Source organism: Ranitomeya imitator, chromosome 5 (genome assembly GCF_032444005.1).
Source record: "Ranitomeya imitator isolate aRanImi1 chromosome 5, aRanImi1.pri, whole genome shotgun sequence".
NCBI lineage: Eukaryota > Metazoa > Chordata > Amphibia > Anura > Dendrobatidae > Ranitomeya > Ranitomeya imitator.
In genome coordinates, this window is record NC_091286.1 from 23,297,758 (window position 1) to 23,441,936 (window position 144,179).

Genomic DNA, 144,179 nt, shown 5'->3' on the forward strand with positions numbered 1-144,179 from the left:
TCTCTGTGAGAAAGCTAAATCCCAGTGGGCTAAAGGATCAGGTCCCTTCGAGTAGTTTAATACCAGACTTAGTGGACAAAAAGACCACATCCTTCTGCCCACTTAAGATTTAGCTTGCTTTATATAAGAAATTCTTGTGGGCAACGCAGTCCAACAGTGATTCACCAATCTGAAGTACTCTAATGACTCCACCGGTTCACTGTCGGACTTCCGCACTGTAGTGCCGCCGTGTCACGCAGGGGGCAGTCCGGCAATCCAACCTACTACAGTGGTTCCGCCAATCAGGAAGAGCTGAGGCGAAGCGCAAGAATTAGCACATCTAATAGATGCTCCATTTCTCGTGCGGCTGAGGACTAGTCTTATTAGTGTGGGAAGGGGCCAATATCCGTAGACCTTCCCAGCTTTTTAATATCAGCCCTTAGCTGCCTGTTTTACCTTAGCTGGTTATTAAAAATGGAGGGGACCCCAATTAATTTGGGGGGGGGGGGAGTCCAGCCATTTTTTAATAACCATCAAAGAAAAAGCAGACAGCTGTTGACTAATTAATAGGCTGAAAAGGTTCATGTTTATTGGGCCCTTCCCAGCATAATGAGACCAGCTCACAGCCAACAGGAGCCAATGTGGTCTTTAACTTTCGTGCTGTAAAATGGGGGTAGTAAGGGGTAAAGCTGAAAAAGGGAACAAAATGGGGGTAAGCAGGACACTAGCCCTGAAAACAAATGTGGGTAGCGGGATCACTTAAAATATCAGAGAATAAAAAAATTATAATAATCTAGAAAAGAGGCGTAGGGCCAAATGTAGGAGGTGTAGTAGGTGGATGAGCTTGAGGCAGACGTGGCGATGAAGGTGGACGAGGCAGGGGATGAGGTATCCAACAGTTTTTGTGAGGGTTTTTTTTATTACTTTTTTTTTTTAGGGACAGCGCTTAAAAGAACATAGTATAAAATAAAGAAGAACAATGATACAGTAGTCGGATGTCCAAGTGGAGGAGGAGGTGGTGTAGATGGACCAGCAGTAGGTGGACACAGCGGTGTAGGTGGAAGAGGCAGGGCAGATGGTATTTTTGTGGATTTTTTTCTCTTCCTTTTTGGTGAGGCCCCAAAATAAAACGTATAGCAAATAGAATAATACAATGTCTGGGTGCAGATGGTACATTTGCCTGGTCAGCCAAAGGTCCAGACAAGTCCTGTGGGCTCCACTCCTGGTTTATTTTAATGAATGCGAGAGTGCCCACGTTGGCTTTGGACAGGTGGATGCGCCTATGTGCGATTACATCCCCTGCTGTGATAAACACACGTTCCGACATTACACTTGCCACGGGGCATGTCAATACTTCCAAGTCAAAAAGTACAAGCCTAGGTCATGTGTCCAGTTTGGAAACCAAAAAGTTACATGGGCAGACCCATCACTTAATACATGCAGACGTGTGGACAGACACGTACTCTTCCACCATGTTGTTATAATGCTGACACCTGGTTGTATGGACCGTATCGGATGGTGGTGTTGGATGTTGTGGCGTGCTGAATTTTTTTTCACATTTCAGCCACCTTAACCCTCCCTTCCGAGGTGGTGCCCCAGCTACGTTGGCGACGTCCTCCTCCTCTGCCTTGTGTTTCTTCTGTCAGGTGGGAACGCCGTCAGTAGTGCCTCTACCAGCGTGTGCTTGTATTCACACATATGAGGGAAGTAATGACGGTACTTTGCCTTTGCAGCAGGGTGGCCATCAGTAGTCAGTAGGGGTACGATCTGGGCAACTCTGCGGTCGTTGCGCAGGCACATTTGTGTCAGGCTGCCCAGAGGCAAAGACAAGCTGTCCTCTGTGGGAGGTGTATGGTCTGTGTCCTATATCCTCCCTGCTATGCTCCAGTGATGCCCATCAGCTTTGAGGGCCACCCTGGTGTGTTCATGGTGAAGTGTTGTTCCGCAGAGCGACTCGCCCGTGCGTGCTGCTGCAGCTGAATCTCCAGTATTGCTTGCAGCCTCTACAGCGTATTCAACTTTTGAGTTCCACCTGGTTGATACATCGCATATGAGGCGGAAGTGACGCTGCACAGCAGACAGGCGAGCAGCTGCAGGGTGCGAACGCCGTAAGCGTGCACAGACGACCTACAATTTCTGCAGCAGCTCTCACATATGGGTAATTTTTAAGAAAGATTTGCACCTCTAAATTTAACACGTGCCAGGCAAGGGTTGTGCGCCAAACCAGCTAGGCCTAGAGCTGCTACCAGATTTCGCCCGTTATCGCACACCACCAGGCCGAGATTTAGGTTCAGCGGCACCAACCACTCATCGGTCTCTTGTTTACTCCCTGTCCACAGCTCCTGCGCAGTATGGAACTTGTCCCCCAAAATGATGGGTTTGAGAACAGCCTACTGTCTTTTCCCCCTGGAAGTGTTTAAGTTACTGCTAGGTGATGGAGTAAGCGGAGTAGGAGGCCATATGGGCAGAGCAATGTCCAGCAATAGTTGTAGGACATGTGCTAGAACGCCTTCCACCTCTGTCCCAGCCGCCACATTTAGGCTACTTTCACACTAGCGTCAGATTTGGCCCGTCGCATTGCGTCGGGCAGAGATTCTGACGCTAGCGTTTGTTGTGCCGCACAACGGGTGCAGCGGATGCATTTCTCCGGCGCATCCGCTGCCCCATTGTGAGGTGCGGGGAGGTGGGGGCGGAGTTCCGGCCGCACATGCGCGGTCAGAAAAAGCGGTCCGTCGGCTGCAAAAAAAAGGTTACATTTAACGTTTTTTGCTCCCGGCGGTCCGCCGCAAGACGGTTGCGACGTGTGTCAATATGTCGCAATGCGTCGGTAATGTAACTCTATGGGGCAAAAACGCATCCTGCAAACAACTTTGCAGGATGTGTTTTTTCCCCTAAACGACGCATTGCGACGTATTAAAAAAACGCCAGTGTGAAAGTACCCTTACCCAGTGTGCTGATAGGGAGATGTAACGTCCCTGCCCGTGCTTACTGGTCCACGTATCGGTAGTTATCTGGACCTGGCCACTGATGGCGTTGCACAGTACACACCTGATTTTGGCTGCAACATGTGTGTGCAAGGCAGGGATAGCCAACTTGAAAAATTAGTGGAGGATGGGAACCACATACTGCGCAACAGCCGCCACCACCACCATCAGTTTTTTAAAACTTTTTTTCTCCGTCAGCTGGAAAGGCAGCGTCTCAAAGGCCAGGAATTTGTAAATGCTGTTATTCAGGACAGGGCCTGTGGGCGGGTAATGGGGTATATAGGGTTTGGGTGATGGAGAGCTGAACACTTCCATGAGACGGGGTGGAGATGCTCGGTGACACTGCTGGTGGTGCGGTCACATCCTATCTTTGCGGATAGGCTGTTGATCGTGAGCTGGATGAAGAGGGAGCAGGAGGAACCTCACATCTATCATGTATTTTAAGGTGTCTACTGCAGCTCGTACTTAGGACTCAGATGCAGGTGGTGCTCAGGTTAAGAAAATGTTAAAAAAATAAATAAATAATCAGAAGAGACTGCTTCATGACTTTGGGTTGATAGTGCTTGGCCGATTTGAAAGGGAATGAGGTGGAAGAAAGATGTCCAAGGTCCTCAGGTGAAAACTGCAGTGGACCCAATGGAAGGAACTGGAGGCGCTCTCAGCCATCCAATCTAACACCGTCTCCACATGTTCTTGCCTCACTATCCAGCCAGCATGCCACCATGAGCGAGACACAAAATGTGAAGAGTCCCATATTATACAGAACTGGCAGTAAATAAGACAAGTGACACAGAACTATCATTATGGGAGAAGGATAAACAGTTGATGACAGAAATATTGCAGCAGTTCATAGATAAGGAGGGTGAGGTTTTATTGTCCTGTGATTTTAGGTCTGATCCAGGGTTGTGAAGGCTCCAGGAGGTCTGAGGAGCACATTCCTTCATTGATGGAGCAAGACATAAATCCATGCGACACATTCATTCCAGCTCCGTCACAGCCTTGTAAACCATTAGTACAAAAAATAAAAATGGGAATATTGCCCAACACAAAGATATATTTTTCCTTTAGAAAATATACTATAGCTTGTCCCATCAGTGGTGGCAGCAGCAGTCAAACCCTCAGCGAAAAACAGCTTAGGTCTTTATAAGAAAAAAAGAACTACGGATGAAAAAAAAACCAAAAAAAAAAAAAACACACAGCTAGTAGGAATACATGGAAGTGCAGGTCTGGTCTACTGGTGAGGACTTCTCTGCAGATAGTTTCCCCAATAAACCACAATGTGTAACCTCAGCCTGATAATAATAATCTTTATATAGCGCTAACATATTCCGCAGCGCTTTACAGTTTTGCACACATTATCATCACTGTCACCGATGGGGCTCACAATCTAGAAAGCTCCAACTGCAGTTACTCCCCACTAATGTCACCCCGAGCTTTATCATTATAGAAATGAAAATTCAACTCATAGCCGTCACACTATTTTATTACAAGTCAAATACCGTATTTTCCGCTTTGTAAGACGCACTTTATTTCCCCCAAATTTGGGGGGGAAATGTGGGTGCGTCTAACAAAGCGGATATACCGCTTACCATTACAGGCTGGGAGGAGGGGGTGTCCGCCGCCGCTACCGCCTGCCGCCGCTGTCGTCCGCCGCCACTGCCGGGGTTGTCCGCTGCTGCCCCGGGTGATGCTGAAGGCTCCGGTGCTGCGGGGGGCTCTGGCGACATATTGTGAAAGACCAGAGCCCCCCGGCAGTTCTTCCATGCGTTCCAGTATGACTTATTCCGGGAAAATGGCCGCCGGAATCTCGGGAGATGAGATTTCAGCGCTGAGATCTCATCTCTCGAGATTCCGGCGGCCATTTTCCCGGAGTTAGTTCCAGTATGACTGACTCCGGGAAAATGGCCGCCGGAATCTCGGGAGATGAGATTTCAGCGCTGAGATCTCATCTCTCGAGATTCCGGCGGCCATTTTCCCGGAATTAGTCATACTGGAACGCATGGAAGAACTGCCGGGGGGCTCTGGTCTTTCACAAAATGTCGCCAGAGCCCCCCGCAGCACCGGAGACAGCCCTACAGCACAGGAGCCCCCTGCAGACCCCTCATCCCAGCCTGCAGCAAAGGAGCCCCCTGCAGACCCCTCATCCCAGCCTGCAGCAAAGGAGCCCCCTGCAGACCCCTCATCCCAGGCTGCAGCACAGGAGCCCCCCTGCAGCACAGGAGCCCCCTGCAGACCCCCTCATCCCAGCCTGCAGCAATGCTCCACTCCTGCCTCCGGCAACGAGCCTGGGACCCTGATCCACCACAACGACAACCCCTGGTAAGTAATAAGACGCATGGATTATAAGACGCCCCACCAATTTATTAAAAAATAGTTTTTTCCTATTTTTCTCCTCAAAATTTGGGGTGCGTCTTATAATCCGGAGCGTCTTACAAAGCGAAAAATACGGTAGTTAGAACTAAAAAAAAAAGAGAAATATATATAAATATATGCATACATACAAATGAATAATAATAATGAGTTTTAGAAATCAAAACAATGAATTAAGTCACATTGCAGACTCCTTCATGACCGAAGCTTTTTTCGGTTTTGCTTTTTCGTTTTTCGCTCCCCTTCTTCCCAGAGCCATCACTTTTTTTTAATTTTTCCATCATTATGGTCATGTGAGGGCTTAATTTTTGCGGGACAAGTTGTACTTTTGAACAACACTATAGGTTTTACCGTGTCGTGTATTATAAAATGGGACAAATATCCCAAGTGCTCACTGCTGGAGCCCACATCAAAGCAGGGGATACTGACTAATACGTCCGATGTCAGTAAGGGGTTAATGACAAAAAAAAAGGCCATAGAGAAGCATGAAAGTACAGAGAGTATGTAAAGCAAATATGGGAAAGGTGGGAAATAAATATTGGACAAAGGAAATGAAAAGGTGATAGACCCCCACAGGACCCACCCTAGCAAGCCATGACAAGTGGAAAGAGGGGAGGGCAATTTTGGAGATATAGACTCATCTATGTGACATCGGGGGGCGCTGGGTCACTCCTATTGTGGTAGAACACGGATGGTGGAGAGATGACAAATGATGAATTGGCATCTGAAGAGGTCACTGCTGTGGAGGGCACGGTGAGAAAGATGGAGGAAACCCACAACACCCAGAAGAAAACAAAGCCCACCGCCACGTCACCGGAACAAAACAGTGGGACCCTAGCCTTAAAGGAGCAGCCGAGCACCGGAGGGCGAGCGACCCCCGGCATGCAAACCCATGCAAGCATCACCCCCTTCCCCAAAGACCCCCAATATGCAGTCCCACGCCATCAACATCACCCCCTTCCCCAAAAAGTCCCCCAGCATACACACGCAGCCCCATGCAAGCATCACCCCCTTCCCCAGAGAGCCCCAGCAAGCAGCCCCCCCTTCCCATGTGTCAAACATGACCCCCTTCCCCACAGAGACCCCCGGCACACAGTCTCCCTACCACAGGCAGACCCCCCCCACGCAAGCAACATCATTCCCTTCCCCAGGAAGACCCCCCGGCACGCAGTCCCACGCAAGCAACGTCATTCCCTTCCCCAGGAAGACCCCCGACACGCAGTCCCACGCAAGCAAAGTAATTCCCTTCCTTAGGCAGACCCCCGGCACGCAGTCCCACGCAAGCAACATAATTCCCTTTCCCAGGCAGACTTCCAGCTGGCAGTCCCATGCAAGCAACATCACCCCCTTCCCCAGACAGACCCTCAGCATGCAGTTCCATGCAAGCAACATCATTCCCTTCCCCAGGCAGAGCCTCAGTACGCAGTCCCATGCAAGCAACAGCATTACCTTCCCCAGGCAGACCCTCAGGATGCAGTCCCAGGCAAGCAACATCATTCCCTTTCCCAGGCAGACTTCCAGCACACAGTCCCATGCAAGCAACATAATTCCCTTTCCCAGGCAGACTTCCAGCAGGCAGTCCCATGCAAGCAACATCACCCCCTTCCCCAGACAGACCCTCAGCACGCAGTCCCACGCAAGCAACATCATTCCCTTTCCCAGGCAGACTTCCAGCAGGCAGTCCCATGCAAGCAACATGGAGAAATCACCAACCACACAACTGAAGAACCGATATCAAATCTTTGTAGAGGATGAAGATGGCACACCTAAGAATGAAGCAATACCAGCAAGCAAAAAAGAAAAGGGCACACAGCAACAAGTGACAGCAAAAAGTACAGCCAAGAAGCAACGAAGAGTGGTGGTGGTGGGAGACTCACTACTGAGAGGCACAGAAGCAGCCATCTGCAGACCGGACATAACTGCAAGAGAAGTATGCTGCCTTCCAGGTGCGATGATCAAGGATGTGACCGATAGGATACCAAAGCTCTTCAGCTCCAAGGACGTCCACCCATTTCTTCTGATACATGTTGGCACCAATGACACGGCAAGGAAAGACCTACCGACAATCTGCAAGGACTTTGAAGAGTTGGGGAAGAAAGTAAAGGAACTGGATGCACAGGTAGTTTTTTCTTCTATCCTTCCAGTAGACGGGCATGGCACCAGGAGATGGAACAGGATCCTTGATGCAAACAACTGGCTAAGACGATGGTGCAGACAACAAGGATTTGGATTCCTGGACCACGGTGTGAATTACTGGTATGATGGACTCCTCGCCAGAGACGGACTACACCTCAACAAACCTGGGAAACACACATTCGCCAGAAGACTCGCTACACTCATCAGGAGGGCGTTAAACTAGAAGAAGAGGGGACGGGAAGAAAAACATTAGACTCGAACAAAGACGACCCAGGAAAACATACTCAGAAGGGAGGTAAGAACATTTCTAAAACAATCCACAGTGAGGAGATTGGAACAAAACAAAATCCTCTAAACTGCATGCTCGCAAACGCCAGAAGCCTGACAAACAAGATGGAAGAACTAGAAGCAGAAATATCTACAGGTAACTTTGACATAGTGGGAATAACCGAGACATGGTTAGATGAAAGCTATGACTGGGCAGTTAACTTACAGGGTTACAGTCTGTTTAGAAAGGATCGTAAAAATCGGAGAGGAGGAGGGGTTTGTCTCTATGTAAAGTCTTGTCTAAAGTCCACTTTAAGGGAGGATATTAGCGAAGGGAATGAGGATGTCGAGTCCATATGGGTTGAAATTCATGGAGGGAAAAATGGTAACAAAATTCTCATTGGGGTCTGTTACAAACCCCCAAATATAACAGAAAGCATGGAAAGTCTACTTCTAAAGCAGATAGATGAAGCTGCAACCCATAATGAGGTCCTGGTTATGGGGGACTTTAACTACCCGGATATTAACTGGGAAACAGAAACCTGTGAAACCCATAAAGGCAACAGGTTTCTGCTAATAACCAAGAAAAATTATCTTTCACAATTGGTGCAGAATCCAACCAGAGGGGCAGCACTTTTAGACCTAATACTATCTAATAGACCTGACAGAATAACAAATCTGCAGGTGGTTGGGCATTTAGGAAATAGCGACCACAATATTGTGCAGTTTCACCTGTCTTTCACTAGGGGGACTTGTCAGGGAGTCACAAAAACATTGAACTTTAGGAAGGCAAAGTTTGAACAGCTTAGAGATGCCCTTAATCTGGTAGACTGGGACAATATCCTAAGAAATGAGAATACAGATAATAAATGGGAAATGTTTAAGAACATCCTAAATAGGCAGTGTAAGCGGTTTATACCTTGTGGGAATAAAAGGACTAGAAATAGGAAAAACCCAATGTGGCTAAACAAAGAAGTAAGACAGGCAATTAACAGTAAAAAGAAAGCATTTGCACTACTAAAGCAGGATGGCACCATTGAAGCTCTAAAAAACTATAGGGAGAAAAATACTTTATCTAAAAAACTAATTAAAGCTGCCAAAAAGGAAACAGAGAAGCACATTGCTAAGGAGAGTAAAACTAATCCCAAACTGTTCTTCAACTATATCAATAGTAAAAGAATAAAAACTGAAAATGTAGGCCCCTTAAAAAATAGTGAGGAAAGAATGGTTGTAGATGACGAGGAAAAAGCTAACATATTAAACACCTTCTTCTCCACGGTATTCACGGTGGAAAATGAAATGCTAGGTGAAATCCCAAGAAACAATGAAAACCCTATATTAAGGGTCACCAATCTAACCCAAGAAGAGGTGCGAAACCGGCTAAATAAGATTAAAATAGATAAATCTCCGGGTCCGGATGGCATACACCCACGAGTACTAAGAGAACTAAGTAATGTAATAGATAAACCATTATTTCTTATTTTTAGTGACTCTATAGCGACAGGGTCTGTTCCGCAGGACTGGCGCATAGCAAATGTGGTGCCAATATTCAAAAAGGGCTCTAAAAGTGAACCTGGAAATTATAGGCCAGTAAGTCTAACCTCTATTGTTGGTAAAATATTTGAAGGGTTTCTGAGGGATGTTATTCTGGATTATCTCAATGAGAATAACTGTTTAACTCCATATCAGCATGGGTTTATGAGAAATCGCTCCTGTCAAACCAATCTAATCAGTTTTTATGAAGAGGTAAGCTATAGGCTGGACCACGGTGAGTCATTGGACGTGGTATATCTCGATTTTTCCAAAGCGTTTGATACCGTGCCGCACAAGAGGTTGGTACACAAAATGAGAATGCTTGGTCTGGGGGAAAATGTGTGTAAATGGGTTAGTAACTGGCTTAGTGATAGAAAGCAGAGGGTGGTTATAAATGGTATAGTCTCTAACTGGGTCGCTGTGACCAGTGGGGTACCGCAGGGGTCGGTATTGGGACCTGTTCTCTTCAACATATTCATTAATGATCTGGTAGAAGGTTTACACAGTAAAATATCGATATTTGCAGATGATACAAAACTATGTAAAGCAGTTAATACAAGAGAAGATAGTATTCTGCTACAGATGGATCTGGATAAGTTGGAAACTTGGGCTGAAAGGTGGCAGATGAGGTTTAACAATGATAAATGTAAGGTTATACACATGGGAAGAGGGAATCAATATCACCATTACACACTGAACGGGAAACCACTGGGTAAATCTGACAGGGAGAAGGACTTGGGGATCCTAGTTAATGATAAACTTACCTGGAGCAGCCAGTGCCAGGCAGCAGCTGCCAAGGCAAACAGGATCATGGGGTGCATTAAAAGAGGTCTGGATACACATGATGAGAGCATTATACTGCCTCTGTACAAATCCCTAGTTAGACCGCACATGGAGTACTGTGTCCAGTTTTGGGCACCGGTGCTCAGGAAGGATATAATGGAACTAGAGAGAGTACAAAGGAGGGCAACAAAATTAATAAAGGGGATGGGAGAACTACAATACCCAGATAGATTAGCGAAATTAGGATTATTTAGTCTAGAAAAAAGACGACTGAGGGGCGATCTAATAACCATGTATAAGTATATAAGGGGACAATACAAATATCTCGCTGAGGATCTGTTTATACCAAGGAAGGTGACGGGCACAAGGGGGCATTCTTTGCGTCTGGAGGAGAGAAGGTTTTTCCACCAACATAGAAGAGGATTCTTTACTGTTAGGGCAGTGAGAATCTGGAATTGCTTGCCTGAGGAGGTGGTGATGGCGAACTCAGTCGAGGGGTTCAAGAGAGGCCTGGATGTCTTCCTGGAGCAGAACAATATTGTATCATACAATTATTAGGTTCTGTAGAAGGACGTAGATCTGGGGATTTATTATGATGGAATATAGGCTGAACTGGATGGACAAATGTCTTTTTTCGGCCTTACTAACTATGTTACTATGTTACCCCCTTCCCCAGACAGACCCTCAGCACGCAGTCCCATGCAAGCAACATCACCCCCCTTCCCCAGGCAGACCCCCAGCACGTGCAGACCATCCACTTCTCTGATCTGTGAGTGACACCCGCAGCTTTCTCTGTGCTCTGCTGGCTCCGAGCCTCAGCTCCATGGAGGAAGAGGCGCCGCCCCTTCCTGTGACATCATTCACACACACACACGGTCACGTGGCAGAGGTCATGTTCTGGCCAATCGGATTTAGCCTCTCTCCTCAGCAAAGCGCAGCTTCCTGTTCTCGGGCCGTCGCTGGATGGAAGGAGGCCCCGCCCCTTCCGGTGACATCTTTACGTCACGAAATCAAGTAGCCGCTACCGGAATGTCATGGCGGAGAAGGAGGAGCTGAAGCCGGGAGCCTACGTGTGTGACATCTGTAAGGTCACCTGCTCGTCACCGCTGCCGTTCTTTGAACATATGACGGGGCAGAAGCACCGGGCCGCCGCCGCGCGGGTGTCCCACGAGAGCGTCCCGCAGCTGCACAGGTTCCAGTATGTCATTGACACCTTCATGAAGGCGGAGCCGCTGGTTGGGCTGGAGTATGTGGAGGAGCTGCAGGGGAAGGGGCTGCAGGGGAACAACCGGTACCGGTGTGTGCTGTGCGGCTTCCAGGGCCAGAGGACGTCGCTGCTCCTGCACATAACGGGGCTGCAGCATATAACGGGGTACGTGGGCAAGCATCACCCCCAGCTACTGCCACAGGGCGCCAAGGCCACGAAGAAGGACACGCAGCTAGTGGCGGCCACGATCTGCCAGACCTACGGTAGGAAAACTGTCAAGGAGATCCGCGAGGGCGCTGAGCCGACCAAACAGTGCTTCATCCCCAGGGTACTAACGCCCGCCAAGGCCACGAAGCAAGCGGCGGCCAAGATCTGCCAGGACCACGGCAAGAAAACCATCACCGAGGACGCTGAGCCGACCCCGGAGAGGCTGGCCAAACAGTGCCTCATCCCCCAGTTACTGCCGCAGGCCGTCAAGCCCACGCCGAAGGCCATGCAGCTAGCGGCGGCCATCATCTGCCAGGACTACGGCAAGAAATCCATCACCGAGAGCCGCAAGGACGCTGAGCCGACCCATACAAGCAACATCACCCCCAGCATGCAGTCCCATGCAAGCAACATCATTCCCAGACAGACCCCCAGCACGCAGTCCCATGCAAGCAACACAACTCCCAGACAGACCCCCGGCACGCAGTCCCATGAAAGCAACAGAACTCCCAGGCAGACCCCCAGCACGCAGTCCCATGCAAGCAACAGAACTCCCAGGCAGACCCCCAGCACGCCGTCCCATGCAAGCAACATCACTCCCAGGAGGTCCCCCAGCACACAGTCCCATGCAAGCAACATCATTCTTACCCCGGAGAGGCTGGCCAAACATTCCTCCGACCCCCAGAGCACGAGAAAGCCTGGAAATGGAGATCAGCTCCTGGCTGGGTTCAAAGGGAACGCTGAGTTCTTGGATTACCTGCAGAAATTCCAGATACGAAGCGACGAAGACGCCAAGATAATCAGAGTGATATCGGAAAACTGCTGGCAGGCCCTGCTGAGGTATGGGCAAGAGCAGGGAGAGGAGCCGTGGGAAGAGGAGCTGCCGCAGGGAGAGGATCTGCGGGGGCAGGAACTGAAGGGAGAGGAGCCGCAGGGAAAGGCCTCCGAAGACTTGCCAGCCCCGGCCAACAGGACCGATAAAGGATTTTCTGTAGGAAACCATGGGAAAGTCGTCCCCGCGTCGGCAGCGCAGACTGATGCCACACAGCTATTCTTTAACAGCATCAAGAATATGGAAGAGGCGGAGGTGAGGGACATTCTGCAGAAGATTGCGGCCACTAACCCGGCCTTCAGGGGGATCAATGTTCCCAACGTTATCCAATACCTACGAGCGACTGGGCGGCTCAAAACTTCATAAACTCCTCTGTGCTTTGGGAAAACTTTTTTTTTTTTTCTTGTGGATTCGGTTGCTAAGGAGATAAAGTGGCCCGTCCCTTTAAGTATTACTGGCCGAGAACTGATGTTTGTCTTGGTGTTTTTTTTTCAGGTTCATAAAGATAATTAAACATTTGTTTTTATTTCCTGTAGCGACTGCAGATGTGAAAACTCACAATAATGGTGGAACTAGTAACACCTTAAAGGGACTCTGTCACCTGAATTTGGAGGGAACAATTTTCAGCCATAGGGGCGGGGTTTTCGGGTGTTTGATTCACCCTTTCCTTACCCGCTGGCTGCATGCTAGCTGCAATATTGGATTGAAGTTCATTCTCTGTCCTCCATAGTACACGCCTTGCGCAAGGCAAGATTGCCTTGTGCAGGCGTGTACTACGGAGGACAGAGAATGAACTTCAATCCAATATTGCAGCCAGCGGGTAAGGAAAGGGTGAATCAAACACCCAAAAGCCCCGCCCCTATGGCTGAAAATAGTTCCCTCCAAATTCAGGTGACAGAGTCCCTTTAAAGGGATTCTCCCGGCATATGATATCGATGATGTTTATTTAAAGGGACTCTGTCAGCACAGAACGACTGTTGAAGCCAAATACAGGCACTCGGTGCATCCTGATACGGCCAATTTTATTATTATACATTTTTTTATAGCACCATTTATTCCATGGCTCTTTACATGTGAAAGGGGCAAATATAGACAAGTACAATAAACATGAGACCCCAAATAATATCCCAGACTGGACCATGAAGGAACCAATAAGAGAAAACCAAAGCAAAAAACCTTCACAAAAAGGGAACCGCCAAATGTATATAAAAAGTACAAACTTTATTGAATATATATAAAAGGAATAAAACAGGGCAGTAGTCACCAGTCCAGCAGCAAAGATGGGACTCACTCGGGGGCAACTACAATGTTAGCGGCATACATGATAATATACAAACAAGGGATAAGCACACAAATAATAGTGATACTAACAATAGGTATACACCAAATAACTGTGCATATAACACATGTAAAAATGTGTAAAATAGATAAAGTGCTGATAAGCCATCTTAAATCATAGGCACAAGTGAAGTGCACTAAACCATTAGGATGTGCACCATAAATGCATAATAATAAAGAGGTATAGTTACCATGTACGAGCACCCGAGGGTGTGGTGGGTCCTCGGGTGCTCGTACATGGTAACTATACCTCTATTATGTATTTATGGTGCACATCCTAATGGTTTAGTGCACTTCACTTGTGCCTATATGATTTAAGATGGCTTATCAGCACTTTATCTATTTTACACATTTATACATGTGTTATATGCACAGTTATTTGGTGTATACCTATTGTTAGTATCACTATTATTTTTGTGTTTATCCCTTGTTTGTATATTATCATGTATGCCGCTAACATTGTAGTTGCCCCCGAGTGAGTCCCACCTTTGCTGCTGCACTGGTGACTACTGCCCTGTTTTATTCCTTTTATATATATTCAATAAAGTTTGTACTTTTTATATACATTTGGCGGTTCCCTTTTTGTGAAGGTTTTTTGCTTTGGTTTTCTCTACAATAAACATGAGTAAAACAAGGCACACACAAGTACAGAAGGACCCTACCCGCGAGGGCTCACAGTCTGCAGGGGATGGGTGAGGATACACTAGGAGAGGATAGAGCTGGTCATGCGGAGGCTCAGTAAGTTGAGGATCACTGCAGATTGTAGGCTTGTCGGAAGAGGTGGGTCTTCAGGTTCCATTTGAAGGTTTCCATGGTAGGCGTGAGTCTGATGTGTTGGGGTAGAGAGTTCCAGAGTATGGGGGAAACACGGGAGAAGTCTTGGATGCGATTGTGGGAGGAAGAGATGAGAGAGGAGTAGAGAAGGAGATCATGAGAGGATCGGAGGTTGCGTACAGGAAAGTACCAGGAGACCGTGTCACAGATGTATGGAGGAGACAGGTTGTGAATGGCTTTGTATGTCATTGTTAGTGTTTTGAACTGGAGTCTCTGCACAATAGGAAGCCAGTGAAGGGCCTGGCAGAGAGGAGAGGATGGGGAGTAAAGGGGAGACATGTGGAATAGTCGGGCAGCAGAGTGTAGGATGGATTGGAGGGTAGGCCAGAGAGTAGGAGGTTGCAGTAGTCGAGGCGGGAGATAAAGGCATGTACTAGTGTTTTTGTGGTTTCATGGTCAAGGAATGCACGGATCCAGGAAATGTTTTTGAGTTGGAATCGGCAAGAGGAGGCAAGGGCTTGGATATGTGGCGTGAAAGAAAGGGCAGAGTCAAGGATTACCCCGAGGCACCGAGCGTGCGGGATTGGGGAAAGTGAGCAGCCCTAACGTAAAAACTAATACCTAGAAAAAGCTTTATTAAATATTTAGACAAAATGCAAAAATTGGCTTTAAACCTGCAAAAAGCATGAATATAGTGCCATTGGAAAGATCTGTTATTAATCCCTATAAAACCCTAACCACGCCCTCTTAAACCCTTCCTAACAGCAGAGGTTGGCACCCTAGCTTGTACGCAAAATTGGCACCCCCGCTCACTGACGGCTGACACTAGATGCACCCTAATCCCTAAATAGATGTAGGGTGCACTAGGTTGTTAACCAACCTGATTCAACAGATAACAAAATGCCGTGGTGAAAAGAAACAAAAGAAGGGGGGGGGGGGGGGTGTAATACTGATCAAGTATTACGTATACACCTGCTCCTGATCAGGAATCCTGCAATAAACCAATAGCACACAAATAAGAAAACAAAATAATCAGCCGAATTTCAGAATGCTTAAGGGATAGGGGGTGTCACAAAAAAGCCTTAATGTAATAAACCCTACACTAACCCTGATCAAGGTTGCCCCTACCTGGCTGCGGAGGTTGGCACCCTAGAACCCAGTTACGCAAATTGGTGCCCTCTCGTCGGCTCACCCTCACTTTCCCTTTTTATTCACCCTCTCTGCTCTCTAAAATAAGATAGTATAGGCGAGAGGGAGACACCAAAAGTGTAGGGGAGACTCTAGATGAGTGATAGGGACAAGAAATTAAACCAAGACACCACACTTACGTCATAATATATTTAGGGATGGTCTCTTATTAACCCCTTTACCCCCAAGGGTGGTTTGCACGTTAATGACCAGGCCAATTTTTACAATTCTGACCACTGTCCCTTTATGAGGTTATAACTCTGGAACGTTTCAACGGATCCTGGTGATTCTGACATTGTTTTCATGTGACATATTGTACTTCATGTTACTGGTAACATTTCTTTGATACTACCTGCGTTTATTTGTGAAAAAAACGGAAATTTTGCGAAAATTTTGAAAATTTCGCAATTTTCCAACTTTGAATTTTTATGCAATTAAATCACAGAGATATGTCACACAAAATACTTAATAAGTAACATTTCCCACATGTCTACTTTACATCAGCACAATTTTGGAACCCAATTTTTTTTTGTTAGGGAGTTATAAGGGTTAAAAGTTGACCAGCAATTTCTCATTTTTACAACACCATTTTTTTTAGGGACCACATCTCATTTGAAGTCATTTTGAGGGGTCTATATGATAGAAAATACCCAAGTGTGACACCATTCTAAAAACTGCACCCCTCAAGGTGCTCAAAACCACATTCAAGAAGTCTATTAACCCTTCAGGTGTTCCACAGGAATTTTTGGAATGTTTAAATAAAAATGAACATTTAACTTTTTTTCACAAAAAATTTATTTCAGCTCCAATTTGTTTTATTTTACCAAGGGTAACAGGAGAAAGTGGACCCCAAAAGTTGTTGTACAATTTGTCCTGAGTACGCTGATACCCCATATGTGGGGGTAAACCACTGTTTGGGCGCATGACAGAGCTCGGAAGGGAAGGAGCTCCGTTTGACTTTTCAATGCAAAATTGACAGGAATTGAGATGGGACACCATGTTGCGTTTGGAGAGCCACTGATGTGCCTAAACATTGAAACCCCCCCACAAGTGACACCATTTTTGAAAGTACACCCCCAAAGGAACTTATCTAGATATGTGATGAGCACTTTGACCCACCAAGTGCTTCACCAAAGTTTATAATGCAGAGCCGTAAAAATAAAAAATCATATTTTTTCACAAAAATGATCTTTTTGCCACCAATTTTTTATTTTCCCAATGGTAAGAGAAGAAATTGGACCCCAAAAGTTGTACAATTTGTCCTGAGTACGCTGATACCCCATATGTGGGGGTAAACCACTGTTTGGGTGCATGGCAGAGCTCGGAAGGGAAGGAGCGCCGTTTGACTTTTCAATGCAAAAATTGACTGGAGTTGAGATGGGACGCCATGTTGCGTTTAGAGAGCCACTGATGTGTCTAAACATTGAAACCCCCCACAAGTGACCCCATATTGGAAACTAGACCCCCCAAGGAACTTATCTAGATGTGTCGTGAGAACTTTGAACCCCCAATTGTTCACTACAGTTTATAATGCAGAGCCGTGAAAATAAAAAATCTTTTTTTTTCCACAAAAATTATTTTTTAGCCCCCAGTTTTGTATTTTCCCAAGGGTAACAGGAGAAATTGGACCCCAAAAGTTGTTGTCCAATTTGTCCTGAGTACGCTGATACCCCATATGTTGGGGTAAACCCCTGTTTGGGCAAACGGGAGAGCTCGGAAGGGAAGAAGCACTGTTTTACTTTTTCAAAGCAGAATTGACTGGAATTGAGATCGGACGCCATGTCGCGTTTGGAGAGCCCCTGATGTACCTAAACAGTGGAAACCCCCCAATTATAACTGAAACCCTAATCCAAACACACCCTTAACCCAAATCCGAACGGTAACCATAACCACACACCCCTAATCCCAACCGTAAATGTAATCCAAACCCTAACGTTAGCCCCTACCCTAACCGTAGCCTTAACCCTAATGGGAAAATGCAAATAAATACATTTTTTTTATTTTTCCCTAACTAAGGGTATGTTCACACGTTCCTGATTTCCATCCTTTTTTTTTTCAGGACTGTTTTTTAAAAAACTGCAGCTCTTGGCAGAAAACGCAGGTCCTTTTTTTGTCCTTTTTTGATGCGTTTTTTGATCCTTTTTTTGATCTTTTTTTTTATGCAGTTTTCTATGCAGAGTCTGTGTGTTTTCTAGGAAGTTTTTTTAGGGTTAAAATGGCTGAAAATACCCTAACCCTACCCCTAACCCTACCCCTAATCCTAACCCTAACCCTACCCCTAACCCTATTCTAACCTTAGTGGAAAAAAAAAAAAATTCTTAATTTTTTTTTATTGTCCCTACCTATGGGGGTGACAAAGGGGGGGGGGGGGGGTCATTTACTATTTTTTTTTATTTTGATCACTGAGATAGATTATATCTCAGTGATCAAAATGCACTTTGGAACGAATCTGCCGGCCGGCAGAGCGGGCGCACTGCGCATGCGCCCGCCATTTTGCAAGATGGCGGCGCCCAGGGAGAAGACGGCCGGACGGACACCGGGTAAGTATAAGGGGGGGGAGATTAGGGCACGGGGGGGCATCGGAGCACTAGGGGGGGCATCGGAGCACGGGGCGGTGGGATTGGAGCACGGGGGGGGGCGGGATCGGAGCACGGGGGGGGACAGCCACACTCCGCCCACACACTTCCGCCCGCTTCCCCGCACTTCCTGCTGCAGCGGTTCTGCACCACAAACCGCAGTAAAACCCGCAGATATTTTTTTCATCTGCGGGTTTTACTGCGGGTTTGACCTCACAATGGAGGTCAATGAGTGCAGAACCGCTGCGGCTCCGAAAAAAGAAGTGACATGGTACTTCTTTTTTCCCGCAGCTATTCAGCGCGGCTTTTTTTTTTTTTTTCCGCATTGTGGGCACAGCAGTTCCTGTTTTCCATAGGGTACAATGTAATGTACCCTGCATGGAAAACAGCTGCGGACCCGCAGCGGGAAAATCGCGGCAATTCCGCATGAAAAAAAGGATTGTGTGAACATGGCCTAAGGGGGTGATGAAGGGGGGCTTGATTTACTTTTATAGCGGGTTTTTTAGCGGATTTTTATGATTGGCAGCCGTCACACATTAAAAGACGCTTTCTAGTGCGAAAAATATTTTTTGCGTTACCACATTTTGAGAGCTACATTTTTTCCATATTTTGGTCTACAGAGTCATGTGAGGTCTTGTTTTTTGCGGGAGGAGTTGACATTTGTATTGGTAATATTTTCGGGCACGTGACATTTTTTGATCGCTTTTTATTCCGATTTTTGTGAGGCAGAATGAGCAAAAACCAGCTATTCATGAATTTCTTTTGGGGGAGGTGTTTATACCGTTCCGCGTTTGGTAAAATTGATGAAGCAGTTTTATTCTTCGGGTCAGTACGATTACAGCGACACCTCATTTATATAATTTTTTTATGTTTTGGTGCTTTTATACGATAAAAACTATTTCATAGAAAAAATTATTTTTGCATCGGTTTATTCTGAGGACTATAACTTTTTTATTTTTTTGCTGATGCAGTGTGGAGGCTCGTTTTTTGCAGGACAAGATGACGCTTTCAGCGGTATCATGGTTATTTATATCCATCTTTTTGATCGCGTGTTATTCCACTTTTTGTTTGGCAGTATGATAATAAAGCATTGTTTTTGCCTCTTTTTTTTTTTTACGGTGTTCACTGAAGGGGTTAACTAGTGGGACAGTTTTATAGGTCGGGTCGCTACGGACGTGGCGATACTAAATATGTGTACTTATTGTTTTTTTTTTATTTAGATAAAGAAATGTATTTATGGGAACTATATATATATTTTTTTCGGAATTTTTAAAAAAATTTTTTTTTACAGGAGGGGCATCATGTTATAGTGTAAGATCGCTGATCTGACACTTTGCTGTGCACTGTGTCAGATCAGCGATCTGACATGCACTCATAGAGGCTTCCCGGCGCCTGCTATGAGCAGGCGCTGTGAAGCCACCTCCCTGCAGGACCTGGATGCAGCCCCGTGGCCATTTTGGATCCGGGCCTGCTGCAGGGAGGAAGGTAGGAGACCCTCGGAGCAACGCGATCACATCGTGTTGCTTCGGGGGTATCAGAAGATGCGGCCGATCGCTATGACATACTATCCCATCGGTCATACAGGCCCACCCCACCTCGACGGGATAGTACGTCACATGTCAGAAAGGGGTTAAAGTCAACTATGTATGCAAAATGTGGCATAGATGGTATTATTTGAACCCACAAAATAACACAGTTACTGTAATGATAGATTATAGGTTAGACCATCCCAATCATCAAAATAACTCCACCGGGAGATCAACAACAACCGCAGCTTGATATAACGGCAGGGGTAGGATTAGTCAGAGCGCTATACATCAATGGCATAATCATATGCCCTAGGGGCAATCAAAACACAATTCCCTCAGATACTTTAATAGACTGTCCCCAACAGAAAAAAATTGTGGAGTCTTATCTGAAATCCGGATGGTGTATGAATGCCTCAACGCGTTTCCCTTCCATCATAAAAGTTCATCAGGAGGCCGATTGTTGGGCCGATGCCAAACGATAAAGAGACAACCGGCCCTTAAGACATCCTCATTGCAGGAAAGTAAGCAGCCATTAACATTGCTGGATAGGTCGGGTGGAGGGGTAGAGTGAGATGGGGGAAAGATGATGAATTCTGTTTTGTCCATGTTCAGTTTTAGAAAAGGAGCAGAAAAGAAGGATGAAATAGCAGACAGATATTGTGGGATTAGTGAGGCCGGGTCCAGATAGGTAAATCTGCAAGTCATCAGCATAGGGATGATATTGTAAACCATGGGATTATATGAGCTGTCCCAGGCTGAAGGTGTAGATGGAGAAGAGTAGGGGTCCTAGAACTGAGCCTTGGGGAACAACGACAGACGGGGTGAGATGAGGAGGTGGTGTGGGAGAGGGAGACACTGAATGTCCGGTCTGTTAGGTATGATGAGATCCAAGATAGGGCTAAGTCTGTGATGCCAAGAGATGAGAGAATCTGTAGCAGGAGGGAGTGGTCCACAGTGTCAAAGGCAGGAGACAGGTCCAGGAGAAGGAGGACAGAGTAGTGTCGCTTGTTTTTGGCGGTTAGTAGGTCAATGGTGACTTTAGTTAGGGCAGTTTCAGTTGAGTGATGGGGTCAGAAGCCAGAATGTAACCGGTCAAAGAGGGAGCAGGAGGAGAGGTGGGAGGACAGTTCAAGATGGACATGCTGTTCCAGTAGTTTTGGGGCATAGGGGAGACGGGATATCGGACGATAACTAGACACAGAGGATGGGTCGAGGTAGGGTTTTTTGAGGGTAGGTGTGATTGATGCGTGTTTGAAGGATGAGGGGAAGACACCGTTTGTAAGTGAGAGGTTGAAGAGTTGCGTTAGGGTTGGGATGAAGACTTTTGCGAGGTTAGGGATGAGGTGGGACGGTAGCGGGTCAAGCGTGCAAGTGGTGAGATGTGATCTTGACAGAAGGATGGAGAGCTGATCGTCTGTCATGGTGGAGATGCTTGCTTTGGAACAAGGCTAAGAAGTCAAGAGGAAGGGAATGAGGGTATTGGGGGCTGCGGGCCAAAGCTTTGTCTGATGTTATCGATCTGCTGAAAGAAAGAGGCAAATTCTTCAGCAGAAATGAGAGGGGAGGGAGGAGATGCTCATGTATATACACCTCACGTGCTTGTTTTTTCCTCAATCTGTAACCCACTCTTCTTTGAATGACAGCTTCATAGGGTCCAAAGAAGAGATGAGATGGAGGGAAAGGGTGTGGGAAGGTGAAGATAAATGATTGGCCGCACTGTGGAGAACTACACGTCTGTATTTGGTTTTAAAAAATAATTCTGTGCTGACAGATTGCCTTTAAAGGAGTTGTTTCCTGTCACAAAATTTCGAGGTATAACCTTGGATTGTTAGAAAAAAAGAAAACAGACTATTACTTTCCTCCACGAGACTAGCACTGGCCCAATATGTTTGTCTGCAGCGCTAACGTCCCACTGACTGCGCTGCAGCTAATCACAGAGCTCAGAGGCCCTGCCTGTCTAGATGACATGAGCTGACTGTTGGATGCCTCTCTGTCGACATGACGCAAACATTGCAGACAAACAGACCGATCAGTGATGGAGAGATGGGATTGGACCTGGGGAGGGTTAGAAATTTTTAGTATTTTTTTTTTATAGGTTATACCCAAAAGTTTTCTGAAAACAGACATCCCCTTTAATAATCCCCTACACCCCTACGATCAGCAAATTTTTTTTGAAAGCAGACGTAATATAGGTCACCAATATCAGATCGAGTACGCTCTTACACCCCTACGATCAGCTCTTATAAGCTCTAGCGGCGGCTGGATGTACATAAAGGGAATTTGAGCCATCTGACCTATTAATATGGGCATACAGGATATAGACTGCTGAAGAAGTCCTACCTGTATGCCTCAAATCAGATGTCTTGTGGGAACCAGCCTACAGCAGCCCATAATTGGCGCATCACAAATTTGCCAATTCTGGCTTTTCGCCCCGGCTCTTCCCGATTGCGCTGGTGCGGTTGCAATCGGGGTAATGGTTTATGGGGTTGATGTCAGCTGGCATCAAACCCAGGGGTTAGTAATGGAGAGGCGTCTATCAGACACCCCAATTACTCAATAATTTAATAGAAAAACACAGAGAAAAAGTTTATTTTATACAACACTCTGATTAACGTAATGGGGTCTGTCATCTACCAACACATGGGCTCATGGAGTTGCTGAAATAAAAACGATCACCTACCGCAGCTCCAATGCTCCTCTATGCTGCTGCCGGTTTCCCAGCGACCAATCTTCATCTTTTGGTAGGGTGACCGCTGCAGCCAATCACGTTCTGTCGGAGCCAAAAGAAAGGACAGCAGACTGTTTCTTCCATCTTCCAACTCAGATAACTGATCTCAACCTGTCCCCTATCGCCAGGAGAGAAAGCCGAAAGTACAGAAAATATACGTGAGCGGTCCTCTGCACTTCCGGTCATGTGCAGTGCGCCTCTGAAGCTGGGTAGAGGACACACGGCTGCAGAGGCGTAAAGACGCTGCCGAAATGAGCCGTGCGCATGCTCAAGATTTGCAGGGGACTGGTGATGACTCCAGCTCTTGCAAATCATATTTTCATGCCCACAGGGCCGTGAGAACATGCAAAGAGGGTCGACTAGACGCCCAATCAACTAGCCAAAGGCCTAATTAGCATAAGAAAATGTATTTATACTTTTTTTTTAAACATAGATTTAAATGAATATCATTAAAAAGAACTGGTTAGGCAGGGAATCTAATACATATGTGAATGCTGTAGGTTGGAACCCGGGCATGGTGGACCTGACAGGTTCCCTTTAAATACTCCTTCCCACCTGCGACAGGTTCCATTTAAATACTCCTTCCCACCTGCGACAGGTTCCCTTTAAATACACCTTCACACCTGCGACAGGTTCCCTTTAAATACTCCTTCCCACCTGTGACAGGTTCCATTTAAATACACCTTCCCACCTGCGACAGGTTCCCTTTAAATACACCTTCCCACCTGCGACAGGTTCCCTTTAAATACTCCTTCCCACCTGTGACAGGTTCCATTTAAATACACCTTCCCACCTGCGACAGGTTCCCTTTAAATACTCCTTCCCACCTGCGACAGGTTCCCTTTAAATACACCTTCCCTCCTGCGACAGGTTCCCTTTAAATACTCCTTCCCACCTGCGACAGGTTCCCTTTAAATACACCTTCCCACCTGCGACAGGTTCCCTTTAAATACACCTTCTCACCTGCGACAGGTTCCCTTTAAATACACCTTCCCACCTGCAACAGGTTCCCTTTAAATACACCTTCCCACCTGCAACAGGTTCCCTTTAAATACACCTTCCCACCTGCGACAGGTTCCCTTTAAATACACCTTCCCACCTGCAACAGGTTTCCTTTAAATACACCTTCCCACCTGCAACAGGTTTCCTTTAAATACACCTTCCCACCTGCGACAGGTTCCCTTTAAATACTCCTTCCCACCTGCGACAGGTTCCCTTTAAATACACCTTCCCACTTGCAACAGGTTCCCTTTAAATACTCCTTCCTACCTGTGACAGGTTCCATTTAAATACACCTTCCCACCTGTGACAGGTTCCCTTTAAATACTCCTTCCCACCTGCGACAGGTTCCCTTTAAATACACCTTCCCACCTGCGACAGGTTCCCTTTAAATACACCTTCCCACCTGCGACAGGTTCCCTTTAAATACACCTTCCCACTTGCGACAGGTTCCCTTTAAATACTCCTTCCCACCTGCGACAGGTTCCCTTTAAATACACCTTCCCACCTGCGACAGGTTCCCTTTAAATACACCTTCCCACCTGCGACAGGTTCCCTTTAAATACACCTTCCCACTTGCGACAGGTTCCCTTTAAATACACCTTCCCACCTGCTGGTTTTCAATCTTTCTCCACCCCCTCTGCTTTGATTGACAGCTCTGGCTTTATAGAGGCAGAAAAGGGCGGAGATAGAGGGAACACAAGCAGGTGGGGACGTGCCCCACCGAGGGGGCACTGAGCGCCTGTGCTTGGTTTGAACAGTCATTCTGTGCTGACAGAGTCCCTCTATGGCCGGTTTCACACGTCAGTGGCTCCGGTACGTGAGCTGACAGTTTCCTCACGTACCGGAGACACTGACACACGTAGACACATTAAAATGAATGTGTCTCTGCACATGTCAGCGTGTTTTCATGGACCGTGTGTCCTTGTGCAAAACACGGAGACATGTCAGTGTTCATGGGAGCGCACGGATCACACGGACCCATTAAAGTCAATGGGTGCGTGTAAGCACGTACCGCACACGGATGCTGTCCGTGTGTCTTTTTAAAGTCATAGGGTTAAAATTGAAAAAAATGCTTCAATACAGGGACACGGATGAGAAACACGGACACACGGATGACACATGGTTGGCACACGTGAACACACGGATGACACACGGACACATGGATGGCACATGGTTGGCACACGGATGACACACGGACACATGGATGACACACGGATGACACACGGACACATGGATGGCCTACGTGCACACATGGACACGGATAGCTCCGGGACCGTTTCTTCATGTACAGGAAAAATCTGGAGGTGTGAGACTGGCCTTACAGAAATTCAACTGAGCCAATCTGCAGAAAAGCCACGTGATGACGTGTAAAATGAACGGGATGCAAGTGGTGAGCCTCTCAATGGCAGCTGTCAGTTTCTGAAATCCCGTCTATACCTGACATACAGCACCAGACACCGTGCACACCATGGTCAACCCAGCACTATACATGACACACAATATCTACACACTGCACACATTATATACAGCCGTCATATACACTACACACATTATATACAGCCGTCATACACACTACACATTATATACAGCCGTCATACACACTACACATTATATACAGCCGTCATACACACTACACACATTATATACAGCCGTCATATACACTACACACATTATATACAGCCGTCATATACACTACACACATTATATACAGCCGTCATATACACTACACACATTATATACAGCCGTCATACACACTACACACATTATATACAGCCGTCATACACACTACACACATTATATACAGCCGTACTGCACACATTATATACAGCCGTCATACACACTGCACACATTATATACAGCCGTCATACACACTGCACACATTATATACAGCCGTCATATACACTACACACATTATATACAGCCGTCATACACACTACACACATTATATACAGCTGTAGTGTACACACATTATATACAGCTGTAGTGTACACACATTATATACCGCTGTAGTGTACACACATTATATACAGCTGTAGTGTATACAAATTATATACAGCTGTAGTGTACACACATTATATACAGCTGTAGTGCACACATTATATACAGCTGTAGTGTACACACATTATATACAGCTGTAGTGCACACACATTATATACAGCTGTAGTGTACACACATTATATACAGCTATAGTGTACACATTATATACAGCTGTAGTGTACACAGATTATATACAGCTGTAGTGTATACACATTATATACAGCTGTAGTGTACACACATTATATACAGCTGTAGTGTATACACATTATATACAGCTCTAGTGTACACACTTTATATACAGCTGTAGTGTGCACACATTATATACAGCTGTAGTGTACACACATTATATACAGCTGTAGTGCACACATTATATACAGCTGTAGTGTATACACATTATATACAGCTGTAGTGTGCACACATTATATACAGCTGTAGTGTACACATTATATACAGCTGTAGTGTGCACACATTATATACAGCTGTAGTGTACACACTTTATATACAGCTGTAGTGTACACACTTTATATACAGCTGTAGTGTGCACACATTATATACAGCTGTAGTGTACACACATTATATACAGCTGTAGTGTGCACACTTTATATACAGCTGTAGTGTATACACATTATATACAGCTGTAGCGTACACACATTATATACAGCTGTAGCGTACTCACATTATATACAGCTGTAGTGTACACACATTATATACAGCTGTAGTGCACACATTATATACAGCTGTAGTGTATACACATTATATACAGCTGTAGTGTGCACACATTATATACAGCTGTAGTGTACACACTTTATATACAGCTGTAGTGTACACACTTTATATACAGCTGTAGTGTGCACACTTTATATACAGCTGTAGTGTACACACATTATATACAGCTGTAGTGTACACACATTATATACAGCTGTAGTGTGCACACATTATATACAGCTGTAGTGTACACACTTTATATACAGCTGTAGTGTACACACATTATATACAGCTGTAGTGTACACACATTATATACAGCTGTAGTGTACACACTTTATATACAGCTGTAGTGTACACACTTTATATACAGCTGTAGTGCACACACATTATATACAGCTGTAGTGTACACACATTATATACAGCTGTAGTGCACACACTTTATATACAGCTGTAGTGTACACACATTATATACAGCTGTAGTGTACACACATTATATACAGCTGTAGTGTACACACTTTATATACAGCTGTAGTGTGCACACATTATATACAGCTGTAGTGTGCACACATTATATACAGCTGTAGTGTACACACATTATATACAGCTGTAGTGTACACACTTTATATACAGCTGTAGTGTACACACTTTATATACAGCTGTAGTGTACACACATTATATACAGCTGTAGTGTATACACATTATATACAGCTGTAGTGTGCACACTTTATATACAGCTGTAGTGTACACACATTATATACAGCTGTAGTGTACACACTTTATATACAGCTGTAGTGTGCACACTTTATATACAGCTGTAGTGTATACACATTATATACAGCTGTAGTGTACACACTTTATATACAGCTGTAGTGTACACACTTTATATACAGCTGTAGTGTACACACATTATATACAGCTGTAGTGTACACACATTATATACAGCTGTAGTGTACACACATTATATACAGCTGTAGTGTACACACATTATATACAGCTGTAGTGCACACATTATATACAGCTGTAGTGTACACACATTATATACAGCTGTAGTGTACACACATTATATACAGCTGTAGTGCACACATTATATACAGCTGTAGTGTACACACATTATATACAGCTGTAGTGCACACATTATATACAGCTGTAGTGTGCACACATTATATACAGCTGTAGTGTACACACTTTATATACAGCTGTAGTGTACACACATTATATACAGCTGTAGTGTATACACATTATATACAGCTGTAGTGTACACACATTATATACAGCTGTAGTGTACACACATTATATACAGCTGTAGTGCACACATTATATACAGCTGTAGTGTACACACATTATATACAGCTGTAGTGTACACACATTATATACAGCTGTAGTGCACACATTATATACAGCTGTAGTGTACACACATTATATACAGCTGTAGTGCACACATTATATACAGCTGTAGTGTGCACACATTATATACAGCTGTAGTGTATACACATTATATACAGCTGTAGTGTACACACATTATATACAGCTGTAGTGTACACACTTTATATACAGCTGTAGTGCACACATTATATACAGCTGTAGTGTGCACACATTATATACAGCTGTAGTGTACACACATTATATACAGCTGTAGTGTATACACATTATATACAGCTGTAGTGTACACACTTTATATACAGCTGTAGTGCACACATTATATACAGCTGTAGTGTGCACACATTATATACAGCTGTAGTGTACACACATTATATACAGCTGTAGTGTATACACATTATATACAGCTGTAGTGTACACACATTATATACAGCTGTAGTGTGCACACATTATATACAGCTGTAGTGTGCACACATTATATACAGCTGTAGTGTACACACATTATATACAGCTGTAGTGTATACACATTATATACAGCTGTAGTGTACACACATTATATACAGCTGTAGTGTACACACATTATATACAGCTGTAGTGTACACACATTATATACAGCTGTAGTGCACACATTATATACAGCTGTAGTGTACACACATTATATACAGCTGTAGTGTACACACATTATATACAGCTGTAGTGCACACATTATATACAGCTGTAGTGTGCACACATTATATACAGCTGTAGTGTACACACATTATATACAGCTGTAGTGTATACACATTATATACAGCTGTAGTGTACACACATTATATACAGCTGTAGTGTACACACATTATATACAGCTGTAGTGTATACACATTATATACAGCTGTAGTGTACACACATTATATACAGCTGTAGTGTACACACATTATATACAGCTGTAGTGTACACACATTATATACAGCTGTAGTGCACACATTATATACAGCTGTAGTGTACACACATTATATACAGCTGTAGTGTATACACATTATATACAGCTGTAGTGTATACACATTATATACAGCTGTAGTGTGCACACATTATATACAGCTGTAGTGTACACACTTTATATACAACTTGCACAATATCCTCCTCACATGGGTCTTGCACACACAGAGCCACAAGTCACCTAGGAGCATGCGCAGTAGCAGCAGCCTCTTCCTCCTCCCAGCCAGGAACCCCGGGAGCAGCAGCTGCTGACACAGGAGACTCAGTGCAAGTGCAAGTTGTCAGCGGAGCCCCCGAACTACAGCCCGAGGACCCCCCATGTACCGGGACAGCAGGCGGAAGGTGGGTGTCTGCTCCCCGAGACTCCTCAGCGGGTCCTGAGGGGAAGGGTCGGTCCCATATGTGTCTGTGGCCCCTGCAGATCGGCTCCTGCCATTTCCTGCGCAGCTGTGACAATGTTGGAAGGAGGAGGAGGGGGGGGGCACTTACTGTTCCAGTGTCCGGCATGTGGAGAATATGTATTATATCATAACTGTATGATGATTACTGTAGAAAAGAGATAGGAGTCAGAGATGAGGACCCCATAGGAGAGGACCCCACCATCTGATGCCAAAAAGTTACAAAACTGGTGTAAATTTTGCAAAAACTTCTGAAGGGTCTAATGGCCGAATATATGGAAGACGGCAGAGTGTATGTGAGCCAGTGGGAGACAAGTGTGTGTATGTACAGTATATATGTGTGTGTATATATATATACACTAGATAGTGCCCCGATTCTAACACATCAGGTATTCTAGAATATGTATGTCCACGTAGTATACTGCCCACCGTGCCCAGCCACGTAGTATAGTGCCCAGTCACGTAGTATATAGCCCAGCCACGTACTATATTGCCCAGCCAAGTAGTATATTGCCCAGTCACGTAGTATATTGCCCAGTCACGTAGTATATAGCCCAGCCACGTAGTATATTGCCCAGCCAAGTAGTATATTGCCCAGTCACGTAGTATATTGCCCAGCCACGTAGTATATTGCCCAGCCACGTAGTATATTGCCCAGCCACGTAGTATATTGCCCAGCCACATAGTATATAGCCCAGCCACGTAGTATATTGCCCAGCCAAGTAGTATATTGCCCAGTCACGTAGTATATTGCCCAGCCACGTAGTATATTGCCCAGCCACGTAGTATATTGCCCAGTCACGTGGTATATTGCCCAGCCATGTAGTATATTGCCCAGCGATGTAGTATATTGCCCAGCCACGTAGTATATTGCCCAGCGATGTAGTATATTGCCCAGCCACGTAGTATATTGCCCAGTCACGTGGTATATAGCCCAGCGATGTAGTATATTGCCCAGCGATGTAGTATATTGCCCAGTCACGTAGTATATTGCCCAGTCACGTAGTATATTGCCCAGCCACGTAGTATATTGCCCAGTCACGTAGTATATTGGCCAGTCACGTAGTATATTGCCCAGCCACGTAGTATATTGCCCAGCCACGTAGTATATTGCCCAGTCACGTAGTATATTGCCCAGCCACGTAGTATATAGCACAGCCCACATAGTATATAACACTGGCTAGGTAGTATATAGCAGCCACGCGGTATCTAACACAGCACACGTAGTATATAGCAGTGTGGGCACCATATCCCTGTTAAAAAAATAATTAAAATAAAAAATAGTTATATACTCCCCCCTGGGATCCACCGAAGCTCCGGCGATAGTTGCGCGGCTGCCGCCATCTTCCATTCCCAGGATGCATTGTGAAATTACCCAGATGGCTTAGTGGTCTCGCGAGACTGCTAAGTCTTCTGGGTAATTTCGCAATGCATCGCTGGGAACGGAAGATGGCGGCAGGCGCGAGCGGCTCAGCGGACAACGGAGGGTGAGAATAGCAGGTTTTTTGTATTATTTTTAACATTACATTTTTTTTTACTATTGATACCGCATACGCAGCATCAATAGTAAAAAGTTGGGGACACACAGGGTTAATAGCGGCGGTAACAGAGTGCGTTACCCACCGCATAACGCGGTCCGTTACCGCCGGCATTAACCCTGTGTGAGCGGTGAGTGGAGGGGAGTATGCGGGCGCCGGCCACTGACTGCGGGGAGTAAGGAGCGGCCATTTTCTTCCGGACTGTGCCCGTCGCTGATTGGTTGTGGCTGTTTTGCCGCGACCAATCAGCGACTTGGATTTCCATGACAGACAGAGGCCGCGACCAATGAATATCCGTGACAGACAGACGGAAGTGACCCTTAGACAATTATATAGTAGATATATTCCGATATCACCTGCATGGGAAAAAGTTTCCATCCAACAAAAAGTTCACATCTGGTCTCTTTCTATAACGAATCCTCCTTAGTTATGTAAATATGTTTCTCTGACACGTTTTCCGTACATCGGTGACTGATATTTTCCACCCGGACCTTAAAACTGTTTTATAGAAGGAAAAAAAAATGAATTGACAAAAAGTTTATGGATGGAAGGAATTTGTAGAAAGTTTATAGAAGGGGAAAAAAAAATTAATAAAATGTTTTTGTTTGTTTTTTAAATTTTGTGGGGTGATGCTGCTGCACGAGGTGATATGTACGGGGCCATAATTGTGACTAAATATCAGATATAGCAATTGTCTCGTTAAGGGCTCGTTCAGATGACGCTTTTTCCCTCCCTGCCCTGTCTGCATGCAGTATGGAGAGCGCTCGGGCCAATGCAAGTCAATGGCGCTTCACATTAAGTGGTTTAAAAATCGCAGCATGAGCCCATCCCATCTGTTTCTCAGGTGTGTAAAATGGAAAAAAAAATATGGATGCAAAATAGATGGAAAAAAATGAACATATGGATGAAAAGTGGCATAATTATGATATGCTCATCACAACTTGTGGACGTAAAATTGTCTGGTTTTCACGCGGAAAAGTTAATTTTTTGTTTTCTGTAAGTCCAATTTTTTTTAACGTTCATACATAGGCCGTCCGTTTTATATAACGGCGTTTGCCAACTTGTTGTAACTCCCCCATTAAAGTCAATAGGTAAAAACGGCAACAAGTCCGTTCATTTTGCCTCCGATCGCATTCACATATCTGTAGGTTTTTTTGTTTTTTTTTTCATATGCAAAACAATGGTGCTAGTGTCATCAGAGTTTGGTCGGTTGTCATTTTTTGCCATCCGTGTTTTTTTTTTTTCATAAGTGAATTACAAATCTTCTCCTTTACCTTGTTAGTCACAGACAGCACACGGATGATAATTTTCACCCACCCATAAACTTGTGATGCCGGTAAAAAGCAAACGTTTCTGCGTGATATTTGCTTTTGTTTAGCCTATTATTGATATTTGTGATAATCATGTTGAGATTTCATACATGAAAAATGAACGCCTGATAAAGGCCTAAGGCCATGTTCACACACACCTTTTTTGATGCATTTTTTTTTTTAACTACAAAGTTGCAGGCGCCTTCACACATTCTGCAAAAAAAATCGCTGCAGCCAGGGACATATTATTGCACTTTTTTGGGTGTCGTGGTTTTTGTCACCTGTGTGTTTAGTGTCTTGGATTTATGTAAAATCTCAGCATGTTCCCGCATAGTTACCAAAATTGGCTTTAATTTAGATCCTTCACTGTCCGTGCACGGAACCAGGAGGCAATAGCCACACGTGGGTGTCGTGAAACTCGCGCTTTTTTGGCGAGGGCCATCGCAAATTTATCAGAATAGGTTCCCCAAAGATTGGAATCGGAATAGTTGACAAGCATGTGCTATAATTCCGGCATTGTTTCTGCTAGTTTAGTGTTTTGTTTTTTTTTGTTACGTTTTTGATGTTGTTTCTAAGACGTTGCGTGACATCTGCATGCGAACAAAACCTAGAAGTGATGAAGGTATGATTAATGGAGGTCTGAACGCCAGGACCCCCATCAGTCCTGAAAATAGGAATCCCAAAGTCCCTTCTGACTGGAGCGGTAGTGCGGCCATTGCTCCATTCACTTCTATGGGTCGAAGGTAGCGGCAGTGAGCATGCATGAGCGCGGCTCCCATAGACAACAAACACAGGGGTGATCAGGCATATGCACTACTTCTACACTCACATGGACCCCCAATATTTTTATTTTTTTAGGGTCCCAGTAGGATAAGTCATAAATATTGTCAGCGGAAATAAATTCTCGCAGTCAAGCATAACCTAAAAACTCAAAGGGACCAATTCATTTTTTTTCTTAATCGAGTTTTTATTGCTTTGCACCTTTTGTTATGTTTTTTTTGTACCATATTTCCATTTGTACCTTTTCTTTTAAGTCCATTTTATGGACCATTTTAAAAAAAAAAAAAAAAAGAAGAACCCACAAGCGATAAGTCTGGGCCTAAATTTTTCACTATGGCTCCAAATCAGTGGCGACATCCGTCCCTTCTGTGACAATGTTAATCATTTGACTTCCTTGCTTATGTGACTTTATACGAAGCTCGATGACGCCATTGCGCAGCGATTACAGCGTGCAGTAATTGAGGAGCGAGGATCGTACCTAACTGCTTCTAGACGTGAGCGCGACCTGAGTCTAAACTCGTCTCCTGCAATTTGCTGAACTTTCTCCTGTCTCCTGGAACTTTATTCTGCAGAGGAGGCTTGTAATCCGGTTTAACTTGTTTTTCCTTTTGTGACTGGTGATGTAAGACTGATTATTTATGACCCTTCCCTGAACATATGAGATCCGATTAATTCATCAGACAAGTGTAGGTATAGTGCAGATCTCAGAAAACGTTGCAGGACCCCTTGATTTTTTTTCATTGAAATTTTGGTAAAAACAAGCGACTGTACTCCGCTGGGTGAACACAGCCTGTACAGTACAGTCACATGATATAGGGAGTTTTAGGCTGTGTTCACCTATCATGTCTACATAGAAGAGTTGGGGATAGATTTATAGGTTCTAAGTTTGGCATTGTCCATAGAAATCTGATTATGTAGTTTCATATAGGACACTAGATTGTGGCCCGATTCTAACACATCGGGTATTCTAGAATATGCATGTCCCCGTATTATATGGACAATGATGATTCCAGAATTCGTGGCAGACTGTGCCCGTCGCTGATTGGTCGAGGCAACCTTTATGACATCATCGTCACCATGGCAACCATTATGACATGTACGTCGATACTGTGCCCGTCGCTGATTGGTTGAGGCGAATTCGCAGCAGACTGTGCCCGTCGCTGATTGGTCGAGGCAACCTTTATGACATCATCGTCGCCATGGCAACCATTATGACATCTACGTCGATACTGTGCCCGTCGCTGAATCAGAAACGTGAGATGTCTACGTCCTTTATGACATCATCGTCGCTGTGCCCGTTGCTGATTGGTCGAGGCCTGGCGGCCTCGACCAATCAGAGACGCGGGATTTCTACGTCGATGCTGTGCCGGTCTCTGATTGGTCGAGGCCTGGCGGCCTCGACCAATCAGAGACGTAGGATTTCCAGGACAGAGACAGACAGACAGACAGACAGACAGACGGAAAAACCCTTAGGCAATTATATATATAGATATGGAGAAGTGTTAGGGAGGTGACAACGCCTCTAAAGCTGCCTATTCATTAGCAGAGCTTGGATCTGTGTGTCTCCATGGTAACAGACTACAAATAGAAATCATGTAGTCAGATCTTGCCGTCATTCATTTTTTTTTTTTTTTTTTTTTATATAATACTCGTTGACTCTGAATGGCTTCTATGGGTGAGACTGCTTTTCTTATTTGCACCTACCTGTAGATGAGATACTTTTCTAGAGAAAGAAACTTAAAAAAATCCGGGTACAAATACGGCCAAATCTGCTAATACGTATTGGTGTCTTCTGAGTTCAACAGATGTCGGGAGAAAAAACGGATCAGAAATGTTAAATATCAATACCTGATCCTTTAGTTAGGCTTGGCCTCTGTTACTGGACACGGCTCTGAACACGTGAAATTCTCCATTGTTACGGATGAGTCAGGCGGCCATGTAACTCGGATGAGGATGGCAGCGCAATGCTCGGACTGGCCGTCGGCTCTTACGACTCGAGCATGATAGCTGCACAAGTCTGTCACCCTCAGGTCGGAAGAGCTGCCGGCCAGTCCGAGCATTGCATTACGATCCTTGTCCGAGTTATACAGCGGTCTGACTCTTCCCTTAAAGGGATAGTCCTGCTCCGCTCACTTTCGGTAGGTGAACGGGGCCAGTGACATCACGTCTAGTGATATCTGCCGGCATGGTGCCTCTGTCCCATTCTAATTAATCACTTTTTTGGCATCCTGGGAGTTAGGGGTAGACGTGACGTCTTCTGCCCTGCTTACTTTCCATCTTAAGATAAGAGAAGAACTGTCGCTGTGCCAATACCTTGGCTGCCGTGTGATTGGAGTGGCGCCAAAGTGATTCATTTGCAATCATCAAAAGCAAATTTATATATGAAAGGGATGAAGTAATGCACTTAAAGGGCCACTCAGACCTATAGACACCTCTCACCCGTACATACCTGGAACGCTTAGGACCTATGGAAAGTGTCCCATTCCAATAATTGTTTAATTTGCAAACTTTCTGGCTTCCATCGTCTCTTTCATGCATGATATATAATCTCTGCACTATCTGTTCTGCAATTATACATTGTTTTGTCAGCAGAGTGATGCATTAACATTGGGAAACCCTGTCATCATGTGTCTTATGGATGTGTGGATGACTCTGCTTATTATTATCACAGGGTATGCTGTAACATAGAGGTGACACGTCGGCTTCTGTACAATGAACCTGCTGTAAATATGTCCCATAGGTTTCCATGAATGTCTAGTGTGCGTACATCCTTCACATTGACCTAACATACTACTCGCTTTCCTATAGAAAGAATCATCTGTTTTGTAAATTCACCCCTGTAAATATTTCTATGTCGAAGAGATCAAAAGTATTTTAGAATTTTTTTTTTTCTATACATAAAATTATTTACATAGATTTTTCTGGCTAAAATAATACCAAAAAATATAATTTATATTGTTTTATCCTTTTTTTTTATTTGAATTTGCACCTTTTATTTAAAACCATGTATTGAAATAATAAAAATCTGGCTTCCTTCAGTCACCACTAGGGGGAGCTCACTGAAGACTGATTTATACAGTTTCCATTGAACTCAATATTAGATTTATCTTTAAATGGCTCTTGAGCTCCCCCAAGTGGCTGAGAGATTGTCAGTACAGGGAGGACAATAAAATGTCATATATTGGAAAAGTCAGGTCTCTGATGGGGTAAAAGATTATTAGATATACAAAAAAATCAGGACCATTAGCAGAACGCAGAGTCTTAGTATCAGTATAATACCCATTAGGTAGGTGGGTTAATCGAAAGGAACAATGACTTAGTAAAGATGGTGACGAGACAAGAAAGGGTCCAAAGGTGGAAAAATGAGGGAAGGGAGCCTGACCCTGGGGGAGTACATAATATTTAGGCGGTGCAAACCAAGTTATCGTTTGAGGGCGTTAAACTAGAAGAAGAGGGGACGGGAAGAAAAACATTAGACTCGAACAAAGAAGATCCAGGAAAACATACTCAGAAAGGAGGTAAGAACATTTCTAAAACAATCCACAGTGAGGAGATTGGAACAAAACAAAATCCTCTAAACTGCATGCTCGCAAACGCCAGAAGCCTGACAAACAAGATGGAAGAACTAGAAGCAGAAATATCTACAGGTAACTTTGACATAGTGGGAATAACCGAGACATGGTTAGATGAAAGCTATTACTGGGCAGTTAACTTACAGGGTTACAGTCTGTTTAGAAAGGATCGTAAAAATCGGAGAGGAGGAGGGGTTTGTCTCTATGTAAAGTCTTGTCTAAAGTCCACTTTAAGGGAGGATATTAGCGAAGGAAATGAGGATGTCGAGTCCATATGGGTCGAAATTCATGGAGGGAAAAATGGTAACAAAATTCTCATTGGGGTCTGTTACAAACCCCCAAATATAACAGAAACCATGGAAAATCTACTTCTAAAGCAGATAGATGAAGCTGCAACCCATAATGAGGTCCTGGTTATGGGGGACTTTAACTACCCGGATATTAACTGGGAAACAGAAACCTGTGAAACCCATAAAGGCAACAGGTTTCTGCTAATAACCAAGAAAAATTATCTTTCACAATTGGTGCAGAATCCAACCAGAGGAGCAGCACTTTTAGACCTAATACTATCTAATAGACCTGACAGAATAACAAATCTGCAGGTAGTCGGGCATCTAGGAAATAGCGACCACAATATTGTGCAGTTTCACCTGTCTTTCACTAGGGGGACTTTTCAGGGAGTCACAAAAACACTGAACTTTAGGAAGGCAAAGTTTGACCAGCTTAGAGATGCCCTTAATCTGGTAGACTGGGACAATATCCTCAGAAATAAGAATACAGATAATAAATGGGAAATGTTTAAGAACATCCTAAATAGGCAGTGTAAGCGGTTTATACCTTGTGGGAATAAAAGGACTAGAAATAGGAAAAACCCAATGTGGCTAAACAAAGAAGTAAGACAGGCAATTAACAGTAAAAAGAAAGCATTTGCACTACTAAAGCAGGATGGCACCATTGAAGCTCTAAAAAACTATAGGAAGAAAAATACTTTATCTAAAAAACTAATTAAAGCTGCCAAAAAGGAAACAGAGAAGCACATTGCTAAGGAGAGTAAAACTAATCCCAAACTGTTCTTCAACTATATCAATAGTAAAAGAATAAAAACTGAAAATGTAGGCCCCTTAAAAAATAGTGAGGAAAGAATGGTTGTAGATGACGAGGAAAAAGCTAACATATTAAACACCTTCTTCTCCACGGTATTCACGGTGGAAAATGAAATGCTAGGTGAAATCCCAAGAAACAATGAAAACCCTATATTAAGGGTCACCAATCTAACCCAAGAAGAGGTGCGAAACCGGCTAAATAAGGTCAAAATAGATAAATCTCCGGGTCCGGATGGCATACACCCACGAGTACTAAGAGAACTAAGTAATGTAATAGATAAACCATTATTTCTTATTTTTAGGGACTCTATAGCGACAGGGTCTGTTCCGCAGGACTGGCGCATAGCAAATGTGGTGCCAATATTCAAAAAGGGCTCTAAAAGTGAACCTGGAAATTATAGGCCAGTAAGTCTAACCTCTATTGTTGGTAAAATATTTGAAGGGTTTCTGAGGGATGTTATTCTGGATTATCTCAATGAGAATAACTGTTTAACTCCATATCAGCATGGGTTTATGAGAAATCGCTCCTGTCAAACCAATCTAATCAGTTTTTATGAAGAGGTAAGCTATAGGCTGGACCACGGTGAGTCATTGGACGTGGTATATCTCGATTTTTCCAAAGCGTTTGATACCGTGCCGCACAAGAGGTTGGTACACAAAATGAGAATGCTTGGTCTGGGGAAAATGTGTGTAAATGGGTTAGTAACTGGCTTAGTGATAGAAAGCAGAGGGTGGTTATAAATGGTATAGTCTCTAACTGGGTCGCTGTGACCAGTGGGGTACCGCAGGGGTCAGTATTGGGACCTGTTCTCTTCAACATATTCATTAATGATCTGGTAGAAGGTTTACACAGTAAAATATCGATATTTGCAGATGATACAAAACTATGTAAAGCAGTTAATACAAGAGAAGATAGTATTCTGCTACAGATGGATCTGGATAAGTTGGAAACTTGGGCTGAAAGGTGGCAGATGAGGTTTAACAATGATAAATGTAAGGTTATACACATGGGAAGAAGGAATCAATATCACCATTACACACTGAACGGGAAACCACTGGGTAAATCTGACAGGGAGAAGGACTTGGGGATCCTAGTTAATGATAAACTTACCTGGAGCAGCCAGTGCCAGGCAGCAGCTGCCAAGGCAAACAGGATCATGGGGTGCATTAAAAGAGGTCTGGATACACATGATGAGAGCATTATACTGCCTCTGTACAAATCCCTAGTTAGACCGCACATGGAGTACTGTGTCCAGTTTTGGGCACCGGTGCTCAGGAAGGATATAATGGAACTAGAGAGAGTACAAAGGAGGGCAACAAAATTAATAAAGGGGATGGGAGAACTACAATACCCAGATAGATTAGCGAAATTAGGATTATTTAGTCTAGAAAAAAGACGACTGAGGGGCGATCTAATAACCATGTATAAGTATATAAGGGGACAATACAAATATCTCGCTGAGGATCTGTTTATACCAAGGAAGGTGACGGGCACAAGGGGGCATTCTTTGCGTCTGGAGGAGAGAAGGTTTTTCCACCAACATAGTAGAGGATTCTTTACTGTTAGGGTGGTGAGAATCTGGAATTGCTTGCCTGAGGAGGTGGTGATGGCAAACTCAGTCGAGGGGTTCAAGAGAGGCCTGGATGTCTTCCTGGAGCAGAACAATATTGTATCATACAATTATTAGGTTCTGTAGAAGGACGTAGATCTGGGGATTTATTATGATGGAATATAGGCTGAACTGGATGGACAAATGTCTTTTTTCGGCCTTACTAACTATGTTACTATGTTACTATGTTATCAGTGAAATGCTCACAAATATCAGACACTGATATGGTCACTGTTGCTGATTTACGCTTTCAGCAGAATCCTCGGCATTCAGGAATCTTTTTTTCACTAAGGACACAAAGCAATCATTACCTGCAACAACACAACATGTAGAATTAACTAAAGGGACTGACACGAAGTGTTACTGAGGGGGGATACAGTGCAGTCCAGTGGGGAACTACAAGTACAGGAACTATATCAGTCATCACTGCCTGAGACTTACAGTCCCTCTAAAGCATAAGCCTGCAGCTGTCATACACTCAAACAGCTAAGGTTTAGTCTATTGGGTCCAGACTCTTGATCGGCTCGGTCCGTCTCCTTATGTAGTTATTGACTATCCATCATGGCTTGTCTAAGCTTTCTGATCTGCATATTGCTGCCTGCCTCTTGTCGAAAATGATGCACAACGAAAGTTGCAATTGATGAACAGGCCAAAAATGGCGAACATAAAAAACCTAACAGGCGAACAAATATAAAGTAGACTTTAAAAAAGGCATAAATTAAAAGGAGAGTATGGGTCAAATAAAAAAATGAGCTTTAAAAAGTCAAAAACTAGAAGAAAAACGGACAAAAACGCGATAAGAATCGAGTTCGTTCTGTGTCCAGATGTTTCTATTCCGGCATCTTTATCTACCAAGCGCTGTCTCAACTGTTTTATCTGTTGGAGCTTCGTCTGTCTATCAGTTCCTTTTGATTCTTCCATCTTCAACAGTTCAGACTTTATTTTTTCATAGTGGCCTTTTTTGTTTTTAAACCACTTTTATCCATGTATTAGTTTTATCTTCTGAGAACGTAGATGTGTCTGACTGTAAGAGACGTACAGGTGGTTTACCTCTGTTTTCTACCGATATGTACGCAGTGAGCACCTCCTTGTGGTGGCAGCAGGTTGTTTTTTTTTAAATTTTTTATGATCGTATATTTACACTGCAATGAGTGCGACTGTACTACATATACCAGAGCGCCGCATGATGTGACTTAGGGTTATCTCCCTTTGGAAGGCAGACGGGGCAACGTTCTGTAACGGATCACCTGCTGCCAGTATAATAATGGGATCCTATTATATGCCGTCTGATCTGTTTGTTTTTTTGGGCAGTTCCTCTTGGTGTATGTATATATATATATATATATATATATATATATATATACCAGCAGCTGTATGTACCCGGTGCCCACAAAGACTTGTATGAAAGTTCCTGAATGAGGCCATTCACCATGACACATGATAGACGCTCTGCAGATAAAAGGGCCATTGATCTTAATAGTGCACCAGCGTTAGAAGAGGAATCTCTCCTTTCAATTCACATATGGATGTCTTAATTCAATCCCTTTTGGGGATCTGGACCCCTAAACATGGGTCTCTGAATGGAGCAGAGGCGCAATTGTTTGGCCTTATGGGACTGATGGAGATGGCCAAGTATGGTGCAGAGCAGTCCCATGCACATGAATGGAGCGGAGGCTGCACATGCCATTCTGGATGAGGGATAGGGGGTAGCTTGTTTTGGGGGATTTCCTTTGCCTAAGCCTATTGAAGAACACACAGCCTTTACCCACTAACTGATAACAGGGAGAAAAGCGGACCAGCAGACGAAACTATCACCATCATGTCCGTGCTAGGTTAATGTCTGGCTGGAGGATTATCTTGGGTCTCAGAAGTGACTGCAGAGAGATGATTGAGACTTTGGGGATGTAGGGCACCAAGCATTTTCTGTTTTGCCCCGAGTATCCCTTTTAAAGTGTCTTAAGTGGCTGTTGATAGCCTTATGGCTTTCCTACATTGTTGGGTCACGCAAGGCAAGACCCTGACCCAGTGCTAGCCCCCTGGACTCGGCCCGGTACTCTGGCCTTCTCTGAGAGGGGCTGCCAGACTCCTCGGAGGTTTGGCTGTTAACATTCCAGCTACATGATTCTTCTCACCCACAACGTCATCTGTCAGGAGACCTGTGGAGACATGGGGGGTTGGCGGGTGCCCAGGTCCGCTAGATGGAACCTCATCGACCAGGGATTGTCCCACCGAACTCCTGCTCTGCTTTTAACGTGGGCATAACGCTACTCAGACAACACAGGGTGAGGGTAAATGTGTAGCAAAGCTTTATTGAACCTCAAAACACAGTAGCGTACAGAACTGTCCCAGCACAGTTCCCCAGATGGTCCACATTAGAGTCTCACCCTTCCGCTGACTCACCGGCATAATAGCAGCTGTGACTTCAGATCTTCCAGGGTCGCTACCCCCACCTGTGGTGCACACACAGAGAGGAGGTAACGACAAGCCTTGGAAGATGACCGTCCATTGAGTCCAACCGAGGTTTCTACTAACGTATCCATGGTTCAGCGATGGTCAAATGTGGCAGCTCTGTATTTCTTCAGTTGGAGTGATGATGCCATGACTTCTGAAAATGTAGACTCTCTCTGAACACAGGCAGATCTTCCTTTTTATAGGTCACAACTTCTCATTCAGTCATTCCACCACAGGCTTGGGGGAAGGAGGTAGGAGGCCATCCCTTACTGCAGGAGTGTGCAAACAACATCAATAGATCGTCCTTCATATTTCAGAGCCTGAATGGGTCATCAACATATTAACAAACCTTCAAACATTGCGCCTTTGTTTCCCAAAGATAGTAGAACAATACTAGGACTGCAATACAATACCTGATCAGCAGCCAGTCAACACATGGCCGCCAGTGAAAAATAATTCAGTGACAATAAAGGTACCGTCACACTAGACTATATCGCTAGCGATCCGTGACGTTGCAGCTTCCTCGCTAGCGATATCGTCCAGTGTGACAGGCAGCAGCGATCAGGCCCCTGCTGTGCTGTCGCTGGTCGGGGAAGAAAGTCCAGAACTTTATTTCGTCGCTGGACTCCCCGTAGACATCGCTGAATCGGCGTGTGTGACACCGATTCAGCGATGTCTTCACTGGTAACCAGGGTAAACATCGGGTTACTAAGCGCAGGGCCGCGCTTAGTAACCCGATGTTTACCCTGGTTACCATCCTAAAAGTAAAAAAAAAACAAACACTACATACTTACCTACAGCCGTCTGTCCTCCAGCGCTGTGCTCTGCACTCCTGTACTGGCTGTGAGCGTCGGTCAGCCGGAAAGCAGAGCGGTGACGTCACCGCTCTGCTTTCCGGCCGCTGTGCTCACAGACAGTACAGGAGGAGTGCAGAGCACAGCGCTGGAGGACAGACGGCTGTAGGTAAGTATGTAGTGTTTGTTTTTTTTTACTTTTAGGATGGTAACCAGGGTAAACATCGGGTTACTAAGCGCGGCCCTGCGCTTAGTTACCCGATGTTTACCCTGGTTACCGGCATTGTTGGTCGCTGGAGAGCGGTCTGTGTGACAGCTCTCCAGCGACCAAACAGCGACGCTGCAGCGATCCGGATCGTTGTCGGTATCGCTGCAGCGTCGCTAAGTGTGACGGTACCTTAAGGGTCAACAGTCCTTCTCACATGAACTCTAGCTCATGTCCCCGGGCCTACTGAAATATGTCTGGATAATTCAGATTAAATCCGGTGTCGGCACATACCTCCCCCATCTTAATTAGCCAGACATGATAGGCTTCCAATCATCCTTCTCCACTTTTCGAGATCGAGGACAGTCCATTAGCATGTCTTCAAGCAGAGACACGAATGTAAGAGGTTTCACCTTTATGAGAACTAAACTTTGTATCATCCAGTTGCCTCAAAGCATATTCCATGTCGTCCTTGGGAACAAACTCCACAATCCCCGAGCCAACCTTGTACACATAGCAGACATCTCCAGCTTCTCTCATATGATCTTATAGATCCTGCCAACTATCCCGAGGGGAAAGCTCTGAGACAAGGACTCTGTATTCAGCTTGCCGAGAAAGTGACCCGTTCCTTCAGCGGAGTCCCCCATAACCTCCCCCTGGTCTCCTGCTTGACCTGGGAAACTCCACATGTAAACGACGAGAACCGAACTTGTATCCATTGCTTCCACTCACGGCGTTTTCCGCCTCCCACGGATACTGGAAGGTGGTGAAGGCAAATGGTGTGGCACCTCCTGCCCCGTGATTCTTCAGATCGATGGTACGGATCCTCCCATACTGATGGAACAACCCGTCCAGCTCCTTCTCTCGTACTTTGGCCGGTAAATTGCCCACAAAAATGCACCCATTTCCCAAGTGCTGACCCCCAACCCTGGAGAAGGCCACTTGGCGGCCTGGTAAATTATGTTCTGTGGTACAGTATCTGGGCTGGCTATGGTGATGGAAGGCCCACTGTTCCGAGGTCTCTGTCTGGGCCTTGATATCACTGACCTTGACTGGCTGGAGGTGGCTATGGAGGTTGGCTGATGTAGGGTGGTCAACCTGCCATATAGTGTGAACAGGGTATATCACTTCATCCTTTTCTGGTGTATCCCGGGGGTAGTGCCCCTCAGACCCTGATGGCTCATCTTGGCAGATGTTGCCTGGATTTGCCGGAAGATGGGCTCCAGGCATGAGGCCCCGGCCCTGGGAAAAATCTTTGGCAACGTGTCCAAAGCACCCGCATGTATAACAGCAACGTGGGTGAGGCAAATTACTGGTACTGTTAATAACCCTTTGTCTTGGTGGGTTTTCTGCTGGGAAGCGGGAAAATCCTGCTTGAGTGACTGATGGCCAGTCAAATCTTTTTTTGATGGGTCTTCTGGGATCGGTGGGCATATTGGGTTTCCAGCTGGGTCGGTTGGCTGTAAACTCGTCAGCCTATCGGGCTGCTTGCTCTGGGGTGTCGGGCTTCTGGTCGGCTACCCACTGTTGAATTTCTGGGGCCATGTTCTCCATAAGTTGCTCAAGCATGATCACGTCCCGAAGGGGAGCAACGGAGTGGGCAGGCCTACTATCGAGCCAGCGGTTGCAGTGTCTCCGGAGTTGACTGCCAAATTCTACATAGGAGACAATATCCAGAACTTGGTGCGTGATGGTAAAAAGTGCCAGCAGGGTGTCCTTAATAGTTCCATAATCCAGGCAGTATTGAGGTCCAAGTGACCGGGCAGCATCCCGTAACCGACCAGTCAAACTAGTCCACAGGTATTTAGCCCAGTCAGCTGTGGGTAACATAGTAACATAGTTAGTAAGGCCGAAAAAAAGACATTTGTCCATCCAGTTCAGCCTATATTCCATCATAATAAATCCCCAGATCTACGTCCTTCTACAGAACCTAATAATTGTATGATACAATATTGTTCTGCTCCAGGAAGACATCCAGGCCTCTCTTGAACCCCTCGACTGAGTTTGCCATCACCACCTCCTCAGGCAAGCAATTCCAGATTCTCACCACCCTAACAGTAAAGAATCCTCTACTATGTTGGTGGAAAAACCTTCTCTCCTCCAGACGCAAAGAATGCCCCCTTGTGCCCGTCACCTTCCTTGGTATAAACAGATCCTCAGCGAGATATTTGTATTGTCCCCTTATATACTTATACATGGTTATTAGATCGCCCCTCAGTCGTCTTTTTTCTAGACTAAATAATCCTAATTTCGCTAATCTATCTAGGTATTGTAGTTCTCCCATCCCCTTCATTAATTTTGTTGCCCTCCTTTGTACGCTCTCTAGTTCCATTATATCCTTCCTGAGCACCGGTGCCCAAAACTGGACACAGTACTCCATGTGCAGTCTAACTAGGGATTTGTACAGAGGCAGTATAATGCTCTCATCATGTGTATCCAGACCTCTTTTAATGCACCCCATGATCCTGTTTGCCTTGGCAGCTGCTGCCTGGCACTGGCTGCTCCAGGTAAGTTTATCATTAACTAGGATCCCCTAGTATTAGAGTCTCAAAATCCTGCAGATGTTCGTCAACCTCTGTGTTGAACTTATTAAACACTGGCATGTCTCTGTAGTGAAGATGATTTCCTTGGCGGTGGGACATCATAGAAGTAGGGTCCGATGTTGGTGGTAGGGGTACTGGAACTCCCAAAACTGATTTAATAATACAAGCCCTCTCCTCACTTAAGGCTCCGGGTCCCAAATGCAATCAACAATTCCTGGATTCTGGCTGCTGGTGACTGGGTATTGGATTCCAGACTACCATTGGATCCTGGATTTGGCAGCAGCTGGGTCCACTTCAACAGAGTTTTCATTGTTATCCATGACGTTCTGGGCATCCCAGCAGACCATATCCTTGATCAAATGCAACCGAGTGTCGGTGGTCCGGTATTCAATCCGTCGAAGCTGGCACAACTCCTGTAGTTGTCATTTCTTGTTGCGGCTATACATCCACTCTGGTCCTCTTCCCAAGACCGAGTTGGTGGGGTTAGGCATTGTAGTGTCCGAAACCTGCTGTGCATGCCTCATCAATGGTCTGCTGGGTCTGTTTGTATATCTCCCTGGTTGTGGAGCCCTGGATGGTGCCTGAGAACACCAGTCCCCTGCAGCACCCCAGTTCTGAGTAGTATACTACGTGCAATGTTTATTGAACCACAAAACCCAGCCCCAGAACAGTCCCAGCACTGTACCCCAGATGGTCCACATTAGAGTCTCACCTTTCCACTGACTCGCTGGGTTAATAGCAGCTGCGACTTCAGATCTTCCAGGGTCCCTACCCCACCTGTGGTACACACACAGAAAGGAGGTAAGGACAAGCGTAGAAAGATGACCCTCCATTGAGTCCATACAAGGTTTCGCCAAACGTATCCATGGTTCAGCGATGGTCAAATGTGGCAGCTCTGTATTTCTTCAGTTGAAGTGATGATGCCATGACTTATTAAAATGTAGACTCTCTCTGAACACAGGCAGATCTTCCTTTTTATAGGTCACAACTTCTCAGTCATTCCACCACGATCCATAGATCGTCCTTCATATTGCAGAGCACCAATGGGTCATCAACATAATAACAAACCTTCAAACATTGCGCCTTTATTTCCCAAAGATAGTAGAACAATACTAGGACAGCAATACAATAGCTGATCAGCAGCCAGTCAACAAATGGCGGCCAGTGATCAATAATTCAGTGACAAGAAGGGTCAACAGTCATTCTCACATGACATCTAGCTCATGTCCTTGGCCCTACTGAAATATGTCTGGATAATTCAGATTAAATGCGGTGTTGCCACAAGGCGCCATACACAATACATGGTTGTACTATCCCGCCGAAATCGGTGAGTTTGGCCAACTAATTATACGCAATAGTATGTAACATGGGGGGTTATTAGTACTATAGTACCCCAGTACTGCCCTCCATGTGTAGTGTGGGGTCTGTCACTCTGTACCTGTCCTCCATGTGTAGTGCGGGGTCTGTCACTCTCTTCCTGTCCTCCATGTGTAGTGAGGGGTCTGTCACTCTCTACCTGTCCTCCATTTGTAGTGCGGGGTCTGTCACTCTCTACCTGTCCTCCATGTGTAGTGCAGGATCTGGCTACCGGTCCTCCATGCGTAGTGTGGGGTCTGTCCCTTTCTACCTGTCCTCCATGTGTAGTGAGGGGTCTGTCACTCTCTACCTGTCCTCCATGTGTAGTGCGGGGTCTGTCACTCTCTACCTGTCCTCCATGTGTAGTGCGGGGTCTGTCACTCTCTACCTGTCCTCCATGTGTAGTTCGGGGTCTGTCACTCGCTACCTGTCCTCCATGTGTAGTGCAGGATCTGGTTACTGGTCCTCCATGCGTAGTGTGGGGTCTGTCCCTTTCTACCTGTCCTCCATGTGTAGTGAGGGGTCTGTCACTCTCTACCTGTCCTCCATGTGTAGTGCGGGGTCTGTCACTCTCTACCTGTCCTCCATGTGTAGTGCGGGGTCTGTCACTCTCTACCTGTCCTCCATGTGTAGTGAGGGGTCTGTCACTCTCTACCTGTCCTCCATGTGTAGTGCGGAGTCTGTCACTCTCTACCTGTCCTCCATGTGTAGTGCGGGGTCTGTCACTCTCTACCTGTCCTCCATGTGTAGTGCGGGGTCTGTCACTCTCTACCTGTCCTCCATGTGTAGTGAGGGGTCTGTCACTCTCTACCTGTCCTCCATGTGTAGTGCGGAGTCTGTCACTCTCTACCTGTCCTCCATGTGTAGTGCGGAGTCTGTCACTCTCTACCTGTCCTCCATGTGTAGTGTGGGGTCTGTCACTCTCTACCTGTCCTCCATGTGTAGTGTGGGGTCTGTCACTCTCTACCTGTCCTCCATGTGTAGTGCGGGGTCTGTCCCTCTCTACCTGTCCTCCATATGTAGTGCGGGGTCTGTCACTCGCTACCTGTCCTCCATGTGTAGTGCAGGATCTGGCTACCGGTCCTCCATGCGTAGTGTGGGGTCTGTCCCTTTCTACCTGTCCTCCATGTGTAGTGAGGGGTCTGTCACTCTCTACCTGTCCTCCATGTGTAGTGCGGGGTCTGTCACTCTCTACCTGTCCTCCATGTGTAGTGCAGGGTCTGTCACTCTCTACCTGTCCTCCATGTGTAGTGCAGGGTCTGTCACTCTCTACCTGTCCTCTATGTGTAGTGCGGGGTCTGTCACTCTCTACCTGTCCTCTATGTGTAGTGCGGGGTCTGTCACTCGCTACCTGTCCTCCATGTGTAGTGCGGGGTCTGTCACTCTCTACCTGTCCTCCATGTGTAGTGCGGGGTCTGTCACTCTCTACCTGTCCTCCATGTGTAGTGCAGGGTCTGTCACTCTCTACCTGTCCTCCATGTGTCGTGCGGGGTCTGTCACTCGCTACCTGTCCTCCATGTGTAGTGCGGGGTCTGTCACTCTCTACCTGTCCTCCATGTGTAGTGCGGGGTCTGTCACTCTCTACCTGTCCTCTATGTGTAGTGCGGGGTCTGTCACTCGCTACCTGTCCTCCATGTGTAGTGCGGGGTCTGTCACTCGCTACCTGTCCTCCATGTGTAGTGCGGGGTCTGTCACTCTCTACCTGTCCTCCATGTGTAGTGCGGGGTCTGTCACTCTCTACCTGTCCTCCATGTGTAGTGCGGGGTCTGCCACTCTCTACCTGTCCTCCATGTGTAGTGTGGAGGCTGTCACTCTCTACCTGCCCTCCATGTGTAGTGTGGGGTCTGTCACTCTCTACCTGTCCTCCATGTGTAGTGTGGGGTCTGTCACTCGCTACCTGTCCTCCATGTGTAGTGCGGGGTCTGTCACTCTCTACCTGTCCTCCATGTGTAGTGTGGAGGCTGTCACTCTCTACCTGCCCTCCATGTGTAGTGTGGGGTCTGTCACTCTCTACCTGTCCTCCATGTGTAGTGCGGTTTGTGGATAAGAAAGTTCCTCCTGTTTTAGACTTTAGTGTTAATATTATTTTTTTTTATCTGTGGGACCCTAGAAATATCAGGACAGTTGTATCTCAGTGGATGAAAGAGGTTGAAAACAGGGTGACTCCTCTGTTACTGGGTGTGGTGACTTGTCCGTCTGCAGCATGGCATACATTATTTTTGTGGGTGGCAGATCACAGGCTGCTGTGGCGACGTGTACTATTCTGCCTTACGTCTGGTGAATCCCTATGGAAAACAACAAAGACACATTTCACATCTCACATCTTCAGCACTGTCCCCAATGGGACTATTCCCAACCTGCACAAACTCCTCATCCTGCTTATACCCCAATACTGAGCCGCTGCTGCCGTATGTGTCCCTATTACTGCACCTGATACCCCAATACTGAGCCGCTGCTGCCGTATGTGTCCCTATTACTGCCCCTGATACCCCAATACTGAGCCTCTGCTGCCGTATGTGTCCCTATTACTGCCCCTGATACCCCAATACTGAGCCGCTGCTGCCGTATGTGTCCCTATTACTGCACCTGATACCCCAATACTGAGCCGCTGCTGCTGTATGTGTCCCTATTACTGCGTCTGATACCCCAATACTGAGCCTCTACTGCTGTATGTGTCCCTATTACTACACCTGATACCCCAGTACTGAGCCGCTGCTGCCGTATGTGTCCCTATTACTGCACCTGATACCCCAATACTGAGCCTCTGCTGCCGTATGTGTCCCTATTACTACACCTGATACCCCAGTACTGAGCCGCTGCTGCCGTATGTGACTTTATTACTGCACCTGATATCCCAATACTGAGCCGCTGCTGCCGTATGTGTCCCTATTACTGCACCTGATACCCCAATACTGAGCCTCTACTGCTGTATGTGTCCCTATTACTACACCTGATACCCCAGTACTGAGCCGCTGCTGCCGTATGTGTCCCTATTACTGCACCTGATACCCCAATACTGAGCCTCTGCTGCCGTATGTGTCCCTATTACTACACCTGATACCCCAGTACTGAGCCGCTGCTGCCGTATGTGACTTTATTACTGCACCTGATATCCCAATACTGAGCCGCTGCTGCCGTATGTGTCCCTATTACTGCACCTGATACCCCAATACTGAACCGCTGCTGCTGTATGTGTCCCTATTACTGCCCCTGATATCCCAATACTAAGCCACTGCTGCCGTATGTGTCCCTATTACTGCACCTGATACCCCAATACTGAGCCGCTGCTGCCGTATGTGTCTCTATTACTGCCCCTGCTGTGTGGGTCTATGTGCCTTCTAAATGGTAAAACAACCCTTAGAATATAGTAATGCCCTAGAAAACAGTGCCCACATTTTGCTCCCTAGAAAGTAATAATGCCCTGTGTGCCCCTTTGACAGTCACAATAACCAAAGTGCCCCTATAACAAAAAGTGACCACCTAACATTTAATAATGTTCTGAGGACCCCTCCCCCGTACAGCTCCCCTATACACAGTATGATGCTCCCCTATACACGGTATAATGCACTCACCATAGTCCTCCATATAGTATAATTCACTCCCCAAAGGCCTCTATATAGTATAATGCACTCAACAGTGAGTACGGAAAGTATTCAGACCCCTTTTACATTTTTTTTACTCTTTGTTTCATTGCAACCATTAGGTAAATTCAAAAAAGTTATTTTTTTTTCTCATTAATGTACACTCTGCACCCCATCTTGACTAAAAAAAAAAACAGACATGTAGAAATTTTTTGAAATATGTCTTCAGCCCCTTTGCTCAGTATGGAGTAGAAGCACCTTTTGAGCGAGTACAGCCACGAGTCTTCTTGGGAATGATGCAACAAGTTTTTCACACCTGGATTTGGGGATCCTCGGCCATTCCTCCTTGCAGATCCTCTCCAGTTCCGTCAGGTTGGATGGTGAACGTTGGTGGACGCCATTTTCAGTTCTCTCCAGAGATGCTCAGTTGGGTTTAGGTCGGGGCTCTGGCTGGGCCGGTCAAGAATGGTCACAGAGTTATTCTGAAGCCGCTCCTTGGTTATTTTAGCTGTGTGCTTAGGGTCATTGTCTTGTTGGAAGGTGAACCGTCTGCCAAGTCTGAGGTCCAGAGCTCTCTGGAAGAGGTTTTCATCCAGGATATCTCTGTACTTGGCCACATTCATGTTTCCTTCAATGACAACCAGTCGTCCTGTCCCTGCAGCTGAAAAACACCCCCATAGCATGATGCTGCCACCACCATGCTTCACTGTTGGGATTGTATTGGGCAGGTGATGAGCAGTGCCTGGTTTTCTCCACAAATACCGCTTAGAATTATCACCAAAAAGGTCTATCTTCATCTCATCAGACCAGAGAATCTTATTTCTAATAGTCTGGGAGTCCTTCATGTGTTTTTGAACAAACTCTATGCGGCTTTCATATGTCTTGCACTGAGGAGAGGCTTCCGTCAGGCCACTCTGCCATAAAGGCCTGACTGGTGGAGGGCTGCAGTGATAGTTGACTTTGTGGAGCTTTCTCCCATTTCCCTACTGCATCTCTGGAGCTCAGCCACAGTGATCTTGGGGTTCTTCTTTACCTCTGTCACCAAGGCTCTTCTCCCACGATTGCTCAGTTTGTCTGGACGACCAGGTCTGGGAAAACTTCTGGTGGTCCCATACTTCTTCCATTTAAGGATTATGGAGGCCACTGTGCTCTTAAGGTACGGTCACACTAAGCGACGCTGCAGCGATACCGACAACGATCCGGATCGCTGCAGCGTCGCTGTTTGGTCGCTGGAGAGCTGTCACACAGACCGCTCTCCAGCGACCAATGATGCCGGTAACCAGGGTAAACATCAGGTTACTAAGCGCAGGGCCGCGCTAAGTAACCCGATGTTTACCCTGGTTACCATCGTTAAAGTAAAAAAAACAACCACTACATACTTACCTACCGCTGTCTGTCCCCGGCGCTGTGCTTCTCTGCTCTGGCTGTGAGCACAGCGGCCGGAAAGCAGAGCGGTGACGTCACCGCTCTGCTTTCCGGCTGCCCGGCGCTCACAGCCAGAGCAGAGAAGCCCAGCGCCGGGGACAGACAGCGGTAGGTAAGTATGTAGTGGTTGTTTTTTTTTTACTTTAACGATGGTAACCAGGGTAAACATCGGGTTACTAAGCGCGGCCCTGCGCTTAGTAACCCGATGTTTACCCTGGTTACCAGTGAAGACATCGCTGAATCGGTGTCACACGCCGATTCAGCGATGTCTGCGGGGAGTCCAGCGACCAAATAAAGTTCTGGACTTTCTTCCCCGACCAGCGATATCACAGCAGGATCCTGATCGCTGCTGCCTGTCACACTGGACGATATCGCTAGCCAGGACGCTGCAACGTCACGGATCGCTAGCGATATCGTCCCGTGTGACGGTACCTTTAGGAACCTTGAGTACTGCAGAAATTCTGTTGTAACCTTGGCCAGATCTGTGCCTTGCCACAATTCTGTCTCTGAGCTCCTTCGCCAATTCCTTTGACCTCATGATTCTCATTTGGTCTGACATGCACTGTGAGTTGTGAGGTCTTGTATAGACAGGTGTGTGCCTTCCCAAATCAAGTCCTATCAGTTTAACTATATATACAGCTGGACTCCAATAAGTGTCCGAGCAAAGGGTCTGAATACTTATGACCATGTGATATTTTGATTTTTCTTTTTTAAATAAACTGCAGCAATTTCTACATTTCTGGGTTTTTTTTTCAGTCAAGATGGGGTGCAGAGGGTACATTAATGTGAAAAAAAAAAAACGATAATTAGTCTTACCGGTAATTGTATTTCCAGGAATCCACCTGACAGCACCATTGGAGGACGTCCTTCTTACCCTCAGTGGGACAGGAACAACAAGCGGTTAAAAGGACCCTCCCCACTCCACCCACCAGTGATTTTCTAAGTACCACATCTGGATGGATGCAAAAAAGAGAGTTTATTAACAGTCATATACCAATGTTACATCACATTAGTCAATAGTAAAACTTGCAGTGGGAGGGAACTAGTAGTGCTGTCAGGTGGATTCCTGGAAATACAATTACTGGTAAGACTAATTACCGTTTTCCAGCTCAAAAAGCTAACTGATCTGATGAGACATCTAATTTATAGTGTCTTGCAAAGGTAGAAAGACTGGTCCAAGTCGCCGCCCTACAAATTTGCTCAGCTGAAGCTCATGATGTACCCATGATGTAGAGATAGCTCGGGTTGAATGGGCCCTAAGAATATCCGGGGGATCTTTCCCTTGGTCTGTATATGCTAGGTTTATCATGGTTTTTATCCACCTAGCAATGGTTGATTTTGCCTTACAACCTCTATTTGGACCCACGTACTGTATGAATAAGTTAGTGTCCCGTCTCCAATCTTCCGTCGCCCTCAGGTATTTTAGAACAGTCTCCCTAACGTCAAGGTTATGGTAGACCCCTTCCTTTGTGTTTCTAGGGTGTTGGCAGAATGAGGGAAGGATTATCTCCTGATTTATATTTGTTGAGGACATTACCTTGGGAAGGAAGGCTTGGTTACGCCTTAAGGCTGTGTGCACACGTTGCGTTTTTTCCCGATAAAAACGCTATAAAACCGCAAAAAAAACCACATACAATAAGCATCCCATCATTTAGAATGAATTCTGCATGTTTTGTGCACATGATGCGTTTTTTTCCACACAAAAAAACGCATCGCGGTAAAAACCACAGCATGTTTATTAATTTTCCGTTTTTTTTGCGGATTTCCCACTCCAAAATGCATTGGGAAGTGTCCGGAAAAAACCGCGGCAAAAACGCATGCGGTTTTCTTGCGGATTTCATGCAGAAAATGTCCGGAAATCTCAGGACTTTTCTGAACGTGTGCACATAGCGTAAAGGTACCTTCACACATAACGATATCGTTAACGATATTGTTGCAACGTCACGCTTTTTGTGACGTAGCAACGATCCCGCTAATGATCTCGTTATGTGTGACAGAGACCAACGATCAGGCCCCTGCTGGGAGATTGTTGGTCGTGGGGAATTATCAGGACCTTTTTTTGGTCACTGATCACCCACTGTCATCGCTGGATCGGCGTGTGTGACGCCGATCCAGCGATGTGTTCACTTGAACCAGGGTAAATATCGGGTTACTAAGCGCAGGGCTGCGCTTAATAACCCGATATTTACCCTGGTTACCATTGTAAAAGTAAAAAAAAAAAAGTACATACTCACATTCCGATGTCTGTCACGTCCCCCGCCGTCAGCTTCCCTGCACTGACTGTCAGCGCCGGCCATAAAGCAGAGCACAGCGATGACGTCACCGCTGTACTCTGCTTTACGACCGGCGCTGACACAGTCAGTGAGGGAAGCTGACGGCGGGGGACGTGAGAGACATCGGAATGTGAGTATGTACTGTTTTTTTTTTTACATTTACAATGGTAACCAGGCTAAATATCGGGTTACTAAGCGCGGCCCTGCACTTAGTAACCCGATGTTTACCCTGGTTACCCGGGTGCTGCAGGGGGACTTCGGCATCGTTGAAGACAATTTCAACGATGCCGAAGTCTTTCCCCACCACACAACGACTTACCAACGATGACGGCCAGGTCGTATCGCTGGTCGTTGGTAAGTCGTTTAGTGTAAACGGTACCTTAAGACTATCCTGTCGTCGAAGATCTGAAGATATGGGTCCTGAGTGGAAAGAGCCTGCATCTCTTCTAATCTTTTAGCTGATGTGATGGCAATCAGGAAGGCAGTTTTGAAGGAGAGATTGGCTCTGCCCATATCCTCTGATAACAAGTACGGGGTTTTACACAAGGTATTAAGGACCAGGTTTAGGTCCCAAGGAGTTGATTTTCTCACAAGAGGTCTCATTCTCTGTGTGGCCCTGGAAAATCTTGCTATCCAAGGATGGGAGGCTAGTGACATATCAAAAAAGACACTGAGCGCTGCAATCTGTACTTTTAAAGTACTAGGCCGGAGGCCCTTCTCAAACCCGAGTAGCAGGAAGTCGAGGATTCTGGGAATATCCGGTTTTGACATATCCACAGGAACCTCTCCCAGAAAGGAACAATACCGCTTCCAAATTTTGTTATAAATTGCCAAAGTCTCTGGCTTTCTGCTTGCCTGGAGAGTGGTAATGACCTCTTCTGACAGGCCTCTGGATCTTAGGGTTTGCCGTTCAGGATCCAAGCAGATAGGTGTAGAGAGTCCGGGTCTTTGTGGAACACCGGGCCCTGTAGCAGAAGGTCCTGCCTGTTCGGTAGTAAGATTGGTCTCTCTGTTGACATTCTGGATAGTAGAGAGAACCAGCTCCTTTTTGGCCAAAAAGGAACCACCAGGATTACAGTTGCTCTCTCGTCTTGTATCTTCCTGAGTGTCTTCGGTATCAGAGGAAGAGGCGGAAATGCGTACAGGAGACCTTCTCCCCAATACTGAGATAAGGCGTCTACTCCTGTGGCTCCATCTAGAGGATTGAGAGAAAAAAATGCTCTGGTCTTTGCATTTGACCTGGTGGCAAAAAGATCCACCTGAGGTATTCCCCACTTCTGGCACAGACTGTTGAATATTTCCAGGTTCAGTTCCCATTCTCCGGGATGTACAGATGTTCTGCTCAAGAAGTCTGCTACTTGATTCTTGGCGCCTTCCAGGTGAACTGCCGAGATGGATTTGACAGATTTCTCTGCCCATCTGAAAATCTGGTCCGCTAGATGTTGCAGCGGTAGATGTTTCGGACCTCCTTGGTGTCTTAGAAATGCCACTGCTGTGACATTGTCGGACAGTATCCTTACGTGTCTGCCCCTGACCTGTGACTGGGCCTGGTATAACACTTTCCAGATCGCATACAGCTCCCTGTAGTTTGACGACTTTGCAGCAATCTGAGGAGTCCATTCTCCCTGGTAATATGTCTTTCCTATATGTGCGCCCCATCCGAATTGACTGGCGTCTGTGGTAACCGTAACACAGGGATCGAGGATCCATGGAACTCCATCTTTTAGGTTCTTTGGTGTGGTCCACCAGGTTAGGGATTTCTTTACTGATGGAGAAACAATCAGCTTCCTGTCCAGGGAGCTCTGTTTCCTGTTCCAAGACCTCAAAACCTCTCTCTGCAATCCCCGCGAGTGGAATTGGCTCCATTTCACACAGGGTATGCATGCCGTCATAAAGCCCAGAATTCTCATTGCTTCTCTTATGGAGGGGGTACTCTTTCTGAATTGGTGTATGTGCCTGATTAAGGCCTCCTGTCTGCCTTCCGGTAAAAAAGATGTTCTGAGGTTGGAGTCTAATATGACCCCCAAAAATTTCATTCTGGAATTTGGGACCAGGCATGATTTCTTCCAATTCACAATCCACCCCAGGTCCTGCAGAATGGAGAGTGTGAAGCTGCAGTCTATCTTGAGAAGTTTCTCTGATCTTGCCATTATCAAAAAGTCATCCAGATATGGCACTATGGCAATATGCTGGTTCCTTAGATAGGCTGCAACTTCCGACATTAATTTGGTGAATATTCTGGGCGCCGAAGCAAGCCCAAAGGGGAGACATCTGAACTGGAAGTGATATAATATTCCTTTGTTCTTTATGGCGAATCTCAGAAACTTCTGGTAGGAAGTGTGTATTGGGACATGGTAGTATGCATTGCTTAGGTCTAAGGTGCACATCACCATGTCCTTGTCTATGAGAGGCGTTGTGGACTTTATTGATTCCATCCTGAATCTTTTGTACCGAACCCACCTGTTTAGGGGTTTTAAATTTATGATTGTTCGGGAGTCTCCCGAAGGTTTTTTTTATTGAAAACAAGTGGGAGTAATGGCCTTTGCCTCTTTCTGAGATGGGTACCGAGATGATTGCATCTAACTCTATCAACTCCAGGATGTTTGTCCACATCGAGGAGTCTGAGAGCGGACAGGGTCGGGTTACAAAAAATCTTTCTGGGGGACTGCTGGAGAACTCCAGCTTGTACCCCTGAGCAATTACCTGCAGAATCCAAGGATTTCGGGAATTTTCTGCCAACCCCCTAGAAAGTTTTGTAACCGACCTCCCACCTTGATGTCATTTATTTGGCTTTCCTGCACCTGTACTTGGGAAGATGGAGTCTCTAACCTTTCCACCCTTGGGATAAGACCACCTCCCAGTCTTCCCTTTTCCCCTGTAGTCTGTCTTCTGACCAGGTCAGGATCTACGAAAGGGCTGGAATTTTTTAGTACTCTCCTCAGGGAACCCTTTCTTTTTATCTGAGGCTTTTTCTAAAATGTCATCTAGAATAGGCCCAAATACTTTATTCCCTGAGAATGGGATTCCACACAGTTTATTTTTTTGATTGGATATCCCCTGACCAAGTCTTTAGCCAGAGAGCTCTTCTGGCTGCACTGGACAACGACTCGCTTCTGGCAGCGAAGCGTACGGATTCGGCTGAAGCGTTCGCCATAAAGCCTGTTGCGAGTTTAAGTAAAGGTAGAGATTTGAGAATAACATCTCTGGAAGTCTTAGCTCTGAGATGTTCCTCCAAATCATCTATCCATAGATGCATTGACCGGGCTACTGATGTTGCAGCTATATTGGCCTGTATTATTGCTGCCGAGGATTCCCAGGTTCTCCTGAGCAGTCCATCCGCTTTGCGATCCATTGGATCCTTTGAAGCGGAGGAATCCTCAAATGGGATTGAGGTCTTCTTCGCCACCTTTGCTAACGGAACATCAATCTTGGGAACTTCATCCCATACTTTAATGTCCTCTGGATTATAAGGCAGACGGAGTCTGAAGTCTCTGGGTACAACTAGTCTTTTCTCCGCTTCCTGCCATTCTTCCAGAATCATGGAACGGATGTGGTTGTTGACTGGAAAAACCTTTGTGACCTGGGCATGTAATCCGCCAAACATCTCATCCTGGATCGAGGTCTCCTCAGGCATGTCCTGTAACTGCCTGGTGTTACGTACCGCATGAAGAAGCTCATCTGTGTCTGCCGCAGAGAAGAGATATCTCTTTCCTTTGCTCAATGATCCGTCTCTTTTTTCCTGGTCTGAATCTTCCGAAATCTCTCCTTCGGAAGAGGGACTAGACTCTCTTGGTCTTTTCCGTGAGGTTTGCGGTTCCGACTGACTTGTCTGGGGAAGATTCAAGCTTGAGATAGATGCCTGAACCTCCTGACGAATCATCGTCCTCATACTGGTTAATAACGCAGTTTGTTCATCACCCACAATCTTAGATGTGCATGATTTGCACAATGGCTTTCGCCAATTTTCCGGAAATTTAGTAGCACATATCGGGCATTTACTTTTCCCTGATTTTTTTTTTTCTTTTGGGTGCGGGGATGGGAGGTTCTGCCTAGGATAGATAGAGATACATAGGTACATTCGTAGATGGGGAAGTAGGGGGAGGGGTGAGTATTGTGGTATGGCTTAGTATAGCCCACTCTCGTGCCCCTGAAGCTGGTCATTCCCCTCAGGTCTGGCTGTTTCCTCCATAATGAGGAATCCTAGTTGTATAGTCGAGTGCTCCCTGTTCAGGATGGCCGGCGGCATATAGACCCCCATAGGCTGTTTAAATAGGATTTACCTGGTTGATCCTGCCTCTTTACCGCTGCTGCAGTTGACTGCGCTGTAATGCCTCACCCGAGGCCGGCGCTGATGCCGGCGACATTCTCCCTCGCTGGCCGCGACCGGAAGTGATGCGGCCGTAGCGGCCGCATGATGGAAGCGGGCGCCGCACTCACCACCCGGCAGAAAGGCGCCCGGACCGAGAGCCCCCTGAGCGGAGGAGACGGACCTGACCCCAGGAGCAGCGCTGCACTGGGGAGGCTGAGGGACCCCCCCATAGCAGGTATCAGCCGCAGATGTCTTGCGGCAGGGAAGGGAAAGGCTGGGCCCCCCGATCCCCACCATCTGCACAGCACCGTCGGAGGAAAGCTTGCCGTTCCTATCTGCAGTGGGACAGGAAAAACACTAGTGGGTGGAGTGGGGAGGGTCCTTTTAACTGCTTGTTGTTCCTGTCCCACTGAGGGTAAGAAGGACGTCCTCCAATGGTGCTGTCAGGTGGTGAACTGGAAATAAACTTTTTTGATTTTACCAAATGGCTGCAATGAAACAAAGAGTGAAAAATTTTAATGGGGGTCTGAATACTTTCCTTCCCCACTGTAGTATAATGCACTCCCCAAAGGCCTCTATATAGTATGTCATTCCCCAAAGACCTCTATATAGTATAATGCACTCCCCTTAGTCCTATATAGTATAATGCATTCTACAAAGCAGGGCTCTGGAGTCAGAGGTTTGGCTTACCGACTTCACAGTCCTGGCATGGCTGTGGAATTGGAGCCTTAGCTCATTTTGGTGGAGTCGGTGTCATAAAAATTGAGGAGTCAGGGTTTTGGCTTACCGACTCCACAGCCCTGCTCCAAAGGCCTCTATATTGTATAATTCACTCCCCAAAGACATCTATGTAGTATAATGCACTCCCCATAGGCCTACATATAGTATAATGCACTCCCTATAGGCCTCCATATTATAATGCCCTCCCCCTCTATATAGTGTAATGCACTCCACATAGTCCTCCATATAGTATAATGCACTCCCCATAATCCTCCATATAGTATAATGCACTCCACATAGTTCTCCATATAGTATAATACACTCCCCATAGTCCTCCATATAGCATAATGCACTCCCCATAGTCCTCCATATAGTATAATGCACTCCCCATAGTCCTCCATATAGTATAATGCACTCCCCATAGCCCTCCATATAGTATAATGCACTCCCTATATGCCTCCATATAGTATAATGCACTCCCCAAAGGCCTCCATATAGTATAATGCACTCCCCATAGTTTTCCATATAGTATAATGCACTCCCCATAGTCCTCCATCTATATATATAATTGCCTAAGGGTTTTTCCGTCTGTCTGTCTGTCCTGGAAATCCCTGCTCTCTGATTGGTCGAGGCCGCCAGGCCTCGACCAATCAGAGACCGGCACAGCATCGACGTAGAAATCCCGCGTCTCTGATTGGTCGAGGCCGCAAGGCCTCGACCAATCAGCAACGGGCACAGCGACGATGATGTCATAAAGGACGTAGACCTCTCACGTTTCTGATTCAGCGACGGGCACAGTATCGACGTAGATGTCATAATGGTTGCCTCGACCAATCAGCGACGGGAATAGTCTGCCGCGAATTCTGGAATCATTGTCCATATGCATATTCTAGAATACCCGATGCGTTAGAATCGGGCCACAATCTAGTCTATATATATATAATTGTCTAAGGGTTTTTCCGTCTGTCTGTCTGTCTTTCTGTCTGTCTGTCCTGAAAATCCCGCGTCTCTGCGATGGGCACAGTATCGACGTAAAAATCCCGCGTCTCTGATTGGTCGAGGCCGCCAGGCCTCGACCAATCAGCAACGGGCACAGTGACGATGATGTCATAAAGGACGTAGAAATCCCACGTTTCTGATTCAGCAACGGGCACAGTATCGACGTAGATGTCATAATGGTTGCCATGGCGACGATGATGTCATAAAGGTTGCCTCGACCAATCCGCGACAGGCACAGTCTGCCGCGAATTCTGGAATCATCATTGTCCATATACTACGGGGACATGCATATTCTAGAATATCCGATGCGTTAGAATCGGGCCACAATCTAGTATAGTATAATGCACTTCCTATAGGCCTCCATATAGTATAATATATTCCCCAAAGGCCTCTATATAGTCTAATGCACTCCACATAGTCCTCCATATAGTAAAATGCACTCACCAAAGGCCTCTATATAGTATAATGCACTCCCCAAAGGCCTCTATATAGTATAATGCACTCCCCATAGGCCTCCATCTATATATATAATTGTCTAAGGGTTTTTCCGTCTGTCTTTCTGTCTTTCTGTCTGTCTGTCCTGGAAATCCCGCACCTCTGATTGGTCGAGGCCGCCAGGCCTCGACCAATCAGAGACCGGCACAGCATCGACGTAGAAATCCCGCGTCTCTGATTGGTCGAGGCCGCCAGGCCTCGACCAATCAGCAACGGGCACAGCGACGATGATGTCATAAAGGACGTAGACATCCTGCGTCTCTGATTGGTCGAGGCCGCCAGGCCTCGACCAATCAGCAACGGGCACAGTGACGATGATGTCATAAAGGACGTAGACATGTCACGTTTCTGATTCAGCGACGGGCACAGTATCGACGTAGATGTCATAATGGTTGCCATGGCGACGATGATGTCATAAAGGTTGCCTCTACCAATCAGCGACGGGCACAGTCTGCCGCGAATTCTGGAATCATCATTGTCCATATACTACGGGAACATGCATATTCTAGAATACCCGATGCGTTAGAATCGGGCCACAATCTAGTATAGTATAATGCACTCCCCAAAGGCCTCCATATAGTATAATGCACTCCCCATAGTTTTCCATATAGTCTAATGCACTCACCAAAGGCCTCCATATAGTATAATGCACTCCCCATTTAAAGAAAAAGAACGATGTCTCCTCCTCGTTCCCCCGACGCTCTTAGCGCCCATTGTCAGTGTTTGCATCATTGATGTCAGACGCAGAGGGAGCCTATCGCTACCTGCCTCATCATTGCCTTCATCTGTATCTGCATATACTGATACACCGGGCCCCTTCCTCCTGTTCAGGGGCCCCATAGCAGGCGGGTGGCAGCACAGGGATATCAAGTCTCCCTGCTCTGTTCACGCCGATACAGTTACAGTGGCGTAGCTCCGGGTGGGACTCCAACGCCCTGTGCACTGAGCCTGCAGTCACCGCTTAGCTCCACAAGTGCCACGAAGTGCGGAGACCCGTAATCTCAGTCTTGTCCTCTACACAGAATTGTTTTGGTCGCCCTTGGTGCTGCCCGACGTCCTTGTACCCACTTGCAGTAGAGGAAAACTGATAATCCAGAGTCCAGTAAAAATTAAAAATACAAAGTTACAGTATATGTCCATACACATAAATATTAGGCCACCGTCCGCATGATGAAACCGCGCTATCCGCTAATACTGTGCTGTAGATTTTTTTTTGCAGTATTTCGACATATGTCAGCCAGATAGAAGCCAAAAGGATTTAGCCTCTGTTTGACCAGAAATATCTCTACGAACGGATGGCCACACATCGCGTCCGTCGTGTTTTGGCGGACCGTCGTCACAAAAAAGTTCAATGTAACGTTTTTTTGTCCGTCGCGTCCGCCATTTTCTACCGCGCATGCGTGGCCGAAACTCCGCCCCCTCCTCCCCAGACTTCAGAATGGGCAGCGGATGCGTTGAAAAACTGCATCTGCTGCCCACGTCGTGCACAAATTTCACAATGTACGTCCGCCCGACGCATAGCGACGGACCTGTACCGACGCTAGTGTGAAAGTAGCCTTATTCTAAAATAGACAACATCAAAGTTGAATGTGCAAGGAAATAAAGAGCCGATAAAAGCCAAACGGTGCAACATTTTTAATGGAACCCAATTGCAAAAAAATCATTATTGGCTCCAAATACATGCATCTAAGTAATAAAATAAAATTGTTCCCAAAGGTGGACAATCCCTTTAAATGGTTATCCTAGTATTCAGTGGGCTCCCTCTAGTGGTGGATGCAGGCAGACATGATGCTCTTCTTTAGGTCTATCGGTGAAATTTACTATCGTGTTTCATACACTAGTAAGAAATGCAAATATGCACGTGAAATGCGCTATCGTTTATGATGAATTGTGACGTAAATTATGGTAAATCTGGAAAACTTTGTGCAAAGAGATGTTAAAAAAAAAAAAAAAAAGTTGCAAACGTCTCCGTCCTGGAAAATTTGCCAATTGAGTGATGGTGGGGACTGTGGACAGCCGCCCCTCTTATAACACTGCTGTACTATTATAATCTGACTTTTTATAGTCAATTAACCTTTGAATGCCCAGAGCATTAATATAAATCATTAGTCATGTGATGGTCGTCGTTCTCATGGTCGCGCTGCAGACGTTGATGATCTCTAGGTTCAGCAGATGACAATGGGCCGCTTGTTCCCTGCTGGCACTGTCCCCTCCGTGTCGCTTCCCTGGTATAATGACAACTTCTTTCCTCCATGACAGATCTGTCCGGATGTATCATTCCTTCCCGTCTCATTTCGGGGGTCGCTCCCTTGCCTTCTCGACCTGGAGCTACAGCCTTGTGGGGAACAGCAATTCCAGTGATCAGAAGTATTGCTACAGCGGTCAGGCGGGAAGCACCGTCCTCCAAGGGGTGACGTTCGGAGGAATCCCGACGGTTCTGGTTCTGGACGTCGCCTGTTTTGTGGTAGGTGGTCGTAATGATAAGAAGGGTTTCATTTTTGTAGTGCGCCCCCTATTTCCTAATATTCTGGGTAATTATGATCCTTATTATATCATTTTTGCAGAATTGACCATTGTATCCCAAAAACAAAATGATCTCATTGCACCAGGGCGCACGGCATCCTCCATAAAACAATGGCAGCCGCCTAAGGCGATGTTCACATGTTTAGTATTTGGAGCAGATTTTTCAGCTGCAAAAAAAAAAATAATAAATTTGGCATGAAAAATGCTCCGTAAAATACACATTTTTACTACCTTTTTTTTTCCTCTCCCATTTTTTTGGGGGGAAAAATACTGATCAATTAACATCCTGCAAATATGAAAAAAAATGCTTTGAAGGTTTAAGGAAACAATTAAGCAGCGAGTGAATGAGATTTGGTACTATTTTATTTATTTTTTTTCGCCTGCTGCAAAAATGCAACTTGTGCACAATCCCTTACAGTTCCCATTCTGCTCATAATGTGTAAATTAATTAAAAAAATGGCCAAATAGCAATGCCCATGTTTATTAGCCACAGTGCTGGCAGTAACATACACTTGGTGAACGGTCCACCTAGCAATCCTTGGCCACCGGTCGTCAGATTCTCCGATCCTGCCCTTCCCCCTCCCACCCCATTGATGTCATTATCTTTGGGAGTGGAGGGGTTAAATACCATAAGATCCACCAGATATCATTTTTATATATAATTTTTTTTATTTTTTTTTTTCCAGCTGCTGTTGCTGATTTTCTCCCTCATTCGGAAGAATTTCTGGGATTATGGGCGGGTGGCTCTTGTGTACGACAGTGGAAGGTATGGTATGATCATTATTTGGTTTACAGGTTACAGGTACGTTAATTCCAGGGTGCTGATCATGGGAGAAAAAGGGTAATAATCTAAAAAAAATGCACGTACAGACTAATTTGCATATAGTATTATGCAAAATTTCTTATGGCTGGCACAAGGGATCTCTAAAATAAATATATCAGGCTCCTATACAGCTGTAGCGTTACTTCCATATGATGTTTTTCTTTTACTGACCGTATCCCTTTAAAAATATTGGATTTGCTATATAGATCATGAAAATGCTATTTACCTGATGAAAACGATAGTGAAGTGTTCTAGTATGGCGCCACCTGGTGTTCAAAATATATAGCAATGTGCACGTCCACCTACTGAGCGGAGTGCTGGTGGTCGCACGTGCTCAGTCGCTCTCCTCACAGCCAGGTCTCTGCATGGTGGTCCGCTACGTGGTTGGACTTCTCCCCTGATGGCCAGTACTTAGCAGACAGGGAGGGTGGCCATGTTTCTGGATGGGCTCTTTGTCTGGACTGTTTGATTTCTGCCTTCATGACTTTTCCAGAAAATTACTAATCTTTATCGTATGTGACACCATTTTGCTTTTTACCTTGCAGCGTGCCACAGAGAACATACCAGAGATTGTCCTCATCATCCTCCTTTAATGAGGCGCTAGAGAGGGACCGGGTATGTGGAGGGTCTGTACCACTACACATTGGGTGGCTTAGTTCTGTGTGATTGTAAAATCCTCTGCTTGCTGTAAGTGAATTGGAATGTTCTTGATTACACCCAGGGGCGGAAACAAGGCTGGGACAAGGTGTCAGAATATGTCTCGCCACTTTCAGCCCCTGAAGTTTATCTTTAGCGATCAATAAAGAACAGCACTTATATTACCTGGTCATGTCTTCAAAGCAAAATCTGGACATATTTTTTTTATTTTATTCCAGCTCCCTCCCTGAGTAGTTTATTTTTTTTAATCTTCCCATACGGTTTCAGAAATATAGACCTATTTTCATTTAGTTAAAATTGTATTGTTTTTTTCCAAAGGGGTGTGGCTCAAAGGGTAATTATACAGAGCATCCCAAAGACCCGCCCCTGAGGTTCATGTGAACCTCGCCCACTTCTAAAGTCCCTAAAACTCAGCACCAAATTTAAATGCTCCTATCTATGGACTCGTATAAAGAATTTGGAAAAAACAATAACAAAGTACTCAAGGGAGCAGCTTCTGATCTGGAGTCAGGTTCTGTTTAAGACAGGGTATTGTTTTATATCTTATGCATTCCTCATCCTGGCATTCATATAAAGGCTCCCTGCGGGCACAGTAACCTCAGTGGCCGGGCGATCGCATGTGCCTTCTACTAAAGGGAATGAATATTCCCTGCTCTCCACGCCCATGGGAGAGGAGAGCAGTAAATATTCATTCCGTTAAGTAGCGGGCACACTTCAGAGCCCAGCAGCTGCAGGAAGCCAACTTCTGCGGCTAACAGCATGTCCGCTATTAAAGAGAAATTAATATTCACTTCTTTCCACTCCCATGGGCGTGGAGAGCAGTGAATATTAATTTCTCTTTAACAGTGGGCACAGGTGTTAGCTGTAGCAGCCGGCTCCAGCCTCTGTGACCCAGTGCTCTGTTGTTGCTCCCCCACAGATTTTGCTGTGGTTCTTGTTATGAAATATAAGAAAAAAATTCCTTCAGTCATGAATACATCTTATTGATGTCCCCGACGTGTCCTTTCCGGCATTTTACTTACGGCCTTTTTTATTCTCTCTTTGCAGGGGTTTTGCTCTTGGATATCATCTGCATTTCAGATGCAGTAAGTACATGATAAAGTGACCTGTGTGTCCTGAGCTCCGAGCACCGGAAGGGTAACTGAGCTCCAATGGAAAATCTGTAATAGAGCCTCCCACTTACTGGTGTCCTCTTATCTGGCAGAGGGGGCTTGGGGGCCCCGGTACAACTGCTAGGGCCCGGGTGCAATTTGTACAGTTCTATCCCAGCACAGCAGATATTGGCCGCTGCTATAGGATGAGGCAGGAGGACCTGATAACTGCAAACTAAGCTATTGAGACTTCCCATAGTCGGGTTAATTGCTCAAATGGTGATATTTCCTTCTGACCTGCGACTGCTATCATTAAAGGTGAAATATAATAATATTAAAATCATTTTTTAAATTACAAAATTATTTCTTTATATGACAGCCATAAATAAAAAAGAATCTTGAAAAAAAAAAAAAAGGCCTCCACTAATCAACCACTGCACTGTATTAGTATACCCAATTCATGTGCTGTTGCTTAGCCCTATTCCTCCCATTCTGTATATGCTTTTTTTCATATTTATTGCCCAGATGTAGTACTTTGTATTTTTCCTTGTTAAAACCCATTCTGTTAGTTGCTGCCAACTGCTCCAGTTTATTTATATATTTTTGAATCCTCTCTCTCTTCTCTAGTATTAGCAATCCCTCCTAGCTTTGTGTCATCAGCAAATTTACAAATTTGCAAATTTACCCTCAATTCCTTCATCTAAATCCTTGATAAAGATGTTGAACAATACAGGGCCCAGGACAGAGCCCTGTGGTACCCCACTTGAGATATTCTTCCAACTGGATGTGCAGCCCTTTACGGCCACACTTTGGGTCCGATCACTAAGCCAGTTATGAATCCACCTAACAGCTGCCTTGTCCATTCCATACTTAGTCATTTTTTCAATAAGGATTGTATGAGATACTATGTCAAATGCTTTGCTGAAGTCAAGATATACTATATCCACAGCATTTCCCTGATCCACCCAGTCAGTGATTCCGTCATAGAAGGAATTTAAGTTAGTCTGACATGACTTAATAGTTACAAACCCATGCTGACTCTAGTTAATCACTTCATTCTTATCCAGGTACTTACATCCCACTATTGGAGATCTATAGAATCTCCCTGACACTGCGGAATTCTGCTTACTGTTCAATTTTCTCCCTCCTAGCGATGAAGACATCTATGAGAAATGTGGAGAAGACGCCTGTCACTACCTCTCCTTCCAGCGGCACATCATCTTCTTCCTGGTGGTCGCCAGTGTCCTCTCGGTTGCTGTCATATTGCCGGTGAACCTCTCTGGGACTTTACTTGGTGAATACTTAATTTTTTCCTTTTTTACGTTAATTTGCAGAAGGATTAATTGATTAACCCATAGTGAGCCACAATTAGACCCCGATTCGACCTTGCATTGCGCAAAAATGTTGAGACTTTTCAAAGCTTTTAACTACAGAAATATGATGAAAAAGCTTTGCCGAATCTTCCCCTATGTCTAGCAGTGACCACATCTGAATAGCTGTTGTAACCCGCAGCTTAAAAACATCTCTCAAATCTACCATTTTCTCAATGGAATCTGCCAAAACTGTAAGGGTGTGTGTGCATGCAGTGTTTTGAATAGGGATGATTTGATTAACCCACAAAGGGCTACAATTCGCCCCCATGTAATTGAGTTACAACACCTGAATAGCTGTTGTAACCCGTACCCGTAAACATTTCTCAAATCTGCCTTTTCCGCACTGGATGTGGCCAAAACTGTAAGGTTATGTGTATACACAATGTTTTGAATGATTATTTGAAATACCTGCAGAGAACATTTGGACCTGGGGAGGGTGAGTGCCAGGTGATTTTTAAGATGACCACAACTACCGTAATTTAAAAAAACAAAACAAAAACAAACCCCTTTGCTCTGTTTTGTGAGTGACTGCAGTTATTGTGTGCGGCTACAATCTCAGACAGCTCTGTATAGGGGAAAATCACATGCATTTCATATGTAAAAGATGTTTTCTTTTTTTTTTTCAGATGATGATCCCGTCAGCTTTGGAAGGACGACAATAGCAAATTTACAGCATGAGTGAGTATTGGCGGATAATTGTGTATACTTTGCATTGTATAAAGAATCGTCCATCTTTTATTACGTTCTTCATTTCCACCCATTTTACATATGGGGGTCGGTGTCATTATCTGGCACCGATCTCCATACTCCCTGCACACACATACAATCGTAGCCAAAGGTTTGGAGACTGAAACACATTTTGCTTTTCACACATTTTTGCCTCTTCGGTGTTTTTTGCTCTTTTATTCGGATATTTATATGATATCTGAACTACAATTCTCAGCATTTCAGACGTTTTTACACTTTTATTGACACATCCATGAAATTTCTGTGACCCAAAAGCCTTCGTCTTGATACACCGACACCTGCCTGCTGCCGCTCTTGAGCAAGCTCTGCACTGGTGTTGAACTGATACCATAGCTCAAACCTTTTTAAGAGATTTTCCTGACACTTGCTGGACTTTCTTGAGTGCCTGGAAGCCTTCTTTCTTCGTGCCCGGAAGTTTTCTTTCTTCGTGCCCGGAAGCCTTCTTTCTTCGTGCCCAGAAGCCTTCTTTCTTCTTGCCCGGAAGTTTTCTTTCTTCGTGCCCGGAAGCCTTCTTTCTTCATGCCCGGAAGTTTTCTTTCTTCGTGCCCGGAAGCCTTCTTTCTTCGTGCCCAGAAGCCTTCTTTCTTCTTGCCCGGAAGTTTTCTTTCTTCGTGCCCGGAAGCCTTCTTTCTTCGTGCCCAGAAGCCTTCTTTCTTCTTGCCCGGAAGTTTTCTTTCTTCGTGCCCGGAAGCCTTCTTTCTTCGTGCCCAGAAGCCTTCTTTCTTCGTGCCCGGAAGTTTTCTTTCTTCGTGCCCGGAAGCCTTCTTTCTTCATGCCCGGAAGTTTTCTTTCTTCGTGCCCGGAAGCCTTCTTTCTTCATGCCCGGAAGTTTTCTTTCTTCGTGCCCGGAAGCCTTCTTTCTTCGTGCCCAGAAGCCTTCTTTCTTCGTGCCCGGAAGTTTTCTTTCTTCGTGCCCGGAAGCCTTCTTTCTTCATGCCCGGAAGTTTTCTTTCTTCGTGCCCGGAAGCCTTCTTTCTTCGTGCCCGGAAGCCTTCTTTCTTCGTGCCCGGAAGCCTTCTTTCTTCGTGCCCGGAAGCCTTCTTTCTTCACAGCAATTGAATAACTTTCTTTGAAGTTCTTGCTGATCTGTTAATAGGTTGATTTAGGGCCAGTCTTATAAGGTTAGTCATTGCCTGTAAAGCCCGACCGCACATGTTGCTTATGAGTGCTATGAGCTGCCTTGTCCTTGTTAGCACTTTCTATTTATTTTTCTTATTACAGTAATGAATATGCGGCTCCACCCCTATGGGAGGTGGAGCCGCATATTCATCACTGTAATGTGCGGCACCACGTGACCGCTCACACAGGACAAGCAGCGACACTGAGAGGATGGAGGCGCCGAGGGAGCTGGGTACGTATTTTAATGCCAGCGGGCGGGCGCCCAGGGGGTGGGAGGGGGCAGATTACCGGCAACTTTATTTTAAAAACAAAAAAATTTAAAAAAAAAAGATTATTCATTCCTTCTTTCCAGCGAACGCTGCTGGGAAGAAGGAAAGAATTCCGGCTTCAGCACCACACGCGGGGGGGGACAGCGCTTACAGTAGCTCTGTCTCCTGCACGTCACACGGACTGCACACGGACAGCGTCCATGTGCGGTACGTGTTTTACACGGACCCATTGACTTTAATGGGTCCGTGTGATCCGTGCGCTCCCACGAACACTGACATGTCTCCGTGTTTTCCACACGGACACACGGTCCGTGAAAACACGCTGATGTGCAGAGACACATTGATTTTAATGTGTCTACGTGAGTCAGTGTCTCCGGTACGTGAGGAAACTGTCACCTCACGTACCGGAGCCACTGACGTGTGAAACCGGCCTTAACTGGTGATTTTTTTTTTTTTTCCTAGAAGAAGAAAGATTTTTTTTTTGTTGTTGTTGTGTGTGTGAATTAAGTTCATTTTAATGATAAGGAATAACTTTCCAATCTAGAGTTATTGCCAATTGCCACTGAAATAACCGAATAAGCAAACTTTGTGAAAAATAGAATGTGTCCGTCTCAAAACTTTCAGTACAGTAAAGGGACAAAATTCTGTCCACCTGCAGCCACCACTAGGGGGAGGTCAGGAGCAGTCCGCATACTGGGATAGGAATTAGTTTATTTTATAAACCAGCGAACCCCCAATTGCTGTCTCGGGGGTCACATGATGTCCCTATGGGAAGCCCCAGGGAAGGAAGACCTAAATGCAGCGATTTTTTTCCAAGATAATAATCGTGTACCAGGTCCTGTACACATTGCTAAATAAAGTCGAGACCCATACAGGGGTATTTCGGGGCCTCTTGTAATGTCACGTGTTTGTATGTGCAGGGACAGTCTTCTGTGGCTCCACACGGTCGTAGGCGTCATATATCTCATCCTAATGGTCGTCCTCATGCGACATCACACGTCCGTCATAAAGTACAAGGAAGAGAATCAGGTAAGTAAAGAAAAGTTTTTGTATTAATTAATTATCTTACCAATTGGAAGTTTATGATAAAATCTTTTTTTTTTTTTTTTTTAATTTGTTCCTCTGCTGGGACGACCAGCGATCATCTGAAATATATTTTTTTATATATTTAACTTAAATTCATATATTTGAGGCTAAAAATATTTTTTGCAGCTCGACTTCATTAAAAGTTTGGTAGTTTTGCTTCTACCGACTTTTTATTTCCCTGCACAATCAACTTTGATGTGGTCTGTGGTTATAAATGAGCTGAGAACAGCTCAGAAGTAATAGCTTGAGACTCTTTAGTTGGGCTGTCAGAATGAGCTCGCTGATTGATTCTCGGTTAGCTCATTCTGCAGCCAGTAATAGGTAGTGTGACATAAGAGGCTATAAAATGAAGCACAATTTTTAATGCAACCAAAATGCAAAAAAACTTTAACTGTAAATACATGCATTTAAGTAAAAATTGGAAATGGCTCCTTGGGTTTAAAACTTCTTTAAAAATGGCTATTGCTGCCTCATAGATCTATGGGCCCCTTGTGCGTAATGGAAAACCTAGTGCTGGTTCTTCATATTAAAAATTGATGGAATGACTTTTTTATTCCCCGCCCCCCCATTCAACAGGTAAAACAGACACTGTTCATAACAGGACTGCCCCGTAATGCTGAAAAGGAGACGATCAGCAGGCACTTCAGGTAGGAGCGAGGCTGTCCATCATCTCCATTTTTGGCTCTAAATTGATTCTTTATCTTTTATGGAGGGGATGAGGGGTTGCTGTGGTCTATCTTTGAACTCCACATCTCCTGGAAAGCCATAATGTTAATGTATAAAAGTCTGATTCCCTACAGCCACCACTAGGGGGAGCTCTCTGTATTTGCATTTATATAGCCACCACTAGGGGGAGATCACTATATTTGCATTTATATAGCCACCACTAGGGGGAGCTCTCTGTATTTGCATTTATATATCCACCACTAGGGGGAGCTCACTGTATTTGCATTTATATAGCCACCACTAGAGGGAGCTCACTGTATTTGCATTTATATATCCACCACTAGGGGGAGATCACTGTATTTGCATTTATATAGCCACCACTAGGGGGAGCTCTCTGTATTTGCATTTATATAGCCACCACTAGGGGGAGCTCACTGTATTTGCATTTATATAGCCACCACTAGGGGGAGCTCTCTGTATTTGCATTTATATAGCCACCACTAGGGGGAGCTCACTGTATTTGCATTTATATAGCCACCACTAGAGGGAGCTCACTGTATTTGCATTTATATATCCACCACTAGAGGGAGCTCACTGTATTTGCATTTATATAGCCACCACTAGGGGGAGCTCTCTGTATTTGCATTTATATAGCCACCACTAGGGGGAGCTCACTGTATTTGCATTTATATAGCCACCACTAGAGGGAGCTCACTGTATTTGCATTTATATATCCACCACTAGGGGGAGATCACTGTATTTGCATTTATATAGCCACCACTAGGGGGAGATCACTGTATTTGCATTTATATAGCCACCACTAGAGGGAGCTCACTGTATTTGCATTTATATATCCACCACTAGGGGGAGATCACTGTATTTGCATTTATATAGCCACCACTAGGGGGAGATCACTGTATTTGCATTTATATAGCCACCACTAGAGGGAGCTCACTGTATTTGCATTTATATATCCACCACTAGGGGGAGATCACTGTATTTGCATTTATATAGCCACCATTAGGGGGAGCTCTCTTTATTTGCATTTATATAGCCACCACTAGGGGGAGCTCATTGTATTTGCATTTATATAGCCACCATTAGGGGGAGCTCACTGTATTTGCATTTATACAGCCACCACTAGGGGGAGCTCACTGTATTTGCATTTATATAGTCACCACTAGGGGGAGCTCTCTGTATTTGCATTTATATAGCCACCACTAGGGGGAGCTCACTGTATTTGCATTTATATAGTCACCACTAGGGGGAGCTCACTGTATTTGCATTTATATAGTCACCACTAGGGGGAGCTCACTGTATTTGCATTTATATAGCCACCACTAGGGGGAGCTCTCTGTATTTGCATTTATATAGCCACCACTAGGGGGAGCTCACTGTATTTGCATTTATACAGCCACCACTAGGGGGAGCTCACTGTATTTGCATTTATATAGTCACCACTAGGGGGAGCTCACTGTATTTGCATTTATATAGCCACCACTAGGGGGAGCTCTCTGTATTTGCATTTATATAGCCACCACTAGGGGGAGCTCACTGTATTTGCATTTATATAGCCACCACTAGGGGGAGCTCACTGTATTTGCATTTATATAGTCCCCACTAGGGGGAGCTCACTGTATTTGCATTTATACAGCCACCACTAGGGGGAGCTCACTGTATTTGCATTTATATAGTCACCACTAGGGGGAGCTCTCTGTATTTGCATTTATATAGCCACCACTAGGGGGAGCTCTCTGTATTTGCATTTATATAGCCACCACTAGGGGGAGCTCACTGTATTTGCATTTATACAGCCACCACTAGGGGGAGCTCACTGTATTTGCATTTATATAGTCACCACTAGGGGGAGCTCACTGTATTTGCATTTATATAGCCACCACTAGGGGGAGCTCTCTGTATTTGCATTTATATAGCCACCACTAGGGGGAGCTCACTGTATTTGCATTTATATAGTCACCACTAGGGGGAGCTCACTGTATTTGCATTTATACAGCCACCACTAGGGGGAGCTCACTGTATTTGCATTTATATAGTCACCACTAGGGGGAGCTCTCTGTATTTGCATTTATATAGCCACCACTAGGGGGAGCTCTCTGTATTTGCATTTATATAGCCACCACTAGGGGGAGCTCACTGTATTTGCATTTATATAGTCACCACTAGGGGGAGCTCTCTGTATTTGCATTTATATTGCCACCACTAGAGGGAGCTCACTGTATTTGCATTCATACAGCTCCCCCAAGTGGTGATTAGAGATTTTGCATTTAACAAGAAACTCTTTAAATAATAAAAGTGCCCTAGATAAAAATAAATAAACGTACTCGCCCCCAGACTGGACCAGCACCATTTTGGAATTTGGCGCTGTATGCCCCAGTACTCGTATGACTTTGGTTGCAGCAATTATGTGATAGTTATCACCGACATCCGATCGGCTGCAGCCTGAACACTTCCATCAGACAGAACTGTCTAGTAGTGAACAACCCCTTTAATTACATGGTAAAAGATACATGCTGTTTCTCTTGCAGTGAGGCCTATCCGGCATGCCGGGTGGTCGACGTACAATTGTGCTATGACGTCTCCGACCTTCTCCGAATTTCCAGCAAGAGGTAATGTGGCCAGTTTGTAGTAATTTATGTCAATCCTTATTGCTGAGGAATTCTGTACATCCACTAACGTTAATAAGCAGAGCAGCAGTGTAAAGCATGGGGGACATAAATCTTCACTGGCAAGTAAAAGTGAGTATTATAGCTAAAGTATATTGTCTAAAGTGGACCACTCTGGACCCTCTGTCCTGTTTAAAAAATAAAAGTGGTTGTCAGAAGACGTTCTAAGGAATATTCCTTGGGAGTCATGGACAGAAAGATTGATGACTTAGGTTCTTAATGGCAGTTGATGTATTTTTTACAAAGGGCCACTAGGTGGCAGCAAATGACAGCATTGGGAAACAGTCTAATAGCAGCTGCACAGAAAATGAAGATTTCTCTATTAAAGGGGTTGTACATCTTTTAGGGACAATACCCCCCACCCCCACAATACATGTATTTTAGGGTAAAAATACTTATTAAATTTGGATTTAATGAAAAAAAAGCTTTTACACGCTTTGTTTCCCTGAACATTCAGGCTGTGTGCACACGCTGCGGATTTTGCTGCGGATCCGTAGTGGATTTGGCCGCTGCGGATCCGCAGCAGTTTTCCCAAAGTTTACAGTACAATGTAAACCTATGGGAAAAAAAAACAGCTGTGCACATGCTGCGGAAAAAGCCGCGCGGAAACGCTGCGGATTATTTTCCGCAGCATGTCAATTGTTTGTGCGGATTCCGCAGCGGGTTTCAACCAGCACCTAATAGGAAAGTGCTGGTGAAAACCCGCAGAAGAATCCGCAGAACAAACCGCAAGAAAATCCGCAGTGAAAACCGCAGTGGTTTTGCACTGCGGATTTTCCAAATCCGCTGTGGAAAAATCTGCAGGAAAATCTGCAGCGTGGTCACATACCCTCAAAGTTCATAGCTGAGCTGAGAGGAGCTCAGAAAAGATAATGAAGTTACAAAAGCAAAGAAAGGGCAAATGCTAAAATACTCACTCACAGTAACCCCCGTAGCTCTGGTGGGACACAATGGTGTGCTGTTTTTCAATCACCTGACCACTGAAGCTTGTGACAGGCTGCAGAGGTCAAATGACAGGAATGACATCACCTCCTCCTGTACAATGACTGATAACACCTCTATATACAGTAGATAACACATGATCCACCATTCACAATAAGTGATATCACAGCTCACCTCCTCCTCCTGTACAATGACTGATATCACCTCTATATACAGTAGATAACACAGGATCCACCATTCACAATAGGTGATATCACAGCTCACCTCCTCCTCCTGTACAATGACTGATATCACCTCTATATACAGTAGATAACACATGATCCACCATTCACAATAAGTGATATTACAGCTCACCTCCTCCTCCTGTACAATGACTGATATCACCTCTATATACAGTAGATAACACAGGATCCACCATTCACAATAGGTGATATCACAGCTCACCTCCTCCTCCTGTACAATGACTGATATCACCTCTATATACAGTAGATAACACATGATCCACCATTCACAATAAGTGATATCACAGCTCACCTCCTCCTCCTGTACAATGACTGATATCACCTCTATATACAGTAGATAACACAGGATCCACCATTCACAATAGGTGATATCACAGCTCACCTCCTCCTCCTGTACAATGACTGATAACACCTCTATATACAGTAGATAACACATGATCCACCATTCACAATAAGTGATATCACAGCTCACCTCCTCCTCCTGTACAATGACTGATATCACCTCTATATACAGTAGATAACACAGGATCCACCATTCACAATAGGTGATATCACAGCTCACCTCCTCCTCCTGTACAATGACTGATATCACCTCTATATACAGTAGATAACACATGATCCACCATTCACAATAAGTGATATTACAGCTCACCTCCTCCTCCTGTACAATGACTGATATCACCTCTATATACAGTAGATAACACAGGATCCACCATTCACAATAGGTGATATCACAGCTCACCTCCTCCTCCTGTACAATGACTGATATCACCTCTATATACAGTAGATAACACATGACCCACCATTCACAATAAGTGATATTACAGCTCACCTCCTCCTCCTGTACAATGACTGATATCACCTCTATATACAGTAGATAACACAGGATCCACCATTCACAATAGGTGATATCACAGCTCACCTCCTCCTGTACAATGACTGATATCACCTCTATATACAGTAGATAACACATGATCCACCATTCACAATAAGTGATATCACAGCTCACCTCCTCCTCCTGTACAATGACTGATATCACCTCTATATACAGTAGATAACACAGGATCCACCATTCACAATAGGTGATATCACAGCTCACCTCCTCCTCCTGTACAATGACTGATATCACCTCTATATACAGTAGATAACACATGATCCACCATTCACAATAAGTGATATCACAGCTCACCTCCTCCTCCTGTACAATGACTGATATCACCTCTATATACAGTAGATAACACCGGATCCACCATTCACAATAGGTGATATCACAGCTCACCTCCTCCTCCTGTACAATGACTGATATCACCTCTATATACAGTAGATAACACATGATCCACCATTCACAATAAGTGATATCACAGCTCACCTCCTCCTCCTGTACAATGACTGATATCACCTCTATATACAGTAGATAACACATGATCCACCATTCACAATAAGTGATATCACAGCTCACCTCCTCCTCCTGTACAATGACTGATATCACCTCTATATACAGTAGATAACACAGGATCCACCATTCACAATAGGTGATATCACAGCTCACCTCCTCCTCCTGTACAATGACTGATAACACCTCTATATACAGTAGATAACACATGATCCACCATTCACAATAGGTGATATCACAGCTCACCTCTTCCTCCTGTACAATGACTGATAACACCTCTATATACAGTAGATCAGGGGTCCCCAACTCCAGTCCTCAAGGCCCACCAACATGTCATGTTTTCAGGATTTCCTTAGTCTTGCCCAGGTAATAATTGCATCACCTGTGCAATGCAAAGGAAATCCTGAAAACATGAGCTGTTGGTGGGCCTTGAGGACTGGAGTTGGGGACCTCTGCAGTAGATAACACAGGATCCACCATTCACAATAGGTGATATCACAGCTCACCTCCTCCTCCTGTACAATGACTGATAACACCTCTATATAAATAGATAACACAGGATCCACCATTCACAATAGGTGATATCACAGCTCACCTCCTCCTGTACAATGACTGATAACACCTCTATATACAGTAGATAACACAGGATCCACCATTCACAATAGGTGATGTCACAGCTCACCTCCTCCTCCTGTACAATGCCTGATAACACCTCTATATACAGAAGATAACACAGGATCCACCATTCACAATAGGTGATGTCACAGCTCACCTCCTCCTACCCTTCCCCTTTAGGCCACCACCAGCGAGATGTGCGGCTCATAAATGGCTTTTTATTTGTTCCTCTGTTTATATTTATCTTTGCTTCTATTTATTTTAGAACAAAAGCTGATAAAATCTTGGCGTATTACATCAAACTACACAACAAAACCGGGGAGTACGTGCTTATTAACCCCAAGCCATGTGGACAGTGGTGCTGCTGTGAATTTCGTGGGTGTGAGAGGGTAGGTGCGGATCGTGCACCGTCGGGTCCATTAAACCTCTGATACATGGGGGACGTGTATAAATTCGTCACTCCATGTTCGTGACATAACAATTTATTTTTGTACCAGAAGTTATCACCTATTGTATGGATAAGTGACACAATTAAAAGTTGATGAAAACTTTTTAATAACTTTGTATCTGGGTAATTCAGAAGCCCAGGAAAGCTGTGTGACCTCCTGCGCTGTGAGATCTGTATTGGTAATGGTCATTTTTATTTTTTTGTGTATTTTATGTATATGATATTTTAGGTTGAAGCTGTTGAGTATTACACTGCGGAGACGGATAAGCTGGAGCAGGAATATGCGTCTAAGCTGGAGCTGGCCCGGAACGTGCCCATCGGGGTCGCCTTTGTGACGTTTTCCGATAAATCCATGGCGACTTTGTAAGTGCGGCAAGTAGTCAGTTGTGGCGTGGATACTTGGGTGTGTGTGACAGCGCGGCGGAGTAAGGCTTTGTGTTTCCTCAGCATCCTGAAAGACTTCAACGCCATCAAATGTCATCAATACAAATGCGCCGCGGAACCGCAGCCGTCGAGCGTCAGCCGCCAGCTTCGCACCACAAAGTGGTCGGTGACGTACGCCACCTACCCGGAGAACATCTCTTGGTAAGATGGGTTACATAAGGCAGAGCGCCACATAAACTGAGCTTCATCGGGCTGAGTTGCAATTCCATTCACAACCTGTGGTCAGGGGTGGCGCTGTTTCGGATTTTTAATACATTTGTTTTTTCCTGTCTCTTAGGGGGAATCTGTCGGTGCAGGGAGTGAAATGGTGGGCAAGATTCCTGGGGATTAATTTTTGCCTTTTCATTGTATTGTTTTTTCTCACGACACCATCTATTATCATTTCCACAATGGACAAGTTCAATGTCACCAAACCCATCTACTATCTGAATGTGAGTAACTTCCTGAGCTTTGCGTAGACGCGTCTGGAGCCAATTTAGGGCTTCAGAGAGGTCTACACCGCTGGAAATATGCAGGGATATAGATATTAAATGTATGTAGTGGGAATGGCGGGGCAGAAGAAAGTAGAAGGGAAGACGCTGAGCATGGTAATAATATTGTTTATTGTTATTTTAGTCCTTATTTTGATTTAAAAAGCTGTTTAAAAGGGTATTCCCATCTCCAAGATCCAATCCCAATATGTAGTATATGTAGTAGTAATAATGTTAGCAAATAAATCCAATTAGAAATGTTGTATAGTTCTTCTGATTAACTATGTCGCTTACCCCATGTGCAGGGCATTGCAGTAGCTTGGGTATCCAAGGTTACGACCACTGACAACTAACTGTCACTTTGAGTGGTCGGATACCTGAGCTACTGCAATGCACTGGACATGGGGTAAGCGACATAGTTAATCAGAAGAACTATACTACATTTCTAATTGGATTTATGTGCTTTATCTGTCCACTCCAAAAGAAAGCCTGTGAGTCTTGCTTCTTCTGCCCACTCGTAAAGAAAGCCTGCGAGTCCTGCTTCCCCTGCTCACTCCTAAAAAAACGTCCCACTCCTAAAATAAAAAGAGACTGGTAATCCTGATTCCTCTGCCCACTCCCATAGAAAGCTTGTGAGTCCTACTTCTTCGGTCCACTCCCATAGAAAGCTTGTGAGTCCTACTTCTTCTGTCCACTCCCATAGAAAGCTTGTGAGTCCTGCTTCTTCTGCCCCCTCCCATAGAAAGCTTGTGAGTCCTGCTTCCTCTGTCCACTCCATAGAAAGCCTGTGAGTCCTGTTTCTTCTGCCCGTTCCCATAGAAAGCCTGTGAGTCCTGCTTCCTCTTCCCACTCGCATAGAAAGCCTGTGAGTCCTGCTTCCTCTTCCCACTCCCATAGAAAGCCTGTGAGTCCTGCTTCCTCTTCCCACTCCCATAGAAAGCCTGTGAGTCCTGTTTCTTCTGCCCGTTCCCATAGAAAGCCTGTGAGTCCTGCTTCCTCTTCCCACTCCCATAGAAAGCCTGTGAGTCCTGCTTCCTCTTCCCACTCCCATAGAAAGTCTGTGAGTCCTGTTTCTTCTGCCCATTCCCATAGAAAGCCTGTGAGTCCTGCTTCTTCTGCCCACTCCCATAGAAAGTGTGTGAGTCCTGCTTCCTCTTCCCACTCCCATAGAAAGCCTGTGAGTCCTGCTTCCTCTTCCCACTCCCATAGAAAGCCTGTGAGTCCTGTTTCTTCTGCCCGTTCCCATAGAAAGCCTGTGAGTCCTGCTTCCTCTTCCCACTCCCATAGAAAGCCTGTGAGTCCTGCTTCCTCTTCCCACTCCCATAGAAAGTCTGTGAGTCCTGTTTCTTCTGCCCGTTCCCATAGAAAGCCTGTGAGTCCTGCTTCTTCTGCCCACTCCCATAGAAAGTGTGTGAGTCCTGCTTCCTCTTCCCACTCCCATAGAAAGCATGTGAGTCCTGTTTCTTCTGCCCGTTCCCATAGAAAGCCTGTGAGTCCTGCTTCTTCTGCCCACTCCCATAGAAAGCCTGTGAGTCCTGCTTCCTCTTCCCACTCCCATAGAAAGCCTGTGAGTCCTGCTTCCTCTTCCCACTCCCATAGAAAGCCTGTGAGTCCTGTTTCTTCTGCCCGTTCCCATAGAAAGCCTGTGAGTCCTGCTTCTTCTGCCCACTCCCATAGAAAGCCTGTGAGTCCTGCTTCCTCTTCCCACTCCCATAGAAAGCCTGTGAGTCCTGCTTCCTCTGCCCACTCCCATAGAAAGCCTGTGAGTCCTGCTTCTTCTGCCCACTCCCATAGAAAGCCTGTGAGTCCTGCTTCTTCTGCCCACTCCCATAGAAAGTGTGTGAGTCCTGCTTCCTCTGCCCACTCCCATAGAAAGCCTGTGAGTCCTGCTTCTTCTGCCCACTCCCATAGAAAGCCTGTGAGTCCTGCTTCCTCTGCCCACTCCCATAGAAAGCCTGTGAGTCCTGCTTCCTCTGCCCACTCCCATAGAAAGCCTGTGAGTCCTGCTTCCTCTGTCCACTCCATAGAAATATTAAGAAAAAAGGAGCGCACTCGGCTATCTTAGGTTGGTGCTGGCGGTACTTGGGAAAAACCCAACAACAAGTCCAATATAGAAAAATCAGCCGCACTCTTATGGTATATCTTTGCAAAAATGTGATGTATTTATTCACATGTGTTGAGACAAAATTTTCATATATATATATACACACACACAGCAGGGAGTATAAACGAAGTAGTAACGTTTCGACCCTGCCTCGGGTCTTTCTCAAACTGCGTTTTCTAGATAGTGTGAAAAATAAGAAGTGTGGTCCCTTTAAGGGCTCCTATTGTTGTGGTGTCAGGTCGTCCTGCTTCTGTGGCCGTATTTTTCACACTATCTAGAAAACGCAGTTTGAGAAAGACCCGAGGCAGGGTCGAAACGTTACTACTTCGTTTATACTCCCTGCTGTGTGTGTGTATATATATATATATGAAAATTTTGTCTCAACACATGTGAATAAATACATCACATTTTTGCAAAGATATACCATAAGAGTGCGGCTGATTTTTCTATATTGCACTCCCATAGAAAGCTTGTGAGTCCTGCTTCCTCTGCCCACTCCCATAGAAAGCCTGTGAGTCCTGCTTCCTCTGCCCACTCCATAGAAAGCTTGTGAGTCCTGCTTCCTCTGCCCACTCCATAGAAAGCCTGTGAGTCCTGCTTCCTCTGCCCACTCCATAGAAAGCCTGTGAGTCCTGCTTCCTCTGCCCACTCCATAGAAAGCCTGTGAGTCCTGCTTCTTCTGCCCACTCCCATAGAAATCCTGTGAGCCCTGCTTCTTCTGCCCACTCCATAGAAAGCTTGGGAGTCCTGCTTCTTCTGTCCACTCCCATAGAAAGCCTGTAAGTCTCGCTTCTTCTGCCCACTCCCATAGAAAGCCTGTAAGTCTCGCTTCTTCTGCCCACTCCCATAGAAAGCCTGTGAGTCCTGCTTCTTCTGCCCACTCCCATAGAAAGCCTGTGAGTCCTGCTTCTTCTGCCCACTCCCATAGAAAGCCTGTAAGTCTCGCTTCTTCTGCCCACTCCCATAGAAAGCCTGTAAGTCTCGCTTCTTCTGCCCACTCCCATAGAAATCCCGTGAGTCCTGCTTCTTCTGCCCACTCCCATAGAAAGCCTGTGAGTCCTGCTTCTTCTGCCCACTCCCATAGAAAGCCTGTAAGTCTCGCTTCTTCTGCCCACTCCCATAGAAAGCCTGTAAGTCTCGCTTCTTCTGCCCACTCCCATAGAAAGCCTGTGAGTCCTTCTTCTTCTGCCCACTCCCATAGAAAGCCTGTGAGTCCTGCTTCCTCTGCCCACTCCCATAGAAAGCTTGTGAGTCCTGCTTCTTTTGCCCACACCCACAAAAAGCCTGTGAGTCCTGCTTCCTCTGCCCACTCATAAAGTGATATTGACTAGAACAGCAAAAAAATTAGAACATTCCCTCATATGAGAAAGAGCAAGGAAATAACAGTTTTCAGAATTATCAGTGCTGTTTTAAAGGGGGAAAAAAACTTTATTATGTATTTATCTCATTTTTTTTTTCTTTTTTGCAGAACCCAGTGATCAGCCAGTTCTTTCCCACCCTCCTCCTGTGGTCGTTCTCTGCATTACTACCAACCATCGTGTATTACTCCACCCTCTTTGAGGCCCATTGGACAAAGTAAGGCATTGCCGTATTTATTAGAACTTACTTTTGTCTCTGAGCTTAACTTTTGGGTCGCCCTTTGTACTGATTAATGTTTTTGAGCGCTGAATTCTAGGAATACAAATGGCAGTATCACATTCTGAGCGATCTGCTTGTAGCACTCGGATAATACGAGTCATTGATGATCACAAATAGCTGGGGAGGCTTCAGAGGTCCCAGCTCACCCAGTCATATCTGCGGTAGAGAAGGAGCAATGGAGAGCGGCCCACTGAGCTCTGAACTTGCAGCTCCACAATCTCAGCACATTGGAGAAGGCTTCCTCTGAGTGGACAGAGGATCTGAATAAGACCTCAAAGAAAATATATCTGAACGAAAAACATTTTGGAAACTTTGACAAGATTTCCCACCACCAGTATGCATAGCTAAATCCATGATCTTTTTACAGATCTGCTGAAAATCGTATCATGATGCATAAAATCTACATCTTCCTCATCTTCATGGTGTTGATTTTGCCGTCGCTCGGCCTGACCAGGTTTGTCCTTCGTTAGCGCTTATCTGCAGCATGACTCCAAGATCTGCAACCACCTTGTCATGGCACCAACCGAAAAAAAAACACCTCACTGTGTGTTATTTTCCAGCTTAGATGTCTTCTTTCGATGGCTGTTTGACAAATCTTTGGACACGAATGGTCGGATCAGGCTGGAGTGAGTATGGAGGATTACCGGCATCGTTAGCCCTGATATTACGCCGCCATTTGGTCTTCTGCAATGTGACCGATGTATCCTTCATTTCTTGTGTCTTCCATCTTTTAGATGCGTCTTCCTACCGGATCAAGGCGCCTTCTTTGTCAACTACGTCATTGCTTCTGCTTTCGTAGGGAATGGGATGGAGCTGCTGCGTCTTCCGGGCCTCATCTTGTACACCATCCGAATGATCATGGCCAAGTCTGCTGCCGAGAGACGGAACATAAAACAGGTGCTTGTCCAAAAAAAATGGATCGTTTCACAATGACAATCGCTGGCCATATGTCCTGTTGGGGTACGTAGACATCTAGAGGGGTGTAGATTCACCTCTATGAAGAGAACAGAAGAGTCTCGATGCAAAAGTCCTCCGGCTCGGGAAAATTTGGCATGTCCTTGCATGACCTTATGGTCATATGGCTCGGCCCTATTCTCATTAATGGAGCTGAGCTGCAATGCTGGACATAACATGTGCTCTTTCATGGAGAAGCCAGCAGGCCTAGTTACTCAGTAAGGTATAAAATTGAAAATAATGGTGCAGATGAGTTCCCAATCTTCACGTACATCTTCTTGTCTCCTGTCCTGTAGCATCAGGCCTATGAATACCAGTTTGGAGCCATGTACGCCTATCTGTTGTGCGTGTTCACAGTTATCACAGCGTACAGTATCACCTGTCCCATCATTGTGCCTTTTGGTAAGTCACGCTACGATTTTTGAGGACTCCGTAGACCAGGGTGATCAACTTGGAGCCCTTTCGGTGAGCTGACACACAAAGTAGCTCCCAGCCAGTTCGATCTGTCCCGCGTAATAACGCCCTTCCTTTGTTTTTTTTTGTGTTTTTTTTAAACACAGTTATGTAAAGAGATATTTGCATTTTTCAGTTTGATCTCTGTGGCCATTTCTCCTTCGCCTCATTGGGGGACACAGCTGTGTCCCCCAATGAATGGCTCGGAGAAAAGGATTTTACGGTGAGTACACAAAAATCCCTATTTTTTATTTTTTTGCAAAAGTTAGAACGGGCAAGATCGGCCATATTGGTTGCAATTTTTTAATTGGCTTCTTAACGGGGAATCTTCCCCCAAGGCATCACAATTAGAGATGAGCCGATTTTTGATCCAACCTTTGAATCGACAGACATGTCTCGCGATTTTCCACGGACCTCTCGATCCACGAAAAATCACTGTCATGTAAATGGCCCCATGGACTATCACGGGTGAAAAACACTGATGCACTCTTACGTAAAAATCGAACGTAAAGCATTTTTTTTTTTTAAATCTTCTTCATTGGCCTCCAGCTGTCTTAGATACTTGTGTCCAGAGCTTATTTTCTTTCTAAATCACTAGGAGACGCCATCAGTGTCTGATCCTTGGGTTACAAACGTTGCGACCACCAGGCAGTGTTGTCTGCCTCTTCAGCCTCTGTCGCCAGCACTTTTTTGCAAGGATAAATAGTCCCTGTACAATAAAGGAACGGTTTTATTATTTTTTTCAGCTTTTTTTATCTCTAAAAATTATAGCAAAACACAATAGAAAACATCAGTAAAACAGTATAATAATTCAGCCTCCTCTCCGTCCACTTCTGGGCATAGAGACGGGAATGTACAGCTGCTCACTCCTCTTTTGGATTAGGTAGGGCATTATAATGACGATCTGCCCGATCATTAATGGGATGCTCAAGGCTTGGTTAACCGTTTTTACCTCCTATCAAAATAATAATAATTTAAAAAAAAAAGAGAAAAAGTTGTGAAAAAGTAAGTTTGAAGTTAAAAAAAAAAAAAAAATTAATTGACAGTTTATACTAAAGTCACTTCTGGGTCTTCCACAGTTTATTTTGCCAAAACTATATTAAAAAAAAAAAGGTTAACTAATTGGTGTGATTTTTTTTTTTTTTAGAGTTACGTGATCTTTTTTCCTCCCCAGGATTGATCTACATGCTGCTTAAACACATCGTGGACAGACACAACCTGTATTACGCTTATCTGCCCACCAAGCTGGACAGGAAGATCCACTTTTCTGCCGTGAACCAGTCTCTGGCGGCACCAATACTGTGCATCATGTGGCTGTTTTTCTTCTCTCTCCTTCGGATGGGTAAAAAAAAAAAGCTTCCATCATATTTTAAAAGTAGCTGTCCTGTTAAGAACTTGTGTTCCTAATTTTTTTTTTTAATAGGTTTTAAAGGCGCCACGCTGTTCACTCTGATCATTTTGCTAATAACTATCCTGCTCCTTATCTCCTATACTTGCTTCGGCTTATTCAAACATCTCAGCCCTTTTAATTACAAGGTGAGTGTGTCATGTCTGTAAGGTTACGTTCACACACAGTTTTTAGAGGTGAAGTATTTCAGACGGATTTTGTTTTGTTTTTTTGTAATTTTTCCCTGCGACGGTTTTGAATTCGTTTTTTTTTTTTTTCTTAATTTTTCCCTTTTTTTACGGAAGTTCTTTCTGCACACTTCTTAAATTTGACAGCAGATTTCATCAGGATTTGCTTCAAGGAAGTGACATTCATTTATTGTTTTCCCCATCAGACAGTTTTAGAATTTTTCAAGTCCATTAAAAAAAAAAAAAAAAAAAAAAACTCTCAAATTAACAAAGTGGATTTTTCATCAAAATTTATAGGTAGAGTTTTCCAAGCTTTTTCTTGGGGGTATGAACACAAGTCTTTTTGTCAGCACGGTGGCGCAGTGGATAGCACTGCAGCCTTGCAGCGCTGGGGTCCTGGGTTCTAATCCCACCCAGGACAACATCTGCAAAGAGTTTGTATGTTCTCCCCGTGTTTGCGTGGGTTTCCTCCGGGCACTCCGGTTTCCTCCCACATTCCAAAGACATACTGATAGGGATTCTAGATTGTGAGCCCCATCGGGGACAGTGATGATAATGTGTGCAAACTGTAAAGCGCTGCGGAATATGTTAGCGCTATATAAAAATAAAGATTATTATTATTATTTTGTCAAATTTTCAAAGCAGAAACTGAGCATAAGTTTTTTTGAGGAGGATTTGGAGAGTTTTTGCTCTGAACACCTTAAACTCGAACACTCTGAATGCACATTTGTTTGAGTAGCTTTTTTTGAAGAGGATTTTGGAGTCGATTTTGCTCCCAAAAAAATTCTAAGAAAACCTCTTAGTAAAAATAGCCATTAATTTATGCTTATAGTATCAGCAGTGAAAATAAAAATCCTCATCAGTTTGTGATGTTCCACTTAAAGGCAATGTGTCCAGTATGTTATTTCAGTCTCATGAATAAGATACTGTTCTGTAGAAGAAAAAAAAATAATGAATTTGTTCTATTGTATTTTGTTTATTTTTTATGTTGATGCTATTTTTTATTTTATTTTTTGAGGTGTCATTCATACAATAGGGCTGATTTACAAAATTTGGCACAACAAAGGTGCATCAAGTTGTGGCACAATCTAGATGCAGAGGGGAGCTGCATACAGAGGCTAATCTATCCATACCAGAGTACAATAGAACTGCCCTCTAAGGAAACGACTCTGCTCATTCAGTCCCAGTCTAAAGTGAACTGCCAAAAAGTAGCAAAAATATCACGTTCGCTCACTCTTCAATGACAAAACTTCCATCATGATTTTGCCTTGGTTTGATGGTTATGCTAGTTATTTTTTTATTAATTAGATTATGAAATATTAAAATATATTTAATTTATCTCTCACACGTCTAGATGAAGACATGTCATCCCTAATTTTGTAAAAAAAAAAACAAAAAAAAAAACAAAAAACTTAACTACTTGAATATTTGTTTATATCTAGATACTTGAATCAATTCCTGGAACAGACACTCCAATCGAAGGAGAAATCCCTCGGAAATCTCCTGTGAGTATATGGTTAAGGTTAAAGTGGTTTATAAATGATACATTAATTTTGCATTGTAAAATCTTTTATATAATTTATATTTATTTTATTTATTTTAAAAAATGGAACTGGACACGCTCATATCTTGTGCAGATCTTGGTCTGTGGCGCAGGAAAAGCCCTAGAGGTGCTAAATTAAATAAAAGGTTATTCCCAAGATAGTAAGTCATTTCCTTTCATTAGGATATGGAATAACTGTGACAGATCACTGAGGATCCAGTAAATGAGATCCTGGGAATGGGACTCTGGATCCTGGAAACTGGGCTCTGCACGCCCCGTGATGAGTGGAGTGGCGGTGCACACCCTCGACCTCCGCACTGTCCTTCGTCAATGGGACTGCTGAAAATAGCTGACCCTAGTAATTTCCAGCCGTCCCATAAACAATGAACTGACTGGAGGTTGAGGATGTGCACCCCCCCATTCCATTCGTGACGGGGCTGTGCAGAACCAGGGTCGCTGTTCTCGGGATCTCTGGGGTTCCCAGCAGTCCTCCAGTTACTAGGAAAGGCGCTAAGTTACTTTATTGGAAATAACCTTTTAAGAGGTGTGCGCTCATTTAATATATTTGGAGCATGTTACTGCAGTGAGCTTTTCCTATAGGTTTCATCATCATGAAAGGGGGTATTCCCTTCCCAAAGATCCTATCCCAATATGTAGTAGCTGTAATAATAATTAGCAAATACCTCCAATTAGAAATGTAGTATAGTTCTTCCGATTCACCATTTTGCTTACCCCATGTGCAGGGCATTGTGGGTGCTTAGGTATTAGCTACTGCAATGCCCTACACATGGGGTAAGCAGCATAGCTAATCAGAACTATATCACTTACCCCATGTGCAGGGCATTGCAGGTGCTTAGGTATTACCTACTTCAATGCCCTACACATGGGGTAAGCAGCATAGCTAATCAGAACTATATCACTTACCCCATGTGCAGGGCATTGCAGGTGCTTAGGTATTACCTACTTCAATGCCCTACACATGGGGTAAGCAGCATAGCTAATCAGAACTATATCACTTACCCCATGTTCAGGACATTGCCGGTGCTTAGGTATTACCTACTGCAATGCCCTACACATGGGGTAAGCAGCATAGCTAATCAGAACTATATCACTTACCCCATGTTCAGGGCATTGCAATAGCTAATACCTAAGCACCCGCAATGCCCTGCACATGGGGTAAGTGATATACAGTAGTTCTGATTAGCTATGCGGCTTACCCCATGTTCAGGGCATTGCAATAGCTAATACCTAAGCACCCGCAATGCCCTGCACATGGGGTAAGTGATATACGGTAGTTCTAATTAGCTATGCTGCTTACCCCATGTTCAGGGCATTGCAGGTGCTTAGGTATTAGCTACTGCAATGCCCTACACATGGGGTAAACAACATAGCTAATCAGAACTGTATCACTTACCCCATGTTCAGGGCATTGCAATAGCTAATACCTAAGCACCCGCAATGCCCTGCACATGGGGTAAGCAAAATAGCGAACCGGAAGAACTATACTACATTTCTAATTGTAGGTATTTGCGAATATTATTACAGCTACTACATATTAGGATAGGATTTTGGAGATGACAATACCGCTTTTTAGGTTTTCCACTCTCTAATACAATGTTTGTATTTGCAGAATTATGTCCCCAGAGTATTGAGGACCTCACAGTCTGAGGGCACTAAACTGGAAACGGATCCCCATACATCATACGGAGCTATGGAAGAGACGGAGACAGCGACAGATGAGGATCATCCCGTATCGTGGAGCGTCCCCGAGTCATAATGTACAGCGTGATTTTATGTAAATCAGAGGCCAAGTAGATTAATACTACCTGCTGTATCATGGTCCTGTAGGGCAGAGGTCCCCAACTCCAGTCCTCAAGGCCCACCAACAGGTCATGTTTTCAGGATTTCCTTTGCATTGCACAGGTGATGCAATTAATACCTGGGCAAGACTAAGGAAATCCTGAAAACATGACCTGTTGGTGGGCCTTGAGGACTGGAGTTGGGGACCTCTGCTGTAGGGGAACATAGGCTGCTATGATGGGAGCCTATATGATCAAGAACTGCTGCAAACCTAATAGTAGGAATCCTGACGTGCCAGATTTCTCCTGCAGTGACCCCCGGTGGTTTCATCATAGGGTCCTTAGTTGGAGGTGTCATCTACAGAGGGCAGCCGACCTCACTGGGTGTTATCCACGTAAAGACTGACGGTCACTCGCCATCTTCCGACCGCGCACAATGCAATATCCACAGGTCCCGGATCTTAGTACGAGGTGCACGGAACACTTTCCTGGTTTCATTACAGTATTCACAGTATGACGCCGCCACCATTGAAATTTTTCTTGCGGTGCTGGGAATTTCTATCTTACACTTGTTATTGTGCCAATTTTTCCCCTAATTTTTTTTTTTCACTATATGGAGTCACTGACACAGATTGTGACCACGGAAGACACGAGGACGTGTTGTTATGACCCATCACAAATGGTGCCAAATATTGCTTGCCGAATTTCAGATACAAGTGAATGACAAAAGCTGAAGGTGTGCGGCCATCCCTCCATTCTTGTCGGCGTGCAACGGAGCCTCATTCCCAAAACAGAAGCCGGTCACAATAGCGGGAACACAAATGTTGGATGTTTATGACCTAGAATGACATAAAAGTCTCAGATGTCTGGTTTCAAAGTAAAATGGACCATAAAAAAAATGATGCCTCCTGACACTTCAGCTTTGCTTCTCCCCACTGATCACTGATTTACAGCACAGGACCGCTGCTGCCAATCACTGGACCCTGTGGTCATGCTGAGATAGACAATCGGAATAAAGGAAGCGGTATCATTTGGGCGCTGCAGGAAGGAGACATGCCAACTAGATGGGTCCGGGCTATGATAGACTTTTGATTTGCTACACATTTCAAGGACGGTCCTTCCTCTTCATCAGGCATACGGATGGCGTTCCTCTTCATCAGGCATACGGACGGTCCTTCCTCTTCATCAGGCGTACGGACAGTGTTCCTCTTCATCAGGCATACGGACGGTCCTTCCTCTTCATCAGGCGTACGGATGGTGTTTCCTCTTCATCAGGCGTACAGACGGTCCTTCCTCTTCATCAGGCGTACGGACGGTCCTTCCTCTTCATCAGGCATACGGATGGCGTTCCTCTTCATCAGGCGTACGGACAGTCCTTCCTCTTCATCAGGCATACGGACAGTGTTTCCTCTTCATCAGGCGTACGGACGGTCCTTCCTCTTCATCAGGCATACGGATGGCGTTCCTCTTCATCAGGCATACGGACGGTCCTTCCTCTTCATCATGCATACGGATGGCGTTCCTCTTCATCAGGCGTACGGACGGTCCTTCCTCTTCATCATGCATACGGACAGTGTTTCCTCTTCATCAGGCGTACGGACGGTGTTTCCTCTTCATCAGGCGTACGGACGGTCCTTCCTCTTCATCAGGTGTACGGACGGTGTTTCCTCTTCATCAGGCGTACGGACGGTCCTTCCTCTTCATCAGGCGTACGGACGGTCCTTCCTCTTCATCAGGCGTACGGACGGTCCTTCCTCTTCATCAGGCGTACGGACGGTCCTTCCTCTTCATCAGGCGTACGGACGGTCCTTCCTCTTCATCAGGCGTACGGACGGTCCTTCCTCTTCATCAGGCGTACGGACGGTCCTTCCTCTTCATCAGGCGTACGGACGGTCCTTCCTCTTCATCAGGCGTACGGACGGTCCTTCCTCTTCATCAGGCGTACGGACGGTCCTTCCTCTTCATCAGGCGTACGGACGGTCCTTCCTCTTCATCAGGCGTACGGACAGTCCTTCCTCTTCATCAGACATACTGATGGAACGTCCTCTTCACCAGGCATATGGACAGTCCTTCCTCTTCACCAGGCATATGGATGGACCGTCTTTGAAACATGTAGCAAATCAGGTCTTATACCTGGACCTGGCTTGTCTCCTTCTTGTAGCGTACCTTTGACATTCATGCAATATATCAGCCTGATCGATTCGCACAGTGCCTTGCTTTGTTTTTTTCCGCATGCTGAGATAAGACAGCACAAGCCTGCTGAGCTGAGTGATTGTCTGCAGCGGTCTACGTGCTGTAGACATATCATCAGCATGGAGCGGCAGTAGGTATCTAAGGTGTGTCCAAACTGCTTATGTCTATGTAAAGGACTTAATTTCTTGTAGGACATTAATGACGGGATATGCCATAATTATTCGATAAATGGGAGACCAACACTCCCCAAAAATTGCATGATGTATTACAGATCTATTCTGCACTAGAAGTCTGGAAGAAGTGATCTCTGACATGCGGCACTGGAGGAAGCACTATATGGCGGGCGGCCCACAGTACTCTGCCATAAGCACCGAGTCTCAGTTGTTACAATATCAATAGTATTCCAGCTGTCAGCACAAGGTCAATGTGGAGAGTAACGCTGTGCGTTTGGCTCCGCAGCGGCGGTTCATTCATCACTTGTTTCCCATGAGGCGGCAGACGACCACCCGGGGCGCTCTTTCATCTACATTATATATTTCCAACATGCTGCAGCAGATATAAGGGACCCTGAGATCACGGAATTATTGCCAAAGACTTGTACATATAGTTTTGTCTTATTGTAATATACAGATGTATATCATTTTATAAATGTATAAATTAAAAAGAATAAAATTGTTTTTTTTGTGTGTAAATCATGTGTGTCTCATTTTGTTAAATTCCTGCCGTGCTGGGGGACACATGGCTTCAGACTAATAAAGGGAATTGATTAAGATTTTATGTTTATGTTTAGCTCTAATCCCAACCCTAAACCTAGCTCTAACCCTAACTCTAACCCTAGCCCAACCCTAACTCTAGCCCAACCCTAGCCCTAGCTCTGACCCCAAACCCTAGCTCTAATCCCAACCCTAACCCTAGCTGTAACCCCAACCCTAACTCTAATCCCAACACTAAACCTAGCTCTAACCGTAGCTGTAACCCTAAACCTAGGTCTAATCCTAGCCCAACCCTAACCCTAGCTCTAATCCCAACACTAAACCTAGCTCTAACCCTAACTCTAGCCCAACCCTAGCCCTAGCTCTAACCCCAAACCCTAGCTCTAATCCTAACCCTAGCTGTAACCCCAACCCTAACTCTAATCCCAACACTAAACCTAGCTCTAACCGTAGCTCTAACCCTAAACCTAGGTCTAATCCTAGCCCAACCCTAACTATAGCTCTAACCCTATCCCTATCTGCAAATAATGGAAAAAAAAATTGTTTTTAATTTTATTACTTTTTACCTAGCTAACGAGTTGACAGATTGGTTTGATTTACTATTTTTTCTATTTTGGTCACGGCGATAGGGTCTATGACAGTGATCCAAATGAAACAATAGGAAAATTCTATATATGCCTATCTATTATTTTTTTGTTTTAGGCTATAACATTATTTGCATTTGTATCATTATGTTTCACTTTGTATTTTTCTGACTTTCTCACTTTATTCAGTTTTTTTAATTCCTCGTGTATACAGTTTTACAATCAATGTTTCTCTTCCTCCTTGTTGCCCATCCCGTTTTTCAACAATGTCTTGTGTCATTTCCTGTGTCTTTTTTGTCAGTCGTGTTAATAACCATAATTAAAATTAATTTAGATTTTTTTATTCTCATATTAGGGTATTTCTTTAGTGATTTCATATTCTACATATACCTTTCTCCATGTTTTGTATTATTGTAAATATATATATATATATATATATATATATATATATATAATATTATTTCTGAGCCGAACTTTGATGTGGTCATAAATCATTTGAGAGGAACTCGGGGAAAAATACGGAAGAAAAAAAAAAGTTACAACCTCCTCGCAATGAGTCCAATGGTGAATTCTAAGTGGACTCATTCTGCAGCGACAGTGTGCAGGGAAACCAAATTTGAAAAGGCAAAAATGGTGTAAAAATTAATTTACGAATAAAATACCAGCATTTTCTTAGGAAAAAAAATATACAGCTCTGGCAAAAATTGAGACCACTGCAAAATGTTCAGTTTGTCTGATTTTTCTCTTCATAGGTATATTTTTGAGTAAAATGTAAATTGTTCTTTTAGTCTATAAACATCTGACAACATGTCTCCGAAGTTCCAAGCAACAAATTTTGTATTTTTTTTCTGACAAAGAAAAATGGTAAAAAAAAACCCCAGTGCTTTCAGACCTCAAATAACACAAAGAAAACAAGTTCATAATCATTTAGAAACAACAATACTAATGTTTTAACTCAGGAAGAGTTCAGATATCAATATTTGGTGGAATAACCATGATTTTTAATCCCAGCTTTCATGCGTCTCGGCATACTTTCCACCAGTCTTCCACACTGCTTCTGGCGCAAAAATAAGCAATTCTTTGTTTGATGGCTTGTGACTATCCATCATCCTCCTGATTATATTCCAGAGGTTTTCAATGGGGTCCAGGTCTGGAGATTGGGCTACACATGACAGGGTTCTGATGTGGTGGTCTCTTAATTTTTGCCAGCGCTGTATATTGTCGCTGATGGCATCCTTATTTGTTAATTAGACCTCCTGCCATGTAATGTCTCTCTGACTTCTGTTGGTTTATTCCTGCATGCAAATAGCATTTACTAATCAAATTCCAGTCCTTATTTCAATAGGGTTTTACCTACTCGGTATTCATCGGACACTTCTACATGTGGAAGTAGCTTGGCATTACTGTATATGTAAGTGATCCGGAAATATGGGCCGTCTATGGGAGGGGTAGTAATGTGGGCAGATCGCCTGCTTGCATTTTTTGATTTATAGTTTTCTCGTTTTTAGGTGACGTATACAAGGAAATTCTGCACCTTCCAAAATTAATTAAATGTAGATAGGAATCCTAGCCAGGAACGACCAAAGTAGAAAATGTGCATGTAGAGATGTTCAAGAGGGGTCATCCATATCTAGTTGCACCTTCCCGTGGTTGGATAGCTTTAGCGCTTTTTGATAAAAGATGTTAACCGTACTTTCCATTTTTAACGTGTTGCAATAGTGGAAAGCATATATTTATTTATTGCACTGTTTGTATAAAGGTCACAGTGTAGTTTTGCACCTGTACATTAATTTAATGCTACAGCTACTAGAAAGATATGAAACCAGAACACATGAGCTGCGCGCACAGTGAACAAGCCCGTAGAGACATGTTCACACCACCAAGAGACTTGAAAACACAAAAAAGCACAGTAAAACCAAAAACACACTGTTGCAAAAAAATCACAGTGGACAGCAAGTGCTGGTAAAAAGATGGAAAAAACAGGGTATTTGGTTAAGTTTTTTTGCAAAAAATGTATATTAAGCCGCTCTACCAAACGTCAAGGTATACCCATATCAGAGCAGTCCTAACTAATGTATGTAATTCCTATCTGATGTATTTAAAACCTGGTCATATGTACAATACCTGTATGAGCAGGATTCAGAAAAGGAATGTCCATGTGGACACGCTGGACAGAACGGCTCCTGTGCGCACAGCTCAAAAAAAGAGGGGTGGAGGCCTCTCCAGTCTTGTGGACACAAGAAAACAATTATATGAAACCAGAACACATGAGCTTCGCGAACAGTGAACAAGCCCGTAGAGACATGTTCACACCACCAAGAGACTTGAAAACACAAAAAAGCACAGTAAAACCAAAAACACACTGTTGCAAAAAAATCACAGTGGACAGCAAGTGCTAGTAAAAAGATGGAAAAAACAGGGTATTTGGTTGATACGTTCTTTGCAAAAAATGTATATTAAGCCGCTCTACCAAACGTCAAGGTATACCAATATCAGAGCAGTCCTAACTAATGTATGTAATCTCTTTTTTTGAGCTGTGTGCACAGGAGCCGTTCTGTTCAGCGTGTCCACATGGACATTCCTTTTCTGAATCCTGCTCATACAGGTATTGTACATATGACCAGGTTTTAAATACATCAGATAGGAATTACATACATTAGTTAGGACTGCTCTGATATGGGTATACCTTGACGTTTGGTAGAGCGGCTTAATATACATTTTTTGCAAAAAAACGTATCAACCAAATACCCTGTTTTTTCCATCTTTTTACTAGCACTTGCTGTCCACTGTGATTTTTTTGCAACAGTGTGTTTTTGGTTTTACTGTGCTTTCTTGTGTTTTCAAGTCTCTTGGTGGTGTGAACATGTCTCTACGGGCTTGTTCACTGTGCGCGCAGCTCATGTGTTCTGGTTTCATATGCCTTATTTTTCGGACTATAAGACGCACCGGACCATAAGACGCACCCCAAATTTGGGATGAAAATTGCAGAAAAAAAGATTTTTTTATAAGATGGGGGTCCGTCTTATTGTCCGAATTTACAGTATCTTACCTGAGGGCTGGTGGCGGCAGAGCAGGGTCACAGGAGGCAAGGTGTCGGTAGAGGTGGGCTGATGCTGGGATCAGGAGGTGCTGGGATGAGAAGGTGCTGGGATCAGGAGGTGCTGGGATCAGGAGGTGCTGGGATCAGGAGGTGCTGGGATGAGAAGGTGCTGGGATGAGGAGGTGCTGGGATGAGGAGGTGCTGGGATGAGGAGGTGCTGGGATCAGGAGGTGCTGGGATGAGGAGGTGCTGGGATGAGGAGGTGCTGGGATGAGGAGGTGCTGGGATCAGGAGGTGCTGGGATCAGGAGGTGCTGGGATGAGAAGGTGCTGGGATCAGGAGGTGCTGGGATCAGGAGGTGCAGTGAGAGGTATGGCGTGAGAGGGGTCCCAGGCTTACCGTGCAGGCTTCCAGTGGCAGAGGTGCAGCGGCAGAGGAGGCGCAGTAAGTGGGGTCCCTTTCTCCGGTGAGGTGATGGTGCAGCAGCCCGGTAAGCAGGAGAGCCGGGTGAATCCTGCTGTTAGCGGTGGTGGCGGCCATTTTCCTGAGGCCGCGCGTGCGCAGATGGCGCGCTCTGCTTCCCGGGCTTCAGGAAAATGGCCGCGGGAGGCCGCGCGTGCGCAGATGGAGATCGCGGCGGCCATTTTCCTGAAGCCCCGGGAAGCAGAGGGCTCCATCTGCGCACGCGCGGCCTCAGGAAAATGGCCGCCACCACCGCTAACAGCAGGATTCACCCGGCTCTCCTGCTTACCGGGCTGCTGCACCATCACCTTACCGGAGAAAGGGACCCCACTTACTGCGCCTCCTCTGCCGCCGCACCTCTGCCACCACGGTAAGGCCTGCATTTCGACTATTAGACGCACCCCCCATTTTCCCCCCTTTTTTTGGGGGGAAAAAGTGCGTCTTGTAGTCCGAAAAATACGGTAATTGTTTTCTTGTGTCCACAAGACTGGGGAGGCCTCCACCCCTCTTTTTTTGAGCTGTGCGCACAAGAGCCGTTCTGTCCAGCGCGTCCACATGGACATTCCTTTTCTGAATCCTGCTCATACAGGTATTGTACATATGACCAGGTTTTAAATACATCAGATAGGGATTACATACATTAGTTAGGACTGCTCTGATATGGGTATACCTTGACGTTTGGTAGAGCGGCTTAATATACATTTTTTGCAAAAAACGTATCAACCAAATACCCTGTTTTTTTCCATCTTTTTACTAGCACTTGCTGTCCACTGTGATTTTTTTTGCAACAGTGTGTTTTTGGTTTTACTGTGCTTTTTTGTGTTTTCAAGCTACTAGAAAGAGCCTGTCCCGACAGTGCACAGCATAATCAGTGATAAAGCAGTATGTAATAACAGGAACCGTTCTCTTTATTCTGCCGCTAAGTTGGGGGTCATAAAATTGGAGGTCTCATGCACCACTAAGATCAGACTTGTATAGCATACCTGTTTAGAAGCCACTATTTTTGTCCCAACCACTAAGATCAGACTTGTATAGCATACCTGTTTAGAAGCCACTATTTTGGGGTGCATAAAGATTTAGCAGCCGGGGATTTGACATCATTGTCAATGATGGGTGTTTTTTCCCATTCATTTAGAATGAGCAGCGTTCTACACTATGTCATTGTAAGGTGCGATAGTCATGATCACGTTGGTGGCTACATCTGTGTCAGGCCGGTTTCACACGTCAGTGGCTCCGGTACGTGAGGTGACAGTTTCCTCACGTACTGGAGCCACTGACACACGTAGACACATTAAAATCAATGCATCTGTTCAGATGTCATTGATTTTTTTTGCGGACCGTGTCTCCGTGTGCCAAACACGGAGACATGTCAGTGTTCGTGGGAGCGCACGTATTACACGGACCCATTAAAGTCAATGGGTCCGTGTAAAACACATACCGCACACAGACGTTGTCCGTGTGCAGTCCGTGTGCCGTGCAGGAGACAGCGCTACATTAAGCGCCGTCCCCCCCACTGGTGCTGAAGCCGCGATTCATATCTTCCCTGCAGCAGCATTTGCTGTAGAGAAGATATGAATAATTGTGTTTAAAATAAAGATCTATGTGCCCCCCGCACTCCCACCCCCTGTGCGCCCCCCCTGTGCGCCCCCCCTGCTGTTCTGAAAATACTCGCCCAGCTCCCTCGCTGGCTGGCGCTGCTTCCTGTTCTGGCCGCATCTTCTCCTGTATGCGGTCACGTAGTGCCGCCGATTACAGTCATGAATATGCGGCTCCACCTCCCATAGGGGTGGAGCCGCATATTCATTACTGTAAATGAGCCCCACGTGACCGCATACAGGAGAAGATGCGGCCAGAACAGGAAGCAGCGCCGGCGAGGGAGCGAGCCGGGTGAGTATTGAATCGCGTGAGATATGAATCGCGGCTTCAGCACCAGATGCTGGTACGTGTGGTACCCAGCACGGTGCGTATGGTACCCAGTGGGCACACGGGCGGCACACGTGTGCCGCACGTGTGCCGCACTGATGTGCCACAGAAACGTAGGGGCACACGGACACGGATAATTCCGGTACCGGAATTATCTGGACGTGTGAGACTGCCCTAAGACGCATAGTAACTGCGCGAAACCTATAAAAGTAGAAAGAAAGCGCACAAGTCCCAGAGCAATTATCCAGTAATGTAATCCTATGATTGATCTCTAATTTCAAGATCTTCCCGCCTTATTGTTGTCATACTCCCTTTACTATTACCTAATAAAACTTAATAACAAGAGATTAAATCTGTTTTTGATGTGTTTTAGTGGTGCTGGAGTCTATAGATGTTTATGGACTGAATTAGTCATTTATAGTGACCTGATGTTTATACTTTGTTTTATGATATTCTTGTTCTACAATATACAAATTCTGCCCCAGGTGTTAAATTTCATGATGGCATAAAATTTTGTCCGACCCACACTATTGCTTCTTCTTAAAGTGGGCCATCGGCGCTTTGTGTGTGTTCATCTGGCAGCCGGCGATCTGGATCATTATTACAACCAGAGGCTGGTTGGATATTTCGGTCGGTGCCACGGTTTCCTATGCAAAGCAAAGCATTCATTATCAGTTTGTCATCAGTTGCTGCGCTCTGCATAGGCATCAAATGAGATGACAAATGCTGCATTGTGCTCTCCGAATGCTTTTTACCTTTCCTCTCATTATTAATTTTGTCAAAGGAGAGAGAGAGACTTGCTGGGGAGCAATCCCAAATTTCAAGATGTAAAAACAATGAAAAATAAAAAATTTTTTATAATAATTTCAGTTTTTATATAATTTTCTAACCATAATAGGATTCACACTATGTTATGGATAGTGTTAGGGGTAGATTTAGGGCTAGGGTAATAAAAAAAAAAGTTTAATGAAAAGATATAATAACTTTATTTTTAAAATAAATTATATTGAATTTTAGAAAAAAAATAGTCTAAGAATGAAATGGCATCAGTATTTTCATAAAATACAATATATATATATATATATATTCTGGGGGGGATAAGGGGCTCAATACTGGATTGTTGGAAAAAAGTCAAGGATTGAGATGGGCAAATCCGAACAGTAATGGGCGTTAGGTGATTATAACTGTATTTGTTATTTTTAATTTTAAAAAAATACAAGTGTTTTGTTTTTATTCTAATAAAGGATTTTATTCTGGCTGTGACTTTATTTGGAACTATAGGATTAGTAATGGATGGGTGTCTTATAGAGGCTTCTCCATTACTAACTCGTGGGCTTGATGTCACTGGACAATACAAACGAGGCATCAACCCAACAAATATGAACCCCACCTGCCACCGCTACAGGGCAAGTGCGAAAAGTCGGGCAAAGCACCAGAATTGGTGCAGCTAATAGATGTGCCTTTTCTGGGCAGCAGCAAGCTGCTATTTTTAGGCTGGGGGGCAATATCCATTCACATATAGTAAAAAGAAAGCCAGCTCACCTAGTACTTGAAGTCCAGTTTGCACAGAACCAGGTAGAAGCTGTGATAAAGAATGTAAGTGAGCGTTCGAAACGCGTTTTGCTCCCCTACATTGTTTATGCAACCATTGTAATTTTTACAAGTTTTAATGGACTTAAAATAAAGAACTAATTTTACCAGATGCTGGAACAACAACCCTTTTTTTTTTTTTCTTTTGGTCAATATCCATGGCCGCTTACCAGCCTGAGAATACCAGCCCCCAGCTGTCTGCTTTAGCTTGGCTGGTTGTCAAAAATGGGGGGGGACCCCATGCCACTTTTTAAAATTATATAAATATTAACAAAAAAAAACTTGAACTATATCAGGCCCTGCAGATTATGTGTGCGTGGTGACTGACCATGATCAGTGCCAAGTGACAGTAGCACCAGTGGCGTAATTAGAGTCCTGTGGGCCAGGACGTTGCTCAGATTCATGGGCCTCGGTGGCATTGTCAGAGCCTACAAATTTGTGTTCACCTGTATAAAGACATATCTTGTCCACTACTAGGACAATCCCTTCTTTATCCCTTCGATAAAATAATAAAACTTATACTCACCTCCCGTGCTGGTGCCGTGTTGGCGCGCTCTCTCCCGGGGATCTCCTGCGGTTGTTTTGACACATGACGTCAGCGCTGGCATCAATGTCCCCGCCTTCAAACAAATCAAACATTAGGAGGAAGCCCGGGCCGCAGCTGATCTTGGACTTCCTCTTCCTGCTCAATTCGACAGGAAGTGGGGACAGTGAGGCCAGTGATGATTGGGCGCTGGCGTCACGTGTCCCAACAACAGCACAGGAGACGGAGTGCCGACGCCGCGGGAATGGCGCCAAAACGGGGGGGGGGGGTTGGCACAGTTCCCACCGTAGTTGTAAATGATGACAGCAGGGGAGAAGGTCGCACAGATCCCACCGCTGTCACCAGTTTGTCAGGGATACACAATTCCGCTGCCTCCAATCGTCAGGGCATTTAAACAATTGATGGACAAGGCCGCAGCTGCTTTCACTACTAGGCCGATTATTGGGGAACTCATAGTGAGTGTATGGTACACACAACTCAGATTCCAGCTCATGGAGTATATATATAACCCAATATGATCCCTGCCAAATTCACAATAACAAAAAGGAACTATTAGGTGCCATGACTTATCGTTTATACAGGCCGATTAGATACCCGTTACAGGTCAGATGTGACTCAGAGGTGCGGTTTACAGAGCAGAGGAACAAGGGTAAGGTAGGAAGTATTTATAAAAAAAAAATACAAAGATTTGACAAAATGGGAACAAAACAATTAGGTATATATAATTGCTTAAAATAAAAAAGAATGGCGAACGAGAACTAAACTCATTTTTATTAGATCAAGGTTACAGCCACATACTTCCCCTTGGTGATCTCATATGGGTGCTAGTTGTGGGATGTGCTAGGTCTGTTGGAGTTTTAGGAGATCCCTAACTTTCAGGATACCTTACCCCCTGGAGGTCCCAGGCGGTAGATATTGTCATGTTTCTTATCGCGACTTTATCTGTCCATAGAGATTAAATATTGCATGGATACCATCCATCGGACCGATATTAAGTTGGAGGAGTTAAATTGACTTACGGTGATGTGAGTGAATGATGTTCGTCACTTTGCTAAGACGCCGAAGATATATCTTCCATACATATTGGATGGATGAAAACCCCCAATATTTATCACTGACTCCAAAAAGTCTCAGATCAGTGGTTTGATCAGAGGAAGCTTGTGCCTGCGTAAAGAACTTACTTGTCTTTGCATAAACAAATCCCAGTCTTAAGGTACCGTTACACTAAACGACTTACCAACGATCACGACCAGCGATACGACCTGGCCGTGATCGTTGGTAAGTCGTGTGGTCGCTGGGGAGCTGTCACACAGACAGCTCTCTCCAGCGACCAACGATCAGGGGAACGACTTCAGCATCGTTGAAACTGTCTTCAACGATGCCGAAGTCCCCGGGTAACCAGGGTAAACATCGGGTTACTAAGCGCAGGGCTGCGCTTAGTAACCCGATATTTACCCTGGTTACCATTGTAAAAGTATTTTTAAAAAAACACTAGATACTTACATTCCGATGTCTGTCACGTCCCCCACCATCAGCTTCCCGCACTGACTGTGTCAGCGCCGGCCGTAAAGCAGAGCACAGCGGTGACGTCACCGCTGTGCTCTGCTTTACGGCCGGCACTTACAGTCAGTGCAGGGAAGCTGACGCCGGGGGACGTGACAGACATCGGAATGTTAGTATCTAGTGTTTTTTTTTTTTTACTTTTACAATGGTAATCAGGGTAAATATCGGGTTACTAAGCGCAGCCCTGTGCTTAGTAACCCATATTTACCCTGGTTACAGGTGAACACATCGCTGGATCGGCATCACACGCCGATCCAGCGATGACAGCGGGTGATCAGCGACCAAAAAAAGGTCCTGATCATTCCCCAACGATCTCCCAGCAGGGGCCTGATGGTTGGTCACTGTCACACATAACGAGATCGTTAGGGGGATCGTTGCTACGTCACAAAAAGCGTGACGTTGCAACGATATCGTTAACGAAATCATTATGTGTGAAGGTACCTTTAGTGTCTGGCTCCCAGAGCAAATCTGTTGTAATTACCTGGTCACTACAGGAGGTCCCTACTGAAGTGTCAGTGCTCTCTCTCACTTCCCCAGTTATTAATCCCATATGTTCAATGTGAAGGTGATGTCTCTTCTCTGGAGATGTATTTGATGCTAACACTTGGGGTACAGGATAATGACGCTGACACTCGGGGTTAAGGATAATGACACTGACACTCGGGGTACAGGATAATGACACACACTCGGGGTACAGGATAATGACACTGACACTCGGGGTACAGGATAATGACGCTGACACTCGGGGTGCAGGATAATGACACTGTCACTCGGGGTGCAGGATAATGACACTGTCACTCGGGGTGCAGGATAATGACACTGATACTCGGGGTGCAGGATAATGACACTGACACTCGGGGTACAGGATAATGACACTGACACTCGGGGTGCAGGATAATGACACTGACACTCGGGGTACAGGATAATGACACTAAGTGCTGCGGAATATGTTGGCGCTATATAAATAAAAATATAAAATTATTATTAACACTTGGTGCAGGATGATGACACTGACACTTGGGGTGCAGGATAATGATACAGTCACTTAATACTTATACAGACACAGGCTAATGACAGACATTTGGGGGACAGGATAATGACACTGACACTCGGGGTACAGGATAATGACACTGACACTCGGGGTGCAGGATAATGACACTGACACTCGGGGTACAGGATAATGACGCTGACACTCGGGGTACAAGACAATGACACTGACACTCGGGGTACAGGATAATGACATTGACACTCGGGGTACAGGATAATGACGCTGACACTCGGGGTACAGGATGATGACCCCGACACTCGGGGTACAGGATGATGACCCCGACACTCGGGGTACAGGATGATGACCCCGACATTCGGGGTACAGGATGATGACACTGACACTCGGGGTACGGGATAATGACGCTGACACTCGGGGTGCGGGATAATGGCGCTGACACTCGGGGTGCGGGATAATGGCGCTGACACTCGGGGTGCGGGATAATGATGCTGACACTCGGGGTGCGGGATAATGGCGCTGACACTCGGGGTGCGGGATAATGGCGCTGACACTCGGGGTGCGGGATAATGACGCTGACACTCGGGGTGCGGGATAATGACACTGACACTCGGGGTACGGGATAATGACACTGACACTCGGGGTGCGGGATAATGACACTGACACTGACACTTGGGGTGCGGGATAATGGCGCTGACACTCGGGGTGCGGGATAATGGCGCTGACACTCGGGGTGCGGGATAATGACGCTGACACTTGGGGTACAGGATAGTGACGACACTCGGGGTACAGGATAATGACACTGACACTCGGGGTACAGGATAGTGACGCTGACACTCGGGGTACAGGATAGTGACGCTGACACTCGGGGTACAGGATGATGACGCTGACACTCGGGGTACAGGATAATGACGTTGACACTCGGGGTACAGGATGATGACGCTGACACTCGGGGTACAGGATGATGACGCTGACACTCGGGGTACAGGATGATGACGCTGACACTCGGGGTACAGGATGATGACGCTGACACTCGGGGTACAGGATGATGACACTGACACTCGGGGTACAGGATGATGACACTGACACTCGGGGTACAGATAAATGGATGTGCACGTTGCACGGTGAGATCCTGTGAGGTGGGTGTTGTACATAGTGTTGTGTTTTGTGAGGTACAGTATATCAGTATATTTTGTCTCCATTGCTGGATATATATATTACTTCCAGATGGAGCTTCCTCCAGGACGGTGTCGGTGACACAATCCCGGCCTGCCGCCCATAGACCGGGCACACCCTACAGCTGAGCAGTGAGGAGGGGCCGCTCACCATTATACACTGGTTGCAGTCTCTCTGGTGGATGTGCCCGGAGTCTGCCCGGCCATTACACGGTGCAGGGATGAGCGGGGTCGCTGCCCAGGTGGCCCATGACAGGGCTCTGGCTAATGGCTATGGCACCAATGAGAAGGCCATGAAATATCTGAACCAGGACTACGAGGCGCTCAGGGACGAATGTCTGCAGTCTGGGACCCTCTTTAAAGACACCTACTTCCCCGCCATCCATTCCTCCTTAGGGTTCAATGAACTGGGGCAGAACTCGTCAAAGGTCCAGGGCGTGGTGTGGAAGAGACCCCCGGTAAGTCATAGATTTCTGAGTGAATGCTGCTGTGGAACTACAAGTCTCATGATGGTAGTATCCTGTCAGAACTCCTAGTATCACAGTACTAGCAGTACATAATGGTGCTGTGTGACATGATGCCTTGGGTTTTTTCATGAATACTTATTGCTGTATTAATAAGCAGATTCAGTTTGCAGAATTCTATGGCTGCATCTCTGTCCTTACATCCCCCTCCGCCTCATTACAGCAGCTACATGTTCTATACTGTAATGCTGTGACCAGTGAATTGTTACTTAATATTTAGGATTTACTGCAAAACTCTCCTGTAACACATGTCCTCTGAGTGGCACTACAAGTACCACTACTACACACATGTGCTGGGACACGCCACCGCTAAGGCCGTGTTCCCACTTGTGAAAAAAAAATGTTCTTTTTCAGCTGCGCTTTTGCTGTGTGATTACAGCCTGAAAATTCATTTGCATTTTTTTTCCGCCTCCCCATAGTAGAAAGAAATGCAAAATTCAACTGAACCCTTACAAGGCGGATTAAGGGTCCTGCAAGTTTGTGGCTGCATTTCAGCCAATTAAGGCTTCTTTCACACTAGTGTCGGAATCTCCCCGTCGCAATGCGTCGGGGAGAGATTCTGACGCTAGCGTTTAACGCATTGCACAATGGAGGCAGCGGATACATTTCTCCGGCGCATCCGCTGCCCCATTGTAAGGTGTGGGGAGGAGTTCCGGTCGCGCATGCGCAGTCGGAAAAAGCGGTCCGTCAGGAGCAAAAAACGTTACATGTAGCATTTTTTGCTCCCGACGGTCCGCCAAAGCACGACGCATCCGTCGCTCGACGGATGCGACGTGTGGCAATCCGTCGCAAATGCGTCGTCAATACAAGTCTATGGGGAAAAAACGCATCCTGCAAGCACTTTTGCAGGATGCGTTTTTTCTGCAAAACGACGCATTGTGACGGATTGCAGAAAACGCTAGTGTGAAAGTAGCCTTAAACGCTTAGTAGGCACAAATTTTTATTAAATCCCATTCACTGCGCTTGAACGTCTTTAACGCAGCAGTATTACCCCCCCATATAACTGCCGGCCCCCCACAATGACGTTTGCCTAAGGCTACTTTCACACTTGCGTCGTGCACCGCATGTCGCTATGCGACGTTGCGGCGCACCGACACAAGCAGCGAAAGCGCCGCACAACGGGGGCAGCGGATGCATTTTTCCTGCGCATCCGCTGCCCAATTGTGAGGTGCGGGGAGGTGGGGGAGGAGTTCCGGCCACGCATGCGCGGTCGGAAAAAGCGGACCGTCGGCAGCAAAAAACGTTACATGTAACGTTTTTTGCTCCCGGCGGACCGCCACAACACGGCGCAACCGTCGCACGACGGTTGCGACGTGTGTCAATGCGTCGCTAATGTTAGTCTATGGGGCAAAAACGCATCCTGCAGACAACTTTGCAGGATGCATTTTTTCCCCTAAACGACGCATTGCCACTTATTGAAAAAAACACTAGTGTGAAAGTAGCCTAACAGACCGGCTGGTGGTGCAGAGGTGGCTGATACCTGCATGGTATTGAGAAGTGGAAGGAACCGCAGCAAGTCAGCTACAAGGTGGAGACCCCGTAATGTTACAGAGCGGGGGGCCGAATGCCAAGATGCAGAAACATCACCATCACTCTGCAGAGTCCAGACCTCCTCTGGTATAACATCAGCCCAGCAATGATAAGGCTACTTTCACACTAGCGTTTTCTGCAGTCCGTCACAATGCGTCGTTTTGCAGAAAAAACGCATCCTGCAAAAGTGCTTGCAGGATGCGTTTTTTTCCCCATAGACTTGCATTGACGACGCATTTGCGACGGATTGCCACACGTCACATCCGTCGAGCGACGGATGCGTCGTGCTTTTGCGGACCGTCGGGAGAAAAAAACGCTACATGTAACGTTTTTTTCTCCTGACGGACCGGAACTCCACCCCCACCTCCCCGCACCTTACAATGGGGCAGCGGATGTGCCGGAAAAATGCATCCACTGCACCCATTGTGCAATGCAGCAAACGCTAGCGTCGGAATCTCTCCCCGACGCATTGCGACGGGGAGATTCTGACGCTAGTGTGAAAGAAGCCTAAGGCGTTATGCAAACGGCGGTATTATGACTCCACACAATGCCGTGAATGGGACCATTATGGGCCACCCATAAACTTACAGCCTCTGTATGAACCTCATACGATATTATACTTTTTTATATAGCTTGCCATGGGATGCCGTACAACAAAGGTATGAGGGAGCGTTGTTTCCGTAGGAGAAACCCCCCAAAACGCTATGTAGCACCATAACATGACACGTAGATTATTACTCCATAAAGTACAGCACCAGCTCAGATTTAAATACAAAACAAAGGGCTAATTCACATGACAGTATAGCGGGCGTATTTTCTGTATTCTGATCCTACGTCCGCTGCTAACCACAGGTCTCGTGACCTGAACTAACAGCATTATAGGCGTATGTGAGGATGTTAGTTCAAGTCATTATCCCTGCAGTCAGGCGTATAGTGTGTATATGTGTATATATATATATATATATATATATATATATAATCACAGTGTAAAGGGATCATCCTTATTCTCATTTGCACATGGAAACATGAGAAGCAGTGGAATGAAACTGAAAAGGAGAAGATACACATTGGATATTAGAAAAATAGAAAAAAAACTTTTTGACAGTGAGGGTGATCAATGAGTGGAACAGACGGCCATGAGAAGTGGTGAGTTCTCCATCAATGGAAGTCTTCACACAGAGGTTGAACAGACATCTGTCTGAAATGGTTTAGTGACTCCTGCATTGAGCAGGGGTTTGGGCACGATGACCCCGGAGGTCCCTGTAACGCAGGGGTGTCAAACTGCATTCCTCGAGGGCTGCAACCAGGTCATGTTTTCAGGATTTCCTTGTACTGCACAGGTGATAATTTAATCACCTACACACATAATGATTGCAGCACCTTGTGCAATGGTTGCTAATGGTTTGCGGCCCTCGAGGAATGCAGTTTGACACCCCTGCTCTAACGTTTATGATATAGCCTTTGTCTGCTATAGATGGATCACTGATCTGATGCACGGAGCACTGGACGCTGATGTTTTATTACGTACATTTATACTGTTACTTTCAGTGTGGTGTGAAGTTGTATATCATATCATGTAGTAGAAAGTCCAAACCTTTCAGAAAATACAAAGCAATGAGCCAGAATATTATGTCCTCTATGGCAGAGCTGTACGTACCAGAAAACATGGAGTCCTTATGCTTCTGTACTGTGGAGCCGTTTTGTGTGCTACAGTAATGGCTGGAGTCAGCACCAGCAAAATGTCAAGGCCCACCACATCCAGGAGGCCCACCCGGACCTGCGTGCTCTGTTCCTAGTAAGATTCATATGCATCAGTGTAACTCCATAGATGCCACTGTTAAGTTTGACAGCTGCATTTAAGTGGTTGGAAATGGGATTTGGACCGCAGCCAGGGGCCTGCTGAAGGCCACCATGTTTGACTTGTTTTTATTTCAGTTAAACCTGTGACTGGGCAACTTCATAGGAGGTCGGTAATCTTATAATACACCGCGGTATTGTGTATTGTACAGTCCATCGTAGATTCAAGTCGGAAAGGGAATATTAGATATTCTACAAATAATTAAAAATGAGGCTATGTAGTTTTTATCCTCTCCCTTTTTTTCTTTAGAACGTTAAAAAACCCGAAGTAATAAAATATATTATTTCAGACCGTGAATGCCGAGGAAAACAAAAAAGTCAATCGCAGACTTTGATTCTTTGGTTAGTTCAACTCACAAAAAACTGCAATAAAAAGATCAGAGATTTGTATGGACCCCAAAATGTTACCGTAAAAATGGAAGATGGGGCTGCATGAATCTGGAAACAGTCTTAGCCGCGGTATAGTGCCTTTTTTTTTTTACTCTGTTTTAAGGACATATATTCAATAGAATAACTCTGAATCAGACAGAAAAAATCTGATATTGGAGGTACAACTATGCATAAGTGTACAGATCCCTATGATGCAGTTGGTTTCGGCCACTAGCTGTGCATCCGTCGCACTCGTATCTAAGTGGCCTATTAAAAAAGGCCGGATACAATACATGGCATATTCCTCAGCTGGGTAATCTTGTTGTGGTTTTGCCCATATTTCCGTCAGGTGCGGAGGGTGTTTTGGCGACCTCACCCACATTTACTCTGATGTAAATTGCTTTGTTTTTGCATAAAGAAATCTGAATGTGGCCATAGGTCCTTGTACTGGGCCTTATTACATCTATATGGCATACATCTGTAATATAGGGCCAAACTGTACCTCCATATACCTCTCATTTCATAGAAAAGAGCACAAAGATTTATTTTTCTTCACAGATTTCTTAAAAATCCTGCACAATTGTCGTCTGTTCCTTGACTTGATGTCTCTTGGGTAAAATATAATGTATCATGGAGCAGGGGTCCCCAACTCCAGTCCTCAAGGCCCACCAACAGGTCATGTTTTCAGGATTTCCTTTGCATTGCACAGGTGATGCAATTATTACCTGGGCAAGATTAAGGAAATCCTGAAAACATGACATGTTGGTGGGCCTTGAGGACTGGAGTTGGGGACCCCTGTCATGGAGTAAACATACAGCACAAGTCTGGAAAACAGACATACAGGGTCGGCAAACCAGGGCAAGTGTCGAGGCCCGCAGCATGTAGGAGCCCACTTTGCAAAGACTTAGCATTGACCACCATTTATACGACCACTGCATGTGTCTCCACGGGCTCGGGAGATGTTTTATAAAGCCACAATATGACTGAGGATTGCCCTTGGCATTGTCATGGCCGCCTTGGGCCTATTGAAGGCCCCACCTTGTCTGCCATATTTGTAGACCTACGTCTGGGCTTCATGGAGATCTGTAATTTTGACATACTGTACACTACTACAGTATTATAGTGAGTTGTACAAGTAAGTGCAGTTTGAAGACTCAAAGATATCAATAACCTTAAAAGAAAAATATTTTTAGTAAAATACAGGGTGGAGCGCGGTAATTTGCTGATTTGGGAATGAAATAAAAAAAATTATGATCATTAGAAAAATTTATTTTATATTTTAATTATACTGAACAGTAATGGAATTTTTAAATTACATGGTTTTAAATAGTGTATCTGGCAAATGTCGACCTTCGCTATCCACACACTGCTGCATACGTTTTCTGAAGTTTTCATGAACTCTAACAAGCATGTCCACTGGTATTCTGCCAATTTCAGCTTCAATATTGTTCCTTAGGTCTTCCAAGGTGTTGGGACGGTTGATATACACCTTAGACTTCAGGTAACCCCAAAGGAAAAAATCGCATGGGCCTAAATCTGGTGATCGTGCTGGCCAGTTCACATCTCCCCTCAAAGAGATAAGCCGTCCAGGAAACATTTGCCTCAAACAATTCATGGTAACCCTCGCTGTGTGTGCAGTGGCACCATCCTGTTGGAACCATGTATCCTCTAGTTCCATTGCCTCAAGAGCCGGCTGAAAATAATCCTGTATCATAGACAAGTACCGTTCGGAGTTCACAGTTTTGGTACGACCATTATCCTGAAAAAAGTAAGGACCAATGATGCCTACTCGTGATATGGCGCACCACACAGTGACCCGGTCCGAATGCAGAGGTCTCTCGTGAACTTCTCTGGGGTTTGTTTCACTCCAGTAACGCATATTTTGTTTGTTTACACACCCACTGAGGAGAAAATGTGCCTCATCAGAAAAAATTGCCATCCAGGAACACGTCCGCGTGGAGGAACAGCGAATTGTAAACGAAAAGCACGCTGCACTGCAATGATCGAGTGGGCATTTGAAAAATACGCTTCAACACAAAATGACCTCTCCTCACGTGTCCACTGCATGATGGCAACTGAAAGGCAGAGGAATACAAATCTCCCATCAGCCACTGTAAGCCACACCCACTCTCCCCTCTCTTCGACCGACAGTGCCGCCACAGCATGCAGTGCAAAAAAGCAAATTACCGCGCTCCACCCTGTATAAAAGTTCATCTCACACCCAATTTCACAAAACATAAAAAAAAGTGCATATTACCTAACTGTTCAATATAAGAATATTTTTTTTTACCACACAGTGAACACTGAAATGAAAGGGGAAAAAATGAAATGGCAGAATTGCTGTTTTATGGTAATTTTGCCTCCCCCCAAAAAAGGGGTCAGAAAGTCGTATGGATCCCAAAATGGTACTGATCAAAACTAAAGCCATGATGATACAACTCTATGAAAGGATAAAAAAAAAAGTAATAGCTCTTGGAACGAGAGGATGAAAATTGGAAAGTGAAGAGGGACCGACAGGAGGCGACCACTCAGACTTGTGTATTATGAGGTAAAATACACATAATCTGGCTAATTATGAGGTAAAATCTCATCAAGTAATGATTCCCTAGAAAGTGATTATAAAGGGTAGGGTGGATGCCATTTCTGGACTGTATAAGGAGCTCCCTCAAGACATCATCCAAGTCATGTGGATGCCATTTCTGGACTGTATAAGGAGCTCCCCCAAGACATCATCCAAGTTGTGTGGATGCCATTTCTTGACTAAATAATGAGCTCCCCCGAGACGTCTTGTTACTGTAGTGTAAAGATGGATTCCATATTTCATTAGTGTATCTATGACCTGGGTGCGTCGGTCGGCTTTTGCGATGTACGATAGCCACCTGTTGGCGCATACAATGAATCCGGGGGCGTCATACCGGCTTTGATCTCATCGGTCGGACCAGTTATGACTGGAGAGCGGCGACTCCATGAACAAACACCGTCCTCTTGTTTACAGTGCGGCCAGAAGACGGGTGTTATTACGTTACACAGATCTCCCTGCGGCTAGATCTGGACTATTATGTCTAATTGTTTTAGGCCGGGGCTTTTTTTTGTAGTAGAGGTTTTCCTATTTATAACTATTAAGGGAACGTTGTCCCCAGGTCCGGCCTGAGTTGCATCAAACTCCATATGTGACTGCCTTTGCGCAGGCTTAAATTATGCTAAAAATTAGATTCTCTCTTGTTATTATTACATTTAATGTACGTCTGCCTCTGTAATAAATAATTAGCGGTGTGATGAATAATACACTGTGTACTAGTGACACGCCATTATGTTCAGGTTGTCGCCTAGCAACAGCAGGCAATGGACGACTCCTCCAGTGCAGGTAGTGTCTCCATTCGCGGTGACACACCCTTTTAATTAATGGGGCCCTTCTGTGGCCAGAACCGTCCTGTAAGGTTACGTAACCAGGGAGTGTATTTACTGCGGACCGCCCATAGTGAAGCATTTGTGGGGGAGCCCCTTGCTTCAACATTAAACCAGCTGATTGCGGGGTGAAGGCCTTTGTGGGTGGTAGAGGAGGACTCTCTGCTCGGTGTCTCTGAAACGAGCTGTTTAGGAGAGAGGCAGGAGGCAATATGTTCTCCAGATTTGTCATAGGGTCCCCATTGGAGTAGGGCCTCCACTGAACCCCAGACTTCCTCAAACCTAAGACCACCTCAACGTGGCATTTGACTTGATGAGGGGGTCAAGCACACAACTTGGTAAATTCACTTGCAACGTACAACCATAAAAATTAATCAGGACTGGATGTCGGGCACATTCATAACACCAAATCTAAATTTTAATAAAGTTTTAGGCTCATTTACATAAAACTGTAAAGGCCCTTTATCTGCAATCTCTGATAATTGCTGATCCGGATTCCAGGTAAAAGCTTAGAAGTGCCGCGTCAGCAGTCCTCCATTAACAGTGATCGATTAATGGACGGACTGTGCAGAGCATGACGTGTACAGCGCAGCGCCGCTCCCGGGATTGATATATTTAGGTTATTAATGCTCTGAGTGAACAGACACTTTCCTGTATCCATCCTCCTGGGGTTCATGGTAATTTAATGTTTTACATAACTATCAATATCCTGTGAGTTTCCAACTTTTTGAAAGCACTTGCAGCACTTTTTGTAAATATTTTTTATTTTTATGGCTGTGTGGAGACGGGGACCAAACAACCCCTGAGATGAGCAGAAGCAAAGCTGCACTTAATACATGCAGAATGCGAGGACTAGGCCCAACTTATCCTTACTCTGTACTCCTTTATGAAATTGGAGGTAAAGAAAGAGACCATACACCGAATATGGATGACAGTTATGGCTCTGAAAAATGCAACAATGCCCGTATAAATAATACCGCACAGTGATTATTTAAATGATGCCAAACAGTGCCCATATGGATAATGCCACACAGCGATCACACGCATAATTCTGCTAAAACATTTATATTCCCACCTTTGTTAGTGATGGCATATAGCTAGGTAGTCCAGTGATAACCTGTTGATCAAAGTAGGTCCGAACGCCAGAACTCGGCACAATGGGATGAATGCAGTGGGGGGGGGGGGGGGGGGGGCAAAAATTCTGCTTCAGCTTCATTCTCAGGATCGTTGGGGTTCCCAGAGGTCAGACTTATAGCAAATAAAGAGCAAAAGTTCGGAATATCCCTTCAGTAATGCCACACAGTGGTCATATGAATGTGCCAAATAATGACCCCATCAATAGTGCCAAACTGTGTCTATGTTAATTGGGCTACAGCAATCAAATAAACCGGTATGTTATTAAATATTTTACCACATTTTTTTTGCTTCAAATTTTTTTCCCCTGTTTTCCACCTCTAAAACCTGGGTGCGTCTTATAGTCCGGTGCGTCTTATAGTCAGAAAAATACGGTATACTGCTAAACAGTGCTTACATTAATACCCTGTAGCGGGTTTCATCAGCAACCAGCAGCGGGTTTCATCAGCAACCAGCAGCGGGTTTCATCAGCAACCAGCAGCGGGTTTCATCAGCAACCAGCAGCGGGTTTCAGCAGCAACCTAACCTGCAGCACTCCAGCTGTTGAGAAACTCCCTGCTTGTGACTGTCAGGGCATGCTGAGTATTGTAATATTTTTCTAACCAATGTCACACAGTGATTGTAGATTGCCGTACAGGACTGATGTGAATGAATAAAGCCCACAGGAACCAGATGTAAAGCAATGAGCTCGCTTCTTTCACATTTGTCCTGCAGCTTACTCCATCATTTTCCTAAAGATTAAAAATAATGAAGGGACAGATGAAGATTCTTGTAATTCATCAGTTTGAGTCCCATTTAAAAAAAATAGGATTTATAATTCTAAGACTATTATTTTATTTTTTTTCTGTTTCAGGATCTGTGTTCCAACCCACAATTCATCAGCGGAGGAGCCACACGTACCGATATTCGCCAAGGAGCTCTGGGTAAGACCGATATAAAAAGTTTCATTACTTCTAGTTAGACTTGAGAAGATGCATCATAAAAAGGCTCTACATGTAAACTGGGCTGCTTCTTTCCAAAAACAGCGCCACGCCTGTCTACAGGTTGTGTGCTGTATTGCAGTAATCTGCATTCTCTGCGATAGAGCTGACCTGCACTACCAGACACTGCCAGGTGTGGTGCTGTTTCTAGATTAATCCCTGTACACCTCGTTTGTTTTTCACACGGTGGAGCACGTATGGAAATTTTGTCCCAGTTGTGAAAATGACAGGTGCTCTTATTTACAGAGTATAAATCCGATGAAAGTCGCACGTCGGTGATTCCTGAACTCTTTCTATTTGTATTTAAACGGTGTGTAGACATTTGCAGCTACAATTTATATTACTTTGATCTATCAAGAATAAAAGCCTTAGCTAAAAATTCTATACCATTTGATGTATACAGCCCTTATGCAGTTGTATGTGTTTCCATGGTTACAGAGTAGAGTAATGCGCAAATCCTGGCTTAGACCACACAGTGTATGTTTGTAGTCTATCACCATAAAGACATATTGTGTATACTTGTGGATATCCTGGGTCCTGTTGTGTCTGCTGGTGGATATCCTGGGCCCCGTTGTGTCTGCTGGTGGATATCCTGGGCCCCGTTGTGTCCGCTGGTGGATATTCTGGACTCCATTGTGTCCGCTGGTGGATATCCTGGGCCCCGTTGTGTCTGCTGGTGGATATCCTGGGCCCCGTTGTGTATACTGGTGGATATCCTGGACTCCATTGTGTCCGCTGGTGGATATCCTGGGCCCCGTTGTGTCCGCTGGTGGATATCCTGGGCCCCGTTGTGTCCGCTGGTGGATACCCTGGGCCCCGTTGTGTCCGCTGCTGGATATCCTGGGCCCCGTTGTGTCTGCTGCTGGATATCCTGGGCCCCGTTGTGTCTGCTGCTGGATATCCTGGGCCCCGTTGTGTCTGCTGCTGGATATCCTGGGCCCCGTTGTGTCTGCTGCTGGATATCCTGGGCCCCGTTGTGTCTGCTGCTGGATATCCTGGGCCCCGTTGTGTCTGCTGCTGGATATCCTGGGCCCCGTTGTGTCTGCTGCTGGATATCCTGGGCCCCGTTGTCTGCTGCTGGATATCCTGGGCCCCGTTGTGTCTGCTGCTGGATATCCTGGGCCCCGTTGTGTCTGCTGCTGGATATCCTGGGCCCCGTTGTGTCTGCTGCTGGATATCCTGGGCCCCGTTGTGTCTGCTGCTGGATATCCTGGGCCCCGTTGTGTCTGCTGCTGGATATCCTGGGCCCCGTTGTGTCTGCTGCTGGATATCCTGGGCCCCGTTGTCTGCTGCTGGATATCCTGGGCCCCGTTGTGTCTGCTGCTGGATATCCTGGGCCCCGTTGTCTGCTGCTGGATATCCTGGGCCCCGTTGTGTCCGCTGCTGGATATCCTGGGCCCCGTTGTGTCCGCTGCTGGATATCCTGGGCCCCGTTGTGTCTGCTGCTGGATATCCTGGGCCCCGTTGTGTCTGCTGCTGGATATCCTGGGCCCCGTTGTGTCCGCTGCTGGATATCCTGGGCCCCGTTGTGTCTGCTGCTGGATATCCTGGGCCCCGTTGTGTCTGCTGCTGGATATCCTGGGCCCCGTTGTGTCTGCTGCTGGATATCCTGGGCCCCGTTGTGTCTGCTGCTGGATATCCTGGACCCCGTTGTGTCTGCTGATGGATATCCTGGGCCCCGTTTTGTATACTCGTGGATATCCTGGGCCCCGTTGTGTCCGCTGGTGGATATCCGTTGTGTATACAGGATTTCTATATTGTACCTGCTTGCTGTGGATTAATGTGCAGAGGATTTTGTGGTTTCTCAGTATATTGTTTCTTTCTCAACTAATTTTTCCCTAATTCATTCTTCGTGTTACAAAATCTGTGTAACCTGTTTCTTAATGGCGCAGGCGTGACCTGTCCATACACACCCGGCATGGAAACTCCGCAGGACTATGAATCAGCGGCTCTAAAATGTACAAGCATCATAGCTGCCTGCGGAGGACAGACGCAGCCCCCCGGAGCAGAGGGTGGGAGTCCGGCTCAGAATTAAATAACATTTACATGTAACTTTGATAATTTGTGTGATCGTTAGCTCCCGTCATACACATTCCTGTCTACCTGATGAAATGTGCCGCCAAACAATGATAATTACCGTATATCCCTGCAACAAAGATTCAATCACAACAAACAAGCTTTTAGCTGTCACTCTGGACATTGTGTGGATGAGTGCAGCCGTGAAGTATATAGGATATAACTCCCGAATTAGTAATGAATGTACACAGTGACTGCACCAGCAGAATAGTGAGTGCAGCTCTGGGGTATAATACAGGATGTAACTCAGGATCAGTAATGTAATGTATGTACACAGTGACTGCACCAGCAGAATAGTGAGTGCAGCTCTGCGGTATAATACAGGATGTAACTCAGGATCAGTAATGTAATGTATGTACACAGTGACTGCACCAGCAGAATAGTGAGTGCAGCTCTGCGGTATAATACAGAAGGTAACTCAGGATCAGTAATGTAATGTATGTACACAGTGACTTCACCAGCAGAATAGTGAGTGCAGCTCTGGGGTGTAATACAGGAGGTAACTCGGGATCAATACAGGATCAGTAATGTAATGTACAGTATGTACACAGTGACTGCACCAGCAGAATAGTGAGTGCAGCTCTGGGGTATAATACAGGATGTAACTTGGATCAGTAATGTAATGTATGTACACAGTGACTGCACCAGCAGAATAGTAAGTGCAGCTCTGGGTTATAATACAAGATGTAACTTAGGATCAGTACAAGATCAGTAAGATAATGTTTGTACACAGCGACTCCACCAGCAGAATAGTGAGTGCAGCTCTGGAGTATAATACAGGAGGTAACTCAGGATCAGTAATGTATGTACACATTGACTGCACCAGCAGAATAGTGAGTGCAGCTCTGGGGTATAATACAGGATGTAACTCAGGATCAATAATGTAATGTATGTACACAGTGACTGCACCAGCAGAATAGTGAGTGCAGCTCTGGGTTATAATACAAGATGTAACTTAGGATCAGTACAAGATCAGTAAGATAATGTTTGTACACAGCGACTCCACCAGCAGAATAGTGAGTGCAGCTCTGGAGTATAATACAGGAGGTAACTCAGGATCAGTAATGTATGTACACATTGACTGCACCAGCAGAATAGTGAGTGCAGCTCTGGGGTATAATACAGGAGGTAACTCAGGATCAGTAATGTATGTACGCATTGACTGCACCAGCAGAATAGTGAGTGCAGCTCTGGGGTATAATACAGGAGGTAACTCAGGATCAGTAATGTATGTACACATTGACTGCACCAGCAGAATAGTGAGTGCAGCTCTGGGGTATAATACAGGAGGTAACTCAGGATCAGTAATGTATGTACACATTGACTGCACCAGCAGAATAGTGAGTGCAGCTCTGGGGTATAATACAGGAGGTAACTCAGGATCAGTAATGTAATGTATGTACACAGTGACTGCACCAGCAGAATAGTGAGTGCAGCTCTGGAGTATAATACAGGATGTAACTCAGGATCAGTAATGTAATGTATGTACACAGTGACTGCACCAGCAGAATAGTGAGTGCAGCTCTGGGGTATAATACAGAATGACCACTTCCCATTTTCATCTCGCAGACAGTTGTACATTTGAGGCTTTGTACTCTCTAGCACGGTAGTTTTCAGGTTGGATCGGACTCTCATCTAAAATTTATCTAAAAAAGTCATAAAAGTTAAAAATTCAAATGAAAAAAGTTTTGTAAAACAGAATATAAATTTTAAGTTAATTTCTTGCTATGCTACTATTCTCTGCTTGTGCTCAGGAAATGGACATTTTTATTGTTCACATCCAGAAACGTGCCTCTTCTGGTAGCAGATGTGATTTGCATGTGGTTTTCATAAACTGCAGTTGTTTAACCAGCAAATTTGTGCAGAAAAATCTTTTGCTTTTATTTAAAAATAAACAAAAACAAAAACCCTTCATAACTTCCCAGGTCTCTTAGTGATACAATGTAACAGCGGCTACATCTTTACTGACATTTGCTGTGAATATCCCATGTTGGCGACTGGTTGTCAGCAGATATTCTAGCAGGTTGTCATAGCAAACATATGAATAACAATGTGGTTTCCTCTCTGTACTTCTCATTTTTTTTTCACTATGATTCAGTCTCTGAGTCACTGGGAAGCTATGCAAAAATATCAAACACCATCTTTTGTAAAAAAAAAAAAAAAAAAAAAGTTTGTGTATAGTTATATAATCATATCTGCACCTTATTTCTATAGGAACCAAAGAATGAAAAAAGTTGCACTGAGTTTGTCTGCAATCTATATTCCTTCATTCATTTTCCGACCCCTGACATTCAGGGTGCAGCCTGCTCCTAGGTGCTGACTTTTCTCTTGTGGGTCCCTTGCCCAGTAATAAATGGGGGGGGGTCCAGGATGCTGCTGGTTTTACAGGCTCTTATGTATCAGCTCGGCCTCATTCCTGGAGTGTGTGATTTTTCAATCCCCGTCTCTGCAGATTCCACCATGGGTGTGTAACCTGGGCGAGATCCTCGTCTTTCACACCCCGGAACACAACACTACATGATAATGGAGGTTCTGGCTGGCTTTGTGGACCTTGTCTATGATGCCGGTGACTTCCGCTGGCCAGGATCAGATGTTGTAGGAGATCACCACTGAAAAATAAACTTTTTTTTTTTTTTTTTAAACAATATCGTTGATTAGAGTATGTACAGTGGATAGCGGGTGCAAATTTTCATTGACTTTTCTCTAAACACAGAATATCTTCATGCACATTCTTTCATTTCCTTCCTAACCTCACTCGGTTCTGTCTGTCAGTTCCTCTGACTCACTCCTAATCTCTTTCCATAACGTTTCCTCGTCTCTACCCTGGATCACGCTAGCCATCGCCTCAATTTCCTTACTCTTCAGGAACACCCACTTCATGCATCTCTGGTCAGACCTTAGGTCTGCTGTTGCTACATGCTAGGCCCTATCTGTCCTCCTGGCAGGAAGCTGTCCCAGTCCCTTCACTTCAGCCTCTCCCACTCTGGGGTAATCCCAATCATTAATCCTAACTCTCTCTACTGTTGGGAGGAAAACAACACCAATATCACGTATTTAAGTACATTACAACAACACATGTCTTCATGGAGGGAATGTGGGTAACACTCATCTCCTTACATGCGCTCTCCCACCCTTCATCACTACCTCCTATGTGATTTCAGCTCCAAATTGCCCTACGTATTCTGTCCTTCTGATTCTTGCTGTGGCACAGTGCAGCTTGTGTGGTCTGCCCTTCCTGAAGCCTTAGATGCTCACCCCCTCTGCGCACTCTGATCTGCTGATCTTAAGTGTTACCTGGTAAAGGTGTGGCATGGGCCCCAAGTATTCTAGTGCCTAGGGCCCCACATCTCTGTACAGCACTGTAGCTGTGAGCGGGGATTGCCCACCTTTTACCCAAATGGGAATTTCCTCCTTCTGCGGCTGAACGTTTCTGGATTTTTCCATCACGCCTGGAATGCAGTTTTGTGATTCATGTTCAGCCGAAGGCACAAACCTCCTTTTCATCAGATCAGTCACATTTTTCCTCCTGCAGAATCCTCATTATTCCTCCTGCGGGGCTTGTGGTCGCATATTCTCCTACAGATACAGAATTTTGTATCTTATGTTACAATTAAAAAAGTATTGGAGATTTTGTTATTTAGTGTGATACTTATATTATTATCTTTAATATACTTTTTATAAATGTTTTATTGCACTTGAGACCCCCATCCATAGAGCCATCATGACAACACTGCCTGGGAAAGAGGGGCTGCACTGGCCACTGCAAGGTCATGGTCTGACTAGCAACAGTTGCTTGCAAGGCTTTTCTTATATGGGGGCTCCATGGTCCATTCTACCTGGTATTGCTGCTCAGCCCCACTTACAGACATTCACCATTGACGGTAGAGCTGCTGCTTCTGGAAAAAAATTGCGGTTCTAAGAATTTCCTGAACCCAAGCAAATGGGGGATATAGAACCATATTAGCACTTTACAGTATAGTTTTTATCGATGTAGCTGCCACCATATCTTCAGTATATTCCACCCTCTTCCCCTGTCAGTGTTGTCTCATGTCAGCCTCCACAGCAAGCCGCCCTTTCTCCTGCAGTCTTGTCCCTGGGCACTCCTTCCTTGGCAGTGTTGTTGCAGGGCAGCCTCCAGAGAAGGATGCTCTTACCCTGGCAAAGTCGCAGAGCAACCTCAAGAGCCTTCTGCCCTGTTCCTGGCAGTATTGTCGCAGATCAGCCTTCAGAACAAGCCCCTCTATTCCTGGCGTTGTTGTAAAAGGTCATTGTGGAGACACGATGGTCAGTTGGTGCTCTCTTCTGCTGGCCTGAGACCGCATGGACCAGGGCTCATACCACTGAAAGCCCACTCTCCTCTCCTGTGCGCATAATACTACTCAAACAACACCAGGGTGAGGGTAAAACAGTGTGGCAATACTTTATTGAACTGCCAAACCGACAATAACATGGAGCAGTCCTAGCATATACCCAAGATGGTGTAAATTACAGAGTCTCATCCTTCTGCTGACAAGCCGAGATTAAAGCAGCTGTGACTTCCAGGGCTTCCAGGGCCGACTACCCCCACTAGTGGCTCCCCGCTTTAGGCGGGTACCCACAAAGAGAAGGTAATGACAAGCTTAGGAATCTGACTGTCCATGGAGGCACGTGGCCAGTTGACCGGATGGTTCCAACCTGGCTTTTCCAAACGTATCCATGGTTGTCAGGTGACTGGAGGGTCCCAACCTGGTTTCCCCAAAATGTTACCATGGGTCCAGGTGACTGGAGGGTCCCAGTCTGGCTTCCCTAAATGTATCCATGGGTTCTGTGATGGTCAATAAAACAAATCTGTATTGCTCCAGCTAGGGCCGTGATCCTTAAGCTGGCATCCTGTAGAATGCCAAATCTTTGTCCCACTTGATGTAGCCATGGTGTCCTGGTAGCTGTCCTCTAGAGTGTTACTGGCTGTGGTTTTGTAAAGAGTCTCTTAAAACAGAGACAGATTCCCCCTTTTATAGTTCACAGCTCTTGGGCTACGTTCACACTAGCGTTATGCTAGTTTGCGTCGGGTTTGCGTCGGGCGACGCAGCGGCGACGCATGCGTCATGCGCCCCTATATTTAACATGGGGGACGCATGCGTTTTTGTTTGTTGCGTTGTGCGACGCATGCGTCTTTTTTGCCGCAAGCGTCGGACCAAGAAAACGCAACAAGTTGCATTTTTCTTGCGTCCAAATTTCGGTAAAAAACGACGCATGCGTCGCAAAACGCAGCGTTTTTGCGTGCGTTTTGGTGCGTTTTTGCGTGCGTTGTGCGTTGCGTCGCAGACGCAGCGGCGCACAACGCTAATGTGAACGTAGCTTTATTCAGGCATTTTTCCACAGGATTGGGGGAAGGTGGCAGGGGCTCATCTCTCATTGTTTTGATTATTTAATAAATTTGCATAGGTTGTTCTACTCTGTTTTGCAGGCAACAAACGTTATGGCCTGGTACAATGTGTAATCAACATATTAGCAAACATCTATTGTTCAAAGATCCAGCGTCTTTCTTGCAAAGATCTCATATAATAACCTGTAGGAGCTGATATAAGAGGCAAGCAGCAGCCATTCAAAAATCCACAAACCTCAATTTTAGTAGTTAACGTTCAGACAATAGCCTATGTCTCTATGACGACAGTCTGTTTCTTGACCAAAACACATAAATTCAATAGTCTATGTTCAGACAACAACCTATGTCTCCTGGCCTACTGAAAATGGACGTCTGGATAATTAAGTTTAAATGCTGTATCGTCACAGTTAGATTCGGAAGTACCCCCCTTCACTTCTAGCAGGGTGGGCACATCTAATGTCCTAAGAGCCACAGAGAAAGCCTCCACTCCGTCTTTAGTTCTGTAGAAAAGCTGAATTCATCTACTTGCCAGATTATTGCATAAGTTTCTATGCCAAAATCAGTATGAAACTCCATTAACATGCAATGGAAAAAGCATACATGAATGATCAGCAGTGCTGTAAAAAGCATTTCCAATAGAAATAAGTACAGTGCAGCTTTATTCCTTCACTCCGTTATCTTCTAGTGATACTCCCATCTCCAACACCTACTGAAACACTGGTGAGAAGCTGCAGCTGCATCCCCCTCCTCCCCTTCTTCTACTTACGGTTTTAAACTAAGTTGTTTAGAAGCTGAGCGGATTTCTGATTATAGTAGAGGTATAGAAAGGGGATCTACAGAGTGCAGGAGGGAGCATTGGGTTGTGTCCTGAGTAACTCGGCTCTGCTACATCGGTATTTGTAATGGTGTCTGCAGTGAATATCCGATGCTGGATCTGTATTACAGCCGTTCTCTGTGTGCCTGAAATAAGCTATTCATCGTCCTCCAGGTGACTGCTGGCTGCTGGCCGCCATCGCTTCTCTCACGCTCAATGAGCAGATCCTGTATCGTGTCGTCCCTAAAGACCAAAGTTTCCAGGAGAATTATGCAGGAATATTCCATTTCCAGGTAAAATATCAGGAGGAATGAGAACTTGACTGTCTAAGAAAATGTATTTAATATGTGAAATAAAAGTTGATTAAAAAAAGTAAAAAAAAAATATTTTTTAAGAATTTTTCAAAATCTGTGCTGTCAGTCAGTGAGATCATTGCTTACACACATAGGGTAATTGATCTGCACAGATTTTCAAGAGGGATCTACATAGAAATAAAGGGACCCTATAGCAAAAATTCTGACTTTACTTACTAAACCACTAAGGTGCTATGGTTGCTGTTCACTTTGGCATCCAAGGAGTTAAGTTTCTGCAAGCAAAGCCAGCTTCAATTACAGCAGTTACTGGTGGATGTCTGCTGTGTTAAACAGCTTACGCCCACTGGGTATAGCGTGGAGTCCGCACATGCGCCCCCTAAATATAACTCCTGGCAGATGTCGGGAGAAGGGAGCACAGTCATTCGGCTCCGGACCCCTCCCAACTCATGGGCTCCATAGTGGTTGCGTGGTCTGGTCTGTCTCCAGTGGAATTACCCTATTGGTTTTCAGGGAATGTTTCTGTTGTTTCTGTTCACTGACTTCTGGCGGAGATCTTGAAAATTGTGAGGAATGCTACAATAGATAGATAGATAGATAGATAGATAGATAGATTTCATCCACACAAAACCCAATATACAACCTCGGGCCCCGACTGATCTCGGAATTTTGTGTGAATGGATTGGGGTTGTGTCTATGGTAGTGGTGGTGGCACATGGTCACTACCACTCCATTCATCCCTTTCCTCGGATTCTTGGGGGTCTCATTGGTCAGACTTGTGTATAAATTATAAATGATGTCTGTGGGATAACATCTTTAATGTTGTGGTTTTTTTTTTAATGACTTGTTCCCTTCCCGCTCCAGTTCTGGCAGTTCGGAGAATGGGTGGACGTGGTGATAGATGATCGGCTGCCTACAAAAAACAATGAGCTTGTCTTTGTTCATTCTGCCGAAGGGACTGAATTTTGGAGTGCCCTGATGGAGAAAGCCTACGCCAAGTAAGACCATGCACATTTTCCATCCAAGGGACACACATCCAACATTTTTGGGACCCCATAGATATACACTGTCACCTAACCTCTCAGAACAGGTTTCAAGGGTCTAATGTTCTCCCAATGTGTTGGGGTCACATTTCATAATCAATTGGGGAATTTGCCAACTCTTCCGAGAAGTGCCTCTTTTCCAGGGACTTCCCAGATGCTTCATGAACGTTGGCTACTATCCCTAATGGGGTAATAAGGTATATGGACTGGGGTTATTTTTATAGGGTAGACCATTAAGTCTGCGTAGGAGTTGTATACTCCAAACATTAAACTGCTTTTGAAGTAGTGTCATGGAGGGACGTGAGTAGCTGCGTTCAGTTGTGACTTGTGTGACTTTACATTAAGGCTGAATGGATCTTACGAAGCGTTATCTGGTGGTGCCACAACGGAGGGCTTTGAAGATTTCACCGGTGGTCTGGCAGAGTGGTATGAACTGAAGAAAGCTCCCGACAATCTATTCAAGATCATACAAAAGGCGCTGAGGACCGGGTCTCTTCTGGGCTGCTCCATAGATGTGAGTCTGGTCCTATCCTGTCATCTTTGGTTTTGGGGTAACGGTGCTCATAGTTCCATGTTTTGCCATGGTCTAGGTTTAATATATGTAATGGAGATGCATCATGTTTACACTGAGAGATGTGCTGCCGACAAAAGTAAGTTTTGGGCCAAATAACCACCCGATCATCCAAAGAACTAGCAATTGGCTTGATGTGTTTACATACACATAAGCCTAAAGTTTACTGAACTCGCCCATCGCAGAGGGCTTGACCAACAGGTTAATGTGTGCAGGGGCCTATCGAATGTCTCCCATCATAATGCTGAGGAATAGAAGGATTGGCAAGTTGGACTTTCAACAACCGATCCTTTTGTTCCCCGTGACATAATCCACCACCAGAGGAGCTGTCATCTGCTCTCTCATAGAGCACGTAAACGCACAGAGCCGAGCGCTCCTGTGTATGGGGGAGGTAAGAGACATAATGTGTACAAAGCACTCGAGTTCTCAAGTTGCTTCTGTCCTTTTACCATGCTGCAATCTGACATGCCTATCCCTTTTGTTTTTGGAAACGATATTCTGAACAGTAGTTTCATGCCCATTAGATGGTCGGCTGGATGCACTGAAATCACTGGCTTCTGCCACCATGTGCATCTATGAGGACGATACAATGTTGGTTAGATAAGTAGAAGTGTAGAAACAGAAGAGTTTTAGGCAATCCCTCTCTTGTGGTTCCAATTGTGACTGGTCTATGTGGAATCCAGGATCCACTTGGAAGCCTAAATTCTAGTAGCTTCCTTGGTTCTTTCACCCGTTGCACGGTATGAAAGTAGTAGACAGGTGAACGCATTGATATGTTGGTATTTGGTTTGTTCTGGTGGCGCATGACGGATCGTAACACACGACCTGAACCATCTTCCATCCATCATTTTGGCCCCTAGATGAACTGCGCATGTTCTGACTATGGCCATCGATGATTCTCAGGTTTTTCATGTCGCCATATTTTACACCATTGATAACTCTCAGTTCTTTGTGGCGACGTATATTTGAATCATTGATCTGTAATCATTGAGCGAAAAGATTTTGTGGACTGAGACCTCATTAATACATTGTCCTGTAAGAAGATGTCCGAAGAAAATATCACATTCTTAAATATGTCAACACGTTCTAAAGCTTGAAAACTGGAGGTCCTTTACTGGTGACAATTTATGTAGTCTTCGATGAACTTTGGTGACCATAGTCCTGCTCGTCTTGACGTTGGTAAGTCATTGCATCATCTTCCCTAATCGACCTGGAGAAGGCAGGTCCAGATTACTCAGGACGATGTGCTGTCGTGAATGATGATCCTTATGGCAAACCAATAGATCATTTCACCTGATGAACAGATGACGTGGATTGGAACACTTGTATACAAAATAGACCATTAGAGTTGAGTCATTGGCCTAAGCTGCCAATATTCCTTAGATTATTGTCACTGATCCTGGGACCACCCGCCAACCATCTAATGTGTATGGAGGCCTCTCGAATAACCACCAAAGCAGACAACACAACAGATAAGACTAGGACAGTTGGATTTCAACGTGCCTGACCTTTTTGTTCTCCGGAAATATAAGCCGATGCTATAGATGTCTGCCAGGGGTGTATTCCCCTGTGCCCACGCACAACACATTCACAATCATCAGAAAGGGGTCAAGAACGATAACTCCTGACCAAATGAGCGATCTGCCGCCAGCCATTGATGGTGTGTGGTCAACTATTTGAAACTTTGACTATCTCGATGTAACATTTTTAAAAAGACGTCATAATGTTCTATGTCCATTGGGTGCACTTTACGACTTCCTAATAGGAAAGGTCTTGATTGTCTTTTTGGAAATGCAATGTTCCTTGTAGCAGATGGTAGAGCAATTAATGAGAACTGCACATTCCTGTGCTTATTACTAGTTGGCACTTTTTTTTAGATAGTTCTGAAGTAGAGGGATGGCTGCATCCAAGCATCCCCATTCCCAAACACCACCTCATTCCATAGAAATCAGACTTTAAAGTCTTTACACTAATTAGATGCAGAATGTCAAAATGCGCATGCATACTTCTCTCTTTCTATGGCTTGATAAAGGCCCTGTGTGGCCGAAACGTTGTGGTTTTTATTTTTGCATTAATAAAGTTACCAAAAGGAGGACGACTGGTTCCTGGATTTCTCTGCTTTGCTACAACCTGGAGGAAGGCTGCACCAAGTGTGCACGGACAACTGAGTCGGGCACGGGACTCCTCTGTTGCGCATGCACTGCAAACCATAACTCTGCTGATTTGACAATTCTAGAGGAATTGTATCTCACAGGTGACACAGCGACGGCCCAACCCGCACCATTATTGACACGTTTGTACCTTTCAGATCACAAGTGCTGCCGAGACCGAAGCAATTACCCACCAGAAGCTGGTGAAGGGCCACGCGTACTCGGTGACCGCCGCAGAAGAGGTGCGGACACTTTAACCTTTTTTTTGCGCAGTTTAAAAAAAAAAATTTTTTATTGATTTGTTTTGTTTTTAATAATTTTCCATAAACCTTCTTGTTATCCAACCAGGTAAACTACAGAGGAAGCCAGGAAAAACTCATCAGGATCCGAAATCCCTGGGGAGAGGTGGAGTGGACCGGAGCGTGGAGCGATAAGTGAGAAGAAAACGATATAAACATTCACCATTGATCATATTGACTCTCCACTGTTCCAGGAGGTTTTCTGCAACTTCACTATTTTTGGCCTAGCTGCTTTCTACTCCAGAGCTGCATTTAAAATTCAGCAACAATGCAACTTGGAGTTTAAGCATTGTGTCGACCGTCTCAAATCTCGAAGCTCAGCTGAGATTCTACGTTTACTGGGCTAATACACTACATATCTCACAATACAACATGGATAAATGTGCTGTGTATAGCTATAACTGTGGGTTTCTCAGCTTTGCAGTGAACTGATAGGAAGTTGGAAGAATTATGAATACAGCTCTGGAGTAATTTACGTACAATAGCACCCAATGCAATACATGCTGTGTACTGGCATATAAATGTGGATTGTACAGAATTACAGTGAACTGATAGGAAGTGGGTAGAATGATGAGTTTAGCTATGTAGCAAACGACAAAAAAAACATATCTCCCACAATGAAACACTGTAGAATATTCAGTGTTTCCCAGATTTGCAGGGAATTGAAGAAATCAGTAGTTAGCTGAATTATGAATGCAGCTCTGGAGTATAATATGTAAAATACTCAAGACTATTGTATGCGTTTGTCCTTGGCGCACCCAATAATCGCAGACTGAGGGCCTTTCAGCAAGTTATTAGCAATTACCTTTCTTATCTTCCTGCAAAGAGGTATTGATACTGTGAACGCTGATCATGCACAAGAAATAATCTGATGATTTCATGTCCAGTTCTAGTGAATGGAATAACGTGGATCCACGGGAAAGAGACAGACTGATTAAACGCTGCGACGACGGAGAGTTTTGGTAGGACGTCCTGTCTTATCGCTTTATTTGCTTGTTGTGGTCTCCAACTGTTGCAAAACAACAAGTCCCAGCATTCCCCTGCTATTTATCAGAGCAGTGAGAGTGGTTATAAAAAAAGCTCATCTTGCTTTGGAGGGCCCAGTGGTGTGTGGAGGTCATATATTATACAGACAAGTGGTAACTGTGTAATACTTCATTTGTCCTGCGGGAGTGCTGCAGGGAAATTAAACACTTAATGCCAGGTTTCTCTAGATGATCTCTGAGATTCCCACTAACGAGAAGGATTATCTAAAGAGGAGAATAAAAATAAAAATTCAGTGGGTTAATTCACTTTCTAGAGAAATTCGGGGTTATGGGAAAGTTTCTTATGAAAATAGAATGATTGCTGCGTCGGCTCCTGTTACTATTCAGCCATACAAGTTATTGTAAAGACCTGAATAGCTGAACAGTGGCCCGGAGGGCGAGTCCTCTCCTATGTCAGAAGTAACAAAAAAAAAAAAAAATGAAACCAAAGCGGAGTCACAGAACCTCGCCCAGGAGAGCAGGAAATGCCTGTCCGACTACTACGATCACTGCACTGCTGGGAACCACAATTCACCGTCCACCACTAATATGATCAATGTATTAACCCCTTCCTGTTCCAGCCAATTTTCTCTTTTTTTTTTTTTTTTTTAAATATATTTCTAAAAACTTATCTCCCCCAAAAAATGTAATGAAAAGTTTTTAAAAAGTTGCATTAGCCGCAAAATGAGTAAAACTACTGCTTACCTTGTGTATATATATATATATATATATATATATATATATATATATATATATATATATATATATATATAAATATATAAATTTTTATATATATATATATATATATATATATAAACAGCTGTAGAAAGAAAAAAGTCACAGAAAATGAAGAGACAAATCAAATTAAAAAATAAAAATAAACCAAAACATTGGCCATAGTTGAGATCGAAAGTAGTTACAGGGGATGTCCAGTGTATAAAAAAATATAAAAAATTGCCCTTTCCACATTATTTAGTAAATTATCCAAGAGGAAATTTTCTTACTTTATAGGGCCCCACCTGGTGTTCAGAGCACAAAAAAAACATGCACGACCACCTAGTGAACGGAGTGCTGGTGGTCGCACATGCTCAGTTACTCTCTCCACAGCCAATTGATCGTCTTTACAGTTTGTCAATAGAAATAACTTTTTGCTCTGTCTGCACTTTCTTTTGGCTGCCTTCCTCTGAACTTTCCATGTGCGTCCAGCTTGTTAGTAGGACGTGCACTTTGCTATACACTGTGAACATTAGGTGGCGCCATACTATGTTAAAAAAAAAATTTCATAACTACGCATTGGATCTTTAACAACATGTAAACAGCAAATGTTATTTTTTTTATTGTCTATAAAGTGGATGTGATTCGTACTGTTGTGCCAACACCTTTAAGACTGACATGTTTTGGTTTAAGGCTGATTTATTGTGGCTAATATGCACATTTATAAGGGTCTGTTCACACCACATTGGTACAGAGGGTTCATTTACTTTCTTTTAGGCTTCGTGTCCCTACATATCGGGTAGCACTAAGCCTATAAGGATTTGGGTCCCCCTTATTGTCTCCTAACTCATCTGTTTTTTTTTTTTTTTCCCGTCAGGATGTCATATAATGATTTCTTAAGACAATACTCAAGGCTGGAAATCTGCAACCTCACCCCAGACACCCTGTCATCAGACAAATACAAGAAGTGGAGCCTGGTAAAGATGGACGGCATGTGGAGGAGAGGATCGACCGCCGGAGGCTGCAGGAATTATCCAGGTGCCCATATTATAGGGGCCTCACGTGGCCTTTTGCTCCAGCAGGGACAGATACGATGGCCCCTCGTAGGAGTGTCCTAATCTGAGGTCAACTGGGCGGTCAAAGGCCCGAGAGTCACACAGTAGAAGAAGTGGGGTTTCCCAGCAGCGCAGAGTATTTCAGGAGACGAGACCTGTACTCAGATGCTTTCTCGTTTCTCTTGCAGACACCTTCTGGATGAATCCACAGTACCTGATAAAGCTGGAGGAGCAGGACGATGACCCGGACGACGGGGAGGAAGGCTGCACCTTCATTGTGGGCCTGATCCAGAAGAACCGCAGGAAGGCGAGGAAGATGGGCGAGGACATGCACACCATTGGATTTGCGATCTATGAGGCAGGTTCAACACTTAAGATGTCATTGATGCTTCTAGTCGGAAGCTCCCTCTAAAAAAACGAGATTTAGAGCCGAGATTATAGGCTGCTTGTGCCGTGTAATAATGTGGTCGTCTTCTGCCCCCAGGTCCCCGCACAGGTACGTACATTGTGCACCTTCACTCTACTGGAAGGTAAGTGCAGAAATAATCACCTTCCACCGCAGAATACAAGCGGCGTTATAATATTTACCTCCTTTTTTTTTTATTCACACTAATATATTTGTGCAGGACTCTTTTTTTTTTTTTTTTTTGTAGCATTCATTGTCCTTTTTTTTTTTTTTTGCACCGAATTCTTAAAAAATGATAGACTATATATGAATTTTGTACAAACTCCAACATGCACTTGATTGTTACTATAGCTTTTATTGCGACTTTCTAGTAGAAAAAAAAAAAAAAAACATTTCACGATTGGCTAAAACTGAGCCAAAATTTCAGGCTTACATGAAATCACTCCAAGGGGAAAGGATTGTGGAATATATTTTTTTTACAAAAATTGAGCAACTTTTAAAATACCAAATTAATAAATCGTCCGGAAACATCTGGTGTAATAAATGGGAGTCCATGCGTTCTCTAGGGAGTGATGAAGTCCGGCCCCCCCCGAGGACCAGGGAGTGACAGCGGAGCCGCACACAGACATTTGTGCCTCGTGCAGTACATTAGAGCCTTTATTAAAGGGATATCCTACATTGGACGCGTATCCCCTCTCTCCCGGTGGTCGTTAATAGGTTAATTATTTTCTTCAGCTGCAGGGTCAGACCAATGTGCACTTGAGCAAAGACTTCTTCATGAGGAACAAGGCGCGAGATCGATCGGATACCTTCATAAATCTGCGAGAAGTGCTGAATAGATTCCGCCTTCCTGCCGGAGAATACATCATCGTCCCCTCCACGTTTGAGCCTAATAAATTAGGAGACTTCTGTCTTCGCGTTTTCTCCGAAAAGAATGCGGAGTCTCAGTAAGTGTCCGGAGCGGGGTGTGGTGTCGTTGTCCTGCGCCATCGTCACGTTCTCGTCCTGCGCCATCGTCACTCCCCCGTCCTGCGCCATCGTCACTCCCCCGTCCTGCGCCATCGTCACTCCCCTCATACACAGTGAGCTAAACACCCGCAACGACTGTGGCCTCCACCCCCTTAAGCATGCATGTATAACTCTGTCCCGTCCGGGCCCCTTTGGGCCCTTTGTCCTCTGTGGATCCATCTTTCTCCACCAGACGCCCAACGAAAATCAGCGAGTGTAGCCGACTAATGTGAACAAGTGCCCTAACATTCCTGCATTGTAATCATTTAGTGGTCGCTGGACCCTGTGACTTGTACCCACTGAGTAACCTTACAGACAATACATACCCTGAGATGCCTGTCCACCTTAATAATCTGAGCATTTATTTAATGCTTGGCTGTGATTTTTAATCTTTTTTTTTTTTTTTTCTCGATGATTTTAGGGTTATCGATGATGACGTTGAGGCCAATATTGATGAGGTAATCTACGGACAGTACCAGACGGGGGGTCTATAGCCAAAAGATGAGTTGGTGCCATATTTAAAGGGAACCTGTCAGCAGGTTTTTGCTTTGTAATCCGAGAGTAGCACGATGTAGGGGCAGAGATCCTGATTCCGGCGATATATCACTTTTTTCTTTAATGCAGATCTAGCGGAGCTCGGAATGCTGAGTTGTGTATAACACCTGCCCACCCCACTGATTGGCAACTTTCTGTATATAACTCCGCCCACACCACTGATTGGCGGCTTTCTGTATATAACTCCGCCCACACCACTGATTGGCAGCTTTCTGAATATAACTCCGCCCACACACCACTGATTGGCAGCTTTCTGTATATAACTCCGCCCACACACCACTGATTGGCAGCTTTCTGTATATAACTCCGCCCACACACCACTGATTGGCAGCTTTCTGTATATAACTCCGCCCACACACCACTGATTGGCAGCTTTCTGTATATAACTCCGCCCACACCACTGGCAGCTTTCTGTATATAACTCCGCCCACACCACTGTTTGGCAGCTTTCTGTATATAACTCCGCCCACACACCACTGATCGGCAGCTTTCTGTATATAACTCCGCCCACACACCAGTGATCGGCAGCTTTCTGTATATAACTCCGCCCACACCACTGATTGGCAGCTTTCTGTATATAACTCCGCCCACACACCACTGATCGGCAGCTTTCTGTATATAACTCCGCCCACACCACTGATTGGCAGCTTTCTGTATATAACTCCGCCCACACCACTGATTGGCAGCTTTCTGTATATAACTCCGCCCACACCACTGATTGGCAGCTTTCTGTATATAACTCCGCCCACACACCACTGATCGGCAGCTTTCTGTATATAACTCCGCCCACACACCACTGATCAGCAGCTTTCTGTATATAACTCCGCCCACACACCACTGATTGGCAGCTTTCTGTATATAACTCCGCCCACACACCACTGTTTGGCAGCTTTCTGTTTACACTGTATAGTGATCGAAAGCTGCTGATCAGTGGCTGGACTAGGAGGCACGAGACACCCAGTCCTGTAGTGATAATTTCTTGCTGATTGCACTGAAACAGCAACACATTGCTGGAATCAGGGTCTCTACCCTTACATCATTCTTCTCTCAGGTTACATAGCAAAAACCTGCTGATAGATTTCTTTTCAGCCCTCCAGTTTCCTGGTTTTCAGAGAATACCTGCCAGACCCCATAACTGAGAAGCAATAAGGAAAATGTATTACTATAGACAAAGTAACCCAGACATCGCCTGATCCTATAGTGACATTACAGCTGTCATCTCAGGATCGATGTGGTATTATATGACTGTTTAATCCTACAGCTGCTCTCTAGCTTATAGCTGGTGGTCCCAAGCCAGGCCCCTTCACTATGAGGCTCATCGGTCATACAGACGGGGGTTTTACTCTTGGGCCAAACTTTTAAACCAATTATTGGCCGACCAGAGGTAATGCCGCTGTCATCTTATTTATATATATATATATAAATATATATATATTTTTTTTATAGCCTGACCTTGATGAAGATCATATTGATCCCAGCTTCAGGAGATTGTTTATGCAGCTCGCTGGAGAGGTGAGGACTCGGCAGTGGTTTGGTCTCTTTATACAGATAAGAGGGTTGATATGCGCCACTAAAATAGATATAGACACCTATTGGGGGAATTTACTTTTTTTTTTTTTTTTTTTTTATTAAAATGCATATATTTTGTTTTTTAATCTAAAAATCATTTTTGCATTAGGGCTTCATTATAAATTTTGCACGATAACGCTTCTGCATCCTGTATTTATCTTAGTAAATAGCAGACTGCAGAAAGAGTTTCCAGTGACTTGGTCAGCAAGCTCATGTCTGGTCTGTAGCAGGTCATAAAGCAACATGAAAGAGTCCAGGAGAGACCTTGCTAATTCCCTGGTAACTCCTTCTGCAGTCTCCTATGTACTGTGATACATAAAGGCTGCAGAAATTGTTCTAAAAAGATTCTTTTGCAAAATAGATTTTTATCCAAAAATGAAAAAATATAAAAATTACCCCAACACTTTGTATATCCTTTAAGCTTCACAGCGGTATGAGTTTTTACATTATATAAGCGTTCTCATTGATGGTGTAACTTGGAGAAAAGTGACTGACGAATTATTCTCAGACAGTATATAACTATACATACAGCACTCATCGTTTATACTGCACGCCACGTCACACCAGAAAATGCCTTTAAATCATTTTTTTTGTAATGATTTAATGCTTCTAAACTTAAAAAATATAGATATTTTCTAAGTTGTGAAACACCTGTGTCTCCATGGTAACAGACTACAAACAACGCCGGTGTAGTCTGATCTTGCAGTCCTTTGTGTACACGGTCGGGTTTTCTGGATTTATAAAAATAAAGTTTAATTATTGCATAATGAGAATTTCCGTCATAATCTGTGTATAACCCCCTCGTCATTTACAGGATCTCTCACAGCCCGCCGAGAACCTAGTCCTTCTACAACTGGGGGTTTGCTTCAATGGTTTACGGTCTAGACAATCCTCTGTGAGGTTAAACACCTTAGTAGCACAGATCTCTTCTGTCTACATAGGTTTTATCTGTACTGATACACTGCAACAAATATCATTTTGGTGTTTAGCTTGAGGGATGGTCTAGACTACATACAATTGTAGCAAACCCTCAGCTGTGTTAAGTATTAGATCTAACAGAAAGAAAGAAATTGAGTAGCCATAAAACACGGAAGTGAAGTAAAAGAAGAACTTTATTGGGAAAAAATACATTAAAATATCAAGTACCAAATTTTGGGGGTCATGAGAACAAAAGGAGGAACAACCTGTGGGGGAGGGGAGTATACCGTAAAAAGGTGTTATGTATTTGGGATAAGAAACACAGAGTAGAGATAAATTATATAGGTGCTCAGTACTACACATGATTCATCAGCACAACTTATAATAGACCTAATAGAAAAGGTACATAGGAATGGAGGGAAAATGCTGGTGACAGGTATGTAAGAGTAAGTTACATTCATAAAGATGGTATCCTAGTCAAACTGGGAAGAAGCAACACTGCCTAGATTCCTGCATGTATCCCTAGAGTCACCGTTAGTCATAAAGCATAGGTACAATCTACCACTTACTCATATGAAGGTAGAATGGAATGCCCCACACAGCCCCGACGCACGTTTCGCTATCGCTTGTTCAAGGAGAGGTACTTATACATATACATAACACCTTTTCTGGTATACCCCCCAAGGGTTGTTCCTCCTTTTGTTCTCATGACCCAAAAATTTGGTACTTGATATTTTAATGTATTTTTTTTTCCAATAAAGTTCTCCTTTTACTCCACTTCTGTGGTTTATGGCCACTTCATTTTTTTCTTTCTGTTAGGATTATCCAGCTAACTCCACTCTCGCATTTCTTTTCTATCATGGAGGAACTACATCTCATTTTATTAAGTTCCCGACTCCAATAGACTCATGATGTACATCTTGAATTTTGGGTTAATAAGTATTAGATCTGCATAGATGTTTTTATAGCCTTTAATTGGCAGCAGAATGGGAAACGATTTTGCAAGTATTTCATTATACAAGGATTGAGCTTTACAGTCATGGCCGAAAATGTTGGCACCCTTTTAAATTGTTCCAGAAAATAAAGTATTTCATGTTTTGTTATATACATGTTTATTTGCTTCTTTTTTTTATTTTTATTTTTTGTGCTGCTCCAATACACACAAAGGAAATATAGGCAAGTTGGACACAAAACTCCAAAAAAGGGCTGGACAAAATTGTTGGCTCCTCTCGGAAAATTGTCAAAAGGGGAAAGCCTCTTGTGGAAAGAGGGTTTTAGTAAAGCACATAATTCTACTGTTTCCCAAAACATCTGCACTCATTCTTTCCCATAGGCATAATACTAATCAGAAAAGACAGGGTAAAACGGTGTGGCAATACTTTACTGAACCACAAAACTGGCAAATAGCATGTAGAACAGTCCCAGCAAGGTACCAAAGATGGTGCAAAATTACAGAGTCTCACCCTTCCGCTGACTCGCCGGAATAAGAGCAGCTGTGACTTCAGAGCTTCCAGGGCCGACTAACCCACCTGTGGCACGCACAGAGAGGAGGTAACGACAAGCTTAGGAAGATGACAGTCCATTGAGGCACGTAGCCAGATGACCAAATGGTCACAACCTGGCTTCTCCGAACATCTCCATTGAGCCAGATGAGCGGAGGGTCACAACCTGGTTTCCCCTAACTTTACCATGGGTTCATTGATGGTCAATGGAGCAGATCTGTATTCTTTCAGCCGGGGCCTGTGATCCTTAAGCTGGCATCCTGTAGAATTACTGAACTCATGAATACGTTTGGGGAGGTCAGGATTTGGACCCACCAGTCACGTGGCTCCATGGAGGTGTTTGGAGAAGCCAGGTTGCGACCATCCGGTCACCTGGCCTTATATCTCAATGGCCTGTCATCTTCCTAAGCTTGTTGTTACCTCTTCTGTGTGCGTGCCACAGGTGGGGTAGTCGCCCCTGGAAGATCTGAAGTCATAGCTGCTCTTATCCCAGCGAGTCAGCGGAAGTGTGAGACTCTGTAAATTTTGAACCATTTGGTTATTTTGCTGGGACTGTTCTGTGTTATTTGCCTATTTTGTGGTTCAATAAAATATTGTTACACTGTTTTACCCTCACCCTGTGTTGTCTGAGTAGCCTTATGCCCACTGTAAAATGAGAGCGGGCGTCCGGTGGGATGAGCCCTGGTCCATGCGGTCTCGGGCCAATAGACTAGAGCACCCACTGCCCCCCCCCCCCCCGTGTCTCCCAAGAAGCAATTACTTGCAGTTATTTATTCCAAAGCATGTGCAACCAAATATTAAGTTGAGGGTGCCAACAATTTTTTGTCTGGCCCATGGGGGTTTTGTCTGAAATTATGTCCAATTTGCCTTTTTATTTTCCCGTCTGTGTTTTTGTGTTGTTCCAATACACATAAAGGAAATAAACGTGTGTAACAAAACCCATGTAATTGTAATAGTTTTCTGGGAGAAATACCTAATTTTGTGGAACAATTTCAATGGTACCGTACCAGCATTTTCACCCATGCCTGTATTTATGTGAATCCCCTGTAAATCACTGCACTGCTGCCAATCGCGATTGTTTATGGTCCATTAGCTCACGGCTAATAGTCTTCTTCAGGACTAATTCATTATCATTCTGCCACTAATCGCATTATTATGGATTTTCTTGCCATCGGTATAGACCCAAGCAGAGGTATGACAGTGTGTCCATTTCCACAGCCTTTTCCCATCTTTCATGCCTATTTTTATGAGATATGAGACACTTTTGGGGACATTATTTTGTTTCTTCAATGCATTTATTTTTGGCTTAAAAATATTTATGCAGTAGGGTTTTATTAAAAATGCTGTGCCATTTGGTTTCTACAGCCTTTATGTATCACAATGCTGTATATAACATGCTGCAGAATGAGATACCAGAGATTCTGTCAGTGAGCTCAAAGCTGAATTATGGCTGTGGAGACAATACTTTAAGGAATCACAAAAGAAGCAAATAACATACAACTGTCCAACAAAATACTCAAGAGTGGGAAATTACTGAGTCTCACCCTTCCGCTGACTCGTCGGGATAAGAGCAGCTTTGACTTCAGAACTTTCAGGGCCGACTACCCCACCTGCAGCACGCAAAGAGCGGAGGTAACGACGAGCCTAGGACGAAGACAATCCATTGAGGTACAAGGCCAGGTGACTTGGCTTCTCCGAACATTTCCATGGAGCAAGGTGACCAGTGGGTCCTAATCCTGACTTTCCCAAACGTATCCATGGGGCTCGGGTGACCGGTGGGTCCAAATCCTGACTACCCCAAATGTATCCATGGGTTCAGTGATGGTCAGTGGAGCAGATCTGTATTCTTTCAGCTGGGGCTGTGGTCCCCTAAGCTGACATCCTGTAGAATAACAAATGTGTCCCTCATGGTGGAGTCATTATTTGGCAGCTATCCTGCAGAGTGTTCCTGGCTGTGGTTTTGTAAAGAGTCTCTGGTTCTTTGGATCTCTTGGATGTTTGGATATATAATGTTACACAGGCATATCCAATTTTTTTTTCATAACCGTTCTTCAAGCCATTATTCACAGGCCAAGGGGGAGGGGTGATGAGCTTAACTCACATTGTTTAATCATTCAGTTTATCCTTCAATGTTTGCAAGTCAACAAACTGCATGGCCTGGTATAATGTATAATCAACATATCAGCAAACATCAATGTTCAGTGACCCTGCATCCCTGTTTTGCAAAGATAACTGTATAATAAACTGTAGGATCTGATATAGCAGGAAAATAACAACCATTCATAAATTTACTAATAATTCAACTTACAAGAAAGGACAACATAAAGATAACAGTCTGTGCCTCCTGGCTTACTGAAAATAGAGGTCTAAATAATTATGATTAAATGCGGTGTCCTCACAATGGCCAAATTATATTGTTCAACTTTCATCTGGTCACAAATCATCTTAGAAGATGGTTCAGGAGAAGAACGAGCTCTCGTGCTGCAGTCTGCTGTGTACTGTAATACTTAGAAAATTTTGGAGTATTTAGTTTCTATAGCTTCAATCAAACCCCATCACAAAAAATTATTTTTTAGCCAAAAATGCATTCTTTCAAATTAAAAAAAAAATGCCCTTGAAGGTGTTCATATTTTTTAACATCTCGTTTAAGATGTTAAAGCCGCTGCCTCTTGCATGTGCTCTGTGTTCATATGCAGCATGTTTTCATAGATAAATCAACAGGTTTTCTTTCATTTTGAGCTTATGTGCGGTGAGGTCAGCTGTCTGCAATGTGACCCTGAGGCCACCAGTGTTGCCCTATATCCCAGGGTGCATTGCAAAATGTTTACAGTAATCGGAATGAATCTCTGCTATTGTAAATATTACTTGTGCTGCATCAGTGTATTCTCATAGATGACTGTCACGGAAGTTCTTGTATTGACTTCAATGGGAGCTGTATAAATCTATATACAGTGGTGACAATAAATCCATATGCAGTGTACAAATTTGTATGTAGTGAGCTCCCTCTAGTGGTGACTATATAAATCTGTATGTAGTGAACTCTTTTATTATAAAAATACAAAACTTACAATAAATAGCAAAATCAAAACCCCAGCAAAAGCAACTGTCCGAGTCCAACATTACCCCCCCAGTCCAAAGCAAAGTCCGAGTCCAGCATAACTGCCCCCAGTCAAAGCAACCCCACAAAAGAAAACAATCTGCCTTCTTCTTTCTCAGAGAAACTTCCTCCATCTGTATGTAGTGAGCTCCCCCTAGTGGTGGCTGTATAAATCTGTATGTAGTGAGCTCCCTCTAGTGGTGACTGTATAAATCTGTATGTAGTGAGCTCCCTCTAGTGGTGGCTGTATAAATCTGTATGTAGTGAGCTCCCCCTAGTGGTGGCTGTATAAATCTGTATGTAGTGAGCTCCCTCTAGTGGTGACTGTATAAATCTGTATGTAGTGAGCTCCTCCTAGTAGTGACTATATAAATCTGTATGTAGTGAGCTCCCCCTAGTGGTGGCTGTATAAATCTGTATGTAGTGAGCTCCCTCTAGTGGTGACTGTATAAATCTGTATGTAGTGAGCTCCCCCTAGTAGTGACTATATAAATCTGTATGTAGTGAGCTCCCTCTAGTGGTGACTATATAAATCTGTAAGCAGTGAACTCTTTTATTATAAAAATACAAAACTTACAATAAACAGCAAAAATCAAGGCCCCAGCAAAAGCAACTGTCCGAGTCCAACATTACCCCCCCAGTCCAAAGCAAAGTCCGAGTCCAGCATAACTGCCCCCAGTCAAAGCAACCCCGCAAAAGAAAACAAACTGCCTTCTTCTTTCTCAGAGAAACTTCCTCCATCTGTATGTAGTGAGCTCCCCCAGTTGTGGCTGTATAAATCTGTATGTAATGAGCTCCCCCTAGTGGTGACTATATAAATCTGTATGTAGTGAGCTCCCTCTAGTGGTGACTGTATAAATCTGTATGTAGTGAGCTCCCTCTAGTGGTGACTGTATAAATCTGTATGTAGTGAGCTCCCTCTAGTGGTGACTATATAAATCTGTAAGCAGTGAGCTCCTCCCAGTTATGGCTGTATAAATCTGTATGTAATGAGCTCCCCCTAGTGGTGACTATATAAATCTGTATGTAGTGAGCTCCCCCTAGTGGTGACTGTATAAATCTGTATGTAGTGAGCTCCCCCTAGTGGTGACTGTATAAATCTGTATGTAAACATTTTATGTACTGAGCTCCCCCTAGTGGTGGCTTTAGGAAATTCACCCCCAGTGGTCATTATCATCATAGAAATGTCTTTCCTTTCCCAACAGTTGCTCTCAGGCTACAGTGAAAGTCTTCAAATGTCAGGACATGTAGAGAGTTGCAATTTGCAGCATCTAGAGAAATGGGGGCCACTGCCATGACACTTATAGGTGTATAATATCCAATTTTCCAAGTGTGATGTCCTTTGATTTTCAGTTGCTCACTTTCTAAGATCCCTGCTTTCTGTCAGTGAGTGGAAACATTCTTGTTGACATCTGGGGGCTGAAAACCTACCCTGATCGTGGGCAAACTGACGGTGCAGGATTCCTTACTATTGATCAGAGCTCTGTTACTTTTAGTCTTCCGTTCACAGCAAGAAAAGGTACAGAACTGAGGCAGAAAGTAGATTTACAACTTGCAGAACTTTTCATTGCGCCGATCCTTTTGTTACATTTACATGTTTTACTATGTTGCAGTATATGACACAATTTTTGCAAAATTGATTAAAAAAACTAAAAAAACAAAAATTGCACCCCATGATTTGACCACCAGAGATTAATAAGCCCCTCCGGTCCTGGCCGCTGGGTTTCCCTGCAGACCCCACAAGGGAGACGTCACTGTCACAATCTCACGTCGTCTTCTCTCCGCAGGACGCGGAGATTTCGGCTTTTGAACTTTTTAACATCCTGAAGAAAGTGATTTCCAAACGTAAGTTGCTAAACTCTGGCCGTGTCCTCCGCGCTCCTGTTATCGTTCCTAGAGACCCCCCTCATCTATATGTACAGACCGGCGGACGATAGTGTACGAGTCCCTCTGAGGGGTAGGGTAGTGCAGCCATATTGAAATTTAAAGGGGTGTTCCATTCTCACACAGTGATGGCATGCTGTAAATGTCTGATAAATGCAACCTCTCCTTCCACAAGACGAGGGATGGAAAGCCCCCAATTGGGGGGGCCCACATGTATTTACAATCTATGGGATGGGAAGACTAAGCTGCCCGTCCTCTGCCCTAGTTTTGCCCTGTGTGCAGTGAACGTACGCCGATGATCACGGAGGCGCTGGCGTCACCACTTTGCTGCAATCTGTGTTCTTGTGTTTTCTTGTAGAGGCGGACATCAAGTCTGACGGCTTCAGTCTGGAGACCTGTAGGACCATCGTGGATCTGCTGGACGTATCCTATTAGTACTAAACGATATATTGGGGTGATGCCACAGCCTGATTATAAGAAGCGGAAAGTCACCTAGGACCAGACATTTTCTTGATGCACCTCCCATTGATTTCAATGGACCATGTCAAATATGGAGCTGCCACATACTGAGGTGCCCCCAATTAGGGGACCCCCAATCTATCTATATGACCGGATCAATGTAGAAAAATGGTAAAATTTACTGTTTTCTTGGAATTTCTTTTTTCCTTAACTTGCACCAATGTTCCAGGCTGATGGAAGCGGCAAACTGGGACTGAAAGAATTCAATATTTTATGGTCAAAATTAATAAAATACCAGGTAAGGCGGCCATCACATCATCCAATGCATAAGTAAAACATGATTAACCCTTGATGGCTGTGTAGATCCTGGTGACCCCCTGCAGTGGTCGCCCATAGCCCACTTTTCTTTTTCATAAGTTTACTTGGTGTTGCTCTGCCGCCATCTAGTGGTGAAATATGGCTACGACATTTTATTTTTATTTTATTGTGTATTAGGGAATTTATAGGGCCATCGATGTGGATCGCTCAGGGACAATGAACGCCTACGAGATGAGGAAAGCTCTAGAGGCAGCAGGTCGGTGACAAATAAAACACTTATCTACAGACTTGGTTAAAAGTCTTCCGTTTTGTGTATACAGTGCTGCTGCAGACCAAACTAATTTAATAACCTTTTTTTTCTTCTCTGTTTTCAGGCTTTAAGCTGAATTCCCAGCTGCATCAGCTGGTGGTGGCGCGTTTCGCCGACGACAATCTCTGCATTGACTTTGATAACTTTGTGCGCTGTCTTCTTCGGTTGGAGATCATGTTCAGTAAGTGACTTACAGACAATGTGAACACAACGCACTCTATAGCCAAAAGTGGCGATCTATAACTAGCCAGCTGCCGTTGCACCACAAGTCCCAGCCAGTCCTGCCAGAAAGCAGCTAAACGGCAGTAATGCTATTTATGTCGGACTTTGGAGAGGGCCTTGAAACATGATGAAATATTGTCTTACATGATCCCTACCTACAGGTGGCACTAGAGAGATGGCTCTCTTCCATTTTTAGGGGAGAGCTAATTTGCATACTTTTCCCAGAAAGCATTTCCTGTAAGACTCCTCGCCACAAGGACAATCAGCCACTGATACACACACAAGATTAAATCCGCCTTTCTCAATGGTAATTTTATTTTTTTCTTTGCAGAAATTTTCAAGCAAATGGACACAGAAAACAGCGGTGTGGTGCCTCTAACAATGACTGATGTGAGTAGAAGCATGAACACTGTCATCCATGCTGGGGTGCTACCGATCTCTATGATAGGATGCAATGGCTGCAGGGTTTCGCCTTAGGGCAGCCTCTGGGGCTCCACTGCGGATTCAGCCAGGAGTAATAACCTGACACACATTGATGTTGTTCCAGTGAAAATGTAGGATGCACTACTATAGTTTTTGGTTGTTACTAATGTGAACGATCAGTGCACGGAGTCATTAATGTAGATTAATCGAAGTTCCGTGTTTGAGCACCAGAAGAAGCCGGCGAAACGCTAGCTGGGCCAATGCTCCGACCATTGGCATGGGGAGAAATAATTGAAGGAAGAATTAGAAGCCGGTATACGTGCAGCATTTTTAAACAGCAAGGATGCCACTGTGATCAGAAAAAAAGCAATTGTGTATAAACCTCGTGTACAGGACACATAAAAGGCGTACTTTTTTTTTTTTTAGTAATTTATGCCTTTTTATTTTTCCTGGTCTTTCCTCCACCCTAAGGCCTCGTTCAGTACTTTTCTATTTTCTTTTTAAGGATGAAGCAGGATGTGATTTGTGAGCTGCCTGGGTTTTTATTTATTTTTGACTATTTCAGAAGCTGGAGAATGGTCAGTTTTTCCCAGATCAAAAAAAAAAATTGCTCTAACTCGGGATGGGCTTTTAAAGTTAATCTGTCAATAGGATCCACTCTGCTAAGACGTCTATATGGGCATGTAGGTCATAAGAAGCCGACTAACATGATATCTTGAGATCTGATTTCTTATTCCAGAGAAATCCACATTTCTCTTTAATATAGAAATGAGCTGTTAAGATCTATGGGCCGGACATAGATCTCCCCGAGAATCTGCCTCCGGAGCTTATCGTTACATGACGAGGGACGTTACCATGTAAACAGACTCCCAACTGATACATTGTATCCAGACAGATGTTTCTGCTGATCGTCTTCACTATATTGGACATTATCGGGGTCTCGCGTTCAGTTGTGAGAAGTTTTACATCGTTGCAGGTTTTCCAGTTTGAGTGTAAAATTGATAATGTTTTATATATTTTTTTTTTATTCCAGTGGCTGTCGTTTACTGTAATGTGAGGAGGAGACTGGAGAACTTCCTGCGCTCAGCGATGAAACCGCGAACGCAAGAAATATGCCACGTGACCTATAGCAGCCAGTGGGGTTTCAGCTACCATTTTTCATGAAGGGATCCGATTGGTTGATACGTGTCAGGGTCGATCACTTATACTAGTTTTTATAGGTCTGGGGAGACTGAATTAGCAGTTTGGTGCCTTTTGGAGGAAAAATGTCTAATTGTTAAAGGGATTGTCTGGGATGATAAGTTTGGTCTTTCTGCAAACACGGGGAGATTTGTAATGTTAGTATAGACAGGAGTTGTCTCAGAGCTGTAGTGTCGTTACTTTGTAATCACCCAATTGCCTTCTACCGGAATGCCTCTATGCTCCCTCTTATGTCGTTACCTCGGCTCAGCGATCGGTGGCTCTGGATGAGCTGCATTGGCTGTTGCAGTTGGAAATCCATTCCCCGATTTCTGCTCTTTTCCTCCCCATACTTTACACTGCAGCTCTGCTTGTCCAGATTGACTGCTGAGTCTTCGCTCCGCTGCTCCGACTTTCTCCCTTACTTGTGTGGAGCAAGGACAAACGAATTAGAAAAAAGCTGCGGTGTGTAAAATACGGCCCAATAATACAGAGTTATATAGCATGAGCTCAATAATGTGCATGTGCTAAATATCCAAAGAGGTGCCGCAGCAGTCAGGGGCGACTTCTCCATTCAGTTACTAATACAACGATCTATGCAAAACCAGAATCCTGCTGGGCTGTATAGATATATTTATAGACTGTGACACTGCAAGGTTGGGGATATTTTTATTACTTACTGATCAATAAAGAGATTAAATCACGTATGGGGCTTTATTTTTTTTTTACATTTTCTTCTCAAAGTGGAAGCAGTGATCGGGTCTGAGCAGCATTTAGAAAACAGGATTTTTGGTTGCTTACCGTAAAATCTGTTTCTCGGAGCCTTCATTGGGGGACACAGAAACCATGGGGTGTATGCTGCTGCCACTAGGAGGCTGACACTATGCAAATAAAAAAGTTATCTCCTCCTCTGCAGTGTACACCCCACCGACAGGAAGAAAGATATTCAGTTAGTGAGAAAGCAGTAGGAGAAGCAACATGTAAAAGAGAAAGAATAATAATATAATAATAATAAACTTTATATATAGCGCCAACAAAATCCACGGCGCTTCATAGATTAACAGCTTCAAACACTCAGAGTGTTCAAAGAACCCAAACGTAGACAGTAAACAGAGCTGTTCAACTTGGAAGGGTGCTGTGTCCCCCAATGAAGGCTCCGAGAAACAAATTTTACGGTAAGCAACCAAAAATCCTGTTTTCTCTATCGCCTTTCATTGGGGGACACAGGAACCATGGGACGTCCCAAAGCAGTCCCTGGGGTGGGAAAAACATACTTCCATCAGGTCCGAGGACTCACCACTGCCGCCTGCAGGATCCTTCTGCCCAGGCTGGAGTCCGCCGTAGTTCGGCAAAACGTGTGGATGGAAGACCAGGTTGCCGCTTTGCAAAGCCGTCGGCGAAAGCCCTGTGACGTACCGCCCTGGAAGCGCCGACTGCCCGGGTAGAGTGAGCCTTCATCTCAGGAGGGGCCCTCTGTGCTTGACCCGGTAAGCTTCCAAAATTGCCGTTCTGATCGAGCGAGCAATCGTCGCCTTGGAAGCCGGCAGGCCTCTACGCACGCCATCAGGGATGGCGAAAAGAGAATCCATCTTTCGGAAAGCGGCCGTGCTAGCCAGGGAGATCCTCACTGCCCTGACGAGGTCCAGCCTGTTCAACGATCGCTCCAGAGGATGAGTCGGAGCTGGACAAAAGGAAAGTAGAACGATGTCCTCGTTGAGGTGGAAAGATGAAAACCACCTCGAGAAAGGAAGGAAGGTGGAGGCCTGGGACCACCTTATCCTGGTGGAAAATCAAGAAAGGAGGTCGGCAGGAAATGGGCGTCAACTCAAAAACGCGGCGGATCGAAGAGATGGACCTGAGAAAAGCCACCTTCCGAGATAGAACTGACAGGGAAAACTCCCTGAGAGGCTCAAAGGGGGGAACCCCTAAGAACCAACACAACCTTTAAATCCCATGAATCCACAGAGGCCCTGAACGGAGGGACAGCGTGGACTACTCCTTGAAGGAAGGTCTTAACCTGTGGCTGAGGAGATAAAGTCTTCTTAAAGGGAAGAAGAGCGCAGGAACCTGGCCCTTTTGGGAACTGAGAGCGAAGCCCGAATCCAGTCCTGCCTGAAGGAAAACCAAATGGAAGGCAGGGAAAAAGGACATAGGTGAAAAGCGGTTGGACTCGCATCAGCGAAAGTAAGCCTTCCAGGTACAATAGTAGATCCTGGAAGAAGACGAAGGCTTCCTAGCCTGGATTATAGTGTGACTCATCCGGGCCGAAAGGCCGGACGCTCTTAAAACAGTGGAGTCCACAGCCACGCCGTTAAACTGAGCGACCGATAATTCGGGTGGCAGATCGGACCCGGAGACAGCAGATCGGGTCTGTTTGGAAGGCACCAGGGGTGTCCGCGAGAAGATTGACGATGTCTGCAAACCAAGACCTCCTGGGCCAATCCGGGACGATCAGAATGACCGGCACCCATCCCGCCTTGATCTTTTTCGACAGCTTGGAAGGCAAGGGAAGGGGTGGGAACCGATAGGGGAGCAGGAACTGCGACCAAGGAATGGCCAAAATGTCAACACCACTGTGAGAGGATCACGGGACCCTGGGCCGACCCGAGGGACCTCCTGTTCAATCGGGACGCCATGAGGACCACCTCTGGAGTCCCACATCGAAGAGCA

The 144,179-nt window shown here is 44.9% G+C and overlaps 2 protein-coding genes and 1 pseudogene across 3 annotated transcripts; 2 read left to right on the forward strand and 1 right to left on the reverse strand.

Moving 5' to 3' along the window:
• The first annotated feature begins 28,738 nt into the window (after window positions 1-28,738).
• Window positions 28,739-90,532, forward strand: TMEM63A (transmembrane protein 63A). Of its 2 annotated transcripts, XR_011321892.1 has the most exons (24): window positions 28,739-28,869; window positions 62,249-62,453; window positions 63,199-63,278; window positions 63,881-63,950; window positions 65,040-65,077; window positions 66,235-66,377; window positions 67,083-67,134; window positions 69,512-69,620; window positions 70,254-70,324; window positions 72,890-72,970; window positions 76,485-76,608; window positions 76,897-77,030; window positions 77,115-77,252; window positions 77,389-77,542; window positions 81,154-81,260; window positions 81,691-81,777; window positions 81,884-81,949; window positions 82,058-82,220; window positions 82,574-82,679; window positions 83,905-84,072; window positions 84,154-84,266; window positions 85,748-85,810; window positions 87,479-87,690; window positions 87,861-87,997. XR_011321892.1 is itself a non-coding variant. In XM_069768408.1 (23 exons), the coding sequence occupies exons 2-23, from the start codon at window positions 62,259-62,261 to the stop codon at window positions 87,623-87,625; spliced, it is 2,409 nt and encodes an 802-aa protein (XP_069624509.1). In that variant the 5' UTR covers window positions 28,739-28,869; window positions 62,249-62,258; the 3' UTR covers window positions 87,626-90,532. The 2 variants fall into 2 exon arrangements, 1 of the variants encoding a protein (XP_069624509.1); XM_069768408.1 differs by having other exon boundaries at window positions 87,479-90,532.
• LOC138637649 (serine/arginine-rich splicing factor 9 pseudogene) lies at window positions 42,622-43,722 on the reverse strand (annotated as a pseudogene).
• Window positions 90,533-102,549: 12,017 nt separating the features above from the next.
• Window positions 102,550-142,214, forward strand: CAPN2 (calpain 2). The gene is made up of 21 exons (XM_069768409.1): window positions 102,550-102,895; window positions 112,110-112,179; window positions 120,666-120,784; window positions 121,667-121,800; window positions 122,191-122,359; window positions 124,725-124,808; window positions 124,915-125,000; window positions 125,753-125,827; window positions 127,482-127,642; window positions 127,848-128,017; window positions 128,144-128,155; window positions 128,801-129,012; window positions 129,495-129,531; window positions 131,075-131,140; window positions 138,502-138,559; window positions 138,957-139,021; window positions 139,287-139,355; window positions 139,553-139,631; window positions 139,750-139,866; window positions 140,239-140,297; window positions 141,364-142,214. The coding sequence occupies exons 1-21, from the start codon at window positions 102,620-102,622 to the stop codon at window positions 141,385-141,387; spliced, it is 2,142 nt and encodes a 713-aa protein (XP_069624510.1). The 5' UTR covers window positions 102,550-102,619; the 3' UTR covers window positions 141,388-142,214.
• The last annotated feature ends 1,965 nt before the right edge of the window (window positions 142,215-144,179 follow it).

Coding starts and splice junctions, on each gene's coding strand:
- TMEM63A (XM_069768408.1), top strand. CDS start 62,259: ATGTATCATTCCTTCCCGTCTCATTTCGGGGGTCGCTCCCTTGCCTTC. Junction 76,609..76,896: donor AATTTCGTGGGTGTGAGAGG/GTAGGTGCGGAT, acceptor ATGATATTTTAG/GTTGAAGCTGTTGAGTATTA. Junction 77,253..77,388: donor TACCCGGAGAACATCTCTTG/GTAAGATGGGTT, acceptor CCTGTCTCTTAG/GGGGAATCTGTCGGTGCAGG.
- CAPN2 (XM_069768409.1), top strand. CDS start 102,620: ATGTGCCCGGAGTCTGCCCGGCCATTACACGGTGCAGGGATGAGCGGG. Junction 125,001..125,752: donor ACCGGAGCGTGGAGCGATAA/GTGAGAAGAAAA, acceptor TTTCATGTCCAG/TTCTAGTGAATGGAATAACG. Junction 139,356..139,552: donor CAAAATTAATAAAATACCAG/GTAAGGCGGCCA, acceptor ATTGTGTATTAG/GGAATTTATAGGGCCATCGA.